Source organism: Psammomys obesus, unplaced genomic scaffold, assembly GCF_907164565.1.
Source record: "Psammomys obesus unplaced genomic scaffold, mPsaObe1.curated_primary_1811, whole genome shotgun sequence".
Taxonomy (NCBI): domain Eukaryota; kingdom Metazoa; phylum Chordata; class Mammalia; order Rodentia; family Muridae; genus Psammomys; species Psammomys obesus.
In genome coordinates, this window is record NW_026596460.1 from 66,063 (window position 1) to 192,809 (window position 126,747).

General features: G+C 40.7%; 2 protein-coding genes across 8 annotated transcripts in view; one reads left to right on the forward strand and one right to left on the reverse strand.

The window, feature by feature from the left end:
- Ezh2 (enhancer of zeste 2 polycomb repressive complex 2 subunit) overlaps nucleotides 1–35,997 on the forward strand; it is a 51,859-nt gene extending 15,862 nt beyond the window's left edge. For 3 of the 5 annotated variants that reach the window (XM_055598305.1, XM_055598302.1, XM_055598303.1), the window contains exons 2-20: nucleotides 2,904–3,027; nucleotides 3,904–4,074; nucleotides 10,115–10,231; nucleotides 14,151–14,271; nucleotides 15,411–15,551; nucleotides 17,114–17,216; nucleotides 17,647–17,810; nucleotides 21,963–22,054; nucleotides 23,486–23,726; nucleotides 24,773–24,942; nucleotides 25,324–25,418; nucleotides 26,392–26,432; nucleotides 26,847–26,972; nucleotides 27,922–28,100; nucleotides 32,534–32,629; nucleotides 33,353–33,434; nucleotides 34,219–34,299; nucleotides 34,463–34,547; nucleotides 35,672–35,997. In XM_055598305.1, coding sequence (XP_055454280.1) covers nucleotides 2,911–3,027; nucleotides 3,904–4,074; nucleotides 10,115–10,231; nucleotides 14,151–14,271; nucleotides 15,411–15,551; nucleotides 17,114–17,216; nucleotides 17,647–17,810; nucleotides 21,963–22,054; nucleotides 23,486–23,726; nucleotides 24,773–24,942; nucleotides 25,324–25,418; nucleotides 26,392–26,432; nucleotides 26,847–26,972; nucleotides 27,922–28,100; nucleotides 32,534–32,629; nucleotides 33,353–33,434; nucleotides 34,219–34,299; nucleotides 34,463–34,547; nucleotides 35,672–35,732 — 2,283 coding nt within the window. In that variant the 5' untranslated portion in view covers nucleotides 2,904–2,910 and the 3' untranslated portion in view covers nucleotides 35,733–35,997. The remainder of the gene's footprint in view (nucleotides 1–2,903; nucleotides 3,028–3,903; nucleotides 4,075–10,114; nucleotides 10,232–14,150; nucleotides 14,272–15,410; nucleotides 15,552–17,113; nucleotides 17,217–17,646; nucleotides 17,811–21,962; nucleotides 22,055–23,485; nucleotides 23,727–24,772; nucleotides 24,943–25,323; nucleotides 25,419–26,391; nucleotides 26,433–26,846; nucleotides 26,973–27,921; nucleotides 28,101–32,533; nucleotides 32,630–33,352; nucleotides 33,435–34,218; nucleotides 34,300–34,462; nucleotides 34,548–35,671) is intronic. The other 2 variants (XM_055598306.1, XM_055598304.1) reach the window with 2 other exon arrangements.
- A 4,448-nt stretch (nucleotides 35,998–40,445) lies between these two features.
- On the reverse strand, nucleotides 40,446–113,263 carry Cul1 (cullin 1). Of its 3 annotated transcripts, none has more exons than XM_055598297.1 (22): nucleotides 113,078–113,263; nucleotides 83,468–83,768; nucleotides 70,959–71,133; nucleotides 69,298–69,465; nucleotides 65,261–65,311; nucleotides 64,668–64,758; nucleotides 63,980–64,143; nucleotides 59,419–59,581; nucleotides 58,716–58,846; nucleotides 53,563–53,670; nucleotides 53,352–53,458; nucleotides 50,651–50,699; nucleotides 49,940–50,071; nucleotides 48,845–48,962; nucleotides 47,813–47,889; nucleotides 47,239–47,370; nucleotides 46,099–46,191; nucleotides 43,537–43,584; nucleotides 43,376–43,458; nucleotides 42,817–42,922; nucleotides 42,002–42,115; nucleotides 40,446–41,031 (listed from the first exon to the last, which is right to left on the reverse strand). In XM_055598297.1, the coding sequence occupies exons 2-22, from the start codon at nucleotides 83,605–83,607 to the stop codon at nucleotides 40,951–40,953; spliced, it is 2,331 nt and encodes a 776-aa protein (XP_055454272.1). In that variant the 5' UTR covers nucleotides 83,608–83,768; nucleotides 113,078–113,263; the 3' UTR covers nucleotides 40,446–40,950. The 3 variants fall into 3 exon arrangements, with proteins under 3 accessions (XP_055454272.1, XP_055454273.1, XP_055454271.1); XM_055598298.1 differs by lacking the exon at nucleotides 113,078–113,263 and adding an exon at nucleotides 112,668–112,776; XM_055598296.1 differs by lacking the exon at nucleotides 113,078–113,263 and adding an exon at nucleotides 112,200–112,347.
- Nucleotides 113,264–126,747: the final 13,484 nt, after the last annotated feature.

Genomic DNA, 126,747 nt, shown 5'->3' on the forward strand with positions numbered 1-126,747 from the left:
ACTAGGTATTATGGTTCATACCTGTAATCCAGCATTTTTGAGGACTGTAGTCAGTTGAGGTTAACCTGGGCTACACGGCACAGTGAGATCTTATCTCAACATGCAAAACCTTAAATGAGTGAACAAATTTTAAAATTGTAAATTGGATAGGTTGAGCTTACTGGTACTCCATTCTTAGGCAATTTATCATTGTAGTTAAAGAAATAGGGGCTGGAGAGATGTTCAGAGGTTAAGAGCATTGGCTGTTCTTCCAAAGGTGTTCAGTTCAATTTCCAGCAACCACATGGTGGCTCCCAACTATCTATAATGGTGCCCTCTTCTGGTGTGCAGGTGTACATGCATGCAGAGTACTGTATAAATAATAAATAAAATCTTTAAAAATTTAAGAGGGAAAAAGTTAAAAGTTGCATCAGGCATACTCTAGAAAAGAAAATTTCTTCAAATATTGGGTGCCCCACCCAGTCTTTATCCGTTAGGACAGTTTGATGGATGAAATACTTCTAGAAAGACATTCGATATGGGTAAGCACATTAACTTTTAAATTTAGAGAACTTAAAAAAAAGTGTCTAGCCTTTTCTAACATCTGTGATTCTTAGAAAACTTAATCTAGTTTATGGTATGTGGTGTGTGTGTGTGTATGTTTACATTTGCATGTTTTTTTGTTTGTTTGTTTTTGTTTTTGCTCATATAACTGGGCAGTTACTGAAATTGATTTTGCTATTTGCTTGATGGTAGAGCCAGAGTGTTCTGAGATAGCACAACCAGGATCCACAATTTTCACTGTACTCCACACTCCTTGTAAATACTACCCAAAACAGGTTTTCCTCATTTGTAAGAGCTCAGAGCCTGCCTCTGTCTGGTAAACAATGGACTTAAAAACAACACAGGTTTATTAGTAATTGAAGCTGAGAGTGAGTAACCTGAAGCATCAACACATCATTTGTAAGGTTTAGCTCTGTGAAAAGGAAGAAAAGGAAGGGTGGCCGTCCTGGACTATTTGCAGAAGCCAGAAAGAAAGGAAAAGGGAAAGGAGAAAAAAAAAAAAAGAAAGGGAAAAGGAAAAGGGAAGAGAAGGGAAGAAATGAAGAAGAAGTATGTCCAATTCCCAAGAAACCAAGAGGAGAGGAGTATGAATCTCAGGGCACCCCGGATCCAGGCTGAGCTGTCTTAGTCGGAAACGTGGGCTCTACCATCAAGCAAATAGCAAAATTAATTCCAGTAACTGCTCAGTTATAGAGCAAAGAGACGGTATGATTCTAATACTTCTATAAGAAAATATTCTAGAAAAGAACACTGGTTTAGACTTCAGGTGAGGCTCTAGTGTGTGTTATGTCTGTGAACTATAGCCATTTCTCACCTTTATATGTAATTGGCTCATAGAGTCTGCAACTAAAGATAAGGTACAAATATTTACTTGGAATTTGCTGCATTTCTCTTTCCTCTTGTTCACAAAACCCCACATATGAATAATAGTGGCATATGAAGCAGAGACACCATCCCAGTATTTGAAGTGAGAAGTGTGATCAGGTGTGTGTATGTAGAGAGTGATTTATCCTTTATTTGTATGTTTATTTTATTTCTCTGTGTAGTCCTGGCTATCTTGCAACTTACCCTGTGGACCAGTCTGGCCTCGAACTCAGGGATCAGGGTGTCTCTGCCTCCGAAGCTGGGACTAACGTGTGCCCCACTACCACCTGGCCCTGCTTTATCCTTCTTATCCTACTATATGTTTTCTACTCTTAGTGCTGTGTAAATCGCACCTTTTCACTTGTACTGTTTGCAGCTACAGTGGTCCCTTGATTTGAGGGGGATTGGCTGAAGTAGCCCCTTGGATATCAAACTCTGTGCAGTCCTTCTATAAAATGGCATAAGGTAGTTGACATAACCTGTGCACATCTTCTGTGCACTTCAGACTCTGTATTCTATGACTAATACAACATAGACGCTATGTGCGTAGCCACTGTGCTGTTGCTGTGTTTCCTGGTTAAGGAAAATGACCAGACGTCTGTACAGAATCACTAGAGAGGTGACTGTCTTAGGCCAGCAGTGAGAGTGAGATGTTGCGTAGAAAATGCTCCAAGGGTTGGGAATTGGCTGGGGAAATGTGGCGTGACTGGAGCTCTGGCAGTGTGTGCTTACCCTTCATTTATTGTGTTGAGCAAGCATAGTACTCGGTGTGTAACAATCTCAAGTTTTTCTTTTCTATTTTCTGGAAAATTTTTTCTCTGAATATTTTTGATCAGAGACTTGTTGAGCCATATGTGAAGCCTCCGGAAAGGGTAAAGTCAGCTGTATGTTGCTTCTATAACAGTTTTTTTTAAATGTGTTTTATTTTATTTTGTATATGTGGGTGTTTTGCATATATGTTATGGCTGTATACCACTTGTGTGCCTGATGCCTGCAGAGGGCAGAAGATGGTGTCAGATCCCTCAGAAATGGAGTTAAAGGGGGGTGTGAGCTGCTATGTGGGTGCTGGGAATTGGGTTGGGGCTCTGGGAGAGCAGCTGTTACTCTTAATTAGTGAGCCATCTCTCTAGCCCCTAGAATAGCTTTTGAATAATTAAAAACATAAAGAGTATTTTACATTTTTTTTTCTCTAAAAATGTGAGCCTTGTGGAGTAAAAACTAGCTTGTGGTATAGTATACGTAATTCCTGTAATGAGATCACCTGCTACTATTTGGGATTGTAGACTGTTTATAAATAAAAATATGCTTTAAAAGATGTCATTAAATAAAAACCAGTCAGTGACATGTTTCCAGGATTTAACTGTACAGAGCACATGGGCTTTTCTCTACAAATATCAACAGCCAAAATGTTTTGTTGTTATCAGTTTACTTGGGATTAAAAGATCATATTCAAGTTGGTTAGATAAGTGATTTTAATATGAAATCATTGCTTTTAGGATAATCATGGGCCAGACTGGGAAGAAATCTGAGAAGGGACCGGTTTGCTGGCGGAAGCGTGTAAAATCAGAGTACATGAGACTGAGACAGCTCAAGAGGTTCAGAAGAGCTGATGAAGTAAAGGTAATTTTATCTTTTATAAACATGCATATATAATTGAAGCTGGTTTCCTCCAACCCCCAACTTAAATAGTTTTACTTTGAAATGGTACAATTTTAGTCACGCTCATCTTTACAGTAAAATTGATGAAGACTTGAAAACTATGGTCCTTATCTCTCTTAGTCAAAATTATATCATGACTGCTTTGTGTTGTGTGCCTCTAATCCCGCCACTTGGGAAGTGGAAGTTCAAGACTGGGCTGATGAGATGGCTCATCAGGTTTTAAAAGCACTTGCAACTAAGCCTGATGACCTGATTTTGATCCTTGGGACCTTCATGGTTGAAGGAGAGAACCAATTCCACACGTCTTCTGACCGCCGTGGAAGTACCGTGACATGTAACACACAGGCCCACGAATCAACAATGTAAAAATTAAAAAGTTCAAGATCTTGGGATACAATTGAATTTGAGGTCAGCATGGGATAGATGGACCCTTACTCAAAAATGGAAAAAATGTATAAATGTATATCTTGTACATTAATGATAACAGAAATATTTTAATCTAAAGATTATTAAGCGTGTTTGGAAATCAGTCTTTTCAGTATACTTTGGCACTGCTTGTATAGACTCAGGGCCCAAACACAAAAACATCTGTTTCATGGCTTTGTGTTTCTAAAGTCATTGTGATTTCTGAAATACGAAGTTAAACAAAGAGAGGATGGAAGTAATTTCCTGTTCCCCCTCGTTTGCAAGGAAATAGTGTGGGGAGCCGCAGCCTAGTGTATGAAATGTGTGCGTTTGAGGACGTGGTTACGGCACTTTTGATGATTCACTAGATTTTTACCTGCTTTACAGAGGCTACGTATTGTAACAAGGAACAATTTCTCATTTGTTTTTAAGAGTATGTTTAGTTCCAATCGTCAGAAAATTTTGGAAAGAACTGAGACCCTAAACCAGGAATGGAAGCAGCGGCGGATCCAGCCGGTGCACATCCTGACTTCTGTGAGCTCATTGCGCGGGACCAGGGAGGTCGGTCAACAGTGCTGGAACAGCGATCAACACATTTGGCTTGTATTTATTCCAATGTTTATTGCTTATTGCAAAGAAGTCCCGAACTTGAGGACGTCTGCTGTGTTGCTGTTTGTTTCCGCGTCAGCAGTGGCAGCCTTAGCGCACTGCTGGCGATTCCTTTAACAGCTCAGTGCTCAGGGCCTGTCTCGGCTGTTTAGGAATACTAGGCTTAAAAAGGACGTTGAGATCAAAGCTCTAAAATGCTCAGCAGATTAGTATTATTTAGAGCAAGGCTTTCTAACTCACACTTGCTTTCCTCCTTGTCTCCTTACTATAAATTAGCCATGTTATAAGAGATACTTCTTTTCATATTTATGAGCTAAGAAAGCTTTTTATTATGCATTTTGTTTAAAGGCTGAGGCTTCTATGAGAATTTTTAAAAATTCAGTGTTGAGAATAGGTGTTTTCTACAGTTACATTTTCTGAGTGAGGTAGATCTTAATCACCATCATACAGTTTCCTATTTTCAAAGAAAGGCAAAAAAAAAAAAATCCTATGTTAAAGAAAGGGAGAAATGTTGTCATTGTTGAACAAAAGTCCTACAGTAGAGTCTGTAATTCAATATCTCACCAAAACATACTTCCAGCAAAACGATGGGAATGGCAGAAGTCTAATCAGAAGAGAGCTAATTATTAGGTTCCTGGTTTGAGCGTTTCTGTTTATATTTGTGTTTCATGTAGAAAGACCTGCCGTAGGGTGTTAAATGGTAACTGAAGGAAAAACAAGTGCTGTGGAATGAAGATCTTACTATTGTAGGTTATGAGTGCATAAACATGGAGATATCTGCTCGAAGTGATTATCTCAGTGAGCATGTTGAAATGACAGTGTTACAATCAAGCCATAATTTGCAGTTGTCGAGGCTTATGAAGGTGTGGCGACACACAGGCTTCAGAGGCTTCCGTGATGATCTGGTGGCTGTGCGCATGCTGCTAACAGTGACTTTCTGAGGTCACTGCTGGTCCTGCTGAGAAGACAGGATTTGGAAAGGTTCATAGTTCTCTTCAGTTTTTTGGGTGACAAATCTTTAAAGTCTGACTTACAAGTCTATACATTTATGTGTTTTTTTCTGGTACCTTCTCTATTATCACATGCAAATAAAATAGTAGACATTGGAGGTAATAGCTTTTATTATCATAGGGGTGAAGGGGGTGCTTTTCTAATGCCTGTGGACATTCTAAGAGATTTCAGGTAGTTCTTTTGCAAGGTTTATTTATTTAGGATTTAGTTTGAATGGGATGTGGTAGCCCACACCTGAAGAGTTCAAAGTTCAGTCAGGGCTCCATAGTGAGACCTCCCCTCCATCTTGAAAAAAATATTTTATGTGTCTGAGTGTGTGTCTGCATGTATGAAAATGGACTGTGTGCGAGCCTCGTGTCTATGGAGATCAGAAGAAGGTATTGAATCCCATGGAACTGGAGTTATGGATGATTATAAGCTACCTTGCAGGTACTAGGAACTGAACTCAGGTCCTCTCTGGTCCCCACCTGAGACCCCCTCACTGGGATCGGGAGTCCTGTCTTATCTTCTCCTGCCCAGCTATTGGCTATTCAGCTCTTTCTTGTTTTGTTTTGTTATTTTTGCTTTTGTTTTTGTTTTTCAAGACAAGGTTTCTCTGCGTAGCCTGGGCTGTCCTGGACTCACTTTGCAGACTGGATTGGCCTCGAACTCACAAAGATCCTACTGCTTCTGCCTCTCTGAGTGCTGGGATCACAGGTGTGTGCCATCTGGCTACTGAGCTATCTGTTTATTCCATTCTTTTGAAAGTTTTATCTGGTGGGCCTTTTTTAGAATTTGAGTACTTCATTTAGGAGTACTGTGTGTAGTTACAGGATAGTTTCCGTCCCTCCTCAACTCTTCCCCACTCCCTCTTAAATTCACGAGTTTTTAGTTTTCCCCTCTCTGCCATACACACATATGCATATCCTGGTGAGTTCATTGAACTTGTTTGAAGTCACACTAATTTTGAGTGTTTTAGCTCAATAATCTTCATAAAGAATGCCTAAAAAGAAGTCACATTTTTTTCTAATGGAATGAGCTCTAGATACTGACTTGAGATCCAAGAGCTCTAGTCGAACGAAGAAACTGAAGTATTTTAAATGTATTTATATATGCATCATTGTTACTGAGATTCAGAAAGAATCTAAGCAATGTTGGCCATAGAATTTATTTCAGAATATACTTAGAATTGCAAAAAAATCCTAGTGTAGCCAAAGTGTTAAGATTCTTCACTCCCCAAACACTGCCATTTAGCAACATCTCAGAGGCACTCTTGAGTTCAGTACAGTAGCATAGTTCTTGTGAAATTTCAGATTATACTCAAGGTTTTAAAGCTGGTGTGGTACCTCTCTTTAATTCTTTTCTTCATTAAAAAATATTTCTGACTTGAAGACAATGACAATACTCTTTGCATTCCTTTTCTTTGGTTTTCTGCTAATCTTTTAAAGAATTATTTAACATAAAGATTGTCATTAAGCAATACCAAAGGATACATAGTTTACTGCTATCATGTGGCTGTTTACCAAAATACAGTTTCCAGGTGACTCGTTTTGTCTTAACAACTAGAAAAACTTGTGATGCTTCGTTTTTACTTTAGTTGTTTTTTTCTAGGTTTACTCAAGAAATTGGTATTACTCCTGATGTTTGTAGTGTATTTCTTATAAATTTGTCACAAATTTTCCCCCCACTGAAAATGATCAAGTATTTTTTCCTTCAGTGATTTGCTGTTGTTTTTTGAGATAGAGTCTCACCATGTAGCTCTGGCTGGCCTGGAGCTCACTATTGATCAGACTGGCTTCAGACACAGATACCCTCCTTTGCCCCCGACTTTTGAGTGCTGGCATTAAAAGTGCATGTCACCATGCTTACCCTGGATTACTTTTTAGCGTGGATTGTGTTTTTCTACTATGAATGCCTGGCTTAGCTAATCTGCAGAGTAAATGCCATGATAAGTAATTTAATAAAATAACCTACTATGTATATTTCTAGGAGAATACAATGTGTTTGTAAGCATCTGTGTTTTACTGATGTAAAGAATGAGAAATTTGGTATGTGTTTAAATGTGACATCAGCAATAGAAATAACATTAGATTGATATAATGGTTCTTATATTCATGAAGAGTTTTAAAACTTTTGGACTCTTAAATATGTGTAGGTTTGCTCTTCCTAGTAATATTTGAGATAACTAAATTATTGTGATTTTTTTTTAGAGTTCTATTAAAATAATAGAATATGTAAGTGCTATTTCAGTTTACCATTTTTATTAAAGAAAAACTGGGTCTGGTTTACATAAAGATAAGTACTTGATTGCATGGCTTATTGCCTTGTAATGCACTTTACTCAGGTGATTGTAAAGGTAAAGTTTTGGTTACAGTTTGCAAAGAAAAAAAAAAAAATCCTAGTCTAGCCAAGAATTCACCAAATGCTGCCATTTAGCAACATTTTAGCTCCTAAAAAAAAACAGGCTTTCTTTGTGTAGCCATGGTTTCCTAGACCTTGCTGTGGACCAGCCTGGCCTCAAACTCACAGAGACCTGCCTGCCTCTACCCCCCTTCCCCCCACCGGGATTAAAGGCGGACACCACCACTGCCTGGCTAGATGCATTCTTAAATTCAGTGCAGTAGCATGAGATTGTCAGAACTCAAGGTTTTGAAGCTGGTGTGGTAGAACAAGCCCCTAGTCCCAGCAGGAGCAAGCTGCCTTGTGCTCACGCTCAGCTTCAGAAGCTGTCACAGTTAGTCCCTGCCCCTTCATTGCTCTGCTCTTTGCTGCTGCTTTCTCCTAAGTGTTCAGCATAGTTTGCACCGCTGAAATTAGGCAAGGAAAGACTATTTGAGAAACCTTTATTGTGCTTAAAGTTGCAGCATCAGGGAAGAAGGCGCAGGAGAGTGGCTCCTAGCCAGCGCACAGAGCCTGAATATAGCCTGCTTATGTAGCTGAAGAAAGGGTGCCTGGATCAGTCGCAGGCATTTGTTTTGGACCAGTCAGCCCTTTTTCTTAGCGTCGGTTGCAGTCATGGGGGTTTGTACCAGTAATATGTAGCCTTGGAGCCACAGTCAGAGTAGTCCCATCTTCTCTTTGCTTTGTAATTGGTTAATTTGGCATCTGGATTAAGTTAGATTGGGGTTTTCTTATAATTTGGATTGGAAATAGGTTTTTTATTCTTTACATCTTTTCACATTGTTTCCATTTTGATGTTGTTTCTGGCATATTTGGTTATACTTTAAAACTTTTATTTTTGTGTTCCTTGAGGGCTTAGAAAGTCTTCAGAATTATAAATTATACATCTTTTGGTTTTCTGGGTTTTTTTTGGGGGGGGGGGGGGGGGGGGGGGGCAGGTTTTCTTTGTGTAGCCTTGCCTGTCTTGAACTCGCTTGGTAGACCAGGCTAGCCTCAACTCACGGGGATGCACCTGCCTCTGCCTCTGCTTCCCTGAGTGCTGGAGTTGAGGCATGCACCATGGAGCCTGCTTGGTTTATATTTTAATACACATTGAACCCATTAGGAGTTTTCACGGCATAAACACCGAGTGGAGGTAGGGTGAACTTTTTTGTTTAGCTGTCTAGTTGCTTCAGCACTGTCTGTTGACTAGTCCATCAGCATAGAGAGCGCTTAACTCTCTGCTGTCCAAGTCAGCAGAAGCCGCTGGCCCTGCAGGATCTCTGTGCCAGAACTCAGTGCGGCTCACTCCATGGCTGTGACAGCCTTGTCTGCGTTTAGAGGAACTGCTCTTTGTTGCTTAGTTTTTGAAATAGGTTTGCTGCCGTGGCTTGTGTATAGTGTGAATTCACATGATGAGCCTCTGTTCGTGTCTTAGTTTCTTTCCTTTCAGTGGTAGTGGTGGGCTAGTTTTCTGCCCACAGCACCATTACTGAAGCAGATGTTATGACTGCCTGTATACATGAACACATGCTTTGGTTTCTTATTGTCTGCCCCCTACCTGCCCCCCTCCTGCTTTCCTCTCTCGAGTGTTTTGATTTCATTTTCCTTCCTGTGGTTTTGATTTTTGTTTTGAGATGGGGTTTCATAGCCCAGACTGACCCTTGAACTCCTTATTTCCTCTCTGTCCTATAGGCATGTACCATCACACCTAGCCTTTTGAGTATTTTGTAGTTTATGTCTTAGGACCATGCTGTTTGTCATCTCTAGTGTTTTAAGAAAACTGTTTTTAGCAGAACAGTATATAATGAATGACACGTTTTACCCAGAGGCAGACTTACGTTTATATTACAGCTCTTTGTATGGATGGTCTTGAATCAATTGCTTGTCTTTTCTTTACCGAAGTTTTCTCACTGCAAAGTGGGGCTAAAAATAGTGTTTTGGAGTATTGTAATGACTATCATGAGACATTTACTGTGCTTAATGTAGTGCCTTACATATGAGCGGAGATTATAGAATTGATTAGAATATATAGTTTTGCAATTGAAACCCAAATCTGTTACTAATTTATTATTTGATAATATTATATAAAATATGGCATTTTACAAAAAGGAAGATAAAAGGTGAGAAAGGTTGACACACACAGTAATCTGCCTGTAATCATAGCATTCCCAGCATCTTGTAGGCTGAGGCAGGGGGATTATGAATTAGAGGGCAGCCTGCTCTGCAGATTGAGTTTAATAACAAGACCTTGACTGGAAGAACAAAGAAAAAGGTCAGTGGAGCATTGTTAATCCTGCGATTTAAGGACACAGTTGGTATATACACTACTTTCTATTCAGCGTGCTTGGGTGGTCAGAACTGAATATAAACTCAAGTTTTTAGGGAAAGTGTGTTGCAGCTCAGATTTCTGAGGTGAATATAGTTTTTGATTTTAACGTTAATGGTAAGTATGAAAAAGGCTGGAAGGCTTAAAAACTTACAAAATCTGGAGAATGTTTTCACTTAAGAGGATTCTTCCTCGATTTTATGAAACTTCATACCGTGTTAAAAATTCTACTCAGTTACTTAGAATGCAGCATCTGTTCACAGTGTGATGACCATAGCTTAAGGCTGATCTTTTTAGTTTTTAGAGGAAGTTTTATTTATTTCTGTTTTGTTTTAGTGCTCAGTGACCAGTGACTTGGACTTCCCAGCACAAGTCATCCCGCTGAAGACCCTGAACGCGGTCGCTTCGGTGCCTATAATGTACTCGTGGTCCCCCCTACAGCAGAACTTTATGGTAGGGAGTAATGCAGCTTTTACTCGCTTGATTATTTGTGTGGGTGGATGGATAGTGTGTATGCATGTGCATTGTGTGCATTGGGGTTTTGACTGCATGTATGTCTGTGTCAGGGAGTCGGAGCCTCTCAAACAGGAGTTACAGAAGGCTGTGAGCTGCCATGTGTGCTGGGAATTGAACCCTGGTCCTCAGGGTTCAGTGCTCTTAAATGCTGAGCCATCTCCAGCCCGATAAGATATTTAAATAATAAACATGGTGATTTTTTTTTGTCATTAAGATAAAAATAAAAGATAAAAATAAAAGCTTTTAAAATCCACCACTTATAGTGATTTTTAAAAATTAATAGCTAAAAAGTGTTTAATGTTCTTTTTCTGCATTTTCTACAAGAAAAGTGGAAATAAACACATCTAAAGGATGAACTTTATTATTCTTTATTCTTTAAAAGTACAGTCAGTGCCCTCTGACTTTCCTTTTTTTTGGGGGGGGGGGGGGTTACGGTGGTTTGAGACAGGATTTCTCTGTGTAGCCTTGGCTGTTCTTGACTTACTTTGTAGATGAGGCTGACCTTGAACTCAGAAATCCGCCTGCCTCTGCCTCCTACGTGCTGGGATTAAAGTGCATCAGCACTTCCCAGCCTGACTTTCCATTTTGTTAATGGAGAGCTTGTCATCAAGCAATTTTCAGGAAAAGGTTAAGACATAATCTTTATATTAGTTCAAGGCCAGTCTGGTCTGCATACCAAGTTCCACAACAACCAGAGCTACACAATAAAGAGACCCTGTCTCAAAACAAAGCAAAACATAAAAAAATTGATAAATGTACACTTGGAACTATTCTTGGGATTTATACTTAGGTCATTGTCTCTGCAAAGAACACTAGCTCAAGCTTTGGTAACGAAATGCTAATATTTAATTCTTTATGGAAATAGAATGAAGGAAGGTAGAACGAATGAAGTTGAAGAGTGAATTCTCGGCTTGTTTAAAATAAAAACACAGTTTGGGTCTAGGGAGCCATAGGCTTGGCTAAAAATACAACAGTGGGGAGGTGGAGACAGGCTCCTTGGCTAGCCTAGCCTAATCGTATTTTTGAGACTAACAGAAGGTCAACAGCTCCTGAGGAACAACACCCAAAGTTGACTCCTGGCCTCTACACATGCACCCTCAGATGTCCCACATGAAGACACACGTACACTCAAAACAAAACTACCATAGGTTTACTCATTTTATGTATATAATTGTTGAGAGAATTTCTTGAATTTATAGAATTACTGTACAGAATTGCTTGCTAGAAACTTTCTGTTTTTTTAAAATAGACATTTATAATTAGTGACTTTTCTTATACTTCTGACAGTGGCAGTTAAAGATAAACGTCAGTTACTCTTGTGAAGTTGAAAATATGTGTGTATGTAAGGCTTAACTAAAAATACTGCAGTTTATAATCATTTCAATATTTTTTTTAAATCTTTTTTTAAGTTATTTATTTTAAACAAGTACTCTATCTGCATGTATAGCTGCATGCCAGAAGAGGGCAATCAGATCCCAGTATAGGTGGTTGTGAGCCATGTGGTTGCTGGGAACTGAACTCAGGTCCTCTGGAAGTGCAGACAGTGCTCTTAACCACTGAACCATCTCTCCAGCTCCTCATTTTGATATTTTTAAATGAGGTATTTCAGATTGGGCTTGTGAAATAATTTATAAAGTTGCCAGTAGGTAGTTTAGATCATTTCTTGGCTTTTCTGGTCACTGAGCAAAACAATTTTGATGACTATTAAGGCTAGCATATATTTTGGGGAGCATAGGTTAGATGGCTACCACTGAGAAGACGTAATAGCCCAATTTTAAATTTTGGCTTGCATTCCAAGACATGACTCAGTTTAGATGGGAGTTGTGTACACAAAATGAAGTGAACCGAGTTGAGTGTGCCGATGTGCTGAGCTGAACAGATACATTCAGCTCTCCATTTCTCTTTTATACCTCAAGCTTTGCTGCTATCTCAGTTTTCCTTTATCTATATTTCTGATAACAAAATTTGTTATCTGTTGATCATTTGAAAAAAAAAATCTGTCTTCCTCTTTCTTAGTTGCCTGATGGTCACCTATGTATTTCATGGCCTTTTCCAGTGTTCAACAGTTTTTCCTGTTGATTGTATCATAGTCTGGTCCCAGGCTTGTAATATTCCCTTTGTTCTCCAGTCTTAGCCCGTCTGTCCTGTTTTTCAGTTACTGTCTAAAACTCAGCATTTAGCCAGTACCTTGTTCAAGGCTTCTTGTTCTCAGCACAGGCCTGCTCTAGCCTAGCTACTGCACACATGCTTCAGAAGTGTCCAGCCTTGCGGAGTTGTTGTCATTTTTATTCTTTTGAAACTTCTCTTCCTTCTATGGTTGTTTTTGTCCTCTGTGTTCTCAAGTATTCTAGTCTCCCTGCATTCCTCTTTGATTGGCTCTTCCCGGCTGTTTGTTGTGCTTTGATGTATACTTACTTATTTATTAGCATAATCAACTTGGATGTATGACTTGTTCATCAAAAAGTACTGAAATACTTTCTGTTGCTGTAGAATATTCTGATTTTACAAGTACTAATCCTTTTGGTATAAATTCTCTTCTGTCTGTGTATAAAATGACAGGACCATTGATATTCTCTCCTCTGTGTCAGTTATTTTTGTTGTTGTGATAAATCGCCAAGACCAACGTACAGAAGGGAGAGTTTATTTGGCTTATGATTCCAGAGGGATAAGAATCCACCATGGCAGCCAGAGGTGTGGTGGCTGGAACACAAAGCTGAGAGATTATATCCTCAACTCAATCACAAAGCAGAGGCAGGGGTGTTGTGGGCAGACTGGAAGTGGAGTGAGCTATGCAATCTTAAAAGCCTGTACCCAGTGACATAGTTCTTCAAGCCAGGCTGCACTCCTAAACCTCTAAACAGCACTACCGGCTGGGGACCAAGCGTTCAAATACATGAGCCTATGAAGGAGATTTCTCACTCAGATCACCATAGCATCCCTCGATTTTTTTTTTCATCCCTCGATTTTTATTGTAGTGAATATCTCAATTCACTACAATCACCAGATCACCAAATGAGGTTAATGACTCTTTACTTTGTTGATGAGAATTTATAGTTTATTTTGTTAAGCCACATTTATCAGTTCTATTACAGATATCTTCCATTTTTAGCATCTGCAATAGGAATGTCTTAAAGTTGGGGTCTGGTGTAAGCTGAACCAGTTTCCTTTCCTAGAGCTTCCTAAAGGAAGGATTGCATGTTACATCAAGTATAGGTAAAAGTTTTCTCTGAGCTGGACACGGTGGCGCACGCCTGTAATCCCAGCACTCTGGGAGGCAGAGGCATGTAGAACTCTGAGTTCTAGGCCAGCCTGGTGTACAAAGCAAGTACAGGACAGCCAAGGCCACACAGGGAAACCCTGTCTTGGAAAACAAAAACCAAAAAAAAAACAAAAAACAAAAACAACAAAAAAGTTTGCTCTGGAGATCTGGCTAAAGACAGTACTCACGAAAATACTTACTATTTTTAGTTATCTCATTGAGATTTTTTTTTGGTGTGGTACTGGGAATTGAGCTAGTCCTCGGCATATGCTAAACAAGTGTATCCTGTTTAATGAGCTATATTTGCACTACTTCACACATCAAGGGCTTACAGTTTGTGTGTATCTAGATGTGTGTGTGCATGCATGTATGTATACACGTGCATGTATGTACACATGTGTGCGTGTGTAGCATGACAGCTGTGTGGAGGTCAGAGGGGAGGTTTTTCTCTACCACATAGATTCCAGGGATTGAACTCTGCTTGTCAAGCTTGGCAGCAAGTGTCTTTACCTGCTGAGCCATCTCTCTAGGTCTTTCAAAGAGTTTTTAAAAAATATTTCAACAGTTGGAATACATTTTTTTTTTTTTAACTTTTAGGTGGAAGATGAAACTGTTTTACATAACATTCCTTATATGGGGGATGAAGTTCTGGATCAGGATGGCACTTTCATTGAAGAACTAATCAAAAATTATGATGGAAAAGTGCATGGAGACAGAGGTGAGCTACACATATAGTCTTTTGGGGCGCAGTAGGTGTCTTATGGTTTTATTGTTGTGAATAGATGCCATGATCATGGCAACTATTATAAAAGAAAAGCATTTAATTGGGGCTTGCTCACCATTTATAGGTTTGGTCCATTATCACCATGAAGGGAAGCATGGCAGCATGCAGGCAGGTATGATGCTGGAGGAGGAGCCTAGAATTCTAATCTGGATGGGTAGGCAGTAGGAAGAGAGAATGAAACACTGGGCCTGACTTGAGCATCTAAGAATTCAAAGCCCACCCCCAGTGACATACTTTTTCAAACAAGGCTACACCTACTCCAACAAGGCCACTCTTCTAATAGTGCCATTCCTTATGGGTCTGTCAGGGCCATTTTCATTCAAACCACAAGAGGCTTTCCTCAAGACTCAGGGTAGTTGGTGTCTTAAGCATAGGGTTTATACAAACAAAACAAAATACAAAAAGCCCTTTTTAATAATAACATTAATTCTTGCACTTGAGTATAAAGAGCTACTCTGGGCTTATAGCATACATTTTTTAGTGTTTCTTTAGTTTTTCTATTGGAGGATCTTATTTGCTACTATAATCATCAGTGACAGTTTTGACTGTAGCAGCAACAATATGTCGATTTTTATAGGAATAAAGTGTGTACTTGGTAAGCTTTAAATAGTAATAGGTTTAAAGTTCTGTGCTTCAGAAAGCCTCCCTGCTCAAAAATGCCTCAGGGCAGTCATAGCTCCTGAAATAGAGTCATCAGAATTCTGGATTCAGGTTTCTGCATAGAGGAGGCTCTCTTGATATCTGAGAGAAAACGGAGATGTGCTCATATTATAGTGGAAAGCAAGGTTTGAAGTAGTCAGTTGGTAACATAGATTGGCAGGAGGCTAAAGCCACAGTCCTAGAGGATTAGGGGAGTATCAGGCCCTGATACTCCGGTGAAGACTGATTCCTAAGAAAGCAACAGATACTGAAGATAAATGCTGTTTTCTTTGCTGGCTATGAAGTTGATCTTGACTGTCCTTATCTGACTGTTACAGTGCTTGTTAGGGCTTGGTTATTGTTTCAGATTAGAAAATACATACATAAACTTTTGTTATTACCCTTTTCCTCTGTTTCTGATATTTGGCTCTTAGAATGTGGATTTATAAATGATGAAATTTTTGTGGAGTTGGTAAATGCTCTTGGTCAATATGATGATGACGACGATGATGATGACGGAGATGACCCTGATGAAAGAGAAGAAAAACCGAAAGATCTAGAGGATAGTGGAGATGGTATGTTTCCTACTGGTTTTTTATTATGGACCTTACATCATTTAAAACAAACCAGAAAGTGTCAGGCTGGCAAGGTAATGCAGTGGGTAAAGGTATTTACTACCAAGCCTGATAGATTGAGTTCAATCCCTAGAACCCAAACTGGAAGAAAGAACTGGCTCTCCTAAATTGCCCTCTGATCTTCACATGAATGCACACTGTGGCATACATATACCCATACAATACATGTGTGAAAACCCTCAGGTATGGATAGAATGTAATTTCTCCCCCCACTTTTGTTGTTGTTGTTAAATGTTGTATTTTAGTAGGATAATCAAATATATTCACTGCAGCCCATATTCTCCACCAGAGCTTCCTTGTTTCCTTTGCTGATCAATTATCGTAATCATTTTTATAATAGCATCACAAGTTGCTACCTTCTGTGCACCAGCTCACTTGTCCTTCCACAGCTCTTCAGTGTAGGTAATATCATCAGGTCCAAAGGCCAGCAGTGTACTAAGATTGCAATACTGGGGAGAGGCTGAACCTGAGCCCCAAGATGATGACCCAGGTCTCACTCCAGGGTATGCTATTGCCTCTGCACCTGTTAAGGATTATGAGGAAACAATCCGTCTCAAGGCAGAGCCCATAATGCTGTCCTCTCCTCAGCAAGCCTACTATTAAGGCAGCATAGTAGAATTTAGGGGAGAATTGCAATTTCAAAAGGCAGCTATTTTATACAACAGAGACCTTAGGGGTCAGCTAGGTGACTGCTTATCTTCCATGTTACAGGAAGATGTAAAAGTGGATTAGTGATCAGCTCTGACACACAGCTGTTAACTTGGAAATAATCAAAATCTGGGGGATCTGTCTCCAGTTCTCTTAAAACATCTCATATTTGAATTTTATATTTGTCTTTCTAGTATCCCACAGGGTTTTCCATTAGAAGTAAGTGATATAAGGTTTGGTGTCATGTCTGTTACCTTAGCGCTTGAGAGTGAAGGCTAGAGAGTCAGAAGTTCAAGGTCATCCTCAGCTACATAGTGAGTTTAATGCTATCTTGGGCTACCTTCCCCACAAAACAAAACTTAAAACCCCAAGCCAGTCATAGTGGGTTATGCTTGTAATGCTGGTACTTTGGAGTCAGAAACAATAGAATAGGAGGATGGATCATTGCGTCAGAGTGCTTGCCGAGCAAGTCTTGATGACTTGAGTTTTATGTCTGAATCCCAGTGTGGAAGGAGAACATTGACTCACAAAAGCTGTTCCTGACCTTTATACGTGTAGCATGGCATGCACACCCATGTGTCTGCACTCAGATGCACATGAGCACACAAAAATGCACACACTAAAAAGTAGAAAATAATCATGAAAGGTTTGAAGTCAACCCGGTTACTTAGTTGCAGGCCAACTAAGGCTACAGTAAGAGGCCTTGTCTCATACTAGCTCCCCACCAACACCCCAAGTGAGCCAAAGCGGACGGTTTCTTAGAAAATGAGCTTTAGTGAGATACTGTGATACAGAGAAAATGAAGTTGAAACTTGTTTCTTCTATCTCTTCCCTTATCACAACTCACTGTTTAGATAAAGAAAGTTGCCCACCTCGGAAATTTCCTGCTGATAAAATTTTTGAAGCTATTTCCTCAATGTTTCCAGATAAGGGCACAGCAGAAGAACTAAAAGAAAAGTAAGATTTTTTTGTTTGGGGTAGTCTTGCATGTAATTCATCATCTTGGTTTATTATTTCAAACATGGTCTCTCTCATATACATACACACTTTTACTACGTATTAGAAAATATTTAGTGCATATATATACAATTTATACTAGTATATTTTAAGAAATCCCTTGCACACTGGTAGACATTTTTATTTTTCATTCAAACTTATATCACCTCTTCAGTGATCTTCCTGAAATGTGTTAATGAGCTTGATTCTTGCTTTGCTTTGCACATTACATGATTGGTTCTTTGTCCAAGTAACGACTGCTATAGATTAGATGTTTGTTGTTGTGTTTTAGATAAGGCAGACATTTTAAAAAACCTTTTAAAAACATGATTTTCAAAAGGAGTGATTTTTCTTTCTGCTGTACTTATAATTTTTGTTTGTTTGATGTCAGATATAAGGAACTCACGGAGCAGCAGCTCCCAGGTGCCCTGCCTCCGGAATGCACCCCAAACATAGATGGACCAAATGCTAAGTCTGTGCAGAGGGAGCAGAGCTTACACTCCTTTCACACGCTCTTCTGTCGGCGGTGCTTTAAGTATGACTGCTTCCTCCATCGTAAGTGCAGTTACTGTACGTTGCCGTTTTGTTGCTGTTGTTGAAGGGTGCGTTAGAGCAGCTCGGAACGTGCTGTCCTTGATCCCAGCTAGAGTACTGGCCAGTCTTGTAGTAAAGGTTGAGAAACATGTCACATCCCTGTACTGTTACTTTTACGTTCTTTGAGGACCCTCTGACATCTTCTGTACACATTTACTCCAGTTAACTTGGAGTACAGTCAGTGGCTTTTCAGGGCTATTTTATCACGCAATTATTACTGTGAAGGAGCTCAGAGCTCAGAGTATTGCTGACATTTATGAGCAAATTTTGTTAAGTAACAAATTGGCTGAAAAGGCATTTATATAAACAAGTTCTTGCCTAGTGTTAAGTATGTATTTTCTTTTTGATCCTCTGGGTATTTGCTTCATAAGTACTCACATTTCAATACAAGCAAAGCATAAAATAGTCTTAGTGTCAGTATAAAAACTTACTTTTTCCCCCCTCAATTTCTAGGAAAGGGAGGTTTCTTAGTAAAATTTTCAGCTAACTGGAACTTGTTTTGTGTTTTTTGAGACAGGCTCTCACACTCAGTGTGTAGCTGAGGCTAGCCTTGAACTGCTGATTCTTGTGGTACTTCTGATCCTTTTGCCTCAGCTCTGGAGTACTAGAATTACAGGAGCATACCACCATGTCCCACTAAAACTGGCTTCTTTCCAGCCGGTGTGGCTTTGTTTGTTTCTGTAGTACTAGCGATTGAACCCAGGACCTTGTTCCTGCTGGGCACACATTTTACAGAGAGCCACATCCCCGTCCCTGCGTGCGCTCTCACTAAAACACATCCCATTCCTGAAACTTGCAGTGTATAAAAAACATTATTCTCTCTCTCTCTCTCTCTTTTCTCTATCTCTATCAGTCTCTGTCTCTGTCTCTCTCTCTCCCCCCCCCCTTTCTTTATCTCTATCAGTCTCTGTCTCTCTCTCAACAGGGTTTCTGTGTAGCCCTGACTGTCCTGGAACTAGCTGTCAACCAGCTGGCCTCAAATTCAAAGAGCTCTTCTCGCCTTTGCCTCCAGAGTGCTAGGGTTAAAGGCCACCGACACTCAGCACTATTAACTACTTTGAAGCACACACTTTGAGAATGTCTGCACTTCTCTAGTTAATATAAATAGCTTTTCCTGTTGTAGTTCGTTGTGTTTACTTTGCATGGTCACAGCTTTAGGAGCCATTGATTCTGTGTAAAGGGTCCTGTGTTACTCTGCCTTTTTAAGTGCCTGTCCATATCTTTTTTTGAGACTAGCTTTCGCTCTGTAGAGCAGAGGCGTCTGTTTCCTGAGTGCTAAGTTTAAAGCATGTGCCAGCATACCTGGCCAGCAGGACTTCCTAGACTTACATCTTGCTCACCTGTTTTAAAATTTTTGGTTAATCTTTTTATATTTTTTCCTCTTTGCTACTTATAATTTGTTTGCTACTTATAATTTGCTACATATATTTTGGTCAGGAAACGTTAAAGTGTGTGAATGTGTGTGTTAGAGAGATAGAGACAGAGAGAGTCAGACATTGTAGTGGCTTTACTGGTCTTAAGTTAGAAATGCTTGAAGTCGGTTTCTAGCCTCCAGCTCCGCGTGCCCGTGTTGACTGCCTTCCTCATCGGGAGCGAAGCTTCGGTGGTTTCAGTACCTTTTAAGTTATCTTACATTCTCCCTATCCACTGGACAGTGAGTGAATGCCTCAATTGGACTTGTCAGTGTTATTTTTAGTAGAATTGAAATAAACTTACATTTCTAAAAATAACTTTCAAGTCATCCATTCCCCCTGGCTCCTAATTCAGTCTGCACTTTTCCCCCAACTATCCTTGAGCCTTGGAGGAGGGTGTGAGATACAGATTTTCTACTTAGGTTTTAACAGTTTTCAGTCTCTTCTGCACACTGAGCAGCTGTGGGTCTTTATGTTAATCACCACATACTGCAAATAGAGGCTTCTCTGGTGACCATTACGAAATGCATTAATTTATGGGAATAATGGTGTTATTAGGAATTGATTTAATACTATCTCCATTTGGCAGAATAATAATAACAGTATTAGGCTCCGTCCTTCCCTAGGGTCCATGACTTGTCTAGCCATAGATTCTTGGGCAACGATGGTGCCAGATATATGGGCATCATATATCTGATGATATATGGAGACTTAATTCCATCCAGAAGTGGTTGGCTATTCTTGTGATGTGCATGACACTTCTGCAGCAGTGACATGTCTTGCCAGCTGAGTCCTCATTGCATCTTGCAGCATTCACGGTTGGGAAGACTGGTGGTTACGTTTCTTCGTTAGCGTGCACTGTGAATGCAGCCGTAGGGAAGAAGCATCCTGGTCAGTGCCAGCTTGCTATCTTCATGTGTTATGACTTAAGTATGAGATACCTTCAGCAATAAGGTCTTAGCAATAGCATTGGCAATAGCCTGTACTGCTCGGAGGCCTATGCTACCTCTCTGCTCAACAGCTCTAAAAGAGGTAACCTAGTCTTAGCACTCGGCTTTTGATTTGTTAGCCTGTAGTGTCTACTAGAGACACTGTTGCCACATTACAGAGTAACCATTAACTCTCTGTGGGTTTTTTTTTTTAAGGGGTGGAGGGGGCTTTTATGGTGATAGGTAGGTTTCCATATGACTTTTGAAAGGTCCTGTTATTTATCCTTCCCTCCCTTATTTTTTGAAGCAAGATGGTACAGTAAACCTGGAGCTCACCTTTTTGTATAGGTTGATGGGGCAGCCAGCCCCCGGGGAGCTCGCCATTGCTGCTTCATCCTGCCACACTCGGCGTTTACAGAGGTGCTGAGGCCTCAAGGCCTTGTGCCTATGTGAGCATGTTTCTTACTGAAGCAATTCCCCTGGTCCTGAGATTAGTTTTCTCAAAATGAGTTGTTTAAGGTTTGTTGATAAAAAGTCCATAAGTTTTAAAAAAGGAATTAAATTCATCATATGGTTTTCTCTACTCTTAAGACTATAAAGCTCCCCCTCCCCCATTTTAGGCTTTTCTTTAACTTTTTTTTAAGTGTTTTTTTATTTATTTGGGGGCTGGGGATGTGCATGCTGTGGTGCTCTTGTGGAGGTCGGGACAAGTTTACAAAGTCAGTTTTCTTCTCCCATGTGGGTTCTGAGGATTGACTCAGGCTGTCAAGCTCGAGGCAAGCACCTTTCCTGGCACTGAGCTGTCTCACTCGCTTACCTCTCCTTTAAAAAAATATGCACTTGTGTATGTTCCTCTGCAGAATTTAGTCTAGTATGAATATGGATCGAAATTTTTTTTTTCTCATTTACAAAGTTAATATTTATGGAGAAGTTCAAATCCTTTGCCTAGCTAGGCTTTGGACTGGATCTCTAGTACTCCAGAGAAGTTAGAGTGGAGCCTTTATGAAAAAAGGTCTTTCTAAAGAAAAACCCACACATAGTTCTGTGAATATCACTTATTTTTAGGCAGACTAAGGTCATTTTCATCTTCTGTGATTTTTGAATAGTTAGTTGTAAGCAGTAGCCTTTTCCAGTACACGAGGAAACAACTGATGAACACTGTAGAGCTGAATTCCAGCTATTGGGAGTTTCTTTCTCTAGAGTGTTTAAAAGTGAACCGTTTTCTATTCCATGCTTAATACACTGACCTTCCTCTAGAAATTAAGTCATATGTCAGAGGTGGGTATGGAGATACACATCTGTAATTGTAGTGCTCAGGGGGCAAGGCAGGAGGCATTACCATGAGTTCAAAGCCAGCCTGGGAAAGACCATCCTCCTGTCTCATTCCTCCCCCCACCAAAAAAAATTCCCCACACAGAGAAATTGTAGATGCCACAATATTTTTCATAAAATTAGGAAGTCTGTTTTCTTTTCCCATTATTTTTTGCCTGTTGGAGATACTGAAGACTCAAGTAAATGTGTGTAGTCATACTTTATGACTATCAATCATACTAACAAAGGGAAAAGAAGAATTATGAATCATTCCAGAGCTTACCATGTTTTCAGCTTTCTTGGAGGTTGGAGGAAGAGTGGAGGGTTCCCCATGATAGGCGAAGGGAGGGTGTATAAAATAAACTACGATGTGAAAGATCTCAGTGGATTTTTCAGCAGATCGGGGGAAATGACAAAGCAAACTTTTTATCATGTTCAGGTACTTTGTGTTTATTTTACAGCCTTTCATGCAACACCCAACACATATAAGCGGAAGAACACAGAGACCGCTCTGGACAACAAGCCTTGTGGACCCCAGTGTTACCAGCATCTGGTGAGATTTAGTACTTTGTTTCTCCAGAGGGCTCTTAAGAACTTGGTGGAGGTGGTAAAGCCAGCGCTAACGCTGTCTGGATCCATACTTACATTGGCCATACGACAGGCAGTGTTCACCCTCGTTTCTTCCATAGCTGTGTACGGCACAGTGTAGTCTATTAACTTGTATTACTCTTTGTTTATCTGTGTTATTTCTTCAGCAACGTTTCGGGGTCCTTAGGATCAAGGACTCTCCACAAAGTTTGTGAAGGGTGTGAGGCGTAGATAGCCCCTTAGACACCAGAAGCTCAGTAAGCGCGTGCAGACGTTCCTAAGCCTTTCGCATGCGTGTATCTCTTCTGCCAATGTTCTAGGCTACTTATAGTATAAGCTATACCGTAAACCCCACAGATTTCCTTTTTTTAAGTGATAGAGACGAGGTGTAAGGGATGAGGAAAATGTGAGGCAGGAAAGTTGTTTTTTACGGGTACTATCTTATTTTTTACCATTTCCCCTCTTTGAACCAAGCCACTCCTACCTAGGAACTAAGTGGGTATATATTGCCTGTTGGATTTTGGACAGAAGATTCAGTGAATGGCACCTACAGAAGGTATCCTATTTTTAAGCAATTTGGTTTTTGTAGAGTGAAGTATAAAACTGTTGGCTCCTTTCAAACTTTTCCCTTCTATTTCCACTAAAAAAATAAAAATAAAAATAAAAAAGGAATTCTTGAGCACTGTTTTATATTCTTTATAAGGCAGAACTTTATTGGCTCACCTAAAATGTTTCTGTGGTCTCTTTTACAAACCATGCTCTTACCATTGTTTTATACTTTCTGAGATTGGATTGTGATACTTCTAGAATGCAAAATGTAACCCTTATATTGTTCCTAAAAGTTCTTTCTTGTCTTCCTGTGGCTTTGCATCCTTCACAGGAAAAAAATATTGGATGTTTTAATAGTAAGACTGGGAGTGACTAAGTCATGCATGTGTATGTTTTGTGTCCTTGTATTCTTTAAGTAGTACTTTTAAAGAGGTAGTATTTTAAGCTTTGAAATAGGAAGTCTGATTTAACACACTTCAGTATGTGAGTCTTTTGATAGAAATTCTCTTTTAAATACATGTATCTGTTGAGAAAAATACCTTTACTATTCAAAATAATTTTAACTTATGTTTTAATTTAACATATTTTTCAAATTCACCATGTAGAACTGTCTTGCCTGATTTTGCATCATTAGAACAAAATATTGAACCTATTTATATATTTCTGAAATTTTGAAACTATCAAAAGTAGACAAAAAATATTTGGTGTGTTGATATACAAATGACTGTGATAATGGATACTTGTGATAGATTCTTGACCAACTAGTGTTATGCAATATCGTCTTATTCTAGTCCAACAAAATAAGGTTTAGAACTTTACCCTGATGCCTCCATTTTTCATTTTGCAGGAGGGAGCTAAGGAGTTTGCTGCCGCCCTCACTGCTGAGCGGATAAAGACACCACCTAAACGCCCAGGGGGTCGCAGAAGAGGAAGACTTCCAAATAACAGTAGCAGGCCCAGCACCCCCACCATCAGTGTGCTGGAGTCAAAGGATACAGACAGTGACAGAGAAGCAGGGACTGAAACTGGGGGAGAGAACAATGATAAAGAAGAAGAGGAGAAAAAGGATGAAACTTCTAGCTCCTCTGGTAAGACACACCTGATAACTGGGTTACTGTTGCTTTACTTTTACCTTCTGAGAGTTAAGACTATCCAATGCATGTATGTTCAGAAGGCTGGCGTTTCAGGCAGTTGTGAGCCGTCAGTCCTGACGTGGGCACCGGGAACTGAGCTCAGGTCCTCTGCAGGGGCAGTGTGCTCTCCTAACCACAGAGCCTCCTCTCGGGGCCCTCAGCTCTTTTCCCTTCTGTGGCCAAGATCGGAGAGTTCTCTCAGTAACGCAGAGTTGAATTGTGCTGGCTCTCCATTACACCACCCATCATTCTGTCTCTCTGGTCCAATTTGTTCTTGCTGTTTGTACCGTTTTCCTCTACTCCATCTCTGATGGAGCATGATGACATTGAGATAGTTTGGTTTTTATCTCGAAGACCAATGAGTAGCTTCAGTTAGAAGGAAAATAGGTACTACTGCTGATTTATGTTTTATTGATTGAGTTTTAGTTCTTTTTAGCTCTGATCATCACCGTAAATGATAATAGGCCCCATTTGTGTGTGTTTGATAAGTCTGTGTTAAAGGGAGAGGAACTTCTGGGTTCTGCAGATGGGGGAGTGTGATAGGGTCTTTTTGACATTGTTTCTAACAATTCTAAAATACAGTTAAATGCCTTATGCTTTTCTTTAGCATACCTTGGACTTTACTTGTTCATGTTGTTTAGTCATCTTTGTGTGTGTGTCTGTATCCTGCTGTGCCATGATGTACATGTGAATGTCAGAGAACAATTTCTCCAGTGTGGGTCTTCACTGACCTTCTTGTTTGAGACAAGAGCTTTGGTTGCTTTTCCACTGTGTACACTAGGCTAGTTGGCCGTGAACTTTTGGAGAGTCTTTTGTCTCTGTCTCATTTCCTTGGAGGAGCACTAGGACAATATTCTTGTGCTGCATGTCTGACTTTTATCTGATTGAGAGGATTGACCTCTGGTTCTCATGCTTGCATGCTATGAGCTTTTACCCATTGAGCCATCTCCCCAGCCCTATAGGCCTCATTTCTTGACTAGTGTTAACATTTGGTTTTCTAGAAGCAAATTCTCGGTGTCAAACACCAATAAAGATGAAGCCAAATATTGAACCTCCTGAGAATGTGGAGTGGAGTGGTGCTGAAGCCTCAATGTTTAGAGTCCTCATTGGTACTTACTACGATAATTTTTGTGCCATTGCTAGGCTAATTGGGACCAAAACATGTAGACAGGTAAGCATATGTACTCAAAGAGATTTAAACGAGGGGGTCCACACATAGAGTCTTATTTCATTCTCTTCATCTTCTGAAAAGGATTCCCTCTCCCTTAAAATTAAATCAGTAGTATTCCTTAGCTGTGGTTCAGAACTTCCCCAGTTTAGAATTCAATTTGGATGTGGTAGATTTAAGTAGATACAGTTGGGATTTGGCCAGACTCTACATTTAGCTACATTCCCAATGTAATGGGAAAACAGTGATTTTTACTGTGTATCTTATCCCCTACTTCATGTGCCTGGCAGTGTCATGGGAGAGACAAAATCATTTCTCTAGTATGGAAACACCTGGAGCGTTCCCTTAAAGCCCGCTGTCCCTATTCCTCTGCCTCTCATCTAGGTATATGAGTTTAGAGTCAAAGAGTCCAGCATTATAGCACCTGTTCCCACTGAGGATGTGGACACTCCTCCGAGAAAGAAGAAAAGAAAACACCGGTAAGTCTGCCAAGGAGCCTTCAGAGATGCGGGAGACAGGAGAACAGGAGTTGGTTTTCACTTGGTTATAGAAAGGTCCTAAACTGCTGTCATAGACTGGCAGAAATCTCATTTCCTCCTCATGGCTGCTGTTAACTTTTTACATATAGTCACTTCAGTATATTTGGCATATTAAGTCATAAAGATTTTGCTTTACCACGTTGGGTTTTGGTTGAGAAAGCATAGTGCAGTACAGGCTGCATAACTGCTTCCTTTAGCTGCTCGGTGGGAATGCTCTAGTGTCCTGCTGTGCTGTCCGGGCTGGTGTTGACGAGCGTTCTTTAGTGTGGGAGCCTGGATTTGCATTCTGATATATAAAGTGAGTCTCCTCCAAGTCTGGCTACAAAGGCCTACGGTCAATAAGTGTGCAGAATGCTTGTGTGGAGCCAGGGAGACCGTGATGGACCCCTGCCTCAGCCCACCATGTTCTAGAATAAGGGCTGTAGCTGAGGGCCGAGGAGGCAGTGAGACCGCGCTAAAATATTTGCATAGCTCATATCGTGTGCCTTGCATTGTCATTTAAAGAAATGTTCATCTAGGCTTTACTATATGTTTCTGAGCTTTTGGTTGAACAGTTTCTTACCACGCAGTTCACCTGGGTGGTTACTGATGCCGGAAATTATAGAAAGTATCAGCATCCATATCATTCAGAGAAGGTTAAATCGGTAGGTGAGTACAAGGCTTTCAGAGTCTTAACCAGGCAATGTGGACAAGTACTTTCCTGCCAGGCTTCTGGGCGTGGCACAACTACCCGAGTGACAGGTTGCAGAGTTACTCTGAGCTGACAAGCAGCACAGGCTAGGTCTATAAAGTAGTCGTGGGTGCTCAGCTCGCCTGCAGTAATTGCACAGCCAGGTCCATTTACACGGGACTCAGTTGGGTTTGTAGCCATTTGCCATTGCACCTTCACACAGAAGTTTTTCTATTTTTGCAGGTTGTGGGCTGCACACTGCAGGAAGATTCAGCTGAAAAAGGGTCAGCAGCTTCCTATCTCACCTCTATCAACCAACCCAAAACTTCTTCTGACTTCATTTGTCTTAGATTAGAAACTGGATTGAAGTTTGGCTATTCTGATTGAACTGACTTCTACTTAGCAAATCAATTTAAATGAAATGTGTCGGTTGACCTCCAGTTATTGCTGCTTATAAAGGGAACTGAATTGGATGGACTGAGTCAGTGAGAAGCAGTACTTTGGAAGTGGGGCTGAAATGTGAAACCACGTGTTTAAGCACTGGGGGGGTGGACTTTTCCACAGGGGTGTTCAGTGTTGCAGTACAGGCAGCCAGCAAAGGATGTCGCAGAGGTGGTGGGGAAGAATGTCTTGTTAGTTGTGACGATCATTTCCCATCTCCCTGGATTCATTGGCTGCGTGCTGTTATCTTTACTCAGACGGCTCTTCCAACCATGTTTACAACTATCAACCCTGTGACCATCCACGGCAGCCTTGTGACAGTTCGTGCCCTTGTGTGATAGCACAAAATTTTTGTGAAAAGTTTTGTCAATGTAGTTCAGAGTGTAAGTATTTGTTGCTTTGGTGCAATTGCATGAGAACTGAATAGGCTTTTGGTCAGCAGCTGAAAATGGTGACTTAAATCAAGACATAAGGACTGGGATAAGCTCTCTTACTGCTTGCTTAAGGAAAGCTGCTCATTCTACAAGTGTTTACTGAGCCCTTACCTGCACTGTGCTAATGTCCAGTCAGCCTCCTGGGCAGTACAATTGTGCTCTTGCACAAGTTAGGCAAAGTTGGAGTACTGGATTGCATTCTTCTGTTTTTTTCCTTTGGTTATTTAAATTATAGTAAAGTAGTATAGACTATAAGGAGAATCTAGAAGTAGCCACCCAAGTCTTCTGTGGGCATCAGAAGTAGTGAGAGTTGAGGGTTTGAGTTTTCAGAATGAAGTAACGTAGCATGAGGGCTGTTTGGATACTAGGGAATGGATTAGAAATGTGGCTTATCACAGTGGTTCTCAACCCTTCTAATGCTGTAAACCTTTAATACAGTTCCTCATATTGTGGTGACCCTCTACCATAAAATTATTTTTGTTGCTATTTTATAACTGTAATTTTGCTGTTGTTAAAAATATGCTGTTATACTTTTTGGAGGTTTGTGAAAAGGGTTGCGACCCACAGGTTGAGAACCACAGACTTAGAGGACTGGTCAAGGGCTATGGATACCTTTCAGCCCAAGACCTGCCTTCATCTATTTTATTAACCATAGGAATTTAAATCTATATGCCATTTAACAAATATGAAACGAAAACAAAAACCCAGCAGTAATCTTTCTCAGTTGCAACAGCTTGTTGTTTCCTTATCCCTACGACGGATAGTAAAGGAAAGGTTATGAGGGGTTAAGTGAGTCATTCGTGTGCTCAGCAAGACATTGGCTACATTCCTATAAAGGGTTGTGTATGAGGGTGATTGCTGGATATGGTGGTGGTGATGTTGAAATTTATCCCTGAAGGTCAAAACCGCTTCCCTGGATGCCGGTGCAAAGCACAGTGCAACACCAAGCAGTGTCCCTGCTACCTAGCTGTCCGAGAATGTGACCCCGACCTCTGTCTCACGTGTGGAGCTGCTGACCACTGGGACAGTAAAAACGTGTCCTGCAAGAACTGCAGTATTCAGCGGGGCTCTAAAAAGGTAATTAACAGTCATGTTTGGAAACACTGTTGTTTTCTGACAGTGTCTTGTGGAACTTATGCTGTCCTCACACTCACTGTGTAGCTGAGAATGAACTTGAATTTCCTCCTGCCTGTACCTCCTGAGTGCTGGATTATAGGTATGTGCCTGATTTTGTATGGCTCTGGGGATGGAACCTAGGGTTTGGTGCATGCTAGGTAAGTAAGCACTCCACCAGCCCCTGAGCTCCATCCTCATCCTCTGGAAGACTGATTGCTGGGAAGATTTTATCTGGGAACAGGAAATAAAAGTGACCGTTAAAGATGCAGCTGATGAAAAAGTGCTCAGGTGTTGTCTGGATATTGCAGGTGCGTCCCCCAGATTTAAGGTCTGATCATTTACTTGTTACTCTTAGTCTATCGCTGGATTCAGACTCAGTGAGGTTAGCCTTTGTCTCTTGGCATTCTGTGCCTGGTGTTGTTGCTGTTGTTGTTGTTTTTTGGCTTCCTTCATTCTTTTTGCTAAAAGTTTAACTTTCTCTGCAGCCTCCTCCTTGTTTCTCCTAGTGGGCTGTTTCTCCAGAGCGATACATCACCTGCCTTTGTGTTGTAGGACAGATGGAGTAACAGAACACTGAATCTTGGGTACTTTGGTCCTGAGCTGCTTAGTTAGGTTCTTTGGTTAAGGGCTTTCTGACAACATATTGGCAGACATCTCTAGAGACCTACCTCTCCCTCTGTCAAGAGATTGAAAAGTTTTCAGATCTCAGTAGCTGTTTTAGGCTCCAACCACTGAGAAACAGTATCTGTCAGTCCAGGAATATCCTTCCTCTTTTGAACAAAGTAACAATGTTGAGAACACTGAGATTGGCATCCACGAACAGACTTACACCTCTCTCCAGTTTTCCTTTGTCTATAACAAGAATGCCCCCACTCAGCAGCAGCTGCATACTTGCCTGTGAGTCAAGATACCTTGCGTCATGGGAAAACCGTTTTTGTTGTCCCACCACTGATCTGGACACACAGCCCTTCCACTGTTCACTCAGAGTATGAGCAGCTACTTGTGTGGCCACGGCTGTCTCCTAGAATGTATGGGTTCCATTCATCGTCTCCTTCACTGAGTTTCTGACAGCTGATGGCTGGAGAACAGATAGTCAGCTTCATCTTGACCCAGCTGACCGTCACCTAGGAGGCCCCACAGAGTTAATGCTTTTCCCTAAAGTTCCCATGAAATAAATGTTTTAGTGGGTGGTAAGATAAACCTGAGGTTCTGACAAGTAGCCATTAAGGCTATCAGATTTAAAATAGGGATTATTTATTATTTTGATAGCTGATTAAACATCTTTTTGTTTTGTTAACACAAAGAAGTTGTATCTTCTCAATGGCAACAGATGGTGATTTCTATCAGAATGTACAGGTGTGTTCTCTTTGCGTTTTTTTCGGGAGTTTTCTGCACATAGTAAAAGATGGAATTTCCTCCAGGAGTTCTGTAGGCCTTGTTCTTGTTCTTTAGTGACCTTGCAAACAGGCCAGGGGGATGGTGCGGACATGCGGTGCCTGCACGCTGGAGACTGAGTGAGGTGGGAGCACAGATGTGAACTGTGCCACACGACTGTCTCAGCGCGCACACTCCCTTAGAGCTTTCAGGATGGCCCACCCCGCTGTCAGGTATTAGAAGCCTGAGAACTGCACAGAGGTGATTTGAAATGTAGCAGCAGGGCGTAATCCTGAGCAAGAGAAACCTGAATGACCTGTTACACCGGGAAGATTCAGGATCTTTCTTTAACGAACCCTTTCAGTGAGCATAGCTGATATCACTAGCTGTTTACTGTATAAGCACTGTTTGAATGCTTATTGGCTCTTACAGCTAAGGAACCAGATTCTCAAGACTCCCTGTCTGATGAGATAGATGGCTCAGTGGGTAAAAGCCTAGTGCTCTCATGGTGGAAGGGGAGAACTGACGACTTACGGTGCCCTTGTCCTCCTCACACTACCGCTCCTGCCCCACTTCTGCGTGTTGTAGGCATATCTCATGAGCCATCACCTCTGTGTGGTGTAGCACATCTCCTGAGCCATCACATGGTTGGTAGCACCCTATTATTTTTAAAGATATATTTCCATGGGTCTGAGTGTTTTTGCCTACATGTATGTATATGCAACACATGCATGTGTGGCATGCCGACAGTTTAGAAGGGGATGTTGAGTCCTCTGGAACTAGCGTTACGGATGGTTGTGAGACTGCATGGGAACTGAACCCAGTCTTTTGCAGGAATAGCTAGTGCTGTGAAGTGCTGAGCTCTAAGTCTGCAGCTCTCTCCAGCTTCAAATCACACCACTCTAAGGGACCCTCTTTGAAATCCTACCTTAGGCAGAAAATTCACTTCTCTTTGCTTTCTTTTTATTTCCTTGGGTCTTTGAACCAGCACTGTCCATGGAAGATCTACTCTGGATTAGCTGTGCCCATGTTTTTTGTCTGTAGGTTTTGGATCATTTTGTTTTAGATGGCTGCATATCCGTTTAGGTCATCAGGTCATAATGCAGTTGTGTCAGTTTCCTTTGGCACATCTGTTCAGACCTAACAATCTCTCGTGTGTCCTGGCCCGTATTTGCCACTGAAGGAGAGATAGATCCTTCCTGCAGCTTGTTCATAGAGCGGGCAGTAATGTTTATGCTGGCATGCCTCCTCTGTGACATCTTTTAACTCTCAAGCCAGAACATGGTGTCCATAGCTTTACCATGTAGGGCCACTTGGTTGCTTCTACTTTTTAGCTAATTTTGTTTCTGGTCAGGAAGGTGATTGGGAGATTCACCTGACAAGGGTAGATCAGAATGGAAATAGAAAAGCTTGGATCATCCGGGAACCCCTTTAAAGGCCACAAAGTTCTGAGTGAAGCATGGTTAAGAGCCATGATGAAAAGTCACCATGTTGCTGGGCAGTGGTGGCACACACCTTTAATCCCAGCAGATCTGTGAGTTCGAGGACAGCTTGGTCTACACAGTGAGTTCTAGGACAGCCAGGGCTCCACAGAAACCCTGCCTTGAAAGATAAATGAAAGACAGACAGAAAGAAAAGTTATCATGTTTAGCAGTGGTCATCTTGTCCTGTGGAATTGATGCGCCATGACATGGTAATTTTCTGTGTCATCATGAGGAATGAGGAATTGCTAGAAGAAATCTGTGAAGGAAATGGCAGGGTCTTCAGAGGGATAAATACCAGAGAAGAACTGGATTGTCCTGAGGGCTTGAGCAGGCAGCAGAGTGTACTTTGGGAAATAGAAGGAAAGGTCAAGAAGAGCGTGGTTGGTGTGCTTACATTAAATGTGTTTCGTTAACCAGGATCGGTAGGATGCCCATATCAAAGGGCAGCCGGGGCTGCACAGTGACACTATGTCTCCAAAAGCAAAAACCAAGGTCTAGAGAGATGGCACCCTGGGTAAAGAGCTTGCTGTGCAAACATGATGTTCATATGGCCAGCACTCACACTAAAAACCAGGTGTAGCCATGCGCCAATGACCCTAGTGCTGGAGGCTGACTGGGGCGAGGAGAGACTGGTGGGCATGCCGTCTAACTGGAATGAAGTAGCACTAGGGTCAGTGAGAAAGACCTTGTCTCCAAAGGTGGAAGGTGGAGAGCAACAGATCTAGTACCTGAAGGTGCTAACTGACCTGCACATGTGCGCACATGCAAGCATTTATGGACACATACATGCGCACACTGTACATACACATTCCAAATAGATAAATAACAAAAGGAACATTTTGTCTTTCTTGGTTTTGCCACAGTGACAAAATAACCTGAGAAGAACAACTTAAAGGAGATAATTTGGGCCGTTGGTTTCGGCACACAGTCACTCGCCCGTTGCTCCTGGCCTTTGCCCAGTGAGGCAGAGTGACATAGTAGGAGAGCACGTGGTGGGCAACAGCAGCTCAGTCCACAGCACGTCAGGGACAAGACACACACCTGCGACACACCACCAGTCGCCACTCCCTCCGCCAGAATGCACGCATCTGCATCACCTCCCCAGTGCCAGATCAAGAGGCTGATCTTCATTAGCTCACAGCCCTCACAATTCAGTCACCTCCTGGTCATCAGTCCACAAGCTGGGGCCCAAGGCTAACTCTGAGCCTTCTGGAGGATGCTAACTGAAAGTGAGTTAGAGGACTGAACAAGGAAAGGCGAAGTGGGCCTCACACGCCTCCTGCTGCGGTGCCCATGGCACCAGTGGCTCGCTTTTGTTGTGTGCTTCCTGTAAGAGGGCATTTATCCCGAACTCAGTTTAGAAACATTACTCTAGCAGTTTTCCAGACACACCTGGCAACTTCCATCCTTATCAAATACACCTGGGAGTTGAGTGAGGTTTGGGGTTTGACCATGGCAACTGTTGTTCTCTGCAGACTGCTAGCCTCCATCTGCCCTTGCTCCTGTTCTTATTATGTGACTGTGCTTATTTTCTAGCACTTATTGCTGGCACCGTCTGATGTGGCGGGCTGGGGGATTTTTATCAAAGATCCTGTACAGAAAAATGAATTCATCTCAGAATACTGTGGAGAGGTAAGGCTCACTCATGTGTAATCCAGTGGTCTTGTAGTAGTTTGCATGGTTTTGGGTAGATTTTATCGGACAAGTCCAAGTTAGAAATGAATTAATACTAAATGCCCTTCATCCTGAACTTACTTGTATTTGAAGATTTGGTTTACATAGTTACTAAGCTAGTTTGCTTTAGCTCTAGTCGTGTTTGGATTTTACTACCTGAGACAAGGGTTTTAGGAACAGGAGCTTTGCTCTGTGGAGTTTTACTTGGTTGAGAGATGAGCTGATGGGGATCCGGAAACAACAGCGTGATTAGCTTGCCCTCTTTAGTTAGAGGGCTAGGGAGAAAGCCGAAACACAGCTTCAAAAGTCAGTGTGCAGAAAACCAATATTGCTGTCACCTTCTCTAGGCACATAGCCTAGGACACAGAAATCCCTAAATGTCAGTCTTGGGACTGGTGTGATAGCTCGGCAGGTAAAGGCACCTCTGCTAAGTTGATGACCTGAGTTTAACCTCCGGGACCAAAATGGCGGAGGAGAGCAATGACTCCCAGTGCACAGGTGCCTCCCATAGTGAACAGAGAAAACATTGCCACTGGCGGACATGCTAAATAGAGGAGAGCTTTTGACTGTGTAGCACCTTGACGTTCCCCAGGGAGCAGAATTCTTTCAATCGGCTCTTTGATGTTCTAACAAGCTTGCTCACTCACTTCAATACAATTTCCTCCTGTGTCTTCCATGTAGATTATTTCTCAGGATGAAGCAGACAGAAGAGGCAAAGTGTATGACAAATACATGTGCAGCTTCCTGTTCAACTTGAACAATGGTATGCTCTGAGCTGGGAGGCAAGGTTTTCAAGTTAGAGGCCAGCAAGCGGGGCGGGGAGCGAGGCCATCTGTCTACAGGAGCAGCTTTGGGTGTTTTCTTATCACAGGCCTGGGTTCAGGGAACTGTCACTGGTGAGGAGACGGGAAGTCCCCCACCCAGCAGAAGTGCTGTGTGCAGGAAACAGTCTGGAGTCCCCTTGCAGGTGGGCTTGCCACGGACTTGCTGTGAGGTCACATCGTGTTTCCCACTGCTGGGGCTTCCCTCATGTTTGCCGGAACTCAAACTGAGTAGTCTCTGACCTGGGAGGACGGCCAGCATTGTGAAAGCACCTTGTAGCCCCAGGATGTTGCCCACACATGTGAGAAGGAAAGCGGCAGCTGCCGCAGCCTGTGTCTGTGAAGGACCAGTGAAAATGTGTGTGTGCAACGTGGATTCAGACACTCAGCTGGACCGAGTGAAACCTCTAATGGAGATATTCCGTAGAAGTATTGTAATGTTAAATGTCAGTATGTCCACTTCTTGATGCTCAGAGAAATTTGGCTGGATGACATTTTTAGCCATGTTTTGCTCAGCAATATATAGTTGAGAAGTCATGGCATTTGAGAGCCATATTTAACAACCAAGGATTCATTTTAATCTAGAAGAGCATCTTCCAAGTATCATTTGATATTGAATGAAGTTTAATGTTTTATTTGCTTTTGAAGTCTAAGAATTGTATTTCTAAAATCATAATAACCTTGGTCTATGGTCACTGGATTGTGTTTTTTTTTTTTTCTCTTTAGATTTTGTGGTGGATGCAACCAGAAAGGGCAACAAAATTCGTTTTGCTAATCATTCAGTCAATCCAAACTGCTATGCAAAAGGTAGGTTCTTAAGTTGGAGTTGCCATCTTGCTGCAGGGATTCCCTTTTTTCAGCTGAGTGCTAGCAGACTTCAGTACCCCCGAGCTTGTTAGGTGAGCCGCCAACTTGCCTCCCATGGCCGCCTCCCACTCATTGCTTACTGGCCCGATGCTTCTCTTTCCAGTTATGATGGTTAACGGCGACCACAGGATAGGCATCTTTGCGAAGAGAGCCATCCAGACTGGTGAAGAACTGTTTTTTGATTACAGGTTGGTAAAGTACACTTTCAGCATAACCTAAGGGTTTCCCCTTCCTGTGCTGTGGGCTGGAGTCGACGTCTGTTTTTAAGTTCTTTACCAGCTCTGCCATCATTGGAGGGCGCATTCTTTTAACTGCCAGTTACTATCTGCTGTGAGTGCTGGTAGAGTTACATGTTTTCTTAATGTAGTCAGTGTATGTTCTCACAAATTAATTATTTGGGAAAAAAAAAAAGCAAAACCCATACAGGAAACTGCATTAAGTAGCCTGCTGTTGATGACTGACTGACCCCTGGGACCTCAGGTCACATTATTCTTCAGCGCCCTCTCCTTTGGTACAGTATATAGATTTTTATTGGCAAGGCATTTACATCTTCATTGTTTTGTTGGCATCACCCTGTAGTCACCGTGAATTCTTTCTGAGGAAGCTAGTCATGACCACTGACAATGTAGGGCCCCATTGGCAGGAGTCAGGCTGGCAGTATATACCACCTGGCTCTGTGATAAGTTACTTCTATGTGATCCTGCAAAGATTACTAGTTAAAGAATTCTTGTGGCTGCATACCCATCCACCCAGAGACGTAAGCTGTTAAAGTGCGGGCCATGTAGACGAAGTTCTAGTACATTATGGTGCACAGCTGGAGACAACAGATGAAAGCTGTGGGACTGGAAAAGGGTCATCCTCCATGGGAGGCCACCACCAGTGGCTTTATTTCATGCTTTCTCTCAGTGGGCCAGGGTTAGAGGCAAAGCTGCCCAGCTTCCCTAGTGGTGGGACCCTCAGACCTGGCTTGGCAGCTGCCTTGCGAATCAGCACGGCCACTGGGGGTTGCTCTTCGGGAGTAGCCAGTCTTTCCAAGTCAGGATTTTGCTCTCTATTAGCTGCAGACATCACAATGTGGACTTTCTCAGAGCAGACCGCTCCAGAGGCGCAGGGAGGGCTGGGTAGAGCTGTGGGAACACACAGCTCCAAATAGGTGACCAGTGACAGATACGTGCCTCCCCTTCATGCATGTGGCTGTGTAATGGGGGTGGGATTGTCTGTGTTTTAATGACATAATTCTCTACATCAGCAGGCTTGGTTTTCCTGATGTTGGACAGGTAGTCATTTTTTTTTTTTGTTCATGTTGTTGCAGATACAGCCAGGCTGATGCTCTGAAGTATGTGGGCATTGAAAGAGAAATGGAAATCCCTTGACATCTGCTACCTCTTCCCCTCCTCTCTGAAACAGCTGCCTTAGCTTCAGGAACCTTGAGTACTGTGGGCAATTTAGGACAAGAAAATGCAGTTTGAAATTCTGAATTTACAAAGTACTGTGACAGTAATTTATAGTAATGAGTTTTAAAATCAACTTTTTATTGCCTTCTCACCAGCTGCAAAGTGTTTTGTACCAGTGAATTTTTGCAATAATGCAGTATGGTACATTTTTCAACTTTAAATAAAGAATACTTGAACTTGTTGAGTCATTTGTCATAGAGCATCATCAACTGATTCTAGAAAGACTATATCCACTGGGAAAACACAGGTTAGCTTTGCTTTTCCAGCTCTATGAATCTTTAACTAATGTTAACTAATGAATTTACTGGCACAGTGTTTGCCTGGACACAGTGTTAGTATTGCCTGTTAGTCTTCAGAAGACATGAGTGAACAACACTGGCACGGGTTCTGGGCACTCGGCAAGGAAAGTGAGTCAACAGGACACGGGTGAGGCACATTCCAGCCAGCTTGTACCCTGGGGAAAGCTGTTGAACCTCCAAGTCTGCTGTCCATATGTAAAATGACTGCAGGTTTGATTAGGTTATTTTTAAGAACCTACATAGCTTAAATTCCAGTTTAGACACGGCTTACAGATGCTCGTGTGTAGAGAAGTGTGATAATTTATGCCAGTACTTGGAGAGCCAAGGCCGGAAGGTTGTGAGTTGTTGGAGAGACCAAACCAAGCCTGGGCTATCTAGTGAGACCTTTCAGAAAAACAACACACAGATGAACAAGCTGGCAATTTACAGGAGTCTTTTCTTTTATGTGTCTCTGGGCTCAATCAGGTCACCTGACCTGCCAGCAAGTGTCTTCACCCACTGAATCCATTTTGTAAACTTCAATTCTAGTTAGATCCAGTCAGCTTGAATCTCATGGCACAAAGCCTGATGCATGGGTGAACAGCTCATACTACCTCATCCAGATTGATGCCTGGGAAAACATGTCATTACATGCCAAATTCAAGGTATTTCATAGTTTGTATTAAAAAGTCTTACCTAGAAACACTCCTTGTTTTTCAGTATTGAGAATCATCTTACCCCTAACATATCCACTAGAAGTTCTGACTTTCATTTCTGCCCAAGTGTTTGGCTACTGCTATGAAGACTAACATTATTTGATTAAAGTTTGTTGAAGGTCATCAGTATAGTCTGGAAGTGACCATTTTGTTAGAATTGTTTTGTTACTTAATTCTGACTGGCATTAGTTGAAAAAAAAAAAAAGCTTGTTTTTACACTTCATCCTTATAAATGATTCCCAGTGAAGGAGATCTACGTAGGCATTGTTAGAAATAATTCCATCCTCACCTGGTTAGACAAAGGCATTGTTTGGGCTGCCACCGGTTAGCTGCTGCATGAACTGAAAAGACTGATGTAGCTGTCGGGTAGCTGCGACCTTAGTGTTTTGTTTTTTTTTTTTTTCACCCCCAATTTAAAGAAGAAAATTAGGCAGTGATGTTTGGTAAAGAATAAACACTGTAAAAAGCCTAATATTTTAAATTTCAGGAGCCTTCCAGTTCAGCAGGACTGGTTCTGTTCTTATTTTATCCCTTGGAGCAGGACTTCAAGTTCCCACAAAAGCAGTGAGCTGCTATGTTGATGACCCCTTTGGCTAACAGCCATCTCCCTCGGCCCTGTCAGCTGTTCTTAGTTAAAAGGCCAGCTCTGTAGACCACTGGGTTTATGTGTAGTAGAGGAGAGTGGTGTGGAGGAAACAGCTGTGTTTGTTTTCACATACACAGTCTCTGCATACTAATCACCCTCACCCTCCCAGGCCCATACACTTATACGCTCATGTCTGTCCCTTTAGCTTTCAACCAGCCCGGTTGACCAGGGTTTGGCGCTATCCGTCTGGGCTCAGCAGTAGGTTACACAACTACGCACTAAGAATCTACACAGCCAACAGTTGGGGTGTAAAGGGTAGCCCTATTGACTCACCTCTCCTGTCTCCTGTTGCACTGTGATTACAGGTGTGAGACCATATTTGCCTTGTGTGCACAAGTGCTGGGATCCTAACTTGTCTTATGGCTGCACAGCAAGTGCTCCTAACCAGTCATGTCTTCAGACTAGAACATTGTTTTAAAGGAGACAAGTCAAAACTGTTAATCTTAAAAGGTCAACTTTTGTGCTCGATTAGTTGCCAGTTCTGCCCCATATTTGGTCCTTTTTCACTCCAGGACTTAGGGAAGCAGTAACAAGGGCGGTGAGGGGTGGGCAATCATCTCTAGGAAATGAGTAGACTTTCCCTGAATCTACGAATCTAGGTTCTGCTTTTTAATGTTTTTTTTTTTTTTTTAAGTCCTTTCTAGTTGTCATGAGTTGTCAACTCATGGCCCAGGAAGGTGTGTGCTTTGGCATACTTTAGTATAACCTATATCTTATCTCAAAAATAGTTTTACAGTTATCTTGTCACCGTGGGATAACAAAATTAGGATGGGGTAGAAATTCAGGTTGGTAGGTGTATAAACCGACCACCCCCTGGTCTGAAAGGAAGGATTTTATAGATATGAGAGGGCACAGCCAAAAGCAACTGGAGGAACCCAGGGCAGAGAGGAAGCAGAAAGACTGGACATGGCAGGGATAGCTTTAAGAAGGGAGAAGAACGGGATACAGAATAGAGAAAACGTAGGAGGCAGGAACAGAGCAAGGAAAAGGGAGAGTGAGTAGAAGGGGGCACGCTGCAATCATGGTTATAAGGAGAATGAATAGCTGTGGGCACGACAGCTTGTGAGCTGGACGGAGTCTTAAGGAAGGGGAGGTGAGAAGGGCCAGAAGGCCAGCATGGATTTTCAATGTCTGGCAGGTGCTGAGGAAGCCTTGAGGCCTGCATGAGCTCATGGCCGCTGTGACATTTTGGTGGAGGGAAACTGGCTAAGTTTCTAAGGAATGCTGGCTTTTACCTAAATGCCAGAAATCCTCCTATAGTCCAGGTTGAGCTCATTTCTAAAGATTTGGACTGCCTTTTAGAGTTTGGGAAATTGAAATTTCCTTTGGACCTAACAGCAGGTTTTTTTCTTTTAGTGTCCCCCTCCCCCCACTTTTTTGACAGCGTCTCATATGAAGCCCTGGCAGGCCAGGCTGTCCTTGAATTCAGACATCTGCCTGTCTAGCCCCCTACATGATCAAAAAGTAAATGTCGGTTTCTTCTCTTGCAGTGATAAAACATAACCAAATGTTGACTTAGAGAATACCGAGCTTATTTGGGTTCTAGGAGGGTGAGAGTCCACTATGGCAGAAGAGCATAAAGCTGAGTGAACACATGACACTTACCACCAATACTGTTCACTTACCAGCAATCTAAGACGTGAGGTTAGACCTGCCCTCACCCAGCCTGCAGGCCAGTTCCTGTATACTTACCTAAAGGCACATTTGATCCTGGAGTAATTGAAGAGATCCCAAAGTTCCTTGTCCTCTTCATGGACTCCAGCCAGATTCTTAAAAGTAGGTCCATGGTGTTTTTTTACAGCATGTTTGTCTCAGATATAAAAATGAACTGTTAGAAGGACAAGCAAGCTGTGAGCATCATTCAGCTTACAAATTAATAGAGTTTTCAAATCATGTCTGTGGTTCTCTGGGGCCCATTAGGGTGGAGGGAGAGCAGAGTGGAATGGCTGGGTCACCTGTTTTTACCTGGTTTATAGACTGAGTGAGACTGAAAAGTAGATACACTAAGAGGCATGGAGGGATGGAGTGTGAAAAAGCAGGCCTGGAATCCTAGTGCTAGGGAGGCAGAAGCAGGATCATGAGTTTGAGGCCAGCCTGCCCAACGTTCTTTCAAAGCAAGGGGCTAACGAACGATGTGGCTCAGGGGTTCAGAACTTGCCTAACACATGCAAGACAGATTGAGAATTACAGCTGTGACCTCTCCCTCCAAAATGCAGTGTAGAAACTTAAGTGCATTCAGAGCCAGCCAGGCTATTCTGAGTGGTTCCTTGCTTAGGCTTTAGCGTGGAGTGGCAGTGCCGGGACCACTGGGACCACTGAGATGTGCGCTGTCTCTGCATTTCTCTTGCCCTTCGGCCAAGAAATGGAGATTGAGAACAAAGGTCGATGCACTGCCTTGTGGCAGAGTTCCTGGAGGTCTGAGCCCTGGGCTGGACCAATCCGAGGAGGATCAGAGCCTTGAACCCCTGACCTGGGCCCTCCTTCCAGGGACATCCTGGGGTGACAATGGCAGCCTCCTTGGAAAAGCTTCACTGGGAGAGCCATGAGGTGAGATTCTCAGTTCTCCTGCATAATGCGCCAAAGTGGAGAGGGCTGAGCATCCTCCCTGCCGACCAGGAGAGAGCAGTAATTCAGGTCTTTAACCTCAACTGGCAGCCTCTTTATAGTCAGAACTGTAAACAGTAAGTAGCTGCCACCTCCTGTCACTGACCGACCTCAGGACTATGGAGGTAGGAGACCAGGCGGTCATGAGCTCGTGTTGGTTCTACTTCCATTGTCTAGTTCTACTTAATAGGGCAACAAGGACCAGCATCATCTAGTCCCTGCAGGGTCAACAGCGGCAATTTGGAGTCACTGCCTCTCATGCTATACTCACAGCACTGAGGATGACTCAGGAACAAGATCAAAAGGATTAGGGGGCCTTAAAAATTAAGGACTAATTTTCAATCCAGAGAATGCAGCCCTTTTGAATTCCAGGAAGACACTGGGAATATACACTTGCACAATCATTAAATCTTTTATTTACATATAGAAATTAGTAAAACTTAAAACAAAACCAAATGCAACTTGTACAGAAATCCTTTAATTTTCTTTATTTTCACACATTAAAAAAATGAAACACACTATACAAATGGTTTTCATAGCAGATTACACGTGGGTCCATTCAGACTCGCTCTCGTGCGCTGCCTTAGGCGACAGCTGTTAACCAGGGAGCCAATGTATTGATTTAAGTGCAGTAGCATGCAGCCTCAGCATGGAAGGTTCGGTTCCCCTCTGTCCATAAGGTAGGGTAAATGGCGTTGGCGTCTGTTTACAGACTGAAATGTGTCAGTCCTGAGCAGTCCTGCTGTAGCTTGAGACCAGCTGGTAGGAACTGTGGTCTCAGCTTTAAAAAGGGAGGTCCAAATGGCGGCAGGCTGGCTGCTATGAACTTGAGTTGTTTCCGTTCTATTCACTGAAACTATTTGCTTGGGGTCGCATAGACCCTTTGAGATGGGTTAAGCCAAGTAACTGTAGGTGTCCTTTTCACCATCAACTCGCTCCAAATACTCTTTTTCGATGAGAATATCAATGCATTTCTGGGCATTATTTGAGGAGGAAGAGGGAAAACAAATACAAATAACCATCAGGACAGGCCTACCACCTTCACCACGGCTACCCACCACTGAGCTCAGCAGGGAGCAAATTCACCTGTCTACTTAGCCTGGAACTGAGGAGATACTGCTTTCCTGAATGAAGTCCTTTGGGAAGAGTTGCTAAGAGTGACCACGCACCCCTCAATCTGTTTGAGGCATTAAGGGGGCAAGTGCTGTGCCACATCTAGGCCACACTCTCCCTTTCTAAGCAGGCCCAGCTACCCCTGGGCAGGCCTGCGCCATCAGCAGCGCAGGATGGGTGTGAAGCAGGGCGTGAACGACCTGAAGCACCTTGCCAATAGTTCCCTACGATATTCTGGGCTCCGTACCACTGAGGGCTAACCACTCACTGCCACCCTTGGAGGCGCGCCAATAGCTGAGGCTCACCCAGGTAGTTTCAGAAAAGGAAAGGCCTGCTGAGTTACTGACAGCACAAACTAGGCAAATGAGATCACCAGTGCCCTAGACAGTATGTGCATTTAACACAAACCCTGCATGGCAGCAGAGAGACATGTTTCCTAACAATGCAGTCCCAGATGGGCCCCCTCACACTGCCAGGCAAGTTCTCACCCGTACAGCAGACAGCACTCTGTACACTCCTTCCTCCTAGGCAAAACCAGCCAACGCTGCATTATGGCTCAGAAGCCAGAACCCCTAACTACCACAGAAATGTAGAGATAGGGGAAAACATGGGAAGTCTTGGATAACTGTGACTTCTTATTCTTTATCAGAGTATCTATTATAGAAGTGTGTTTATGACCTGTATACCTCTATGTATTTACTTCAAGAATGAAGTTAGCTGATTTCATTGTATGAGTAAGCCAGTTCCCATTTTTATAAAACAGTCACTAATCCTTTTGCTACATGTATCCTAACAAGAGAAGGGATAGCTGCTGCTCTGTAATTCACATACCTTGATCACTGGGACCCGAGGTTTGAACCTAGAGGACAGCTGAGTGAGGACTTCACCAAGTAACTGCTGGTGTTTCAGGACTTTCCTCATTTTCATGATTCTTACGATAGCCGCCTAATAAAATCAACAAGGAAAAACCCGCTTAGAGCTAAGCATGAAAGTTAAAGGCAGCCTGTACATAGGCCTACCTCAGCTCTATTTCCATGCATAGGGTAACAAGTGTCCAAAGTTAGCTCTATGATGTTTTAGCCAAGGGGCTAAACCTATGGCTCAGCTATTAAGGGCACTGGCTGCTCTTCCAGGGGACTTGGTTTTAGTTCCTAGCAACTACACGAGTAGCTCACAACACTCTAACTCTAGTTCCAGGATCTGCAGCACCCTTTTCTGACCTCTGGGGGCACCAGTCATGTACATGTGCCCTTCTATATAGACAAAACATGCATATAACATAAACGTAAATCTTAAAATGTTTTGGCCAACTACAAAGCACTAAAGAATAAAGAAAAATTGTGTCTGTAAGGCCATAGAAGCTACCCAGTCTTGTACTCAACTCTACTTATTCTCTTGTTTCTTTCAATCTGCCATATTTATCTGTTTCCCAATACTTAGGCAAGTCGATTAGATTATTTCTTTTTGGTACATAGAACACTTCATCCCTGACACCAATGTCCTGGGCTTTGGGCACTGTCACCATTGGCCACTCCTGAGCCCTGTATTGTTCTGGCAGCACTTGCCAATTACAGCACATACAAGGCCAACACATTTGCCTAAGTATACAGTGGCTGTCCCAGAGATTCAGCAGACATGGCAGTCACCTGAATCAGTAGTTTGCGGTCTTCCTCTATATTTTTGTGTGTAGTTTCTTGTTCCTGCTTCTGTTCTGTTTTCATTGGTACATTGATATTAACTCTTAATTTCTTACTGTCAAAGACAAGAGAGAAAATAGGTCATTGAAAAGTCTGCTTCCTGTCTTTCAACGCTGCAGGTTTTGCCTCCCTGGACTGGGGCAGAAGGTGGTTCATACCCATCTCTTCTGTATCATTTCTACCACCCACCTGGGAACTGTCCCTCCACCAATTCCATGTAATTTTACCACAGAGCTATGATGTGACATTTGATCCTTCAATTTTGTGAAGTGTGGTAACATCAAAATAATTTGACATTAAGGTATAAATATTTCATACGAGCCTCTCAAGAAGACTTAGTTTCGAAATAAAGAGAAAATCAAACTCAGCACTCAGCATCAAACAAAGCAGCATTGAGGACTGCCAGGCAGTCAAGATTGTACAGTTGTTTCCCCTGGCCCATGCCGATGCTGAAGTATGCCAGGTGCCAGAGGATAAGACCAGCAGCTGTGTATTAGATTTTTCTTACTTTTTATAACCAAGATATAACTTTATTAAGGTGTCTGGCTTCAATTCCACCTCATCAACATTTGCATTTTCATCTTCCAAGACCTAGAAGAAAATAACTATTACTAGGCACATCCCAGGGAAAGGTTTTCTTCTAGTTCAACAGAAGCTACAAAAACTTACCAGCAACTTGGACTTGAGTAAAATCTGTAGGACTTGTGCCAAAATGTCCTGCAATTAGAGAGAAAGATGGTGAGCAAGAAGGAACAACACTTCTTCTCAATGGCTGTCCCAGAGATTCAGCTCATTGTCCACAAAAATGGTCATCACTTCAAGCAGAACCCCAGAGAAAGTGACATGGCTTGTTCTTTATGGCCTGAAGCGCCCCAAAATCAAAGGCAATAAAGCAGTTCTCCACTAACACTGGATACAATATGTGGCCTCCCCTACTTCAATTAAACCTACAGGAAATGAACTTCTCCAGAGTCTGAAGGTTCACAAGAAAGTTTTGTGGTTCGGGGGCCCAAGCCTCAGGCTTTACATATGCCAGGCAAGTGCTCTACCACTGAACTACACCCCTGAACATCAAACGAAGCACTAAGTAGCTTCAGCAGAGCCCAAGTTTCATGACCATGCTAACTGGCTGCTAACTTGGCTTTAGTGAACTCAGTGCACCATGTGACCTCTTATCTGTAGGTAGTAACTGGTCTGGTGATTAAGGCTAGACAGAAGGCTAGCCCTCTTCATAACTGCACCCATGCTGGTCTGACGCTATGAAGGTAGATCTGTCAGAAGCGGCAACCATGAGGACTGAAGGAGGGCAGCTGAAGTCCTGTAAGGGAATTCTACTAACAGTAGAAAAACTGGTATGGCCTTGAGGAGAAGCCAAGCAGAGAGCCAGCCAGACCTGTCAGTCCTTCCAACCAGCCAACAAAAAATAAAAGTAGGTTTCATCAAAATAATAAAATGTGTGTCCCAGCTGTATCCCGCTCCCTCATTCCCTCCCCAACCCCACAAAATGTAACTAATAAGAAAAATAAAATTAAAAAAAAAATGTGTGTACAGTAATGTCGATATTATTATAGCTATCAGTAAATGCATGTCAAGTAAGAAGCAAAATGGGGGCTGGGACTACAGCTTAGTTGGTAGAATACTTGCCTAGCATGGGCCCTGGGTTCAATCTCCTATGCTGCATACCAACAGGTGTGGTGGAGCATACCAGTCATCTAGTACTCAAGGATGCATGTAGAGAGGCAGAAGGACAGTAAGTTCAAGGCCATTCTCTACCTATGTAGTGAGTTTGAGGTCATCTTGGACTATAGGAGACCCTGTTTCAAAAATAACAAAATCCAAACAAAACAAACAAAAAAACCCTCAAAGAAACAACGTGAATGGGAGAAAATATTTGAATAAGCTCCAGATTCAGTGAGATGCTGCCGCAAAGGAGGGATGGAAAGTGCTCAGCAGCGACACTTCCAGTCTCCAACATGCATACACACACACACACACACACACACACACACACACACACACACACACACACGTGAATAAAGTCTGACACCTAATAAACCCTGTAGACAAAAATACTAAGTGAAGTTAGACAAATACAGAAAGAGACATACAGCTTGACTCCACTTTTATGCCATGCCCAGAGTAGGAGAGTCCATAATGGCTAATCGGTGTCAGGGACATGGGGCAAAGAGAGAAGGCAGACTTGCCATGGGTCTACTCTCAAGGGACGAAAATGCTCTGGAACTGGATAGTAGCGGGGGCTATAACAACTGTTTATTGACTATTAACAGCTTTATGTTATGTGAAATTTTATACTATTTGAAGATACTGCAGGAGAATGTGAGTAATGGGAAGAACAGTAGGAAAAATAAGTCAAAATTCAACCTCAGAAAAATCTAGCTGGAAAAGAATCAGTTAAATGAGAGAGCCAGGTGTGGTATACACCTGTATTCTTAACAACTGGGATAACGGGGAGCAGAATAGTTTCAGGCCAACCAGGGCTGCCCAATAAGACCCTGTCTTAAAGAATTGGTTAAATGAATGAAAGGAATTCACTCACACTCACATACATGCAGAGAGAGAGAGAGAGAGAGAGAGAGAGAGACTAAGTAAGTGAGTGCGTGGGTGACAGAATGGGTTTAGAAACAGAGCATTTTGCCAGCTGATGGTGGTAGTACACGCCTTTAATTCCAGCAAATGGGAGACAGCCAGGTGAATCTCTGTGATTTCAAGGCCAGCCTGATCCTGAGTTCCAGGACAGCCAGGGCTCCACAGAAAAACCATTAAAACAAAACAAAACAAAAAAAAAAAGAGCCTTCTGTAATGTCCTTACAACGCTGGCAAAACAGAGCGTTTGTAACACCCTTATAATGCTAGCATAAAAGTTTATAAGAGTTTAGCTAAAATTGGCCACCACCATCACAAATGCTTGTTACCACGTCTGCCTGAGTAAACATCTGTTTTCTCCAAAACAACAGTCATAAAATCACTAGAGTGGCACATGGAGCTTTATAACCCAGATCTTAACGCCACTAGCATCTGGAATGTGCTGGATGTCCCTCACGCTAGCTTAACAACTAGTTAACTCAGGTTAACTTTCGGCTCAAATGAACCTTGTGGGGTTTGTCTTTGTTTTTTCCATGCTGCAAGTATCTATGAAGTCAAAGTCAGCATCCTGACGAGCAAAGAAAAGGTAGCTTCAAAGTACAGAGGGAGGTGAAACGACAGGAATACCATCTTAATCTGCGTGCTGTCAGTCAACTGCTGCACAGTATAGGCATCTTCTGTGTTGTACTGAAGCAGGATTGCCATCTGGAACGTGGACGCCTTCACAGCCCAGAGAAAAGAAAGGAGGAAATGTGAAAATATGGACGAAGGTCTTCACAGGCACAACCTACTTTCACAAAATGCATTCTTTAAACAAGTGCAAAAAAGGAAAGAGAATACAAAATGGCACAAGGCCAGGGTAAGGTACATATCTGCCTTAAAGACACCACTCAAACACTGAAAGGACTTTCAGTTTTCCCATGAAATGTGTCCTCTATGTAAACGTAACTAGATAAGCATCTCCACTCTTGTGTAAATACAGACCAGGTACAGGGACATTAATCATCAGTTGTATTTTCATACACAGTAGAACAAAAAAATTATTTTTTTGGTACACATAATGTGTATGTGTTCAAGCTGATAGAGAAGTCCAGACCAGGGATGAGGTTACTTAAGTACCTTATCAGGTAGGGGTTCAAAGGTTAGACTAGTAAGTAGTTTGGGTTACCCACTCTAAAGTTTAATGCTAAAAGAAATTTGTAATTATCATTACCCTTCTCAAGATATGAAATAAGTATTAGTTGTGAAACACTGAGTACAGAAGAGTAGAAAGAACCTAGACTCTGAAAGAAAATGCCTTAACAGAAAATTTAACCTTGCAACACCCAAGCTATAGTGCACTGTCAGTGAACTGGGCCTCAGCTTCTTATCTGCAGATGCCATTAGTCCCCAGCTATCATCAGTAAGCACTCCACACAGCTGGAAGCACTAGGGAGTCTTACCAATGCGTGACTGGGCGTAGACAGTGAAATGTCAGCTTTTAAATCTGTTACCCAAGCGTGTCACGCAAGGGCCATGGCAACACCTATCAAAGACCCCTTCTATGACGTAAGCACACACACACTCCTAACTCAACTGAGGAGAAAACTGAGGCTCAGAGTAAGAAGATAACTTGCGCCTCCAGCCAGAGTTCAGCTGAACTGGGTTCAGCTCCCCTGCCCATGACAAGCACACTATGCTCCCTACACTCCTTTATCAGAGGATGAGTTTCTGTGATTTGTCTTATCATCTAGTGCTAACTGCTTCCCCCAAATAAAAAGGCATTACCTGCAAAGTGTATCTGTTTTTGAAGCAGTTGGTGACTAGCTCCCCTTTGGACAGCTGATACAACCACGTCAATTTTCTGCCACTGTGACGGCTGGCGTAGAAAGCTGTAAATCGCTGGTAACTGCGCTCCAACTGGACGAAAGAACAGCACTATGTGGCATCTATGGCTCTCCATTCTACAGTCAGCATTTCTAAATAAAGCTCCCTGACCCCATGTTCTGAGAACACAATCAGTGCTTCCAGAGAAGTGCACTACAGATGTCAGGCGACTGTCTTGCGGGCACTCTAAGACACCCGAGAGTAGAACCCAAGCAGGTTTCTACTTCAGGCCCACTAGGTACATCAATAGTTCACCAGGCAACCAGTGAGATTCTCTAGTTGAGAAGTAAATCAACACTGTTTGCTGCTGCAAAAGAGATGAGCACCCTTCCATTAGCCAACCCAGGCCAGTTTCATAATCAGCACCAACACTGCTCTGACTGCTTGACACAGCACTGCAGTCAGCATACTAATGGCCAGGCTGCCCTTTTCATTCTCCACAGCTGAAGGGACCAGATAACAGAGCCACCCTTACCTCTGATGGCAAGGCAAATGTGCAAGACTGCTGAAAGGGCCACGATCCGGAACTCAGGACCTGAATACTGAAGTCCACTGGAGGTGGAAAACACATTTAATTACTCTACAAATTTAAAAATTTTATTATTTCATACAAACAAGAAATGGTCAAAATTAAAGAAAATACATTAAAAGTCTTCCTTAAATATAAAATTAAGAATTAAACATAAAGAGTTTCAACGTATCCAATTAAAATTAATAAAATTGGAAGCCTAACAGTGGTGCACACTTGTGATCCCAGCACCAGACACGGAGGCAGGAAGAGCACAAGTTCCAGGCTTACGAAGTTACACAGCCAGATGCCCTCTATCAAACACTCAAACTAAAGGTTGAAGAACCAGAAACTGTTTGCCTCCAAGGCAATGTTATTCCAGTTTACTGTCAATACAAATTCCTAAAAGACAGTCTGCCTTGTTCAATTTCATTTCCCCCCTGGATATGAAGTTCAGCCCGCTCACACAGTGTGTGGTGACTAGGAATGGTTTAATAGCCCCAAACACAAGAAAATGGAAAGCTCAACAAGCAACCCACTACCTCTATTTTGGCTTGCTTACCACTTATACTGTGAAGACAGTAGAGACAGGTATAACCTATGAATTAGGACAATTTCATCTTCACAGATAATTTAGAGATGTCCACTAGCAAAACTGTTTTAAAAAGTTTAATAATGACAGCAGTTCTAATCTGAGAAGAATAAAATTCTCCCAACTTTCATCAGAGAGAGAAAAGAGAGAGAGAGAATATTCAGAAATGTATCAAACTAAAGTTCAAAAGACAAAACAAGCCCATATATCAGCCTAAGACTGAAGTTGGAAGCATATGACTGGTCCTGGGCAAAGGCCACCATCATACTATCCTGGGAGTTAGGAGAGGCCTCTTAGGAGGAGAGGCTTTTTGGTCTTTGAAATTCTGACAACATCTACCACCCTCATTTCTCTCATCTGCTACAAAGAGCTGGGAAACAGTCCTTATATGAGCACTCAGTACTCACAGTCCAGTGGTTCTGAATTCGTTAGGTGCTTTTTGAACTGTTCATTCAGATCTTTGCTTACACCAATGTCTTGAAACATTCGCTGAAGTTTGGAAGTGTACTCAAAACCACAAGCTTGCTGAAATAAACCCAAGCAATTGTTTCATTAATTTGCACAGAAACATGAATGTACACGATATATCTTTATCTTTAGTTCTATGAAGCTACTACAACCAAAATTTAGTCATCTCTTGTGGAATACATATATACTGATTAAAATTAGTGTGTTATAAAAAGAGTTGAACAACTGAGTCTTCAATATGCCATAGCATACTGCAGCATTTAAAGCAAGGTACTCTACCGCTGCAGTAAATTACAACTAGGAAAGGATTTAGAAACAGGTAGAGTGGTACATATTTGAAAGTCCTGTACTCAGGAGGTGGAGCCAAAAGGATCACAGTTTTGAGGATAGTCTAGGCTGCATCAAATGACCCTCAAATCATGCCTTTCCATGTCCCAATTAATTTGCTTGTCCCTTATTTAACTACTGAACTATCTCTTCTACCATGTGCCTGCTGAAGCTTAAACCTCTGGTGTGGAGGTGTTTGGAGATAGGCCCTTGCGAGTCCATGAATGTAGGGTTCTTATCATGGGTTTGCTACATCTTTAAGATGTTCTCTGAGAGTACTCTGCCAAACAAAGTGGTTGGTTTCAAGCCAGGAGAATCTGCTTTAGGAATGAGATCTAATACTTCTTAGACCTTGATCTTAAGACTTCTTAGCCCTCAGACTTAATTTCTAAGACTAAGTCACCTGGTCCATGGTATTTTGTTTTGGTAGTTTAAGCTAAGAAAACCACTAAGCATTCACTCAAAACCAACAGGGTTGAGTGTATGGAAGGCAGGTGAGGATGTGGAATTGGTGAGCAGAACCCAGCCAAAGAAGGGCTACACAGATCAGAAGGTCCCCAAAATAGGGTGGCAGAGGAAGGAAAGCATTGGCGGCCCAGCTGGGAAGTAGGACTCACACTGCATAAACTCCTCTGCCCATTGCCAGTGTGGAGAGACTAATACCACATCAATAACGCATGAGAAGTTGGAGTTCTCCAGAGCAGTACCTTTAATTTGGAGATCATGCTTGCTTCAGCATCGTCACTCGCACTGTTCTGATGCACCAGTCTCTTGGCAAGCATCTTTGCATAGAACTTTTGAAACACATCTTTGTCCTCGATGTATTTGAAGACCACCATCTGGCAAAGCCAGGGAAAGAACACATTAGTGAAGTAAACTCAGAAGCTGACTATCTCTAGCTACACCAGAATCCAAGGATCGCTGGGTTTTGGGTTGCAACCTGTACTGATGACATAAACTCTCCTTGGAATGTTTACAGTAAGCACTGCCACCTATTCCTTAAATTGCAGTTGATTAGACTAGACTTAGTAGCAAGAAGCAAGTACTTGGGCTAGAGAGATGGCTCAGTGGGTTAGAGTACTTGTTCTTACAGAGGACCTTAGTTCCATTCCTAGAACATGGTGGCTCACAACCATCTGTAACTCCATTTCTGGGGACCATAAACACCCTTCTGACCTCCTTAGGCACAGGTACACAAGTGATGCATACATACATACACATACACACATACACGAAAAACACTCATATACATTAATAAAATAAACCAATCTTCGAAAAATTAGAAAAGAGAAGCAAAACAGTAACAACATTAAAAATAAAATTTTAGGAGTAAAACTTATTAAAGACCAACTGCCCATTAATATGCATATTTTAGGCCCTATGTAAACAGCAGTGGGTGCGGCCATGAAGCACCTTACCACTTGATTGAGGGTGTCTTCTAGCTCCGCCTCTTCTGGGTTCTTGGAACTGAAATTTAAAAGGGCAGTGTGTTTACAAACAAGCAAGCAGCTGTGCACACATATCACTCTACCAAACTGGCAGGGCCACATGGGGTTTCAAGTATTAAATGCTGAGCTCTCAGATCAGCTGGTGAGCAAGGGGAGGTCACTTTTCTACACCAATTTGGCAGTGTTACACTGTACCCCATTACAGAGATTATAAAATTGTCACTTAAAATATCTAAGATAAAAATCAACAGACATTAATAATAAAGTTTCCTCTAAGATAACTCACTTAAATATCTGTAAACGAGCTTAATTTTTAAAATTGTTCCCTAAATCTGTATACTTTTACTTTGAAAAAATAAAAAAAGCAGTTTCTGTTTAATGGCCTAATAATTAAAGATAAGGAAAAGGTATGAGGCACAGGTAAGGCTCATTCCTTTGGTCATATCTAGAAAACAACTGATCAATTTATTCTGTGGATATACAGTATGCAAAGCAAATTAAGGGTCAGTTTTCTAAAAGGGATTTTGTAGAAGGATCCTGTATAAAATGAACTGGTTTGCCTCAACCTTGGTCAAAGACAACTACAGAATACACAGAACAGGAGAAATGGTCTCCTCAAGAGCAGCACCAGTTCGTTATCTAACCCCAAATACTTCATATGCCTGAAATCATATACATATAAGCACTATTACACAGACTGAGCTGTATTTATTTATTCAGGACATACACAGTAACAACAATTAAAGAAAAAGAAGCTGCGCATCTGAAATTGGGTGGGTGGGGGTGTAACATGGGAGGGGTTCTGGAAGGAGAAAAGGGTAATTATATTACAATCTCAAAAAGGAAAAAAGGAAAAATAACCTCATCACCAAAACATCTCTCAAACAATGTTGTGATTTGTTGCTGTTTTGATACCCAAGCTTCCCCCCCTACTCATGGCAACCCTCTGCTTCAGCCTGAGTGCTGGGATTGCAGGTGTGCACCATCATGTCCACTATGGAGCACTGGCAGGTCAGGGAGTTACTCCCTCCTCACTGCTCAATGCCAACTACCAACATACGCTTGTTAAAGGAACACTCTGGAATGTTTCTACCACTCATCTTGAACAGCATTAACTAACTGGATGTAGTTGTGGACACACAACTGTTTGTCAAGGACAAACTGAAGGCCTCACAGAGTAGCTCTGTATTTAAGTCACTTTCTATAACAACCTGAGAAGCAGCATCAAGTCTTAAGAGACCCCAAGTTTAAACTCCTTTTTCCAAACCAGCAAGATGTCCCAGTGAAAGGTGCTTGTCACCAAACCTGATGACTCCAGTTTAAAGCCAGCATTTCACATGGTGGAAGGGAAGAACTGATTCTTACAAGTTCTCCTCTGACCTCCACAGATGCACCATGACACATAGGCCCCAGAATAAAATACTCAGTTCCCACTGGCCTGGCAGGATGGTTTTCTGGCAAAACTAAGAGAGGCAGCTTTTAAAAAGTAATTTTAAAAAAACAGAGACAGTAAGTGACCCTTTACCCAATGTTTTCCCAGCATGTACCAAGCAGACAGCACAGTTCTCTAAGCACAGTGAGCTGTTTCAGGTGTGCTGCTGAGCTACTACCACAGTTCAAAGATGCCTCATGGTCTACATTTTGTACAATTATTTTCGAGTTCACTGATTATGATCTGTTAACCTAAAAAAAAAAAAAAAAGATTTTATGTGCATGTGTGCATACCTGCTTTTCTGTATGAGCATCATATGCACACAGGAACCTACAGAGGCTAAAAAAGGGCATCAAATTCCCAGAAACTGGAATTACAAGCGTTTGTCAGCTGCCAATGTCAGCATGAACTCAGGTCCTCTGCAGGAGAAGCAAGTTTCCTTAACAGTTGATTGATCTCTCTGGCTCTGATAGTTAGATTGTTCACATTGGCATTTGAGGGTGCTCTCTTAGCCTTAAGAACTATAAAAAGCACAATATAGTGACAGTTTGCAAGGAGGAGAATGCTGAAGTTGGCATGTAAGAGCCACAGTGAGAGGTGAGAACATGTTAAGGACCATGCAGGCTCATCGCCTAGCTTTTCAATAAATGTGAGTTTATTGAGGCCTGTGTCCCCTTCATAGCATTTGGTGATGTGGTATGTGGGACACTGAAGCAAATCTTGAACATTCCTGAATCAAAAAAACTGTGAAAGGGAGAGGCTGAGGGAACCAGGACACACACAAACATGTGTGGAACATAACACAGAGGAAGAAGCCAAGACTGATCAGCCTACCTCCAAACTCTGAATACAGTTAAGAAGACAAGAAAAAGTGTCAGATATATGATGTCTGAAAAACGAAGTATAAATAGCACCAACAAATGACCAAATATAAGGTATGCAGAAAGTTGGACATGGTGATGCACTCTGTAATCCCAGTATGTAGAAGGCTGTGGGTAGGAGGGCTGCCAGGAGTTTTGAAGCTAGCCTGAGCTACAAAGTAGGTTTGTCAAAAACAAATTTTATACACCAACACTTAGTCCATATTGTATTTAGTCTTCTACTGCCTGGAAAGCCAGTGGCAGCTGATGCAGGTTTCAACAAATGCAATGCAAGGAAATGTAATGCAAATACTGATTCCTTCTGTAAAAACTGAGGTTTAAACAAGGTACTAGGAAAAACTCAAAATTAAGTCACTACCTTTTCTTCAACAAGGAGTCACAGTACCGAGCAAGCAGCTCAGGGGATTTACTGGATGACTGGGCCATTTTGGTAACTGCATTGTTGTTTATGAAGCGACCACAAGCCTGTGTTATATAAACAACAGTTAGAGAAATGGTATCCTGCATACATAGTGTATGCATATGTATCCTACATACATACTGAACAGGCAGCAAAGTAACACACTTACCTTATCAAGTGCAGCCACAAAGCCAGCGTCATTGTTGAATGCTGACATCACCAGGGCATTGTATTTTTTGTGAACATCCAGCACTGTCTGCACATACATCTTGGGGTCCTTAGGTAGAGGGAAAACCACAACTAAGCAGGAATTATAAGAGCACATTCTCTGCTGCTCTAAAACATTCTATAAGTTTTGACAACACCTTCAAAGAAGTTAATAATGATCAGAAATACTTTTGATCCCACCACTGAAAGATTGTGTTTACATTGTGTTTATATGTAAAACAAAGTAACTCTTCAGATTAAAAATTAAATACCTTAAAAAAACTTGAAAAGATCATTAAAGTATTTTTCAAACCTCAGAAGGTCTGAATGCAGGAGGGAATGCACAACAGCATTCCCTCTGTGTGGCCAAAGTCAGGGACAAGTACTGGGAACTTAGTGTGTTGCTTGGGGTGGGCAACAGAGAGTCTTCAGACAAAAGAACATAGTACAAGATAAAGGAGATGGATGGGGAGGAATCATACAATACCAATGGTTGATCAGCAGTCATTATCTGCCAGCAGGTATCGCTTTTTAAAAAATTTTTATTATTAGTTACATTTTATTAACTCAGGTATCGCTTTTAATGTCAATCTTAGAAGCTTAAACTAAGATATACTTCTTACCAAAGTAAGTGGCAGCTGAGCTAGGAGAGGACTCAGGTAGATGACTCCTGAGTCTGATATGTTCTCTGCAGTTTTCAGAATGGAGAAGGCCCAGCTGATGAACACATAGAGGCGGGAAAGCTCTTGACTAACCCTTCAAAACCAGGAGCTTCAGGTGCACAGAAATGAAATATTCTGGCGTGTGATTTCACTGCTGGTATTTTTGAGACAGTCTCTCTAAGTAGGCCAGGCTGATCATGAACTTGTGACCTTGCCACTTTCCCTGCTGGGATTACAGAGGTGCACCACCACGCCTAGATCCCAGTTTCTGACACACTCTCTTAATACAATCATTCTCTATACACTGCAGGTGTGTTCTGTTTAAAAATATGATACATAGATGCAAAATTATTATGAAAAAAATATATAGTGTGATGACATAGTTTCACTGAGATGGAAAGATGGTCTTTACCTGATATAATCAGATAATCTGGTCCCTGTCTCATGACAACTATTCCTGAATGTTGCAGAGATGGCACCACTCTAAAGAAAGCATCAGAGAGTACCTACAAGTCAAGCAAGCACTCACTTCATATGTGCTCCTTTTTTGTAAGGATTGCATTTTCCCCCTTTGCTTGACTTAATTTTGGTTTATCATTAAAGCCTGTATTACTTTGGTGGACTCAGGTTTTCAACTGCTTTCTGACCTCACATCAAATTACTGAACAACATTTAAACTCTTCCCTTATAATTTTCATAGTCACTGGTTTTTACAAAGGACTCTAGCCTACAGTGACATCTAAGCACAGGAAAATGCAGCAGTTTCTACTGGACCACTCAGGTCCCACAAGGCACCACTTCATATCCTTGCAAATAACCAACTGCCTGTCAAAACTACCAACTTAAAGACTCAGACCGCTTACAAACCTTTTTCTTTGGGACTACCACTCATACAATTCATATAAGGTACATTACGTATGTAAACATTCCAGTGCTTATTTTATAATGACTCAAGTTAGCAGTGGAGGGCGATAAACTCACATCCTGTGAGAAGCTGGGTGATAGGCCTGCACTATCCCTCACCACATGCTCTGCCTCTCACTGTGGCTCCTATGTGCTGACTGACCTCAGCCTTCTCTTCCATGCATCTGCTCTCCTGCTCTGTCTTGGCTTACAAATTGATTCTTAGACAACAGTAATGACTCTACATTTACTCTTATGTGCTAGGGAGAATTATAACCATTTCTCTGGTCTTTTCACTTTAAAAATTTTTTTCCCCTAAAATTAAGGATTTGGAAACAAATTTCTCAGTAAATGGCCAGAAGAAATTCCCATGTGGTGATGTGAAGCTTTGCAAAAAATAAAGTAGCCTCCAGATTGATTTTAGATGCTTCATAATCAGGAAGACCCAGCAGAGTATGGCTGAGGTTGTGGATTGACAGGAATCCATAGAACAATGTGCCAAGATAGCCAGTCCTAAAAAGTAGCTTTAAAAAGTCCATTATTATTATTATGTGTTTACAAGACATGTTTGGTTTGGACGAGGGGTGCCGCAGTACTAGGGTGGAGTTCAGACAACTTTTTGGAATCAGTTCTTTCCTTCCACCATGGGCCCTAGGAGTCAAAATCAGGCTGTCAATACTTTGGTCTTCTCCCCATTGAGCCATCACACCAGCCCCATTCTTTTTTGAGGCAGGGTCTCATAGCCCAGGCTAGTCTCCTATGTACTATATAGCCAAGGGCAGCCTTGGGTCTGATTTTCCTTCCTCTGCCTCCTGAGTGGTACAGTTACAGTCATATGTCAACATGCTTGACTTGAAAAACAAAATTTAGGCTTAAAACAAAATGAATATAATAGTGATAAGTCTGGCTCATAAGTCTGTCCAAACAGTACATGAGAGGGTTTTTTTTTGTTTCGTTTCGTTTTGCATATAAGAAACACAACCCTTCTCAGTTGCCAAGGGATCCCATTCAATGCTCATGATTCTAAAAACTATTATCACATCCATGACTGACACTTTTAACAATCTAGACCAAAGTCCCCAGCAAGCTTGTACAACCTACTCTTCAGAAGCCGTGTGATTCTATTTCCTAAGCCAAAAATGAACAACTGCCCTCACCCTGTCATTGTCATTCCCTCTTAATTGTTTCAACAAAGCCTATTGCTATTCTTACAGCCACTCATTAGTTTCAATCACGTTCTACATGGTAGCAATGTTTTGACTAAAAATCTAGTCTGTCAAATGCATGATTATTATTAACAATAATACCTCTAGCGGATTTCCTTGTGCCCATTAGGTGGGGTTGACATAATTAATTAATATGCTTCCAAGTTCTGCCAACATCTACTTAGCTATCTCTACCTTTCCGGTCTCTTCTTAAATCCTCTGTCTTTACTTTAGACTGTGCTTGTTTATATTCACTGACTGAAGGACTCTCTGGGAAGCTCTCTTTGCCTGGTGGGAAGTGACTGAAGAAGACACTCAACATTACCTATGGCCTCTACATATACTGGTACAGTACATACATGTATACACTCCCAGTTCCAATGAACACACACCAGGAGACCAACACTGGTCTTCAAAAGGCCTGAGTTAGGCATTGGGGCATATGCCCATAGTAGGATAACCTGGGAGGCCAAGACAAGAAGAGGCCACCCTGAGCTATATGGTAAGACTTAGATGCCACTTCCGATGATCATGTATGATCCTAACTTCTGACCGAGTACTATTCAAGAACACTGTTAAAAAGAGGTGAACTGGGAGTATAATTCTACATAGGCTTTTAAGAAACATCTCACTCCTCCTGTGTGTAAACTTGTGTTCCCTGGGCCACTAACAGATTTAAACAATCCTTTCAATCTAAGCCTAGGCTGCTCTAAAATTCACCAGGCAGCCCAGGAAGGCCTTGAATTCATGGCCTACCTGATGAAGGATGGACAGTTTAGTGATGCGTTTCTAAAGGGCCTTGACCAACAGAAGCTCACTTTAGTATTTGTCTTGGTAAAGCACAGTTTACATTAGAATTTAGTTTGATGTGGTATACAGACTGGTTTGGGAATGAATTGCTTCCACAAAGAGTTCATTTACAGAAAGATTAAAGAATTCCATTTGTTGGGAAAAAAAAAATGGTAAAGCTGCCTTTCCTACTTTGTTGTTTCTTCTTTTTCCCACCCCTTATCTCCCAACCCCTGCCCTCAGTTTCACCTCTCTGAACTACTAGCAACCCCACCTCTCAGGGGCCCTAGAACTTATATACCCTCTTGTTCTCATAATTCCAAAGGTCACACAATAGCAGAAACTATCTACAGTTGGCAAAACCATACCTCTGCTAGAGCACAAGGCAAATCATAGTCAGCTGCTGTGGACAATCTGAAGCAGCCCCATAGCCCCATACCTGGGATTAAAATGAAAACATATTCTTTTCTTTGTTTTTGGTTTTGTTTCTTCTTCTTCTTTTTTTTTTTTTTTTTTTTTGGGGGGGGGAGGTGTCTGTATAGCAAAGGCTGTCTTGGACTAGCTTTGTAGAGCAGGCTGGCTTTGAACTCAGAGATCCACCTGCCTCTGCCTCCCTGAGTGCTAGGATTAAAGGCACGATCCCCCTTGTCTGGCAATAATTCTGTGCTTTTTAAAGAAACCAAAATTCCAGGATTTTCAAGAATGTCACACTATATCCTGGATGAAAAAAATTATTGTATATTTTTCCTTTTCTTGTTCCATGATAAGGAAAAGTCAAACCATTCTTGTTCTGAGGTTACAGACCTAACATTCACAAACTTAAGATAAGTGGTCGCTCAGCAATTAAGAATGTGTATTGTTCTTACAAAGGACCAGTTTAGTTCCCAGCACCCAAGTTCACAACAACTACCTCTCTGAGGTATGACATCCTCTTCTGGCTTCTGTGGGCACCGCACCCATGAACACAAACCCATTTTTAAGACAGAAATAAATAAGAGGCTAAAGAGATCACTTAGCAGTTAAGATCACTGGTTGCTTTTTCAGAGGATCAGGGTTCAATTCTCAGTACCTACACAATGGCTTACAACCATTCATAATTCCAGTTCCAGGGGCTCTGAAGCCCTCTCTATTCTGACCTCCTTAGACACATATACATTCAGTAAGAAATACTTCTACACACTAAAACAAGACAAAGATTTAAAAAGGAGATTATCAATATTTAAAAAGGTGCTGGAGAAGGCTGAGTGTGGTGGTACAAGCTTTTAATCCTAGCACTCAGAAGGTAGAAGTAGATGGATTTCTGTGAGTTCAAGGCCAGCATCAGCTATATAATGAAACTCACCTTATCTCCCACCCCTTTTAAGTCTTTTAAGTCTTTAAAAAGGATACAAGAATAATTTAAGGATTTTGTGAACTCTCTACTTCCAAGTCAAAACAAGTTCTCTGTGAGTGTCAACAAAATGTTAACTACACAATTACAAAGATGTACTGCACACGCCTGCAGTTGGCATGTGAAAATAATGGGCTCAGCTACTTTTCAGCCAGGCACTACTTACATTTAGAGCAGCTTCTCCACACTTCTCAATTGCTGCAAGACCCTGATTATGAATATGAGTTTCTAGTAGTTTTTTCAATTCTCCTAGGCCATCTTGAATTCTAGATACAAGATTATACATGCGGCCCAAATCTGAAAGAAAAACGGAGCCCATTTTATGCATGGAAACCAACTGTACTTATTCTGCTCATTATACACTTATGTCAAACAGAAATATACTGTGAAATAGGAAACCATCTTCTAGATCTGGTATAGTTTGCTAAAAGCAACAATGAAGTTAGTCTATTAGAAGTTTACTTTTCCTTTACCACAAGAATCCACTAATTTTACAACAAAGAAAAAGCACTCAATGTTTTCTAAAATCCTGCTGAGATATTTATGCCCCAAAAGGTACTAAAACACTTGTTTAAAAAAAAAAAAATATATATATATATAGATATACCTTTCAACTATAAGTCATGAAGGGATCCCTCAAATTATTCACTTCATATATGTGTTCAATCTATGATGGTTTAAGATGAGAAATCCTAGGTCCCAACAATGTGACAGAACCACTAACAGTTCCCACTAGCACAGAGGAGCAATCAAGGGAAGAGAAAACAAAGAAGTCTTTTCATCTTTTCAAAGGAAGAATACTCACACACACAAAATCTGCCCACCACTGGTAATAATCAAGGCAAGTAAGTGGAACAAATTATATTCACCTTCATTCTTGTCAGCATCCAACAAATTCTGAAACTCTGTGTGGAAAATTTCCAAGTGTTTTTCGATGAGGACCTGCTCACATTTCCGTGCTAGTTCATCTTGTGTGCTCTCATGGAGGTAAACCTGAACTCTCCGCTGTTCCTCAAGCAAACGAGCCTCAGCCTGCAGAGAATTAAATCAAATCAAACCAATGAATGGTTTATCACTTTTAAAGAACTATTATGTGAATGACAAATCAAATTCACAAATCTTCTAGTAAAGCCTGATTAAGAAAAGGAGAGGAAGACGTTAGACTGTAGGGTGACTGTCAACCACATTAGAAAGCCACTGGTATGCTCTACTTTCTCTTCAATACAATGCTCTAATCCTTTAAGAGCCCTAAGAACATTATCATAATTAACAGTTCAAATGTCTTCATGTCATTTTTCTTTGGGTAAATAATATTTCACATCTTGAAGGCAATGAACACCAACCCTGTGGGAGAAAGCTGCAGGTCCTCTTTAACATGTGGACACTGAATTAGGAAGCTCTACTTTGGTTTGAAAGATGTCTGAAGTCAGTGGTCACAACCAATATAATCCTAGAAATGACCATTCAAAAATAATAATCAGCAATAAAGAAAAAAGTGTGGTATAGTCACTGAGGAATCCTACATTATCAGAATAAGGAAGATATTTCATTGATAGTCTTGAATTACTGAAATGATCTGAATAAAAAGACAAAAGCCGTATTTTACTCTCCACACAGACTTCTCAGATTTGGTATAATTACCATTGGAGAATTACTACTGAGATTGAATAAAAGAAAACAACTGACTAGGCAAAGTTTGGACCATCAAATGTGACCCTGGGTGGTTTTCAACCACAGGAGACCAGCTTTGGCCACAACATACACTCATACTTGGCAAAAAGCTAAACATGCAAAGTAAAGTTCAACATAGCAAACTCTATCCATCACAAAGTCCATATTCTAAACACAGAACTCACAAGCCAGTAATTAAATCCAAAAACTGAAATGAGAACAGATAAGTCACAATAAAGAAACATGAAAGGTTTGAAGTTAGTAAATTTCCAGTGAGAAACTTAAAAATCAAAATATGCCAATATTATCATTTATTATTTGATAAATGAAAAGTATCCAGTAAAATATATCATTAATCCGTAAGTTCAGTGCAAAAGAATGAGCCCTGGAAAAAGAAAAAAAAAGTTCACAGCAACATTCCAATCTAGTAAGTATCCCAGGCGTGTGGGTCTGTTACTGTGTATTCCAGAAAGTCTTTAATTTGTATTTTTGTTTCCTGGATTACAAAGTTCTTCTAGAACCATAAATTCCAAGTTCAGGCTCTGCTGCCGATTTCAGGGTTTCATTCCATTTGATAGTGAAGAACAGAGCAGATGAATACTGAACTACCACTCTTCCTGTTTAAGTTATATCTGTTTCTTGGGAGAACACAGATCATCTTGGTCAGCAAAACAAAACTCATTCTTCTCAGAAGAGAGCTGATTTTCACTGGGGACACTTGACTCTATTGGCAGTTTACAGAGCTTCCTCTAGGGGCCAAATGGCAGAAAAGTAGAAGCAGGTCCCGAATTGGGACGTAATTGTGGTGCTAAGTATCTTTACCATCGCTTGTATTATTTACTGACCATGGGACACCAAGATCACATTTGAATGACTAAGTACACTCAAGTTCTTGAAAATGACCCTGATTAACTCCATTAGAAACAATTCTCAACAAAAACAAAACAAAACTGAAAGGTTGATAAGCAAATTAATAAAATAAGGTGTTTTTTTTTTTAAATGTGAATGCTTTGGCTACATGTATGTATATACACTATGCATGAAGTACCCACAGAGATTAGAGGATCCCTCAGAACTGTGTTGACAGATGGCTATGATCTAACATGGGGGCGCTGGAAACCAAACCCAGGTCCTCTGCAAGAGCTATACCTACTCTTTTAACTGCTAAGCAATCTCTCCAGCCCATAATTTATTTTTAAATAAATAAAAAAGATTAGGAATTTAGAATATTCAAACAAGTTCATTTTTGTTTGTTTTAAAGGTCATATTCATCTCAATCACATGAGATTGATTTTAAAGTGTTAATATGGCTTATAGCTGTTTAGCCAAAGCCACCTTTGGATAAACCAGCAATTATCAAATGTTGACACTAAAATACTGTGTAATTAATGATCAGCAAACTGGACAGCAACCCCTACATACTGTAAATGCCTAGCCCAAGTTGGCTGTTGAAAAGCAGGCTCTTTTCTGAAAGCTAATTTTTACTTCAATAATATTTCTAAGATGTTGTATTCTACTTGATTGTTTTGATATAAATGTAATTTCTCCTTAAGTTACTGAAATTGCCAATTTTTATCTGGTGATCCTATACCTGGCCAGGCACAGGCTGGAGAGTCTGAGGTATACATGTGTAAGGCCAAAGCCCTCCATCAGGTTTGCTTTGCCACATGTTTCTATAGGGCCTTTAATACAAACTGCTAATACATACTAGTTTCAAATATTTTACATTATTTTAAAAGTAAAGTTCGCCAAATCCTCAATACCACCTAACTATTATTAGTCCGCTTTCACAGTTGAGGAAACTAAGGAACAGAATACTTGAGGTCATCCTTTAACCTTTAAAACTAGTGCCCCACTTTGAGATACAAGGATATTTGATATTGAGATACATAATATCCCATTTTATAAAGAAAACGCTCCTATGGTTAACTTTATACATTATTTATGGTTTTTAGAGACTGAATTATAGATTTCAAGAATTAGATGGGAAGTCATGTTTGGTAAGACCTTTAAGTGGGTCAGACCAAATCTTTTAATCTTTTAGAGAGCTGTATGGAAGCTGGGGACAGGCTGGATTGTAAACACCCTATCCACAAGACACTGGTATTTTCAAAGATGGCAAACTTTAAAAAATAGACATCCCTGTTTTGAGTGCCTGAAGCACTGTCCTAAAGTTGCTTTCTTTGAGCTGATATATTACTAGTACTGTCATCTGCATGGGCAGCAGACATCACCACAAATCATGAAGAAGTTTAAGGGCAGAGCTAACACCAAAGTGGCGTGCAATGTCAGGGAAGGTTCCACTTTAAAGATAGTTTAAGAAAAAAAATCACTACTGGGCTGGCAAAACGGCTCAGTGGGCTTAAAGGTACTTGCCGCTAATCCCGATGGTCTGAACTCGATTCCTGGTACCCATATGGTAAAAGAACCAGTCTATGTATGCTATCATGACACACACACACTTGCATGTGTACACATGCAGACATGTTATATATGTACATACACATACACAAAACGAATAAATGCAAGAAAATTACAACAGGGCAGTAAGAGACTTGACTGAAAAAGTACGGTTATATTACAAAATTAAATAATGAACAATACAAGGATTCAAAACAGATTATGTCTCAAATACTCTTATGGAGCTGGTTAGGTTTCAGTTACATACAAAACACACCAAAAAAGAGCTACTACTCTTACACATATACAACTGACTAGTTCCACTTCTGCTGGATTTTAAGCTATCGGAAATGTGTAAGTAACTTTCAATTTAATACTTAGAAGGCGCACTTATATCCATGGAAGAAGTGCACCATATGAAAATGCACTCTGCACACAAGCTGGGCATGGCTTTCTCTATATGCCAGAAGCAGGGTGGTTGAGCTTATTTTCCTTCTGAGAATGAAAGAAATGACTTGGCAGTCCATTTCCTGGCCAAAAGAAGGCAAAGTAGGTATTAGACTTGCTATGAACCAAACTCTTGAAAATTTAGAACATGCAGGCAACAGGGTCACCAAACTATATGGTCAATGGGCAAAATCCTGCTGCACCTTTCTCCTGCTTATTTACACATTACCATGACTGCTTTTGTGTTATAACAGCAAAGCTAAACAGTGGCAGAAGAAACCAAACATAGTACTCAAAGCCTAAAGATATTTACTGCCTGGTACTATATAACAAAAAGCTTGCCGACTCCTCATATAGTCATTCCTCAGACCCTACATCCAGAATACCTGAATTTCCAAGAAAAATAGCAAAGAAAAATCCTATTAGAAGTTCATGGAAGCATCATGTAGCAAAATATGCAATTAAAATACATGGCTCCACCCTTGGATAGTCTCCAAAGTCAGAATTCAGGTCCTCCCTCCTAATATAATTTTGAAGGCTAAGCTATGACTCTTAGGGAGTATTTTGGAAGAAAAACAGCAAAAACAAAACAAAAAGCAAATCTGGAAATATCTGCTTTTTACTCTTTTCTCATTGACATAAAATTCTGAGGTCTACTAGCCAGATACAGGTCAACATTTAAAAGCAGACAGTTCAAAAACATGGAAGGCATACAGCTATCAAGGCACCTCCCACATGTGCAGGGGAGTACTCACGATTATCAGTTTGTAAAAGTTCAGGCATGGCTCTGCTGACATGGTGTAACAGCAGAGCCATGCCTGACTTGTAAGCAACACTGCACTACCAAGACCTTGCTGGAGGAGTAATGACTGTTTAACTTACAGCTACTTTACATACCATGTTTAAGCTTACCTTTTTCATATATTCAGTAACTGGGTTCTGCTGCAAGAATTCAGTACTTTCTCTGGTATAAAATCTCTCTGTGTCAGCCAAAAATTGAGATTCAAAGGATTCTTTATACACTGTTAACGTAGGGCCCTTTGCAAATGCATCATCTTCATTCAGCCCCAGTTCCACTAGAAACAAATATGAGCTATATTTCAATTGTCATGTTTTTTTTTTTTTTTTTTTTTTTTAAATTCCACAGATAATACTTTGGTGCAGCATTTAGTTTAAGTTACACTTAAAAGATCAATGTGATGAACTCAGTGGCTGGCTCTTTGATTACTTCCCCTTGGGGGAGGGGGCAGCCTTACCAGGCCACAGAGGAAGACAATGCACAGTTGCATAGTAAACTTTCACAGAAATGCAAACCCAATTGAGCTTGCACTTAATCAGTGTCTCACCTCAATATGTCAAGCTTCTATAAATTCCTGGTTATCATTTAGCTCAAAACTCATATATAAGTAATTCTTCAATAAAATATCCTTAAAGTACAAAAAGATTAAATATATTCTATGATTTGTAAAATTACTACCTTAAAAGTACCTTAAAGATGTATTAACACTCTTGATAATAGTTTAAATGTTTTTAACTGAATGTTAGACCTTTATTAAAATTGTCATGTGATCTAAAAACTGAATAAAGGCAAACTGTTTACCATAAGATTGTACAACTCCACTTATGAGTCTTGTATTGATGGTTTCACCATTTCTTTCCTTTTCGATCAGTTTTAGGACAGCATTTGTTACCTTTAAGAACACATAAAACATACGGTAGAAGTACTACAGGTCACAATATATCTTACATTCCTTTCCACACTTAAAGCCACTAAATAATACAAGCTAGCCAATATTTCTGAGGTTTGGACACATGAATGTGTGTAAGTGTAGAGCAGAGGACAATTTCAAGCACTGTTCCCCAGGGGTCATCCACCTTGTTTTTTGAGACAGTCTCTCACCACCACGGAGCTCATTCAGGAGGCAAGTTTGACACTGGACAGGGTGCCCTAGGGATCTGCTTGACCCTACCTCCCCAACACTGGTGGGCACTACCATTCCTATAGGTCCTCAGGTCTACTCCAGGCCCTCATGCTTGCATGGCAAGCACTTTACCAACTGAGCCAAATCCCCAGCCCAACAAATGCTCTTGAGATAATTCAAAGGCACGAGAAGACAAGATAAAAGTGGGAAGTTTTTTTTTTTGTTTTGTTTTGTTTTGTTTAAGGAAACACACACATCCCACAGTAGATACCTGTTTATTCAATGGCCTGAACAAACAATCTCTCCATGTCACCAATGCAAGCTGGATGAAAAAGGGGAAAAGATGTATTAAATGTCTGTGTTTCACTATGGTTCCCCCAAATTGCTTATAGATAATTTCATTTCTTAATTTTACCAAAAATTTTAGATTATCCCTTAGTAAAAAAAAAGTAAAAAAAAAAAAAATCTACTATCACAATGAAATCTAAGCTGCCCTCTTAAGTTAAACACTTTGCACAGATGTTCACAAGCTCACATTTTAACAATGAAGTTCAAAAAGAAAACCCTGATTTAAGGAGGACACTTGTATCAGCTTAAATTAAATAACCAGCAGTAGACTCAAACTTTAAATGTATTTCCTGGCTCCAACAAGTTTTAACCAGATACACCTGATAAAAGTGATTCCAGTCACTATCAGTTTTCTAACACATCAAGAAAAGTAGAGATTTTAGAAATATTCCAACTTTTATATCTTGATGATATATTTTCAATGCAGTTTCTTGTGATTAGAGGCATGCACTGCCAGGCCAAGCATTATTAGGATTTTGTGCTGTGGTGTGTCGGAAGACTCAGTCTTGCTGTCTAGGAGAAAAGGAACCTGGAAAGGTATGTCTAACCCCAATCCCTTTCTTCCCTCCTTCTTTAGTCCTCAGACAGGAGTAAGGAGACAATGGAAATATCAGGGCTACAGTTATCGGCTTCTAACCAAACCCCTACACTTTAAAAAAAATCATTTTGTTCTAACTACTTTGTAAATTAGTTAGCAGCCCCCTCCTTAGACAGACCTAGCCTGACTCTGGATGATCTGTCCCTTCAAAGGGATAAAGTCAAAGAGCAATAGAAGACAGAAGCTGTGAAGGCAATCCAAAGAAACTTCAGAGCAGGTTAGAGAAAACAAGTCTGTTGGCAGCACTTCAACATACTAACAATGAAATCAAACCTATATCCCCTGGGTGACTTAGAAAGAAAGCAACTCTAACTAAAAAGGAAAAAAGGTTAGAAAAGAGTAAAAGTCTTATAATTTGTCATGAAGTCACTACATGACAAAGAAGTCATATTTGCTAAAGACTCTGCGCCTATGACAAAATCACAGGTTATAACTGTTCCGCTGAGCTTCAGTACAAACTAGCAAATGACTTGAGCAGGTCTTGAAGCAGCACATTTGGGATGGCAGATGGGAATGCTTTTTCTAGGTGGGGACACTAATTGCTCTTTGCTAGAATTTATGGCTGCATACTGCATTTCCAAACAGTAGCGATGCTACTGGATGACATAGAAGGTGTGGGTTTTGAAAGTAGATTTAAAAAGTAATCAAAGTGGCTAACTTTTGTCTGTCATCCATCCATCCATCCATCCATCCATCCATCCATCCATCCATCCATCCATCTACTTGAGATAGGGTGTCATTATGTAGTACTGGCTGACCTGCACTCTAGGTAGTATGGCCTTGAATTTCAGAGATATCTTTCTGCCTCTGCCTCCCAAGCACTAGGATTAAAGACGTGTGCTTCCATGTCTGACTATACCTTGAGAATGTTTAAAACAGTTAAACTTGTTTTAACTGTTAAAGCACATGGAAAGTGAAAAAGCAGGAATGGTCAACTTAGATCAAGCCGTTTTCAAAAGGAAATCAACCATAGAGTCCACTCTGCAAACTCTAACACAAGGGAAGTACATTAGCCATTCCATGATGGACAGAATTCAAAACATGTTCAATGGCATAAATGTACACTTGGTCAGTTAAAATATATTAAAAAAAAAAAAAAAAAACAAACCCTCAATTCAAAGAACTGAACCTAGAAAATGTTAAAAGCATGTAACTAACCAGATGAGGTGGTAGACACCTTTAATCCCAGCATTTGGGCTGCAAAGACAGGTTTCTCTCAGTTTGAGGCCTGGTCTACAAAATAAAGTTCCAGTCCAGCCAAGGCTATAATGATATCTTGTTTCAAGCAAATAAGCAAACAGAAAACCAAACCAACCAAACAAAACCCAAAATAAAAACCTATGTGGCTACACAATAAAGTCTTACTATGAAGTACAGCTCTTTAAGTGATAAAAGTCCTGCATCTAAGCTACTTTTCATCTAATTTTGTCAAAGCAAATATTGCTATTATAACACAACATCAGACTGACATTTTAATAAAACTGATCCCAAAAGGTTTAGATCTGATACACATCCATATACTAATGTTTTCAATGAATCCCTCCTCAACTTCTCTAGAACAGTGAGTTCCTCCTTTGTAGAGCAATTTTAATTCAGAACATGGCTGCTCTGGCAAGAGATTATATCCAAAGACCTTCTAGGTCTGTGTGATCCAGTTAAAATACAAATATGCCTTTAATCCTAGTAGAGAGAAGCAAGCAGATCTGAGTTCAATACCAGCGTGGTATAGAGCAAGTTTCAGGTTTCAGGTAAAGAAAAGGTTAGGTCCAGGCATGGCGGCACACACCCTTAATTCCAAACAGTGAAAGAAAAGACAGTTTGCAGAAGGAAGCACCTGTGTTTTAAAGTGATGTTTAACTGAGTGGCAGGGAAAAAAAAATGACAAATCAGACAGATTTGACAAAATAGGATATGCCCAACTCTCTCTCTCTCTCTCTCTCTCTCTCTCTCTCTGGAGGGGGGGGGGGGGGAGTAGGGAAAGGGAAGCTACTTAAGGGTAATGCAGAGAGAGAGAGAGAAGGCAGTAGTTTTACCAGGACAGTTAGCCAGAGACGATGAAAAGAGAGAATGAGAAGGACCCAGATGATTAGAGAAGATTGCTGGTGTTAGTTTGAGGCTAAGCAGAGCAATTCAGAAGCCCAGAGAAAAGCTAGATGGACAATAAGCCAGCTGGGAGACAAATTTGAGCCAGAACAGCTTAGTGAGCTCAGAAAGAACAAGTAAGAGTGAGCTAATTAAGCACTAAGCCTCAAAGGCTAAAAAACATTCCAGGCCTAGGTTAGATTGTACAGAGGCTACAAGTTTCCAGGACCAGGCCTAGGTTAGTAAGCCTTAAGAGACCACAAATGAAACAGGCAAATAAAAGTTCTCACTCTGCTTATGTGGAGAAAGAAGTATTTGTTTGTTTATTTATTGTTGTGTGAGCACGGCTATATGTGTGGTTGCATGCAGAACCCAGAGGACCTCTGCTGTTGTCCTTAGGAACCACCCACCTATCGACCTGTACTTGTCAGAATAATAAGCTGGCCGGCCAATGAGTTCCAGGGATCTGTCTGTGTCTGCCTCCCCAGCAATTACAAACATCAATATCATGCTCTTTATACACAGGTTCTCAGGGAGTGAACTCAGGTCCTTGTCTTTACAAAACAAATACTTTATTGACTGGGCTATCATGACAATTCTGTGGAGTTTTTTTTTAAATCTCCCCCACCCCCCAAGACAGCGTCTCATTTAACCAGGTTGGCCAGGAATGTGTTATACAGCAGAAAATGACTCAAACTTATGATTCTCTTGCTTCTACATCCCAAATGCTGGAATTATAGGTGTATGTACCACCACACCTGACTTTTGTGGTACAGCAGACTGAACCCAGGACTTCACAAACACTAGGCAAGCACTCTGTTAACTGAGCTACCTGTCCCTACCATTGGCCCATCTCAAAAGTCTCCAAAGCCTAGAAGGTCTGAGAATCTGCATCTCTACCATGTTTCTAGGTGACACTGATGACAACAAATTTAGGCCATACTTTGAGAAACCAGAAGGCCTAAAACAAAAACCTTGAAGACTAACAAAACAATTAATTCAGAATCCTCTCTCAAATATAGAACTCTGAGATCAAAGTGTATGAAGGCCCAAGTTAAGAGCTTAATCTTCAGAAAAGGTACTTGATTTGCTGGCAACTGCTAGCATAGGATTCTAGTGCTAAAATATAAGCAGCATAAGTGGCTAATTAATTGAAGACACTTTAAAAACAAATACAGAACTGTTTAACTATATTTTATAGCTCCAATTTCCCACCTCTCTACTTTCTTGACACAACATATTTAAAGGCTATTTATTTATTCTTAAAAAAAAAATCTTACTGAATAGATTTCATATATTCCTTTTCGTCCTTCATCACATTCGCGGCGAACCCAATGTCTATTGAGGTAGGCACAGATTCCATTCAGCACTTTGCTGGAGAATCGGTAATCTTCCCACTGCTGAGTGTAGAACTTCAGCACACTCTCATCCATTAAATCTTCTCCATCCTACAAAGAAAGTTCACTAAGACTTTAATATCAGTAGTTTGTCACATAATCAAAATAAAACTTATTTAAAAAGCTACTACATCAAAACGCACAAATACATATGTTTATAGATGGGCTAACTGATGTGTATGAAAACATGCTAATGTAAATTCTCACAAGTTCTTTCATTAAATTAAATTGAAACTTTTCATGGGCTAAATAAGCATATGGATTGGCTGAGTATGCCCCACACTTTGAGAATGGGAGTGTTTTTCCTTTCACGCTTTTCCTTTAGTACTATTGACTAAACCTAGGGTCTAGTGCTAGGCAACTGTTCTACGTTTAATTCAAGACAGGTCTCAGTAAGTTGCCCAGGTTGGCCTTAAACTCAAATGTGCAGCCAAGTATACCTAGAACTTGTGATCCTCCTAAGTTGCTGGCCTTGAACTCACAATGTAGCTGAGAATGAACTTCTGTTCTCCCTCCTGAAAGCTAGGATTTCAGTCCAGTGACAGAATTACAGGTATGCACCTCCCTCCACATTCTGCTTTGTTTAGTTTTTAAGCAATTTCTTATTACATAATCTACTTCCAAAGCATCTCTGCCTGACATCTTTCCAGTTTTTTTATATCAATCTATCCCATTAACGAATTACAATGAAAGCTATTCTACTCATTTTTTAAAAATATGGAATGCTTCACAAATTTGTAAACTTACAAAAAAGTCATCTTAATTGTGGTATTTGTTGTATTTTTGTAACAAAAATGTAACTATAATAACAAAACATTTCCTCTTTAACAAAGCCTCAGGAAGGAAACTAGAAGTTACTCAAATTATTTTTACATTAAACTCACTAATTTGAACAAAATTAACTTGAAAAAATTCTTAGGAATTAATGATACCTCCAAAGTATGCGCTACCTTTATAAACACTGCACTGCTATTTATAGGTGCTATGCTGAGTCTATCAAGAGGCATGTCTTCCTGTGGAAAGCCAAAGTTCAGTAGACCTGTAGTTAGTTCTACAAGTAATAACATTGAAGTGACCCAACCATCTATGTAAATACCTAGTCACACCCAGACACAATCAAATGTCTTGTTTATTTACATGAAATGAAGTCAAAATGTAAAGTTGACTTATTTTGGAAGTAAAATGCAAATATGCTACTGATGGAGTAGCTATTGAAAACAGAACACACTAGAGAGCTAGCTACCTGCCCAACAAATAGCTGAGTATGAAAAACCCACTTTCTTTATTACAGAGCAAACTACTAAAGATCAAAGGCAGATAGACGGCTAAGGTAAAAGATTCACCATTGCCCAAGTAAGAGGCTGAGCTAATGACCCTCTAACTCACAGGATGTGTGGGTAGTTGTAGCAATGGCCAACCCAGTATAGGCACAGTATCAATCTAAAGCAGTGAACATGACAGAGATGGTAGCCATGGCAAAATCATTGCACTCAAGAAAAATCCAAACATTTGTATATGCTTATTATAGCAGTGAGACATCTTACCTTAAGAAGATTTGTCAAGTAATTCTTCAAAAACTCCTTCAACCGCTTGTATAACTCCAAGCCAACAAATTGAGCTCCCCCAGGAGTCTGCCCCTTTTTTGACTTGGAAGGAGGGACTCCAGCCCCCCGGGCTTGGTTGGACTGATGCACACTAGTACAGTAGTTATAAACATGACTTAGAGAAAGTTAAGGAAAATAACACATACCATAGATGCTAACAGTGATTAATGTGAATGTATTGCCTTCTGTTTACATATCAATACACTCCCAATATATTGATCAAAATCTGCTAAAAACTAGAGTAGAAAAAGATGCTATTCACACTACTGCTAAAAACTAGAGTTAAAAGACAGCAAGCCCATTCACAAGGGTGTCCATAGGCCTGAGAAGCAAATGGAACATTCTTGAAAGACTGCCAAGAAAAACCCCAAACCTCTAAAATTGCCTAACATGACTGATTTCTGTGCAAACTGTCCTGAAAACCCCAACAGGTTGGAAAGGTTGCAAATGACAAGGAAAAAGCAATTCCAATATTTACTTTAGGAAAAACAAAAGCCAATAATAATCATAGTCAACATATCCAGAAACATATATTACAAATTCTGAAATAACCAAAAATATATTCTGAGAATGAAAACAAAGGGCAACATCTTCATATAACAATAGTCATAAATGTCTAAAACTGGACAACAGCATCAGGTCCACACACCATGGTGAAACAGAGCATGGAAATTACAGAAATAGAAATAGAAGGATGACCCAGCTTGCCTCTAGATATGAGCATGACAGGACTTGGGGATGGGAGGAGAAAGGCAGAGAACTGCCTTTGTGGTCATCTTTATGATAACTACTATTGCCAGACAGGGAGAACATTAAATAATGTTCTCACACAATAATAAAACATACTATTCTGCTATATTTAAGAATTTAATTTACTATATTGAAGATACTTCAAAAATCAGTAGGTAAAAGTTTATTTAACAAATGACATTAAGTATACTTCGAAATATATCACAACAGATCAATAAAATTATATAAACTCAAAGAATAAAACCAAGAAAACACAGGAATAACACTTATCTTTTCTCAGGCTGGAGATGACCTTTACAAACAAAATCACAAATGTCTAATCTGAAAATCTGAACCGGTTAAAGTAGAACTACCTTCAAGGAAGAGTTCCTATCTTCAGCAAATTAACTGGTCTGGGGCTATACAGCTTACTGGTAGATGACTTTGCCTATTTAGGTCCTGGTTAATACTGAGCACCATAAAACACATAATTTAAAACAATATGGGGGGGGGGGAAGACTGTAATAAGATGGATGTGGTAGCACATGCCTGTAATCCCAGCACCTAGGGAGGCAGGGGCAGGTAAATCTCTGAGTTCAAGGCCAGCCTGGTCTACAAAACAAGTCCAGGAAAGCCAAGGCTACAGAAAGAAACCCTGCCCCGAAAAACCAAAGACTGTATAGAAACATGACCAACGTATACTACAGACAGAAGAGAAACTGACAGTCAGACAGCTAATAAAATACCCAATTGCAGTTCTTTACCAAAGAACTACAACTTAAAGCAACAGATCACTAACTGTTTCAATGGTTCAGTGAATCCAAAGATGACAATAAATATCTTCTGCTCATGATGCAGTGGTGTTGCACACCTGTAATCCCATCACCACTTGGGAGGCAAGAGCAGGAGGGTCAGAAGTTCAGGACCATCCTCAGCAACAGCTAGTTGAAGCTAGCCTGGGTTACAAGAGACTGAGGAGAAGTGGGAAGGGAATGGGAGGAGATAGGAAAGGAGAGAAAAATTTCAAAGAGTCCAAGAGGAAGAAAAACATGAACAACAACAAAAAAGTAAAGAGAAAAAAAAAAAATAATGGCCTAAAAAAAAAATATCAACCTACTCATTAAAATAAACTATCAATGGGCTACACTATAATCAAAGGCAGATGGTCAGAAGGGACAGAACTACAAGACTCCTCGCTGCTGAAACAGGACACAATTTAAATAAATGTCACAATACTCAAAGTATATGTCTAGAAACGACTGCCACATCATCAAACAATGAACTCTCAGACATTAAAAGGGCTGTTCCATGATAAAAGTAGTAGTAATTAACTGAAAAAAACTAATTATAAGCATATTTTCCTAATTATAAGCATATTTTCCTAATAACAGCTTCAAAATACACCAAAGTCTAAAAGCTAAAAACATTTTCATAGTTACATAAGATTTTAATGTCTCAGCAACTAGGACAAAGAAAAATAGCAAGTGAAATACAAATGATCAATAACTTTTGCTTAATGCCATATCCAGCAGTATGTTGGTAAACTGACTTTTGTAGTGATGTTTTTGGTGAAGTTTCTTCAACAAATAGTGCTCAGAAAACTGAATAACCACAATTCAAAAATTAGCAGACAGAAATTAACTGCAGGAGGTGGGAGGAGGGAGATGGTAAGTTTCACGCCAGACTGGACTGCACAGTGGGACAGCTGAAGGATCTGCCACACAAACCCAAGTTCCATCTCCAATATCCACATCAAAAGTCAAGAGTGGTGGTGCTGTGCTGGGGTAGCAGGATCATTCCAGGGCTTGCTAGTCAGACACTCTCATTAAATAACAGAATTTGACACAGGTTAAGTCTCAAAAGGTGGACAGTGACTGAGGAAGACAAGTGACATCAATCTTTGTCCTCTAAACACGTGTATGTGCACCTATGTGCACCTATGAATGTGTGCACGTGCACACACACACACACACACACACAAATATATGTATTTAATAGAATCCTTGAACTTCAGAGAACAAACATAACTGAGGGACTGGAAATACAGCCCAGGGGTTAAGAGTGCTGCTGCTTTCGTAGAGGACCCACGTTCAGCTCCCAGAACCCTGGGCAGGTGCTCACAAGTGCCTGTAATTCTTGTTCCAGAGAATTCTGAACTTCACAGGCACCTGTAATGTGGCATACAATCAAGACACACACAATCATAAATAAAAATTTTAACATTAAACGAGACAAAAAAACAAAACCAAAAACAAGCGGAGGTTGAAGAAAGAGTGGAGGTTGGTTAAGAGTACCAGCGGCTCTTCAGAAAACCCAGGTTTTCTGAATCCAGCACTTACATGACAGTTCACAGCCATCTGAAACTCCAGTTCCAGGGTATCAGACATGTTCTTCTGGCCTGTATGGGCTCCAGCATGCACACGATGCACATATACTCACTCAGGCCTACGCACATGCACACAAAGAAAACAATATTTTTTTTTTTAAAAAGATTTATTTATTTATTTATTATATATACAGTGTTCTGTCTGCATGTGTGCCTGCAGGGCAGAAGAGGGCACCAGATCTCATTATAGATGGTTGTGAGCCACCATGTGGTTGCTGAGAATTGAACTCAGGACCTTTGGTAGAAGAGCCAGTGTTCTTAACCTCTGAGCCATCTCTCCAGCTCCCCCCTCTTTTTTTAATAAGAACAACCCACAAAATATAAAAAAAAACTGTAAGCCATAATCTGAGAAAGAGCTGCTGATAAGTAGAATATATAAAGAACACTTAAAACACGGTAACAAAAGGATAAACAATCCAATTGAACACAAAAAAAAATCTAACAGATAATTAATGGCCAATAAACACATGAAAAGATCCTTAATACACATCAACCTCCAAGGGAATGCACATCAAACCACAATGAGCTACTACTTTATGTTCACTATGTTCACTAAAATAAAGATTGGCCAGAATGGGAAGAAACAAGAACTGTCATATATTGCTAGTGGGTAAGCAAAATAATGCAGTCATTTAATAAAAATCAGTTTTGCAACTGATTTTTCAGACACACACACAGAGAAAGGATTATTCATAACAGTCCCTCGCCAATCTAAAACATCCTAAATACCCACCAACCCATGGAAAGACAAAATGTGATATAGTCACATATATTGGGAGTGATTCTACTATAAAAACAAATGCTGATTTGTTTGGAATCAATTTGGAATGCTGATACATGGTATAAAATGGATGATATCTAAAAATCAAATAAATCGAAAAGACTAGTCACAAATAATTTTAAAGCAAAAATAAGGTACAACATGACAAAAAGTATGGAATTCAAGAAGAGGAAGCATAATATTTAGTCCTAAAAAAAATCCAAAAGGCAATAAAATAAAAGCTTTATGTTTCAGACAATGGGTTGACTGTATACTACTGTCAGCCACAGACCATAAAAAATCCACACAGTGACTTTTAAACACTGGGTTCTTTCCCAAGAATTTCCTCGGTTTCTTTGGCAAGAAAGCCAACAGGAACCTACGAAGCAATCTACACTTTTCTGTCGGTCTGCTGGGATTTCCTACTAGCAGTGGGTGGGAAATGCTCTGAGACAGTGGCACGGTTATTGTATTACAGAGCCAAGTTAGGTTCAGGCTCCGAAAATGACCCCACAACTCTCCCAACATCAAAGAAATGGCTCATTTGCTATGGGTTCTTCAGGCTTAATAATAACAACAGTCTGTAACAGGATTGGTGGCCTCCCGTAATAAGTACTCCCTGAGGAACCTGGCCTTATGCCAGGTCTGCTGAAGGACAGCCATAGGAGACACTGCCTCCCCAAAGTTCATCTCCAACAACCATAGTTCACCATCACCCGAAGAGGAATGTAGTGTGTCTTCTCCACACACATCAGTGCTGAAGATGTGGTGCTGGGAACAGAACCCAGATTCTCAGAAGAATAGCCAGTGCTCTTAACCATGGGGTCATTCTAAAACCCGTTCTATAATGTTTAACCTGAACATATAGACAATCCATTAAGTTTTAAAGAAAAGTAGTGAACATACCATACTTATACTAATAAAGAACAAACAAATAAAAAATAGTGCATTAACCATTTACATGGCAATAATTTCTGTGAACTAATCTACAAGAGTCATATAAGAAAAGTAAAAACCTCTTTTTAAATGGATGTTTATACTGAAAACAAAGAAAGAGCTATTTAAAAAAGCAGCCTCCAACCCCAAGACACAAGCAGCCACTTTCTACACAGCACTATGCGTGCACCACCTATGTCACAGGCAGAAGAGTTTGTGTAAGGTACCATGCGAACATTCTACCATGTCAATTAACAATCTTCAGGGCATCTTTTTGGTAGTACTGGTGTTGAAGACAGCACTTCGGGTAGCTGAGCACAGGCTCTACTCCTGAGCTACACATCCTTACACATTTGATGACTAGATATAACAGTTAAGACTGAAGCTGTTTTTTGTTGTTTCTTATTATCAAAATATGAAGAGCCTTGAACACAAAATTTAGCTACTATTTCTTTAAGGGAGAGTTAAAATTTAAATGTAAATAAACTGATGAGCCATCACACAGTTTTATCTCTTGAGAAATGTGTTTCTAAATTTCTCTTCAGAAAGATCACAGCAATGCTCACATCTACACTGTAGGAGCTTAGCCCACTTCTCTCCTAGGATCCCTAACACTGGCTATAAACATTTCTTTACAACATTTTCCACCTGACTACATTTTCTAAAAAATCTCACTATAATCTCTCTTTTCTTTAGAAGTCAGAAGGCTGAGTATTTTCCCATTTTTACTAGCTGCATTTCTTTAAATGAACTAGTTATTAACATTAGAGCCTTAATTCATGTTTGCAGCACCAAGATTGAACCCAAGGCCTCATAGGCTAAGCAAATGCCCTACCATTCATTGTGCTGCATCCTCGGCTCCTTTGTGTTTACTTCATAGAGTGGCCTCACTAAGTTGCCAAGGCTGGCCTTGAACCTGCCTCTGTAGTCTATGCAGGACTTAAACCTGTAAGAACCCTGCCTCAGCTTCCTGATTCCTGAGGACCTAGAATTGGACGTGCCTGGTATTGACTTGGCTGAGTCATATTCTAAAACACTTGGACAAATATAGACCTACCAAAATGGAAGACTACATTTGAAAAAGTTTGTAAAACCTTCCTATGTTTCGGCTCATCTGATGTAAGCTGTGCTAGCAGGTGAGTACTGTCGGGTCAGTATAAGACACCTAAAGAACAAGATGAAATATCGAAATACATCATTAGTTTAGATGGTTTTCCAAAAAGTATGCATATCATCAATTTGTTTGGAAAATAATCTATTTGTTGTTTGATTTGCTTTTCTATAACTATTTTTCTACAAAACAAAACAAAAAGAGATCGGCAGCAAGCAGGCAGAAATAGCTGTCATCTGCAATACTCCTTCCCCCCCTAAGTGCCTACAGAAGAGAATGCCGGGGAAAGTGCAGATCTGAGCAGCAACAGTGGTCAGGAGGCAACTGCCAGCATTACAGAGAGGCACGTGCTGCAGGCACAAGAGTCGAGTACACTGGGTGAGTGTGCTAGTCCTACTGGCACAAAGACTTGCTGAGGTAAACAGCCAAGCATGAAACATGGACACAACCCTTACAGGGTTGCTGGGAAAAAGAAGACTTTAGAAAATCCAGCTGAGAAAACTATTTTCAGTTCACAACACCACTGGGGGGAAAAAAATAGAAAAGGCAGAGTTTTGAGAATTCACTCAGTAGGAAAAAGAAAGACATCAGCACAGCACTGCCTCAGGTGATGCTAGTAAGCCCAACTGCCAAATTATTAGGATTTCTTTCCTAAGTGCTGAATGAAGGCCAGGGATGGGAAATAACAAAATCCTGGGCATAAGCTTTGATTTCTCTACCTCATTAAAAACAAACAAACAAACAAACAAACAAAACAAAAAAACCGTAATCATAATCTTTTTTTTTTTTTTTTTTTTTTTTTGGCCACATGGGATCAAACTCAGAGGCTTATGTACCTAGATAAGCAAGCACTCTATCATGGAGCCCCACTCTCCACTTTATGACCATTGAGAGAAGCCCCAGGCCAGTCTGAAACCTCAAAGTTGCTGCGCTGAAGAAACAGCTGGATAGTCGAGATGTTCTTTTGATTTCTTTATTACTGTAATATTAAACAGACAATGAAATGTTACTAAGGGTCTCAGGAAGAAAGGCCCGGTTTATTAACGAGGAATCTTTCTCCTGTGTGTCAAAGGCCTTTCTTGAAATGTGTGTCTGTTATTCAAGCTCTGTTCCTTGGTTGTTCCACCTGACTCTAGCTAACCTCTTCCTTTTGGAATGGAAAGTGAACACAATATGGAAAGTGTCCACAAAGAAGCAGCCGCCACTGCAGAGGAGTGGCTTCTTCTGTCAATGTGTTCTATGGACAAGCACCTCAAATAGTTCCAGTGCCTGCTGATGGTCTTTGTCGGAAAATAAGCTTTGAATGCTTCTTAATTTTTTTTACATTAGAATTTTTTAAAGCTAAAATTTCCTCAGCCCGAGTATAGGGCATGATATGTAAAAAATCCCTAAGAAACGAATACAAAATTTATTACTTAATAGAAGCTCAAAAGGAAAGAAATTATTATTTACTCATCTACCTAGAAAATACTCCACTTTCCCCCCCCCCCCAAAAATGAAAAGTGCTCCATTGTGATTTTATGTCTAAGACAAAATTGTTTAGAAGTGCTAATGGGGAACTCTAGTTGAAAACAAGGGCTCAAGACTAAAAATTTTTCAGGTATCAGAATAGCAATAAATTATAGTTATCTACAGAATAAAAGAAGTCAGTAAAAATTTCTTTTTTTCCCCCCTTTGTTTTCCTTTTACATTTTTATTTTATTTTATTTTGGTTTTCTGAGACAGGGGTACTCTATGTAGCCTTGGCTGTCTTGGATTCAAATTAAGAAATCAATTAAAATAATTTCCCAGGGCCAGGCACCTGTAATCCCATAATCCTAGCTCTTGGTAGGCTGAGGCAGGAGAGTCAAATTTAAGGCTAGTCTGGACTCTTATAATAGTGAGTCCCTGTCAAAAAGGAAAATATTTTTAAATAATAAAAATTTTAAAAAACACATATATCAGCAATGAAGTTTCCTTGGTCTCCAAAGTAATGCTGTCTGCTTTTGTGCACAGAAGAAACCCCACCAGGTATCTTGCTTCCCACTGGCTCTATTACAAGCAAGTGAGCCACAAGTCAGACCTAGCAAGCAAACCCCATAAGACGTACTATCTGCTCATTTGGCAAAGAGTCTATTTTCCTTTCCTGACATCTGTATCCCAGCAATTTCTGTAACAGATACTTTACTCAAAAGAATGAGTGAAATATGGTCATTCAACAACTAGTACATGAAGTGCATAACAGTGTATCTAGAACAAATACATGGAAATAACAGAAGGCATTACTGATGAACGCATACACACAATGTAAAATGTCCATACAGCCTAGTCATTAAAGAAATGAAGCTCCCGTAATTTTGCAAGGATGAAGCTTACAAGCATTATGCTTACTGAAAGATACCAGGCACTAATGCCATATACTATATAAATGTCTACTGGAGAAGTCTAGAATAGACAAATTCATAGAAACTAGATCAATGGCTGCCAGAGAAGGGGGTGGGGGCATGGAAATTCAACTGCTAATGAGAACAAGGAGCCTTTCAAGGTAATGAAAATATCCTAAGGGGGTTGGGTAATTCGCTCAGTGGTTAAGCACATCTTCTCCCATAGGACCTGGGTTCAATTCCTAGCACCCATATGACAGCTCACAGCTGTCTATAATTCCAGCTCTAAGGAATCTGAGACTTATACCTAGAGGTAAATCACTCACACAAGTAAAACAAAATAAAAATTAAAAGAAAATATCCTAAATGTAGACACTGACGGTTATAAAACTAACTATACTGAAAATTACTGCATACTTGTAAAATAAGTTAATTTTTAAGTGTGTGAATACTTCAATTAAGCTGTTAGTACCTTAAAAATTTCTTTTAAAGTTTGCATTAATAGAATGTGTGTGCCCATGGAGGTCAGAGGAAAATGCTGGGATCCTGAGGCTGTTGTTAACTGCCCAATATGGATGCTGGGAACTGAACTCAAGTTCTCTGTAAGAGTATGTGCTCTTAACTATGAGTTATCATCTCTCCTGTCGTTCAAAGCTGCTTTTTTTAAAAGAAGTCCTACAGAATAAATGTATTTAAATATAAACATACGTGTATATTATGCATATACATACATTTAATTTGGATAGTTTCATCTATATTTATCTATCTAGGTTATTTTAGTATTCTACAATTAAAATAACTGAAATGTCACATAACCTATTCGATGATAAGTACTGATATCTACTAAAAGTTTTAAACTTACATCCCAATAAAATGTGCAACTGTAAAGTTCTGGAATCAGTATCTGCTCCATTAACTTAACTGAGCTTTAGTTATTCATTCATTCATTATTTTTTCAGAAGGTCTCATGTACTTTATACTGCCCTTGAACCTGCTCTGTTGAGGATGGCCTTGAACTTCTAATCACCCTGACTCTACCTCCTTAGTGCTGGTGGGATTACAGACCCATGCTACCAAGCCTGACTGGTAAATTCTAATTTCAATTTTATTATATTTGTATAGAATCAAGAAACTACAAAGTAAGGCTCAAGAGTATAGAACACTTGTAGCTCTTGCAGAGGAACAGGGTTTAGTTACTAGTGTAGAGCCATATTCAGAATATGGCTGCTCTGGCAAGAGATCACAACCAAAGACCTTCTAGGACTATGTGATGTAGCTTGAATGCAGGCACACTGAATGATTGGTGGTGCTCAGCTTCATTCCCAGCAGACAGAGGTAAGCAGATCTCTGAGTTCAACGCCAACCTGGTATAGAGCAAGTTTCAGGTAAAGAAAAGCTTAGGTCCTAGCATGGTGGTACATACCTTTTTTTGAAGGCTTTTTGTTTATTTGCTTTTTTTTTTAATGTGCACTGGTGTTTTGCCTGTATGTATGTCTGTGTGAGGTTGTCATAGTCCCTGGAACTGGGGTGACAGATAGCTACTGAGACACCATGTGGGTGCTGGGAATTGAACCAGAGTCCTCTGGAAGAGCAGCCAGTGCTCTTAAGCACTGAGCCATCTCTCCAGCCCAGTGGTAAACACCTTTAATCCCAAACAATGAAGGTAAAGTTGGTTTGTAGAAGGAAGCATCCATGTTTGAAAGTGATGTCTAATTGAGTGGCAAACAGTGAGAAATTAGAGAGAGATTAGACAGAATAGGATATGCCCAACTCTCAAGACAAGAGAGAGGAAAGGAAAACTACTTAAGGGAGCAGCACAGAGAATAAGGGAGAAAAGAGACAATTTTATAGAGAGAAGTTGAAGAAAGAACAAGCTAGACACTGGTAAAGACAGAACGAGACAGAAAATAAGGAGCCAGAAGATTAGAACATACTGCCAAAGTTAGTATGAGGCCAAGCAAACTGAGAGAAGCCAATTTGAATCAGTCAGTCTGAAGAGAAGTTTGAGCCAAAACAGCTGAGTTAAAACAGGCAGCAAGAATTCAGAAAAGAACTAGTAAGAGTGAGCATATTTGGCAGTAAGTCTCAGAGGCCGAAAACACTCTAGACCTAGATTAGATTGTATGGAGGCTAGAAGCTTCTAGAAGTAGGTCTAGGTTGGCAGACAGAGCCAGCAAGCTTTGGAGACAACAATTACATCAGGCAAATAAAAGTTACTTTTACATTCTACCATTCACTACGGTGACTCACAATAATCCATAATTCCTTAATTCCAGGAGAGCAGAAGACCCTTTTTGGCCATGGAGGTAAAACACTCATACACAGTAAATAAAAATAAATCTTTAAAAAAACTAGTTAACTGTGTCTGAACGTCGTAGCAGCAGGAACTATACCTTTTAATAATTTCATAACCTTTGCAAGAGACAGCATAGTGTTTTGTATACAATAAGAACCAAAAACTAATGCAATGCTTTTTGTGATGGTCAATCTCCATTGTGGATCGGCTTAGGACTCAGGATTACCACACAAAACACCTCTGAGTGCCTGTGAGAATTAGCTGAGGAGGAAGACCCACCCTGGGTTTGAGCAGCACCACCTCAGGCAGCAAAGCATCTCTAGACTGAAAGGAGAAAGAAGCAAGTGGAGAATGAGCACTCATCACAGTGCTTGCTCTGGACACTGCAGCCAGCAGCCACACACTCCTGCGATCACAGTGCCCACAGTAGAGCTGCCATACCGTCCCTACTGTGATGAACTGGACCTGTGAACTGTAAACACATATAAACTCTTCTTTCCTAAGCTGTTTTGTCAGAGCAACCAGAAAAGTAACTATTGTACTCTCTCAGTACTGTGTAACGCAAATAGGAACATAATACTCAAGCTTTTTGTTCTAGGTGTGTCCTTCAAAACTGGTAAAGGACAAGAGACAGCAAGTATTTTAGGGCTTTATGAATCTGACTGTTTCTGATACAACTACCCTACTCTCCTGTAACATGAAGGCAGCCACAATGGGCACTTAAACCTACTTAGGCCAACATTGCTCATAGAACTTATTATATTTTATTATTTAGCCATTGAGTACTTAGAAATAGGATTATAGCTAAGGACCTAAATTTTATAGTTACTTTCCAGTGTTTACAGGCGTGGTGGTTTGAGAATAAATCTCATAGGCTCATGTTTGAATGTTTGTTCCATATTTGGTATAACTGTTTCTGAAGGATTAGAAGGTGTGGCCTTGTTGGAATAAGTTGAGTCAGTGGGAATGTGCTTTGAGGTTTCAAAAGTTCGTAACAGCTCTCCCTGTCAACTCGTCTGCCTCCAATTTGTTGATAAGACGTGAGCTCTCAGTTACTGCTCCAGCTCCATATGTGGCTGCCTGCTGCCAGGCTCCCCAATTCGATGGTCATGGAATAACCCTCTGAAACCGTAAGAAAGCCCCCAATTAAATATTTTCTTTTTTAAGTTGCCTTGGTCATGGTGTCTCATCATGGCAATAAAATGAAGAGTAACTAAAACAACAGGGTGCTCATTACAGGACCCTGTAATGAGAACAGAAAAATCTGATTTATTACATTATAAAATATGACAATGTATTTACATATAATTTACCTGCATCCTCACCTTATATTTTAAATCATTGCTAGATTATTTACAATGCCTAGTACAATGCAAATGCTACACAACAGTTATACTGCTCAGAGAATAATGACAAAAAAGGGCTACATGCTTAATAGAGAGACTTTTTTCAAGTATGTTCAATGAATCTATGGACACAGAACCTGCTGATCTAAGGGGAGGCTTATACAGTTGACAAGAGCCCCAGCAGGTAGAAGTACTTGCTGCCAAGCCTAAAGACCTATGTTCAACCCCCAGACCTACACTATGCCAGCAGAACTGACTCTTTAAAATTGTCCTCTCTGTGTGTGCTTTACACATGCACACACGCATGCACATGTAAAAGATCTGTAGATACTATCCAGCACCACCTTAAATATCTAGCCAAATCACATCTGCTAAAAAAGAGAAAGGTAAAAATGAACTTTTGATTTTGTTACAGATAAACAAGGAACAAAATATGACATAACATTCCTAATAATTCAAAGAGCATACCGCTAAATAATCAAAACTCTACAGACATCAACCACAGCTCAAGCAAGAGGATACGTGTAGAGTTCCATGTATCTGGACTTCGCCATGCTTTGTCTGGTATATACTTGCTGAATTCCAGCTCTGAGGTCATCCCAGATCTGGTCAAGACCGATCTGCTTCAGTCCATGAGGATTCTGACTCCTGTTTGATGACATTGTGAGTAATGTTCTGAAGTTGTCCAGTACAGCAATCCTTGTTCAAGATACAGCTAATTCTCCATTAGTTGAAAATAGACAATACCATTCCAAATTTATTCACAGCAGCTCAGAAAGAATGTTCTTTAAGTGTAGAGAATAAAATCTCATTGCAGGCAAACCTGAAAAGGAAACAAAGGAGAAATAATCAATTCTACTTTCTGGGGTCAGTAACAGGGCAACACACTCTGACAGAAACAATCTATAGGTACTTCAGACATCTCACTTTCTACATGGAAATAAACTCACTCTATGGTATGTGTATAAACTATGTTTAGACATTTTATCCAAAAAACAATTAGTGCTCTTGAAAAAAGTTGAGAAAAACAAGCACAAGAGACTATTGTCATTCTTGACACTCTAAAGTCAACAAAGGTTGAAACACAGCACTGGAACTACATAAAAATTAGACAAACTCTAAAGTAGACACAGCAGAGAACATGCTTAGGAAATTCCCAGAAAGATAAAAAGAGCTGGCTAACAAACAGGAAAAACAATGTAGTCTCACTAGTTGCCTGTGAGTTTTAGGAATTTACCTAGCATTTGGCTTCCTTTTTACAAGGAAATTTGGGAAGAATTATCAAAATTTACAATGTACCTTAGATTCAAGAGTATTGGCTTTGAAGCTTAGCTCACACTTCACTAAGCTTGAACTTTCTAGCCTGTAAAATAGGGGCAAATTACTTCCTTACATAGCTATTATAAAATATAAAGATAATATATATATACAATATGAGGCTGGAGAGATGGCTCAGAGGTTAAGAGTACTGGCTGTTATTCCAAAGATCCTGAGTTCAATTCCAAGCAACCACATGGTGGCTCACAACCATCTATGATGAGATCTGGTGCCCTCTTCTGACCTGCAGGCACACATTCAGGCAGAATACTGTATAAATAATAAATAAATTTATATATATATAATACTGGACAGCTTACCAAATGGTAATGGCATTATTAATATAGAACTATTATAATATAGTTATTTATTTTATTTTATTTTTTAATGTATTTTCATCCCAATCACAGCCCCACTCCCCTGTCTCCTCCCAGTTCCACCCTCAATTTCTTTTCCCTTCTAGGACCCCCTGGTCCTCAGAAAAGGGGAGCCCTCCTTCCCTACCATCTGAGCCCAGCCTATCAAGTCTAATCAAGACTGGCTGCATTCTCTTCCTCTGTGGCCTGGCAAGGGCATCCTGCCAGAAGGAAGAGATCAAAGAGTGAGCAACAGAGTCCATATCAGAAACAGCCCCTGCTCCCCTAGGGAACCCATATAGAGACTGAGTTGCCTATCGGCTATATCTGAACATGATAGTCATAGAATAACCCTCTGCAACTGTAAGAAAGCCCCCAATTAAATGGTTTGTTGGTATTTAATTTCTTGAGTTCTTTATATATTTTAGATATTAGCCCTCTGTTGGATGTAAGGTTAGTGAAGATCTTTCCCCCAGTCTGTAGGCTGTCGTCTGTTGACTTTAGAGCAGCTTTTCAGTTTCATAAGGTTCCATTTACTAATTTACTAATTACTGATGTTTTATGTTGTGGTCTTTGATCCACTCGGACTTTAGTTTTTTGCAGGGTGATAAATATGGATCTATTTGCATTTTTCTACATGGAGACATCCAGTAGCACTATTTGTTGAAGATGCCATCTTTTTCCATTGTATGGCTTTGGCTTCTTTGTAAAATAAAATCAAGTATCTGTAGGTGTGTGGGTTTATTTCTGGGTTTTCAATTTAATTCCACTGATCTACCAATTTGTTTCTATGCCAAAACCATGCAGTTTTTATTATTGCTGCTCTATAGTACAGCTTGAGATCAGAGATGGAGATACCTCCAGATCTTTTATTGTACAGGACTATTTTAGCTATTCTGGGTTTTTTATTTTTCCATATGAAGTTGAGAATTGTTCTTTCAAGATCTATAAAGAATTATTTACTATGTTAATCCTACAGATCCATGAGCATGGGAGATCTTTCCACCTCCTGATATCTTCTTCAAGTTCTTTCTTCAGAGAAAGTTTTTTTCATATAAGTCTTTCACTTGCTTGGTTAGAATTACACCAAGATAGTTTATGTATGTTTTTTGTGACTATTGTGAAGGGTGTTTCCCTAATTTCTTTCTCAACCCAGTTGTCTTTTTTATATAGAAGGTCTTCTTCTTTTTTTTTTTTTTTTTTTTTAGTTAATGTTGTATCCAGACACTTTGCTAAAAGTGTTTATTACCTGTAAGAGTTTCCTAGGAGAATTTTTGGGGTCACTTATGCATACTATCATATCACTGGCAAATAGCAATAATTTGACTTCTTCACTTCCAATCTGTATCTATACCTTGATCTTTTCGTTCTCTTACTGTTCTAGCTAAGACTTCAAGTACTATATTGAAGAGCTACAGAGTGGACAGCTTTGTCTTGTCCCTGATTTTTAGTGAAACTGATTTACGTTTCTTTCCATTTAGTTTGATGTTGGATATAAGCCTGCTGTATACGCCTTACTATGTTTAGGTATGTCTCTGATCTCAAGACTTTTAAGATGAATGGGTGTTGGATTTTGTCAAATGCTTTTTCAGCACCTAAGGAGATGATCATGATCATGTAGGTCTTTTTCTTTCAGTTTGTTTATATGGTGAATTACACTGATGGATTTCCGTATAATGAACCATCCCTGCTTGCCTGGGTTGAAACCTACTTGGTCAAGGTGGATGACATTTTTGATGTGTTCTTGGATTCGATTTGCAAGTATTTTATTGAGTATTTTGTGTCAATGTTCATTGGTTATTATTTTTAAGTGTATGGCGCTACTTCAAAACACAATTTGTAATGCTTCTGATGTGGATCCACCGATCAAGGGCCTTATGGAATATCATAGCATGTTTAGCTGGTACTTCACAATGTTCACCTACTTTAGAACTGTTTATGCACATCACATAAAAATGTAGAGTTTTTAAATAGGTGTTTTTAAGTGTAATTCCAAAACACCGAATTCTTTTATTGGCTTCACAAAATAAGTATTAATGAAGTAAATGGGATGAGAGATGTCAGTACTAGTCTACAAATCCAAGCCTGATATACCTCAAGCCACTGAGTACACCATATCTCCTGGTCAACATTAGAAAGCTCCATACAACACAAAACCCTTTAAAGGCCCTTATAGGTCATACATATGGGTTAAGTTTTGACTGAAACTTCAACCATCTCTAACATTTATAACATGAGCTATATAAGACTGAATATTTTATAAAACCACAACATTATTCCTATTCTAACAGTATTTTATTTCATACATTCAAATATGTGTTCAAATGTGAAACATAACTGATACAATGCAAGATTCTTTCAAATATAAAGAAATGTTTCCTTGAGTTTCAATTTTCCTTTTATTCATCCTGGGAGAATCACAGTAACATCCCCACTTGATAATAATCAGCATTTAGAACAATGATGCCATGTAATAGCATCAACTTCTACATCTAAATCCCCTGTCACTTCTTTACTATTTCCCCACAGAGAACTTAAATATGTCCAAACTACAATCGACTGTGCAGTTACTTCTAATTCCTACCAGCAAAGGAGGAAAATATCTCTAGCACCTGACTTCATTCTCCATGAGTAGTCCAACTCATAATTGGAAACCACTGTATCCACCTTTCAGGATTCTAATACAGAGTGCTACTTATGCTGTCAAAGCCACTTCACATCAATTCGTGTTGTCTTTCCTCTTCCAGTGACCATCACCATTTCTCTAAACTGTTCTCTCATATATCTGTCCATCTGTACCCAGCTCTGTCTCTTAAAGCAGCAGAGCCTGAAACTGTCATCCTAATTCCAAATAAATGGTCAATCCCCAGGACCATGGGCCTGGCAAACTGTCCTCTAACATTTACACACTTGCCTGGCACATGTATACACAACACATTTCAACACATTTTCCATCCCAACATAAACAATATGCTTGACACATACATACTCTATGAAGTGTTTTGTATTTTGTGTGTGTGTGTGTGTGTGTGTGTGTATGTGTGTGTGTGTGTGTGTGTGTGTGTGTATTCTGCGCCTAAATTTCTAACTACCTGTTCCCTTCTCTCCAGTTTTCCAAACTGAGTATCTAAAATTCATAATCAATTGGAGATCCTCAAAAATTTCCAAATCAGTATCTACATAAGAGGGCAAGTATAAAGACCAACCTTTTATTTTTAATATTCCCAAGAAAGCTTCACCCCAGTATGTTGTAACCAACATAGCAGAGGAACCCAAATCAAAGTCTGAAAGAAACTATAAAACATAAGCACACTGCTGAAATGTCTAAAGGGCAGATCACAAGCTGGTATGGTCCCCACTGTAGGCAAACAGTCTTAAGTTATAGACATTTGTGAAATAAAGAGCAGAAAGCCAATTGGCTGGGAAGGTGATTTGTGATTCAGGCCATAAAACCCAAGGCCAACCAAGCAGTGAACTATGTCATTGCTTCACTAAGCCTTCACAAACTTGCAAGGTCCAAGAGAGCAGGGCAGCTTGTAACAAGGCAGACCCAGTCTCTCCACACAGGATACCTTGGCAAGTTAGGGCTGTCTACCAGACTGCTCCAACAGCCACAATAGACTACAGATTTGGAGTTTGCCAGACTAGGTCATGTTTGTGCTTAATCTGCCTTTACACCACCCAATGCTGGTGAGATGAACTGACTGCAAAACTAGAGCAGTAAAGCAGAATATTGGTATCCACAAATGACTGGCTTATTGTCAGTGTTCATTTTTCAGAAATATACTATTTTACCTACTACACATCCTCTTTTCTTGTAACTAAGTCATCAAAAACCTGAAGATTTGAGATTTCCTAAGTCAGAGTTCAGTTTTAAGTAAGAAGTAAAAAAAAGTTTCTTATCACATATCCAGAAGGCTTATTAAGGGCTTTCCAAAATTTAATTTCAACAAAATCGTAACGAGACACACTTAGGAAATCGGGCTGTTTTTAAGCACCATTGGAATTATAGGATTACTAAGGTGGGCAACAAAATTCCACAAGTTTTAGAGAACATCATCTGCAGACCTGCTACATAGTTTGAGTGTGTTCCTAACAGCCTCCATATTAGGTTGCCAGTGAGAAAAGCGATATCACTTCAGTGTTCTCCAGGCTCCTTCCAATTCCTGGAAGATACACAAGTCACATATTCCTGATAGGCAACCAAGGCACAAAACATCACCAACCAAGGACAGAGACAGATGGCAAACCAGTTGTAACTTCACACACTGGCCACTGGTTTGTTGCCTATGTAAATTACAATAGCTTCCGTCTTCACTTTTGTCTTTAAGAACAATACAATGGAACACGGCAGTCAAAACAAACAGTTCTAAGAGAAGAGGCTGCATACTCAAGGAAACAGCATCCACTCTAGAAGATCTGGCTATGTCAGAGCCATTAACTGCATTAACTCAAGGTCAGAAAGCTGTTTCTTCAGGCATCACTCCTCTGAAGAGCTAGCACCAAAGAACAGAAATTCTTAAGACTTTTAAGTACACCTCTACTCAACGACAGAATCCATAAACCTTAAGGTAACAACTGTGTGCTTATCTCAATTTTCCCTCAAGCACTCCAAAATGTGACATACCTGCCTTCATTTCTATAAACTGAGACCAAAAACATTTAGCAGATGCTGCTGAAGCCAGAGCTGAGAAGTGTTAAAGTGAGATGATTCAAATCAGAGTTGTAACAGGAACACAAGAATTAAGAATTTTCAAGAATTTTAGCTGCTTTGGTTAGGTTGATTGCTGCTGAAAAACAAAACAAAAAACAAAAACAAAAACAAACAAACAAACAAACAAACAAAAAACCTAGCAAGACAAAATGTTACAGTGCTTTCTGAAATTAAAGCCTAGACTTAATGAAAAGTACATTTAAAATTTGCTTTTAAATTTAAATAAGACTAAATTTAGCTTTTCTAGTTTGGTCACGTGTCTGTGGGCGTGGAACACACACATGGGCGTGAAAGAAGGCCAGGGGTTGATGTGGGACATCTTCCTAACTGTTCTCCGCCATACAAACTGGTACAGACATTGTCTCTCACTTAAGCCTGAAGTTTGCCCATTCAGCTAGTGTAGCCAGCCAACTTGCTCTGAGGATATCTCTGTCTTCTAAGCGCTGGAATTACAGGTGGACCACCATGCCCACCAGCATTTACTTGGGAATAAGACTATAAACTCTGGTCCTTACCTCCGTGTGACAAATGAATTTCCCAGTGCGCCATCTCCACTGCCTCAGTACAGTAACATTTTAATATGATAAAAATGTAAATGATCCTGGACATTACTCTATAAAATTGTTAATCATTTTCTATCTCTTGGTCAACACACTGGCTATTACTTGGAGTATTCAGACCTAGAGAAACTCCTCTATTTATACACTGCATATAAGAATGGAAAGGACACCCCACATGTCCACCAGTAGAATTCAGAAATAAGCTATGTGATAGCTAATGAATTAGTTATTTCAATGCTATGACAAAATACTTGAAATAACTTAAAAGAATTAATGCTAGTCAGTTTCAGAGGTCTATCAGGCATCATGGTAGGTAGGTAAGGCTGAGTGCTAATCACCTTCAGGCGTGGTCTTCTCCCCTTGGCTAACCCTTCCTAAAAGGCCCTCACAGATACACTCAAAGGTGGGCTTTAAAAATGTCTCAGTCCAATTAAGCTGACCATGAAGATTAGCCACAAGTCTACTCCTTATTAGCCTGACACCCAAACATATCTTCCCTGGCACTCAAAATGCTCGTACCCATCTCATAATGCAAAACACCTCCTTCTCCAAGATTCTACAGAGTCTTCACAGTTCCAACACTGTTCAAAATTTCCTCTGACCCTCAAGGCAAACTCAACTGAGAGCCCCTGTAAAACCAAAAACAAGCGATACAATTCTAGGATACAGTGGCAAGAATAAACACTCCTGTTCTAAAAGCTAGGAAATGGGAGACAGAAAAGGATAGGACCAAAGGAAGACTGTTATCTACAAGAGGAAGCAAATCTGTCATGCCCAGTATCTTGAGCTGTGTCAAAGGGCTTCAGCAGCAGTATGTGGATGATCTTCCTACTGCAGTCCACCTGGCCTCTGTATTAGTCTGGTTTTATCTGACTGTGGCCTCAGCTTTCCTTGGCAATGTTCCATGTTCCTGGTATCTCTATCACGGTTAGACTTGACCTTCAAGTTTTATGCACTCCAAGAGTTAACTGAAGGGTCTTCTCATTCTGTCACTGATTGCCTGGCCTTCCAAGATTTCCTTTGAAGTCTGGGTGAATTCTCTAAGATCTCATCCTCTGGCATTTTCCACACCTGAAAAGTCTGTACCATGCAGTCAAAGTCTGTCAGACCACGCAACAGACTTGAGCCTTTAGAATAAAAAGTCACATAGGCCTTTGAGTACTAGATAGTTAAGAATGGTGAGATAAACTCTAGGGAAATTCTAAGATGTCCCCATGGGAGGAGGGTACCCCTAAAAGTATTCTCAAGGGAAAGTCAATTGAATTCACTCTTACACAGTCTTGAGCCTGGGATAGGTGGTGTCTGGCTAATTCTTATGTCTTCAAAGCATTTTTCCTATTGTGTCATGTGAAGTACTTTGCTTATTTTTAATGCTCTAATCTCTTCAAAAGCCACATTTTTTTTTTTTTTTTTCTCTACCTTCATTTCTTTTCTCACAAAAATTACAAAATTTCTAAACATCTGCACTCGACTTTACTCACAGTTCTCCGTTTACTTGAGGCTGGCTCAAAACAGCCAGGAATACCACAGCCACAGACTGAACCTGGCCTGCCTTCAAGTTCCTTTGCCAACTAGTCTCTATTATACTTAGTCTTCCAATCTCAGGAAACAAACAAAACTGCAGGCAACTTCACTGCAAAAATCCTACCCAAAACCTAGCAGTCTTTCCTTCATTCTTTCTACCTGATTTTCCCCCTTAGTTAAAGGAAGGCTTTGTTGGTCAACTCAAAACGGGAGTGCAACACTTTCTCCTTAAGCTACTTATCCATCATACCCTTCTTTTTCTCCCTGGGCCCTCAACAAATATTACTTCTGTATTTCCCACCCCGGGAAGAGAAGTGTCTTTGATTCCTCTTGTTCTTATCCCAACATAAAGTCAGTTTTATTAATTTTAGTTTTGCCATTACTTCTTAAATCCACTCAGACTCTTTAGACCCATGACTACTAGAGGTTGGGCATTATCTCCACCTGGGTTATTAACTAAAAGGTCTTCACTGCTCTGTCACCAATCTTGCCCTTCTAGTAAGTTTTTTACACTGCTACCCCAGGAAATCTCTACAATACAGAAATACACATTCTGTTAAATAACTTAAGCACAATCTTCTACAGCCAGCTTTTGATGTACCTCCTCCCCAACCACTCTCAGATCATTCTATCATGCAGAACTTTTCTATGTCCATTTATCAACCACAGAAGGAAATGAACTAATATTCACTACAGAGTATTATACTGGACTGCTCCAAACAGTACTTTTTGTTTGTTTCAGAGCAGGGTCTTGCTAAACTCAAAAGCTTCCAGAGAAGCAGGGTTTGCAGGTGTGCATCTCGACACCCAGGGTTCCGATAGAAGCTGCTTCAGCTAATTTAATCCTTATACTAACTACACTCTGCATGACACTATCTACATCTTACAAACAAACTTGGGCTCAGAGACATTAAATAATTTGCTCAAATAAATAGTTACTCTTAATTCAACTAGTAGCAGATGCTCCCAAAAGAACCACAACCTTCAAAGAGCAGGTATATGATGACAAGTTTACACTGTTGCCAAGTGAACAGGTCAGAAAGAGCTAGTAATTACTACACAAAACTTTTGTTTGAATCTTCATTAATTATTTTTAATTTTCCCCGTTTTTGTAAATCCACTTAAGCACACCAGAACAGGAACCTGTTGAATACAAACTATGTATTCAAAATCAGTATTCTTTTTGTATAGCTACTGAGGACAGCATTTACTATTTTATGTTTCAGTACTGAAACTCAAGGCTTACAAAACTCACTTAAAATTTAATCGTGGGACTCCTGGCAGATCACTGATCATGGATATTAAACAAGGAAGACAGGAGCAGCCCTCCATGAAATAGAGGACTGTATCAAATCATTTCCTGGCTGCTCTAAAGTCATGAAAGTATTACGGTGGTATAAGTCCAAATTAAGTTTCTGAAAATGAGAACCAACATCCATGTAACTCTTCCAAAATCTTTTCATGTGTTTAAGTTTATTTAATAGTTACATTCTGCCATGGAAACTTAGGAGAATGTTTTATTGCCATACACGTTCTGACTTAAAATATATTATTAGTTTTGAAGCAGACATGTTAAATTTTATAACAGACATCATGGTAGCATGTCAACTCTCTGTAGTAAATCAGTTTCAAAATTACTTCCTATTTGTACATCAACTGTGTTTAGAACCTTAAATGACATATTTTAAGATAGAAATTTATAAACAAAGAAATTAAAATGCCTGGTTATATACATTTTGTAGGTAGCTCTCTCTGTGTATGCATTTTATGTATATATATATAACAACATACAGTGCAATGGCTATAAGGCAGATGTATTACATATAGGCATATATGTATAAATATGTTTGTTTATGTTTTTAAGCATATCTATAACTATGAATTCATTCACAAAACATCAATCAAATGTACCTATTTTTGAAAATTCTATAGTAATGGGGACAGGGTCTGTCTCTGACATGAACTCAGTGTCTGGAGCTTTGATCACCTCTCCCTGAGGGAGGACCAGCCACAGAGGAAAACAATGAGGCCAGTCCTGATGAGACCTGATAGGCTAGGGTCAGAGAGAAGGGAAGGAGGACCTCCCCTATTAGTGGACTTGGTGAGAGGCAGGGAAGATGAGGAAGGGAGGGCGGGATTGGGAGGGGACAAAGGAGAGGGTTACAGCTAGGATACAAAGTGAATAAAACTATAATTTATAAAAGATAAATTAAAAAAATAAAACAAAAAATTTTAAATTTTCTCCTTTAAACAAAGTGATATGAACTTCTATTCAAACAGCTGATTTGAAGCACATAAAAATTAAGTCAGGACTGACACTCTGGCTCAACAGTAGAATGCTGTTTTATCCCCAGCACTACCAATTTTAAATAAAATCCTAGTAAAGGCTTTCACAAACATTAGCCAAGCTTTATCCACAGTTCTTTAGGCCACTTCAAGGTTTTAAAGTCAACGGCTCTGAGAGAAAAAAACAAAAATCCTCAAGACATGGAGATAGCATAAATACTTACAATGCAGGATTTTATTTCTTTCCAAGTTAGTAAATAATCTTCAGAACTTAAGGAAATCCTAATTAAAGCAAATTTAGCATGTAGTTCATCAATTCCAAAAAGTTATCTACCCCCAAACTAAAAAACAAAAACAAAAAACCATACATCTACACAAAATGTTTGTTTGTGGCACATTAACAGCGAAAAAGTAAAAAAAGTTTACAACTCAAATATCACTGATCAGCAACTGAATACTAAGCAAAACATAAGGCAGTTCTACTATTAAATATTACTAATAATTTTAAAACATGAAGTACTAGGGAGTGAAGAGATGGCTTGGTGGTTAGCAGCTCTTGTTCTCTTGAAGGGGACCGACCTCAAGTTTGATTCCTAGCACCCACAGGACAGCTCATCATCACCTGGTTCCAGGTGATCCAGTGACTTTTTCTGGCCTCCAGGGGCACTGGAACATAATAAATACAGACAGAACACTCACACACAAAATAAACTTAAAAAAAAATCAGGTACTGATACAACACATAGGAACCCTAAAAAACTATCAATTAAGCAGATGTTAGCTAATTCCTTGTATTATGTGACATGTCCAGAAGAAGCAACTCTAGACAGCAGATAGATTAGTGGATGCCTAGGTCAGGGGTGGGAATAATTAATTGCAAATAGCCACAGATATCTTTTAGGGTGTAGAAACATTCTAAATTAGATGTAGCTTTGGCTGCATAACTCTAACTTTCCTAGAGATAGTGTAATTGCAAATTTAAACAAGTGTGTTTTAGGTATATAATACCTAAACAAAGGTATTAAGGGGGCAGAATGACTAGAGAGATGGCTCAGTGGTGAAGAGCACTGTCTACTCATTCATAGGACCTGGGTTTGGTTCTCATCACCTAGATGACGCTTATAACCATCCTTACCTTGAATTTCAAGGGATCCAGTGCCCTCTTCTGTCACCCTTGGGCACTATACACACATAAAGGCAACACACTCCTACACTAGAATAAAAATAAATCCTTAGGGAGGAAAAAAACCAAACTTAAACATGCTAGTTTTAAATCTTTATGAGTCATTTACTTCATTCACAGGAATGAGAACATCTCCACAAGATGCCTAGAATTCTACATACATTTGTATAAGAGTCAGATTACTGAGCCCTCCAATTTAAAGCTTAACTTATCAGCAGAGGTGTTTATTTTGCCCCACAACAATATGTAAACAGGCAAAAATTGAATTTCAAACATTTGCCCAAATGCACTGTTTGTGATGTATTTAATTCATCACCCTACTAAAGCTATGGATAATAATAGCAATACAAGTTCAGAAGGGAAAGAAGTCTTGTCTAGACACAATGATCAAGAAGGAAGGTTTTCAAACTGAATACTTTCCATCTTTTAGCAAGGGTAACTAAAATCTCAACAGCATTAGTACAAACAGAAGAACAGTGAAGGGAGGAGGGAATCACACAAAGTTGAGAGAAGAATGCATACAGAAAGCTAAGAGAGGAAGGGAGGGTACATTGGTGCTAAGTGTACACAAGGCCTGAGTCTGCAGCTATGAGTGGACAACAGGTTCTACTAACCTGAGTTCATAACTCTGGCAACTTTGTGACGTTTACCCAAGAGAGGACACAAGCAGTGAAACTTTAAAAGAACTGAGATAATGGCTCAATACCCACAAAAGCAGGGCCAGACTTCTGAGAAAAGACAATGTAAAGCAAGAATCAGGGTAAATAAACTGACTGACTGGCTAAGAGTGGCACAAATAGGGAAAAAGTGGAAGATGACAATGGCTGTCTCAAATTTGTACCTGCAAACCTCCAACAATTCTCTTTCAATTCTAGGACAGGCAGTAACACACTAACATTCAAGGGGCTGGAGAGAGGGTTTGATCATTAGGAGTGTTTGGGGCTCTTACAGAGGCCTAGAGCTGCCAGCACAAATGTCAGGCAGCTTACAACTACTTGTAACTTCAACTCCAGATCTGACGATGTCTCTTCTGGATTTGGAGGGCACTTGTATGCAAAAATGCACACATACCTCTTTGCTTATAATCACATAATTTGAAATAAAAATAAATCTTTAGAAAGTTCAACTTAGCTATAACTCACAGAATGTTCAATGATAGAAGTTGACTTTTTTTTTTTCCCCTAAAAATGAAAGCATTGGCCCAGAAATCCACTTCTAGGACTCTCTCCCCCAAATAAACAGGCCCAAATTATCAGAAGTTGTAAATTCAAGTTTAGTTACTGCAAAAGACTGACAATTGGTCAAAAAGAAAAAAACCATTAATAGGAAGGAGACAAGACCTAACTCTGGTATGTCCACACCTTGGTGGCCTGTGCAAATTATTCAAAGGGCTGAGGAGGGCCTCTGGGTACTGACCAAATGAGTATTTCCCAGCAGACATTAGCTGATTAAAGGAGACCTACATGTAGGGAAGAGTAAATGCCAACACAGAGACATAAGAATATTTGTTTCTAGGAAGATAGAAATAAAATAGCCACCTTCAGGGGAGCATGGGTACTGGCTGGGAAGCTAGGTGAACTACATAGGGCTGGTGAAGAAGCTTGGTGGTTAGAGTGCTTAAAGTCTGATGGCCTGAGTTCAGGAAGGAGAGAACTGACTCCTGAAAGTTATCCTCTAACTTCCATATGAACATACATACACCCTTTCACATTCATAAATAGATAAATTCAAGGACACTGTGAATGAAGAAAGAAAATGACATCTTCACTAACCTGTCTAAAATGTGACAATTCCCTGATCATGAATGAACAGCACTGTAAGGAACAGTGAAGGCCAGGCAGTGGTGGTGCATGCCTTTAATGCCATCACTTAGAAGGCAGAGTTTGAGGGCAACCTGGTCTAGAGAGTGAGTTCCAGGACATCCAGGGCTACACAGAGAAACCCTGTCTGGAAAAAATAACAGAAGAAAGAAAAGAGAGAAAGGGAGGGACTGAAGGAAGGAAGGAAAAGAGGAAGAAAAGGAAGGAAAGTGCCAATTTATCATTGTCCTGTTACAGTTACTACCAATATCATTTACACCCACCAATATTGAGATTACAGTACTTAAAGAATCCACTCATTAGCTTTTAAGTGGAAAGTAATGTTAAGTCTCAGGTGGACAGGTCAGTAACACGTGAACTGTTCTCATGATCCACAGAAACAACTCAAATATTGGTCTGAAGCTGTAACTCAGCAGTTAAGATCATTGACTTCTTTTTGAGGACCTGGGATCCATTCCCAGCACCCATACAGAGGCTGACAACCATCTGAAACTCCAGTCCCAGGGGATCTAACATCCTCTTCTGACCTCTTCAGGCACTGGGCACAATTTAATACATGCACACAAAACACTCAAACATATAAGTAAAATTTTAAAAATTAAATTAAAAATTTATTAAGAGCTATTAAAAAAAAAAAAAAGAACGGCTGGATGTGGTACACACCTTTAATTTCCAGCACTTAGGAGGCAGAGGATCTCTGTGAGTTTGAGGCCAGCCTGGTCTACAAAGCAAGTCCAGGACAACCAGGGATGTGTTATACAGAGAAATTCTGTCTCAAAAAACTTAATTAATTAAAATAAAAAATGTTCAGACCATAGCTTCTCATATAATCTCAACCAACTATGCCCTGTTTACACACTCATCTAACAATATACTGTAAAAAGACATGGAGTTCAAAAACATGTTATTTCACAATACTTATAGACAGGCTAAATGATCATTTAGACATCTGTAAGTGGGTTTCTGTGACTTTCTGCAGTACTAAACTGAACACTTGATTCAACAGTTTTCATGCTGCAAAACCTCAAAACCAAAGAAACCTGAAACAGTCTTATATGAGCAATAAATTACGTGAAGAAGCATGCCTCAAGAATGGAGATAAATGGTCTTAATTTTACATGTTAACTTTGAAGAAAAAAAAAAAAAACCCCAAAATGAAAACACCCAAGTATGCAGTTTTAAAAAATATAAAACTAGGCCAGTGAGATGGCTCAGTAGGTAAAAATCCTTGTGCCTGATGACCCAAGCTTGACCACTCTGTGCTCTTATGGCAAAAGAGAGAAACAAGTTCTGAAAGTTGTCCACTGACCTCCATAGGTGTGCCATGATGTGCATGCCTGGCCCCCACTCTCAATGAAAGTCAAAATAAATATGTATAAAAGAATAAAACATAAATCTGAAGCCCAAAGGAAACCACGCCTCAAGAAATAAACAGAAATGTACAAGTACAGGCATGAGCCTGGACAATAGTCAAAGTGTACTAAAAAGAACAGAGATGATGACTGGCACTTACAATATAAGCATCAGGACACAGGATCCTATATAACACTGGATGCAGTGTAAAGAGTCCAACAGCAAAAAGGTTGAACACCTATCAAAAAAAAAATCTATTTTGAAAAAGTCATTGACTGTAGTAAGTGTCTGGGGATTGATGGCCTTAAAGAATGTTGCTCCAGATGAATAGCCAGTGGTGGACATGTACACAGGCCCTGGGTTCAACCCCCAATACTCATGGGGTAGGCAGAGGCCTCTACCAGAGTGGGAAGCAAGAAGCCAGCGGACAGCCCAGTGGAAATGGTGACCAGCCCTCTAAAAACAATTCTGAGAAGATAGTGGATTCCGGTTGCTAACAGACAGACACTGCTTTCCCAAGACCACTGTCACAGCAGAATCCCCAGAACACCTCAGATGTGTTATTCCCACTCCCCATTAGAATGAGATGTGAGTTTTAAGTTCTGAAGCTAGAATGCAAGTATAAATTACAAATAAATGAATAGCTATGATAGCTATCATGCCTCAATAACCAAAAATACCACATACCTTATTCAAAACCTTTCTGTATGTCTCCTAGCTGAATTTATGCGACCATGAATCTGATACAAAACAGACCATATTCTTCTACAGCATGCTTATGTTTCTGCTTTCCACTCCCTTAAACCAAGTTCTCTTGGCAACCCCAACCCTGTGACCCCCAACTCAGCTCACCACCAGATGGCATTGTATAAACACACCAACTGCTGAGAAGAGATAAACACAGCAAAACCCAAGTGTGACTAGCAGATTCACCTATAAGTCAACAACAGTTGCGTCCTTCCATACTGACAATTCTAATCGAATGCATTCATTCATTCATTCATTCATTCATTCATTCATTCATTCATTCATTCATGTTAAAGTAATCCTTAAAAATTAAGCACAGGGTGTGGGAAGGATGAGGGGCATTGTTCAAGGGATTCAGTTTCTGTTGTACCAGATGAATAAGCTCTGGGAAGCTACTGTATAGCATAGTGACTGTAGTTAATAACATACTGAATACTGGATACATCCTGAAAAATACAGAAAAAAGAGATGTGCTAAGAGGAAACCCTGAAAGTTCTTATAACAGGATAAATATGTAAGGTTACTGAATTACGGATAGCTTGATTTTATCACTTAACCATATTTAGGGGATTTGAAGCATACTATCTCAGCAGTAAGGGCTCTGATCTGCATGCACAAGGCCCTGGATCCCAACTACTACTACAAAACAAAGAATACGTTATCACACTGTACGTCATAAACATAAACAAGTTCACCTTAAGAAGGTATGAGAGGGAAATTAAACATGAAATTCTCAGAATTGACATAAAGATTAAATAAGACCCCAAAGGTAAAAGCAAAACAACAAAACCAGCTTGGAAATAGTAGGAACCCTCCTGGCAATGATGCCTTCTAAAACCTAGAGCGGTAGGTGATGTTCTTTAAAATCCATGCGTTTCTAATTCATATGCATTTACTAGAAATTGCTTACAATCCATTAAAAGCAAGGGCAATCCTAGGATGAACTTACTCATATAGTATTTTGTAAAACTTTCCTTAAAAAGAAAACTAGAAGTTCACTGTTGATAACACTTGTATTCTGTAAGACAGAAAACATTAGTGAACAAAGGACACTAATATGAAATGACATTAATTCAAAATTAGGCTTTCTTAATAAGTATTGCTATTTGGGTAATCGGTTTTGTTAAGTATGTTTTATATTTATACCTGTTATATGGAAAATGTACAGTTGCCTTTTTCTACTGCTGATATCAAATTCCAAGAAGGCTGGCTTTCCTTCAAATCATTTTAAGGGTACAGTCCATCATAAAGGGGAAGGCATGACAGCAGGAGTCTAGGCAGCTGAGCACATTGCATCCAGTCAGTATGCAGAGGCAGACTGAAGTCTATGCTCAGCCAGCTTGCTTCTTTTTATTGAGCTCAGGATTCTAGTTGGTGGAGTGGTACTGCCCATCCCAACCTACCTAGACAATAACTCACAGATGTGACCAGAGATTTGTTTCTATGGTGACTCTAAATCCCATCAACTTATCAGTTAACTATCACATGTATGTATGAGTATCTGTATACAGAAAATCTCACTCCCTTACAGATTTCACAAAGCAAAACCACTGATCCACAGGTCTATGGTTCTATGGCTGGAGCTGTTGCCTGTTTGACAGTTTGATTTTTCAGCACTTAACAGTACCCTAGCACAATACAAATGTTCTAGGAACACAGGTTAGTTAAGTACTCTAAATATTATGAGGATACATTTGACTCTGAGGATACTTTGCAGAGGATCACAGTTTAGTTCTTGGCACCGATGTTGGCTCACAACCACCTACAACTCCAGTTCCAGGGGATCCAACACTTTCTTCTGGCCACAACAACCTAGCACACACATAATACACACACATATATATGTATGGGCAAACACTCATACACATAAAATTTTTAAAAATCATTTAAAGATTTAAGAGAAATAGTTATTCAAATAAGTTATTCAAATACAGTTTCTATACATACTATAGAAACTGATGGTATTAGAAAGTAGAAAATGACCCACAGTCTTGGAGGAGGACAAAAAACAAATAAATTATGTATTTTGAGCCTCGTAGCTCCCTGCCCTACTCTCACCACCCTCCAAAAGCAAACAGAGCTCTGAAATCATTTTTACAAAATGAATACAGCAGTCTTTTCGTCGTTTTTGTTGATCTTCTGATTGTAGAATAGTTACATAATCATTCTCTCACACATACTTTCTCAACTATAAAAAAAATCTCAGATATCATAAGGCATGGAATTTGCTCATAGGAATATCTAGCAATTAGTAAATAATTTTGGTTCCCTTAGAATTGGAACCTGAATGATTATTAGAAAAATATCTCTATTAAAGCCTAAATATCTATCAAGCATTAAAAGTATTAAAATTCCTCAACTCATGCTGAAGTTTAGCTCAGCCATCCTCTATATAGTCTTCCTATTTTAATTACTATCATTCCACTAACATTCCAAAAGAGCATTTAGGAAACTTGAAAATTTGCCAAGAAACATGAACACATAAGACCCTAAAGATAACATACAGAACTGATCTATGTGTCAAAATCTAGTTTTCAAAAAAATTTATTATAGTTATGTACTTGGGGGTAAAGAAACACTGTGTCAGAGAGAGAGAGAGAGAGAAAGAATGAGAATGTGTGTGTTGTATGTAGGTCAGAGGACAGCCTGCAGGAATTGGTTCTCTCCTTCCACAATGTGTGTTCAACCTCAGGTGGTCAGGCTTGGTTGCAAGCACTTTTACCTGCTGCTGCTAAGCTATCTCATCAGCCCCCAAATAGCCTCGTTTTAATCGCTAAAGAACTAAATTTCAATTTTCAATTCCAGGGCAATACTTTCTTTCAATAATCTAGTTAAATCAAATTTCTCCAGTAATATAGATTGGTTATCTTATGTATTTTATTGCTAAGTAGTTTTTCTTTAAAAAACAAGAAGAAATGGAATTATATTTTATCACAATCAACCACCTATAGTATGCATGTTGTCCAAACTGAAAGCTATAATCCATTATTACAGGTCAGGAAATCAATTTAGTAAATAGCAACTGGAACTACTTTCTGTGGGAAAGCAGCAAACCTCATAGGGCCTAGCAAAGCACGCATTACAGGCTGAGTACTCCTTATTCACGTGCTCAGAACCAGAAGTCTTTTTTCCTCCACTTTGGAATATCATAGGCACACATAAGATATTTTGGGTATGTGATTCAAATCTAAATACCAGCCTCATTTAGGCACACACTTTATACAGAGGCTGAAATGATGGTAGTCTCATACAACATTGTCAGTGTGCCAGTGTTTTAACAGTGACAAGTCACATGAAATTTGGTGTGGATTTCCTACTTGGAGCATTGAGCTGGCCCTCAATGTTTCTGATTTTAAGTATTTCAGATGCCTGCAGCACTATAGAAATACTACAAGAGTATTTCAAAGACAAACGTTAAGTGTTTATGGAACTTGAAATTCTCACTCCACCACTCACTAGCAGATCTCTTCACTGCTGAGCCTTCATTGTCTGTAGGGGGACAATAGTGGTTTTCTAGTCAAAACGAAGTAAATAAATGCTGCCTGTAAATTCCACAATACTTTTGATACAATGATACCAGGACAGTAGTGCCCCCAGATCTAGACCAAAATGTTCCCAGCAGAGGTGTATGGTAATGGTCCCTTGTCTCTCTCCCTCTCTCACTTAGGCTTATGCATGAGAACTGCTATGAGAACTGCTTCGGCTAAGTGGTACAAATATGCAATGACTGTGGCAATGACCTCTACTTCTGTGAGGTCTCACAGTCTTACTCAGTCAATTTCCAACCGCCTCATGAGCACAGTGACCACTTTGTCCTGTGGTCAGTGGATAAGAGGCCTGAGAAACTACCTGCTCAGTATCATGAGGAAAGCATACAGCTATTCATCACCTCATCAGGGTTTTCAATTAACGACAAAACAACAAACAACAACTCACTCTTTTTCTACTTTACAAAAATAACTCATGTAACCCTGAGCTGAAAACTCATCAGCCACTCTCCTTAGTTAGGGCACTAACATTCAAACAATCTTCCTATCCCATTACAAATTAGCTGAAGCAAAAACATATTTCAATGTTTTTGATTATTTGCCCCCCCCCCCCGTGACAGCAGTCATCATGAACATTAGGCAAGCACTGTACCACATGGCTGCATCCTTAACACTTTTCATATTTTTCACTTTGAGGCAGGTCACTAAGTTGCCAGTGCTAACCTAACCTGTGATCTTCCTGCCTTGGCTTGCTGAGTAGCCAAGGTTATAGATCTTCACACCAGACCCAACTTGGAATTCTACCAAGTTTGTTTTGAAGTTACCCCAAGAAAAGAGGTCAAGTTGTACATCCCAACCCCTTTCTGGTGAGCTACTCAAGAGTAATTCTGGAAGCACCCAAGAGTTCACTGTAAGTTTGATATTACCTCTTGCTGCCACCCTTGTTCTGGGCATGTGGTCAATGCAACATTTACAAAAAGCCGTCATGTCCTTGTATGTGTGCAAGCTAGAAGAAGCCAACCTTCAGTGCCTCTCAGATGCCACCAACCCACTTTGGGTTTTGTTTTGGTTTTGACACAGGGTCTCCCACATCCTACAATACCAACTTCCCCTTAGAAGATGGTTTTCAAAAAGACTAGTCTCTGGTATTTTGTGTATGCTGCAGATTTTTTCTTGAACTGCCTTCTCCCAATCAAGATTCATGGCTTTCTTTTCAATTACAAAATCTTTACAACTTGCAAAACTTGCTTTTATCTGTCAAATATAAGAGTGGTTAATTAGGGTTTCCAGCCTTTGTCTTCATAACTGGACCAGGCTGATCTCACATCCTGGGCTCCAATGATCCTCCCACCTTAAGCCTTTCAGAAGCTGGGACGGCAGTTACTGTTGAGAGACAGGAGAAACACACTAGCAGCTCATCTGTAGTAACTCATGTCTGGCCCTAGATTCAATCCCCGGTACCAAAAACCAAACTAAAGAACCCTGACATCTGTATTTAGAGAAGCATAAAGAGTACCTGCCACATGAAGGTATGTTCTTACAGCATATGTTCTTACAGTGGTGATACACTGAGCCACACGCTGTCTTTACTGCTGCACTCTAGTACGGCCTCAAAAACAACCATGCTGATGACTGAGACTAACGACACAGACCTACAGTTTCAGCTAAGGAAACCAGGGAAACTTTCCCAAATCCCAGGCTTCACTTACTTGGGTATTGCTCAAGAATGGCTTTTCAAGCTTATATTTAAGTAGCTTATTTAAAAACAAACAAACATTATTCGTGTTTCTCATTTTTATAAAGATAAAAACATTAAAACTACAAAAATCCAGATTTTTCCCACAGTTTTGTGTGTGTGTGTGTATGTTTATCTTTTAGCAGCACTGAGATTAGACACAAAGGCTGGTGAGAGAGCCCAGTAGATGAAGGCATTTGCCTCATTACCTTAGATTTTGAAGTCCGTATGGTAGAAGGAGAAAACCAACTCCTCAAAGTTGCCCTCTGACTTTTGCATGTGTGCTATGCCCTTGTACACACACACAAGGAAATCTTTTTTTTTTTTAATTCTGAAAAAGCAGTTAACAAGCAGAATGAGTCTATTCATTATAAAACATTAGAATAAAAAAAAAACAAATCAAAACTTTGAAATAGCCAAAGTGATCCCATATTTTAAAAACAAAAGGACTGGAAGATGGCTCAGCAGTTAAGAGCACTTGTTAACTCTTCCAGAGGACCCAAGTTTGGTCCCCAGCACCTACATGGTGGCTCACAAACAGCTGTTAACTCCAGTTTCAGGGGATGTGACACCCTCTCCTGGCCTCCTCCAACACCAAGCATGTAGGAGGTACACATATATTGTCTTAGTCACTGTTCTATTGTGAAAAGACACCATGACCAAGGCAACTCTTACATTTAGCTGGGGGCTTGCTTAGTTTCAGAGGTCCATTATCATAATGGCAGGGAGCATGGCATGGTGCTGGAGTACTGAGAGCTACATCTGGTAGCAGAAAGCCACCTGTAGTGGTCTTTTTTAAAACTTCTCCTTTATTTGGGATGTTTAGGCCTTTACCTGCCTCCCACCAAGCCCTCAACCTTGAGAAGGAGAGAGAAAAGGTTAATGGGTAGAGGGGGCCCAGACCTCTTTACTTCTCCTGGTTGGTTAGAGTCATGGGGTTCTTTTAGGGCTCTTTCCCAATCTCCACCAACCGCTAGCAGTCTCCTCTACGATACACTGCTGCATCCTAAAGCATTTCCCTCCGTCTGTCTGCTCCCAACTGCTACACTGCCTCTGGTCTCTCTAAACTCCACACCACATGCCAACACTGAACAACACCAGCTGGCAAAGGTCACACTCTGAACGTGACAATTAATGAGTGTGGACAAATTATAGCCCAACTAAAGACCCATACTTGGGATTAAAACAAAAACATATTTACATAACACACAAACCGAAACTTCCATTAAACATCCTGATCCACTAAGGGTTACGTGTAAATGGGGAAGGGGTACCTAGACTTTTGAAACCTCAAAGCCCACCCCCAGTGCAGACACACTTCCTCCAACAAGGCTGTAACTCCCAATACTTTTCAAATAGTACCACACCCTTACGACTGCGCATTCAAATATATGATACTATGGCGGGCATTCTTATTCAAACTACACAGACAAAACACTCATATACATTTACCAAAAAAAAAGAAAAAACAAACAAACAAAAATCTCTGTACAAGGTAAAGTCAATTATACCCAAAACATATACAAAGATACCACTGTAGAGCTAACAGGTAAAATTCCTCCACCAGCTATCAGTCTTCAACATCCCTTCACCCTCGCTTCTTTCTGTATCCTTTGGGGGCCTGGTAGTAGAGACCTACCTCTCTCTACGTACTTTTCTGAGGTGGTCTTTCATCACATATCAAATAGGAAGCACTTAAGCTGAACTTCAGTAACTATATAATTAGCATCATACGGTTCTGTAACACATGTCAAAATCTAGTTTCCAACAGGAGAGCGAAGATGGACTTCTTCCAATATATGGAATTTATAAGATGGAGAGAGCTAAGGGGCAGCAAGTCAAAAAGCATGTATTCAGCAATCCTTCTGCATGAACTTATGCTGAACACCAGTATTCCTGTAACATTAACTTGTGTTTTATTTAATCCTTAAGATGGAGAAGTCCACCATTCTATACTGTCTTCCATCTTTCCCAAACATGAGCTCTGAACCCACTCCTAGGATTCTATGTGGGACTGAGGAGTACATTTCATGGCTTATCAAGCTCATGTTCTTGCAAGGTCCCAAACCTTTTCTTCCAGTCTGATCCAAGAAGGCCTCTTCTCTATCCCCAAAAAGGAAGGTCTAAGTTCTCTTGCCTTTTCTCCACTTTGTGAGTTTAAGATGCATATCAGGCACAGCTAACTATTTTAGCGAGTATATAATTAGTGTATTCTGTGTAGCAGAGACATTTCCCCCTTGATGTCCCATGGCAGTTTCTGTGCATTTTATGCATACATTTCTGTGTACCTATCTTCTACTAATTTTCACAGTATTTCTAATTTAGAGGATCTTTCATAGACAACTGATTAAAAAAAAAAAAAAAACTTTCCGTTTTCCCAGCTATTTTTAGTAAGTTTTATTACTATACATAAAGGCATTACAGTTTAAACATTTAACTTAAAATGTACCTCCTATTATTAGGAATTATAAACTAAGCAAAACAGGATGGGAAGTTCAATTATCACCTAAGGAAAGAAAAAGTCAGCTGCCCAGATGGCTCAACAGGGAAAGGCACCTGCCTCAAGGCCTGGTAACCTGAATTTGATCCCAAGAACCCACATGGTAGAAGAAGAGAACTGAGTGCTACAAGTCTGTCCTCTGACCTCCACAACTGTGTGATAATGTGGTATGCCTGTGTACACAACTGTACACACACACTTTTAGAGGAAAAGAAAGGAAACCTCCACTATGAAGGCTACTTTAAATAAACAATAAAATATCAAAACATTGTGCTTCATGAGATTAAGACAGTTTAATGGCAGGGATCTGAAGTATGTGAAGGAATACATATACAAGAATGAATGAAAACAGAAGACTAAGGAGAATCTGACCATTGGAATTAGGCTACCAAGTCAGACATTTAACCCTACCCATTACCACATGGAGAGGAGGGGCAGGTAAATCAAATATCAAGTAACTCTGTACCGAATACGCAGCAGTCTTTCTTGGCAGTGATTCTTATATTACTATTTTCTTAGAATTTATGCTTTTGAAAATTATCGGCGCTGAGAATGTAGCTCAGTGCTGGAGGACTTGCCTAGCATACAAAGCGTCTGAGGCTCCCCTGCGTTCCATTCCCAGCAGCGTGGCCCAAAAACATTTCCAAAGAACCAATCCACCATATTGTATTTTCAGTTGTCTATCTATAAATACATGTGCAGTATAGAAAAACTGGCATATATACATATACATATATTATACATATACATATACATATATATATACATATATATATATGTATATATATATATATATAAAACTAAACCAAATGACTTCTTAAAGATAATCATTACTAACATGTAGTTATTTTTCAAACTGCGTACATTCACATGTTAAAAAACTTTTTATAGGGGCTGGAGAGATGGTTCAGCGGTTAAGAGCACTGTATGCTCTTCCATAGGACTCAGGTTTAGTTCCCAGCACCCACATGGCAGCTCACAACTGTTTGTAACTCCAATTCTAAGGGATCTGAAACCCTCAAGCACAATAAGGCATTACATCATATATGACATTGGGAGAAAATCATTAATATATTAATCACTTTTTATACTGTTAACAGCAAGATAGATATTTCAAATTATACATCATTTTGAAAGTTTTTATTACACATTTGCTCTTGGAAAAATTATACTTAGTTGGGGCTGAAGAGATGGCTCAGCATTTAAGAGTATTTCCCAAGGACCCAGGTTTAGTTCCCTCCATCACCAACATGGTGGCCTGTAACTCCAATTACAGGGATCAGATGGTCTCTTCCAGCCTCTGTGGTCATCAGGTCTCTGAGCACTAGGCTCACATATGGTATACATATATGTGCATATAAACACCCACACACACAAAAAAATAAAATCTTTTAAAAAATTATATTTACTTATATTCTTTCTAGCAATGAGTAGGCAATACTTCTCCATCTTCAACAAAAGTGGCTTATTTTAAAACATTAATTTCCAGTTCTGGGAATACTGCTAGAGAAGCTGAAGATTTTTCATGTTTCCTACTTCAGTTCGCCCACCTTCATAGTAAACCAAATTTGCTTATAAAAACATCTTCTTAGCAGCCCCTGTGGTGACACATGACTGTAATCCCAGCACTCAGGGAGGCAGAAGCAGGAGGATTTGTAGACAGCTTGGTCTACAAAGCAAGTCTAGGACAGCTAAGGCTACACAGAGAAACCCTGTCTCAAAAAAACAAACAAACAAACCAAAAAAAAAAAAAACCAAAGAAATTTTTTCCTTAGTTTGTCATTTGCCTTTTACTCTGTTTAAAAGATTTTTATCATAGGGAAGTTTTATAATTCTGAAGTAATTGGCACATCTTTAAAATCTATGTTTTTGATATTATCCTTAAGTTGCTCCACACAGACTTGAAACTGTTTTTTTAAAGCACACAAACTCACCTAAAATCACTACCATTTGACAATTTCAATTACTTACACCAGAGCATATTTTATACATACTTAAACTGGCATTGTTTTCTAAAGTATTTTCTGACACAGGCCTTTTAAAAATTTGGCATATTAAATGATTTTAAGACTTTTTGCAAGACCAATGAATCATAACATCCCCCATTTAACAATAGCTCCAAAGTTCTAAAACTGTTCATGCATACACCATCACTGTCTAAGTACTCTCCAGTGTTTTCTGAAGGACCAGGAAAAATAAACTCATTCTTGGGAGCCAACTATAGTTACATATGATGCATTCTGTTGTAATGACAGGACATCATCAATGCTTAAAGGCGCTTTGCTTTCACTCTAGTCTCTGCTAATCTAACTTCTTCATTTACATCACACTTTCAGGCTGAGCCCTTGGTTAAAAGTTCAAGCTCTAGAATCACCATTTTGCTCTATCCTCCTACCTGGAGCTTTACTGACTTCATAGCCTTGACAGAAACTACACAAAGCCCCAAACCTATTTTCTACAAGGAGGTAAATGTCAGTATTTACACCTCAGAAGGCTTTCGTAAAGAGTTGAAGCAGGAGGATGTACACGAATGTGGACATGAGCATTGTGCTTGGTAGGTACTAGGGTCAGATTTGCTCCACCCTGCCCCAAAGGTAAAGGTCAGTCTAGTAGAAGAAACCATGTCATCAGAAGGTTAAGCACTGAGATAGTCCATAAACAGGATATCATGAAGACCTAGGAAAACGTCCTAGCAAGGATGGCAGGGCCCAGCTTTCCTGAGATGGAGATGCCTGAACTGTCAAGTGGTTAGAAGAAAATAAAGAGACATGATGTTAACCCAGAACAGAACAGAATGCAATCAAACTGAAGCATGAGTGGAAGCCAGAGAGCAGAATCTTTCTTCTATCTAGTTTTCCCACGAGAAAAATTAAATACTATCAAACTTGGGCTTTTTGTAACTCTGGTGGTAAAACATGAATGGTATGTTATGTTCAATAAGGTAGTTCTCCAATGTCTCACTGCCTGTGTTACAAAGTTATGACATTCCCATGAAATCCACATATTTTAAGGACTTAAAGAAAATTTTGATGGTATCACTTAAAAACCACCTTAGGAGCTTGCTGCCAAGTCTAAAGAATTGAGTTGAATCCCTGGGATCCACAACAGACTACTTAAGTTTGTCTTCTAGCTTCCAGGTCTGTGCTGTGATGCACATGCAAGCGTGCATGCATACACTCTTTTTTTTAAAAAAAAAAAAAGATGAATTTAGGACAGTCTCTTAAAATAGATGGTTAAACAGCTTTTTCTCCAGACTTACCTAAAAGATAAGTTCAAAACAAAACCACTGATCCTCAAAGACAACTTATCCCATGACTTCACTGGTAAGGGTAGAAAGACTATGCTTTCGGAAGTTTGAAGTGCTCAAACTGCAAGGAATTCATAACTTTGGGGGCGCTAACAAGTTAAATCTGACGAACACCAAGTAACTATTGCTTGATTTAAAGTTTGTTCATTTTAACTTAATTTTCCATGCTGAAATGAAGGTGTGCTATCCTCCCACAGAAACTTTTGGTACAATGCGGCTGGCCTATCTTTCTAGTAGGGAACTACTTTAAACACTAACCTGCTTTACTTCAAAGGCAAAGGAGTAAACAATCTTCTTTCAAAAACAAAACAAAACAAAAACAAAACTAACACAAAAAGTCTAAATACCGAGTCTGTAAACGAGAATAACTAATTTTACAAACTTCATTTCCACAACTAAAGGAACCCTCAGCATTTTTTTCCCTAGGACATAGTAACTAGTTATGGGGTGGAGGGAGAGACACAAGAAAGATGCACTGAGAGAAGCATGCAGCACAGCAATAAACTTGCACTCTTAACAAGCTCAACAGCAGCACTGACTGTTCTCTGCAGCCACAATTAGGAGGAGCAGGAAAACCCCCAAAATTAATTTAGAGTTAGTCCAAAACTTCACTCAAGGTACCATCAAGATCACATTCTATGTTGTTATCTGCGGGATACAAAGTAAAGGACTTACTCCCTGTCTTCAATGACTTACTTCATAGTCAGATATAAGGGAAATAAGCCTGCACTGACAAAATTAAGTAGAGCAAGAAGGTGGAGTTCCCTAGAACAACAGAGTCTATGTAGTATCTAAAGCCACCTGGCCAAATTAGCTCACACTTCAGATGTGACATACTAGGAATTTGGGCCACACCTACCATGGCCTGACCATAAGGCTCAAAAAAAAAAAAAAAAAAAAACTTACACGCTGATGAAACATCCTAGCATATCTAAAGCTGGCTTTTTGGCAAAATAGTTTTTAAAGATGATGCCAAGGGGGGAGGGTAAGGTTAACATTTTCTGAAAGCACTTCAGCCTTTCCTCCCAGGCTTAGTAAGTGCTCCCCCAAAACCTCCAAAAAAGGGCATAATAGAAGATAAAGCAAGCCAGTCTTGCGTTTGCATACTCAGAATTTAAAATAAGATATCTGTTTCAACTTACTATGGGATGCAACAAATACAAGTTTTAGGGGGGGAAAAATTCCAACATCTTGAAACCTTTCCAAACAAAGAAAAACCTCATATCCCGATTTTCCTCAACTACACTCGCTTTTTCGGTGTGTTAGGTTTAGGTCCTAGAAACTTAAAGAACAAAAGAACTTAGTTCCTCTTCTGTCACCCCAGTGCCTTTCTAAAGCAGCGATCTTTTACTCCGTTCTTAGCTTTTGGCTGTATTAATGCTACTCTAGCAAAGAGCAAGTACACACAGAGAACCACCCAAACCACTTGAACAACTTGACTGCATTTCTGTATGCGTGCCCTCACCACAGACCCCCAACGACTGCGAGCCAACTACGAGCACCAACAGTGACCTCGTCGGAAAGGGGAATCCTCTTTTTGGCAGACCTGGCTCCCTTAACTTCGGAGACGAGGCTCAAGGAATAAGTGTGTAAGCGTCCCTCGCTTTCTTAATTATCGCCAGGGTCACCAGAGTGCACAGGTGACAGGAAGAAGGGGCTTCCAGGGCCACGCGGGGTTTGAGAACGGAGGCGCTCGAGCCCCGGGCCACGGGCTCCCGGTTACCTTTGGGGTCAGAGCGCGCGTTCCCGCCGGGCCCGGGGGCGCGCCGAGGTCGCCGGCTGGGCCCAGCCCGGCTGAAGAGAGCTGGCGGACACCCCGGGGCTCCGTTCGTTTGGAAAAGCACACCGCATGCCCCCGCGCCTGCCCGGCCACGCTCCCCGAGAGAATGGAGCCCGGGGCGCCGCTGTTACCCAATAATCATGCCCCGCACCGTCGCAACAATGCGTGCCCCGGGCAGCCCGAGAGCACGAGTCCCGCGGCCCGGAGCCGCGCCGGCCCAGCGGAACCCGCAGGGCCGAGGGGAAGGGAGGGGTGGCGCGCGAGGCGCGGAGGCCGGCGCCACAGGCCGCGGCGAGGCCGGCTTTTTCCCAGTGCGTAGCCCGGGCCTGGCCCCGCGAGTCCTGGCCCAGGCCGAGCCCGCTCGGCCCGGTGACTCAGGCCGGGCCCGCCGGCTCCGCTCCGCCCTCGGCGTCCTACGCCCACGACTTCTCCGGCCCGGCCGCCATTCCGCCGAGCAGCGGCGCGGCGCCTCAGGCCTCGCCGGCAGCCCGGGCTCGGGCGCCGCGGCCCTAGTCACTGCGACGCCGCGGCTCGGCCGGGGCCTGCGCCGCCTCCCGCCGCCGCAGGCCCGAGCCGCTACTCACCCGCATCTCCGGGCGCCCCCCGACGCTCGGGCGACGGCGTGGGGTGCTCGCGGGGCCCGCCGAGCTCTGGCCGCGTCCCTCAGCGCCCGGGCTGCCCCGCCTGGAGCTGCGTGCGACACGGCGCCCGCTCCTCCTCCTCCTCCCCTGCCCGCCTGCCGGCCCTCCTCCTCCTCCTCCCGCCGCCGCCGCCGCCGCCGCCTGCACCACGCAACCTCCGCCCTCTCGCCGTCCCTCGCCGCTCCCCGCCCTCCCGGCTTCACCGGCTCTGGCGACCGCGGGGCCCAGCCGTGGGGGAGGAAGGGAGGGCCGGAACGCGCCGCCGTCCGCGTCCGGGGCGGGGGGAAACCGTCCGGGAAACCGTCGCCGCCATCGCCCGGCCGGCGGCGGCGCGGGAGGGGCGCCGAGCCGCCCTCCGCAGGCCCCGGCCGCCCCTCCGGGCCGGCTCCCGCTTTGCGCCGGCGAGTCTACCTGCGAGCCATGGCCTCCGCTTCCCAAACGCCGAGCGGGGGGCTGTGCCGGATCCTCCGCCAGGTTTTCCCGCCGCCCTCGCGTCGGGGCGGCCTCGCCGGTCCCGGCTTCCCGCCACTTCGGACTTGTCGTGGGGGCTGAGCCGAGCTTGCGGGGCTCCGGCCTCTGAGGAAACTTCCGGAAGCGGCGGTGGGAGCAGGGCCTCGGCCTCCCCTGCCCATCTCCTGCGCGCACGTCCCGGGAGCTGACGCGGGGCCCCGACTGCCCCGGGCCGGGCGTCTCGGGTCCCGGAGTTGAGGGCGGCAATGGTATCCCCGACCGCCGGATGACAAAGTCAAACGGGCAGGCGGCCCCCAGCTCGGCGCAGACTCCGGAGAAACGTGCGGCCGCTTCTCCGACCCCCTTCCTACCTGCAGGCCTTGGAGATCCCTGCGGAAAGCTCCCGCCCGGCCGCAGGCCCACGTGTTGTGTGTCTCCCTCTTTAATACTTTTCTCCCTTCCCTCGGCAGTTCCTTTTCACTTTTAGTCTCCGGAAGGTTCAGTCCTGGAGGCTTGGAGTTTGCGATCCCAGCCTGTGATGGCATTAAATTGTATTGATTTTACTTTTAGGAAAAACAACAACAACAACAAAATCTCCCTCGTTGGAAATCAGCTGCCATCGTCTTGTGTTCGTAATAATTCAGTTATAAATTTGGCAGCACCCTAGCCACAGGTGAGAGGCTGGAGGAAGAGTGGGTTTACCCTCCCATCTAGTTGTTGGAGGCAGCTGTTCTGATATCCTGGCTTAGATCTGCCTTTAAATTCCTTGACGGAGCAAGGAAAGATCTTCAGTTAGCACATCATCTGGACAAAAGATGTATTTGCTGTAACTTCCTGTTTTCACCAAACTAGAACACAGAGATTCTGTGTTCAGATCAGAAATCCTCAGCAGTTGTGACAGTCCCAAGTCTACAGTTTGAGTCACCTTCTTCTCAAAAAGACCGTCTCTCTGCTGGATAGCCCAGAGGCTCTCCACCTGTGAGTCGCGACACCTTTGACAGACTTCTTTCTCCACAAATATTTACATTATGATTCATAACAGCAAAATTACAGTTATGAAGTACACACAAATAATTTTTTGGTTGGGGTCACCACAACATAGACCCACTATTAAAGGGTCGCAGCATTAGGAAGGTTGAGACCCACTGGTTAAGTCCCTTCTATTGAACCGTAGCTTTTGTCAACATCTATTATTTTAGAAGTGTTTGTATATGTACATCCCAAATTATGTTATCCTTACATTTGTCTAGGAAAAGGATTTTTTGATTTCTTGTTTTATACCTTAACAGCTCAACTCAGTCAAAAGAAACTTGAGTAACTTTTTTGTAGACACATGGTAGGGTGGAGGTAAAAAAGTGGAAGGTTTGTCCCTTATATATGTTGGCTTTCCTTTTAAACTGCATTCCTTTTTTTCTGTGATTTTCCACCTCTAGATATGAGTTGTGTGTGTCAAGTTTGAGGGTTTTCTCCAACCAGTTTTGCCTTAAGTACAAGTTAGACTAGTCTATATGAACCCGCTGCCCTATTCTCACTGTCTCCATTCCTTGTTTTAAAGAGTCTCTTATCTACTGTCAACACTATCGTCTTCATTGGCTGGACTTTGCAACTAGATGGCATCTTTTCTGAGCAGATAACCCTACTTAACAGGACAATTACTACTTAATAGTAAACTTTCCTCCTCAAAGCACCCTTCATCTTCTCTGTCTCAGTAAAACTGATATCTTTCTGGATGAGCCAGTTTGGAAAGATAGTGGCACCAGAATCAAAGGTCAAATCGGTCTCAAAAGCCAAAGTCAATGAGATTAAAATATAGCTTCGTCAATCAGAAAAGGCTCGTTTTAGCTGGTTTTTAAATACCCCATTGCCAGCGTTTCGTGTGCCTTCAGGTGTGCCGTGTGAGCAAGGATTATTTGAGCATTTTGCTGGAGAAACACTGAAGCCTGCCCGCAGCATGTTTACTACTCAGAAGAGCACCAAGTCACTTGAACAGCCGTGGGAATTATTTCTAAGCCGTGGGTAAGGAACTAGCCATCTGTGGAAAGTGAATGAATTCCACAGGTTGCTTCCTGAACTGACTTGGCTTCAGAATTATCCTGAGATATAATTACTGAAGCAGAGGGCGTGGCCATCCTGGGCTATATCGTGAGACCCTGTCTCCCAAAAAGAAAAGAAATGCAGAAAAGGAAAATATTCCAAACCAGTTTGTCCAAGTTTGGATTTTGTGTATTGCCAGTCCTAGGCCTCTTGTTTTCAGACCCAGAAAAATGCTGCTGTAAAATAGTTATTTTGAAATCTGCCATTTTAGGGAGCGCAGCTAATTGTCTTAACGTTGTTAGACTGGATTCATGAAATTTCATTTTCAAGTGATTCAGCCTAGTCTCTATCAGAAAGTATTCTGAGTTTCAGAACAGTGTTCTAAAATCCCTTCATTCAGGACACTATGACCCTCTGTACTTCAATCACTGCTATATCCATATTTAACTTAGATGCCATTCTCCTGTGGTTTTCTTGTATCTGCTTCATTGGAATAGTAATCATCTTCATTCAGAGTCTACTGGTGAGTGTTAATCTTTTTGTGTGTGTGTGTGTGTGTGTGTGTGTGTGTGTGTGTGTGTGTGTTAGTGTTAATCTTATCCAACAAACAAGCAAACAAAAAACAACCCTCATAGAAACATGGGAAGTAATGTTTGATCAGGTATCAAGGTACTGTATTGAAAGAGTAGTCACCGTAAGGACTGAGCAGAATGCCCTGGGCATAACACAGCAAACAGAACTTGACTACTCTGCAAAAAGAGGGGCTGTGGCTATAATTCAGTTGATATTGGAAATCCTGGTTAGATCCCGAATAAAACCCTGCATGGTATCCCACTCCTATAATCCCAGTACTCAGGAGATGGAGGCAGGAGGATCAGAAGTTCAAAGTCATCCTGGGCCATAGGTTGTGGCCAGTCTGGGCTACATGAGACCCTGCCTAAAAACAAAATAAAACAAACACAACAGAAAAAAAATTATATATATACTCATACCCTCAAAGCCTCAGATTTTTTTTTGCCTTCTAGTGACTCAGTTTAACAGTGAATTTAACTGAGTTTAACAGTGTCTCTTCTGTATGTGATATGATGTGATATAATCTTGCAACTAATTTTTTTAATATTTATGCAGTAGTCTGCCTGCAAATGGGCTTGCACACTAGAAGAGGGCACCAGATCTCATTATAGATGGTTATGAGCCACCATGTGGTTGCTGGGAATTGAACTCAGGACCTATGGAAGACCAGTGCTCATAACCACTTAACCTCTCTCCAGCCCCAACTTACTTAACTTCTATGCCAAACTCCTGCACTTCTGTGATTCCTCTAGCTGATGAGATTTGTTTCCTTTTGTTTTCTTCCACCTCCTTAATCTCAATTCATTATTATTGTTTCATATTCTATTCTCTTATCAAGTGACCTTGTTGGTATCAATTGTCTATACTGACCTGTCACCTCCAATTCTATTTTACATGTACACATGTAGGACTTGTGGTACTTGGATTTTGTACAGTTTAGTGGTTGGCTTTTCTCTAATGTCTATACTCAAATGGCTAGCAATCGCTTATTTATTCATGAAAACTTCATAGGTAAAGTACATAAGACTCAAGTTATATTTCTAGCTCAGCCAAACATTTCACCTAAACATGCTCTATCAGATGCCTAGAGTATTCCATCTTCAGAAAGGAAGAGAAAGTTGGGATGGGGTCAGGCAGCATAGTACAAGCCTGTAATCCTAACACTTGAAATACTCAGGAGTTCAACGCTGCAAGTTCAAAGCCAGCTGGGTCTACCTGATGAGTTTCCAGGTCAGTCTTATGAGATCATGAAACTTTGTCTCCAAAATGCAAAAATGAAACAACTAAAAACAGCAACAACAAACAAAAACAATTCAGGGTGGAAAAGGGTAACATTTTTAGTTTTAAGATGACCTACTTTTGTTTTCACTTTTATCAAAACCTAAAGAAAGAAAAATAAGATGAAATGACCTTGTAATATAATATTAAGGTCCCTGCCAAAGGCTTACAAATGCAGAAGCAAAAGTCTCACCACTTCTTTCAAGCCGTTCTCTCCCATATTCTGCTCTCCAGGCTCCTCTATTTGAATGGTCTTTGTATATCAGAGTCTCAAAGACCATGCATGAATCTTCTCATGCAACCCCTTCTTCATTTTTAACTGTATCATTGGTCTCAGCACCCACCTTGTCATTCAGAGCAGAAGCCTCTGTTTTTCTGCTCTCTTCTTAGTCTTGCCCTCTGAGTGGCAAAGATCAAACCTAAGGCTCTGCACATGCTATCAGCCTACCACTTTTTGTCAACCGCGTCCCCCTCCCCCACATCTCATAGAACATCCTGGCCAGTTCAGACCAGTTTTCACTGGATGGCTTCACGGGCCTCCAGGCAGGTCTTCCTGCTTCGGGTCTGTGCTCCGATCCACCATCCACAGGACCAGCATGTTTTCTGCAGCATAATAATGACTTCTGAGAGAAGCAGGGGCTCTGGTGCTGGGTGGCCCGTGCTGAAGTGTCTCTATCACTACTCATGTTTGACCTTAGAAAGTCGTTTCACCTGACCAAGCCTCAGTCTCCTCGTCTATAAAATGGAAATAGTGCACACTTCGTAGGACAGTGTTAAGTTATAGCAACACATTCACTGTGTCCTGGGATTTTCCGTAAACATTGGATGCATGACCTCTGAGGAACTCCCTCTCCCTGAACTTCTCTGTGAATTGCCAACAGTTTCAGTTTGGAACCACTAATGTCCTATGCATGCACCCATGTAACACTTGTGTAGTACATCACAGATATTCCAAGTCTGAGGATATTGGAGAGAACATTCTAATCATGAGTAATGAAGTATATTTTTCCATGTCATAAGCACATTTAAGCCAGGAAAAACTTGATAGCCCACTGTGGTGGTTTGGGAGAGAGTAGGGGTGTGGCCTTGCTGGAAGTGATTTGGCCATCCCCAAATCACTTGCTTAATTTTGTGCTTGAGGTTAAAATGTAAGTTGTCAGCTGTTTCTGCTGTTACACCCAATTTGAGAGCCCCCAAAAGATCTACAGGAATCGACTCCATTGCAAAACACATGAGGGTCTTTTTATTGCAAATTACAAGCTGCAGGTTTGGCCACAACACCCACAGCCGAAGCGGTGGGAGCTGAGCGCGCCGTGCCCAGGTTAGTTGGGTGATTTAAAGATTCTGGTCTATCCCAGCATGCCCAAGGCAGGGGCGATTCCTGCCTGGCAAGCATCTATTGGTCAAAATGCTACATTTTGGATTGATTGGCTATAGGAAGGCCCCCAGACCATAATGGTCTGGTGTCCCTCCCTAGGGGGATGGGCCAGTTTCCTAGCAACTGTCATCGCTAGTGGGTGGGGAAAGAATGCAGTAAGGCAGTTCTTCCCCTCAGGGCATTACTGGACTTCTCCACCCACCTAGTTCAGGCCTTAATAATAGCTGCTAATTTTTAATCTTTTTGGTCTCTCATTTCCCCCTTTCCCATGATCATTTGAAGACCCAATCTTGGGTCTTCCAGATATGACCCCTTGTATCCTATAGATTACCTTTTTATAATGGGATCTGAATACCATTAGTGTAATGCTCTCAAGCATTTCTTTATGAAAGACATTAAACAATTGAAAATACAAGGCCCAAAGATAAAAATCAAAATGAGTAGAGGTCCCTTCAGGGTAGATACAGGGGTAGTAAGCCAAGGAGAACTATTATCCTTTTTCTATAGGGTTTTTCTAGGCTTTTAGCCCAGTTGCTGCAATATTAGTTTCCATTTCAGCTAAGCAGATGCCCAAGATAATAGCTAATGCCAGGGAGCCCCTTTTGACTTAGCATTTCAGCCTGCTAGGAGGGATTTGGGCGAAGATCCGTCTTCTGGAGCTTCTTCAATGCTGACTGTTGGACCGTAGGCATCAGGGGCTCAGGAGGCTGAAATGCCAGTCAAAGGCTGGGCAATAGGGCAGTCCCAAGCATCTGGTTAGTTGATCCACCCGAAGAGGCAGGGAACAATTATGTCAGTTTCCAGGAAGTCCAGATCTCAGCTTGCAGTCCACAGCTGATCCCGGAACAGAGTTGAACAGGTGAAAATCTGCTGAGACAAATTTAGACTGGAGACAGAAGTTAAAATTTGTCTATTAAATAGGAAAGACCAGGGAAAATCTCATATGAGATCCTTTTGAGTTATGCCAGATCCAGGTCACATCCTGAAACTCATGAAATTTTTGATACACAAAAGGAAATATATATTTTAAAAAAAACTTAAACAATATTCTGAAAGTAACAAGTAAAAAACTGCATCCCACTGAATCAGTATCAACAAACAGTAACCTTTATAAACAACTTAAGTGTGTCCATGCTCTGGAACTCTTTAACACTTTTTCTGTGGGCATAGCTGTTGGTAATTAGCCACGAATGGAGCTTGGCCATTTTTCATACATTCAGCATCTACTTTTAGACCCATCTTCATGTTCACACTGGAAAGTTAGGCAGAAATACATTACTGGCTTTAGTGCTAAACCCAGGATGCTTGGATTTTCCTTTATAAAGTAACTAGAAGGAATAGGTTTAAGATATTGCTGTGTCAAAGTCTACCCCAGAAATGGCAGATATTAAGAATACCATACTAAAAGCTATGACTTTTGGGTCAGATATACACATTAAACAGATGTTTTTAACATGATAAGAAGCACCTTTAAGTCTATCTTTAGAAGCCAACCAAAGGAAATTAAAATCTCAACCTGGTGACTGAATAATAAGCAGTCAGTGCTCCATCAACTTATCAGAACTCTATTGATTAATGCCAAAACTCTGAACTTCTGAAATCTCATAACATAAGCACAACAGTAGCAAAGAGGGGGGGAGAGATCTAAAGTATCTCCCATTTTTAACATGCTTTAAAATATTTTATATCATTATAACTCATTTATATACCTTAAAACATCAACTTAGACTCTCCAATCTTTTTTGCATTTATCAACCCTAAAACATTTTTCAAACCAAATAACACTCTCTGGATTTTTACAACCTAAACTCCTATATCCTCAGACCCTACATAGGCTCCATATTTTTTATCCAGCTAAATATATCTTAAGACACAGACAACTAACATGAATTCTGTGAGCAAGGCAAACCTGTTTTTCTTCTAAATAAGAGATCTAGTACCCAGTAGTTCTAGCTAATGAACTGATCAATGAGCTAACAGTGGATCTAATTGTCTTCTCTCTAGCTGCAAAGCTACAGTAAGCTTAGCATAGCCATCAAGGTGTTCAGAGACCTGAGAAGGATAAATTATAAGCTAAATAAATATACCAATCCATGTGCCAATCAAAATGACAGGGATGACTAGTTAGTCTATCACCTAGGCAGTGTCCCTGGCTTCTGTGTCTCACTCACGGCATCCTGAACAGAGTCAGTCCAGTCAAGTACAGAAGATAAGAGACTGTTTTTGTGGAGAAAGAAATGAGAGAATGGCCTCACCTTGCCCTTAGCAACATGAAACATTATTTGCTACCACAGTCCCCTGTGGCTGTGATGGAGATGGACTCTTATCCCTGGAACTGTAAGTCCTAAATAAACCCTTCCTTCTCTAAGTTGCCTTGTTTGCAGTGCTTTATCACAGCAATAGAAAAGTAACTAATTACTCAACCACCAGTATTTGCTTGTATATTTTAAGGAATGGTTTTACTATTTAAAGAATATACACAGCAAGTTCAGGAAATTTCTGTAGCCATTCATGGTGGTACACACCTGTAATCCCAGCACTTGGGGAGGCGGAGGCAGATGGATCTCTGTGAATTTGAGGCTAGCCTGGTCTACAAAGCAAGTCCAGGACATTTAAGGCTGCACAGAGAAACCATGCCTTAAAAAACCAAAAGCAAATTTAAAAAATAAAAGGAGCCTGAAGATTGGTGTCCTCAATAACCAGAGACCAAGCAAAACAGATAATGGGCAAAATTAAAATTTTCTGTTCTTGGCAATAAAGACACCTCTTTGGAATTTGTAAGTTTTTTTTCTGACCATTTTTAAAGGCAGTACATCTAATGCAGAGTTAGAATCTTGATTACCATCTCTGGCTAGTTATGCTGAGTTAACTCAAACCACCCTTCTACCTTAAGTGCTACATATTATTTTGCTGATAATGTCACAGAAATTTAGGGTCATGTCATTGGCAGGGGTTGATTTCTCTGAGCATGAAGATGCCATCAACCTCAAGTCTGCCTCTGTGCAAATCAACAGTTAAACATTCAAGGGAAACATGGGATAGGAACAAGTACGGTAAATGTTTTCTGTGAATAACCTGATAGGCTGAGCAATAGACAAGAGATAGGTAGAAAGTCAGCAACTCAAAACTTACCTCCTACTTGGTAAACTTTCCCATTCTTCTCTGTCATGTTTCCCCAGCCCCTCTGTGCTAGGTAGTTTTCTCTTTGTGACAAAACATTTGCCAAGAAGCAACTTAAGGGTTTATTTAGTCTTACAGTTCATGGATCTATAGTCCAACATGGTGAGCTTGAGCAGGAGCTTGAGTTGGCTGGTTTTGCATCCACAGCCAGGAAGGAGAGTGGCAAACGTCGGTGCTCAGCTTTGGCCTTCTTTTTATTCAGTATAGAATCTTAGCCCATGGAACAGCACTGTTCATAATCAAAATGCATCTTCTCATCTCATGAGTCTGCTCTAGATATTCCCTCACAGGCATGCCCAGAGGCTAGCTTAATCTAGGTTTTCTCTCACCCGTGTGCCCAGAGGCTTGTCGTGTAGGTGATTCTAAATCCTGTCATGTTGACAACCAATAGTAACCACCACAATTTCTCTAACTATTGTTTTTTCAGTGCTGGTGTTCAAACCCTGGGCCTCGTACATGCTAGGCAAGTGCTCTACTGCTGTGCAACACCCCAACCCTTCACTTTTATTAAAAGATTGGCACTAGGTGATCACCCAGCCATCTGTCCCTAGCTGTTAAAAGATTACTGGCTTAGTTGCCTTGCATTATCTGCTTGAGTAATGCAAAAGGACTTGTGATGATACCAACAGCACTGGAGGGAAATGGAACTGGTGAAAGTTTACTCTGCGTCATAGCTGCTTAGGACCCAACCCTCCTGACCAAATTAGGGAAGTGGATATAGAGAGGATATATAAAACTGTCAAGATGATTAAAAAAAAAAAAAGAAAAACCCAGGATGTCCATGTGTTGTTAAAATTCCTAAGGACAAATGAAGTCACACCCACCCCTCCTCCCAAGGTTCTAATGACAAACTGAGGTACAGTTCTACCAAAATTCGTTCAGGAACCAATAAGTTTATTGGGCACCCTTGCAGAGTCTAGGAAAGGGATTACTTACAGGAATGTGGGCACTCCTCCCACAACAGGCAGCACCTGAAAAGCCTTACCCAGGAGAGACAGGTCTTCCTCATAGCTGCACAGAGGGAGCCCACCACAGTCTTCTCTGACCAAGAATAGAGTTGCTAAGTGGGAGGGAGCTGTTAGACACTACTCCTTTCCTATCTCTCTCTATCTGTGTGTGTGTGTGTGTGTGTGTGTGTGTGCACAGCTGAATGTCCCAAGATGGCAGCTTGCTTGGCTTGGTGGAGAGTCACTTATGACACCATGGATTGGGGAACAAAGTAAAGCCTTTGCTGAGACGTATCTCTCAATTAAATTCTTTATGAACCCCTTGATGACCTTTTTGTGACCTTTTTTCCTTTTTCTCCTCCGCAAAGCCAAGGAGTATAGCGCATCATGAGTACAACCCCACTCAAGTTGTGCTTCAAGTCAGTCCTTCCACCTGTGCACATAGCGTTAGATGGGACAGAGACAGGATGGGATAGCCTCACCTACACCTTACACAGAAGACAGCTCAGCATCCTTTCTGCTCTCCCCACCCTCAAGCTCTGTGGGATAAATGCACATCTTTTGGCATGGCCTCTAACCAAACAACCCCATTATCCTGAGTGCCCAGAGATCACATCTGTCAGCGATGTCTGTCTGCTCTTCTTATGGCATTAAATGCTTTCTACTAGTCAACCAATTTGGAGTGGGGCTATGGCCCCAGTATCAATTATATAATTTTTCTCTGGTTTCCTTTTCTTGGCTCTTTTGCCATACACTGTCACCTGCACTGGGCAAGACGTTTTTACAATAGCACATCCTGCATTTTCCTTCCTTGGAGGTTTGCTCATTCTGTCTTGCATGTTCCTTACCCACCTGAGTCTATCCATCTATTGCACCTCCTGTCCTTCAAATCCTACGTCATTTCTCATCTTGTCAGACTTTGAAGAGTCCCTGGGCAGACAGGGACTGTCTTCCTTTACATACTTGGGATACATTGTCTGGACCTCCAGAGACTCTTGTCTGTATTTCTTTCTCACTAATCACTAGACTTCTAGTCTGCTTATCTTCATGCACTGTCTTTCACAGAGTGTAAAGAGTTTTAATTTTGATAATATCCATGCTGCCCAGGTTGTCTTCTTATTCTGTGAAGTCTGAGAACTGTTCTTCTCATCCTAGACTTTGAAAAGACTCTAAAGTTTTCTCTAAATATGCTATGGCTTTTCTCTTATTTACTTGCTTATTTTCATGTGTACACGGAAATGCCACAGCACACCTGTGGAGGACCGGGAAAGACTCGCAGAGTCCGTTCTCTCTCTACCATGTGCATTCTGGGGATCGAACTTAGGCCATCAAACTTGGCAAGAAGCACCTTTATCTACTAAGCAATCTTGCCGGCCCTACAGTTTTATGTTTTACTTGACTATGGGATCCATTTTGAGTTAATTTTTTAATGTAGGATTTGGGGGTTAGGCCAAGGTTGGTTGGTTTGTTTGTTTGTTTGTTTGTTTGTGGGTCTCTGATTGCTGCATCAGCATTTGTTGAAAAACTGTCTCTCCTCCAATGGATGTTATTTGAAAATTTGTCAAAACAAAAACAGTCAAACATATTTGATCTATTGTTTCTGGGTTTTCTAGCCCGTTCCACTGGGCTGTGCATGTTTAAGGGCTTTGAAGACCTTTTATAACAACTTGTCTTGCCTAGCTCAATGCTTGCCACATAGTACTTAACCATTTTGTTGTTGCTGGAAGACAGGGTCCAATAATGTCTAGGCACTGTCTGATTACTGAATTAACTTTTAAGATTCTGAAAAGCAGACTTTGGTGTCTTTGCATCATTAGCTTGGGAATAACCTTTCCCGGGGCTTCCTGATATAGAAACTAGACCATACACAATGCCTATATATAATCTGATGACTGAAATAAATGACGAGAAAAAGCTTTTTTAAAAAAGAAGAAGGTGGACAATACAAAAACAAAGCTAGAGAAGATTTCTCAGGAATTTACACGTTATCATGAAGCTTTTGTCTAGCCTTTAAGTTTCCAGTACATACATCTTTACATAGTTATTTAATAGACAGCCATTCAATATGCTAATAGGTAATGTAAAAAGGAAGCTCCAAATGACAATACAATATGATATTCAGTGTTTTGAGATTTTTTTTTTTTTGCAAATCATTACATAAGATATATAAAAAAAATCATTTAGTGGTGCTCTCTGAAAACAGCTCTTAGCTAATAGATGGGTTTTATAAACATGTCCACTTCTCACCATGACCTGTGTTAACAACACTATGAATACAAAGAGGCTTTACTTATGTCTTAGTTACTGTTCTATTGCTGTGAGGAGACACCATGACCAAGGCAACTTATAAAAGAAAGCATTTAATTGGTACAGTTTCAGAGTGGTAATCCATCATCATTATAATGGGGAACATCGCAGCAAGCAAGCAGACATGTTGTTAGAGAAGTAGCTGAGAGCTGACATCTGTTCCAAATGTTGCAGGCAGAGGGAGGGGGAGGGAGGAGGAGAGGGGAAGGGGAAAGGAGAGACTGAGTCTGACTTTTTAAACTTCAAAGCCATACCTCCTCTAACAAGGCTACACCTTCCACCTTCTCAAACAGTCCCACCAACTGGGGATCAAATATATAAGCATCTGAGCCTGTAGGGGCCATTCTCATTCAAATCACCACAGCTTATTTGTCTAAACTCTGAAACAATATGGAGAGGCAGGCAATCCGGGGAAAAAGTCACCCTGCCGCTGTGACCAAGTCCCCTGAAACTCGGTCATCATGTCCATGTCACTCTGTTGGCTGGAAAATCAACAACCATATACTCAGAGGGAGAGAAAAGAAAAGGAAAAAGAAAAACTGAAAACTGGGTCCACTTAACAAAAAGGTGTTTATATATTAAAGACACCAAAAAGAATGTTAATAGCTGGATTGCCACGGTGGGACTTCTGCCAGCATGCTACACACAAATTGAACAATTTTACCTACACAGATCATGTTTTTAAAGATTGACAGCTGACGTTAGCACAACTCATGCCCATTTATGGTCATATAGCCCCAAGTTCCAGGGATCAGCTTGTGGACATCTTTGGGTATCTGTTATTCTGTCTACTACATCCACTGCTATTGACAGTCCAAAGTGCAGATCTGGACAGCTCAGTGGCCTCACCTACTTGCAGAACATTGCTCCTCTCTACTCACTCTATCCATGAGACTTTTCTTTTCTTTCATTTTTTATTAGATGTATTTATTTGTACATGTGTGTGTCTGCTCATGCCATGGTATACTTACAGAGGTCAGGAGATAACTTGTAGGAGTCAGTTCTTTCTATCTACTATGTGGGTCCTGGAGATGAAACTTGGGTGTTCAGGTGTGGCAAGTGCCTTTACCTCCTGCACCAACTTACACCCCCCCCCCACCCAAAAGACTTCCTGTGTTTTCTTTGCCCACATATCCTTCCTCATTGGAAAAGACCCGAACTAATATATTTGTGGTGGTGGTGGTGGTGGTGGTGGTTTTCTTTGGTGATGTGACAAAGTCCTCATAAAAACATATATATATGCACATGCATGCTCATAGCTTGAGTCCAAGGTCAGCTATTTGAGTTCCTGCTCTGGCTCCCCTTAATGATGAACTACAATGTGGAAATGTAAGGCCAAACCCTTTTCTCCCCAACTTCCTATTTGGTCATGGTACTTTAATGGCAGTAATAGAAACCCTAACTAAGACACCAATTAAATGCTTTCTTTCATAAGTTGCCTTGATCACAGTGTTTCTTTATAGTAATAGAACAGTGACTAAGACACCCAGAGTCTTGGCTTATGGGGCTTATGGGGCTTTTCCACAGGGAGACAAAGAAGGCAAAAATAGGACAACCGTAGTCATAAGGTTCAGGTCAATTATATCCTTAGTGGGTAAGATGACCTGGTGATGACCCATGCCATTGTCCTCAGTAGCCTCCTTCAGCGAGGCATGGTGGGTTCACCAGGTGACACTGGTGACTTTTATTGTTGAGAAGGTGATGAGGACCATAAGTTATGGACCTTTTTACATTGGTTCCAGGCTCTGGGTTGGGATCTTTACCCACATAAAATCACAGTCTCGAACTTGTGGGCAGTCTCAGACATGGGTAAAGGCATAGCTTCTCAAATCATCTGATGAATAAATCTCTGGGCTTGTTACAGGGCCTGTGGGACTTGAGGAGGGACATCTCTTAGTTTGGAGGTGGGTAGTACCCCAAAACATAATTTCAAGTGAGGCAAAATCATCTCGATTCAAGGTGTACCTGGCTTTTTGAAGGGCAAATGATAGGAGGTTGGCCCAATTTTCACCAGTTTCAACGATATTTTTATTTAAAATTTCCTTCAAGGACCTATTTATCCTTTCTACCTGTCCTGAGTTTGTGGACTCTAGACACAATATAGTTTCCAATCAACATTTAGGATCTTTTCCAGATTTTGGGAAACGTTAGCCATGAAGATTTTGGGCCATTTTCATAACCCAGTGAGAAGGACAATCCAAAGCTGGGAATCAACTTTTGGAGCTTCTTGGTGACCACCAAGGCTGTCTGGGTGGGATGGGCTTCCACCCATCCACAGATGGTATCTATGAAAACTAACACACACACACACACACACACACACACACACACACACACACACACA

Coding starts and splice junctions, on each gene's coding strand:
- Cul1 (XM_055598297.1), bottom strand. CDS start 83,607: ATGTCATCAAACAGGAGTCAGAATCCTCATGGACTGAAGCAGATCGGT. Junction 65,312..69,297: donor GAATATATGAAATCTATTCA/GTAAGATTTTTT, acceptor TTTTTCATCCAG/CTTGCATTGGTGACATGGAG. Junction 47,890..48,844: donor GAATTCAGAACCACTGGACT/GTGAGTACTGAG, acceptor TTCCACCTCCAG/TGGACTTCAGTATTCAGGTC.